The 129,340-nt window shown below is 30.1% G+C and overlaps 3 protein-coding genes, 1 long non-coding RNA gene and 34 other non-coding genes across 38 annotated transcripts; 25 read left to right on the forward strand and 13 right to left on the reverse strand.

Moving 5' to 3' along the window:
* Positions 1-33,319: 33,319 nt before the first annotated feature.
* On the forward strand, positions 33,320-33,393 carry TRNAI-AAU (transfer RNA isoleucine (anticodon AAU)). The gene has a single exon. It is a non-coding gene; the product is annotated as a tRNA-Ile (tRNA).
* Positions 33,394-34,804: 1,411 nt separating this feature from the next.
* On the forward strand, positions 34,805-34,878 carry TRNAI-AAU (transfer RNA isoleucine (anticodon AAU)). The gene has a single exon. It is a non-coding gene; the product is annotated as a tRNA-Ile (tRNA).
* A 903-nt stretch (positions 34,879-35,781) lies between these two features.
* Positions 35,782-35,855, forward strand: TRNAI-AAU (transfer RNA isoleucine (anticodon AAU)). Its single transcript has one exon. It is a non-coding gene; the product is annotated as a tRNA-Ile (tRNA).
* An 8,097-nt stretch (positions 35,856-43,952) lies between these two features.
* Positions 43,953-44,026, forward strand: TRNAI-AAU (transfer RNA isoleucine (anticodon AAU)). The gene has a single exon. It is a non-coding gene; the product is annotated as a tRNA-Ile (tRNA).
* A 1,646-nt stretch (positions 44,027-45,672) lies between these two features.
* TRNAK-CUU (transfer RNA lysine (anticodon CUU)) lies at positions 45,673-45,745 on the forward strand. The gene has a single exon. It is a non-coding gene; the product is annotated as a tRNA-Lys (tRNA).
* A 258-nt stretch (positions 45,746-46,003) lies between these two features.
* Positions 46,004-46,077, forward strand: TRNAI-AAU (transfer RNA isoleucine (anticodon AAU)). Its single transcript has one exon. It is a non-coding gene; the product is annotated as a tRNA-Ile (tRNA).
* A 180-nt stretch (positions 46,078-46,257) lies between these two features.
* Positions 46,258-46,331, reverse strand: TRNAI-AAU (transfer RNA isoleucine (anticodon AAU)). Its single transcript has one exon. It is a non-coding gene; the product is annotated as a tRNA-Ile (tRNA).
* Positions 46,332-46,510: 179 nt separating this feature from the next.
* Positions 46,511-46,583, reverse strand: TRNAK-CUU (transfer RNA lysine (anticodon CUU)). Its single transcript has one exon. It is a non-coding gene; the product is annotated as a tRNA-Lys (tRNA).
* Positions 46,584-47,274: 691 nt separating this feature from the next.
* TRNAI-AAU (transfer RNA isoleucine (anticodon AAU)) lies at positions 47,275-47,348 on the reverse strand. Its single transcript has one exon. It is a non-coding gene; the product is annotated as a tRNA-Ile (tRNA).
* An 82-nt stretch (positions 47,349-47,430) lies between these two features.
* TRNAK-CUU (transfer RNA lysine (anticodon CUU)) lies at positions 47,431-47,503 on the reverse strand. The gene has a single exon. It is a non-coding gene; the product is annotated as a tRNA-Lys (tRNA).
* A 496-nt stretch (positions 47,504-47,999) lies between these two features.
* On the reverse strand, positions 48,000-48,073 carry TRNAI-AAU (transfer RNA isoleucine (anticodon AAU)). Its single transcript has one exon. It is a non-coding gene; the product is annotated as a tRNA-Ile (tRNA).
* Positions 48,074-48,291: 218 nt separating this feature from the next.
* On the forward strand, positions 48,292-48,364 carry TRNAK-CUU (transfer RNA lysine (anticodon CUU)). Its single transcript has one exon. It is a non-coding gene; the product is annotated as a tRNA-Lys (tRNA).
* Positions 48,365-48,922: 558 nt separating this feature from the next.
* On the forward strand, positions 48,923-48,996 carry TRNAI-AAU (transfer RNA isoleucine (anticodon AAU)). The gene has a single exon. It is a non-coding gene; the product is annotated as a tRNA-Ile (tRNA).
* Positions 48,997-49,813: 817 nt separating this feature from the next.
* On the forward strand, positions 49,814-49,886 carry TRNAK-CUU (transfer RNA lysine (anticodon CUU)). Its single transcript has one exon. It is a non-coding gene; the product is annotated as a tRNA-Lys (tRNA).
* A 77-nt stretch (positions 49,887-49,963) lies between these two features.
* TRNAI-AAU (transfer RNA isoleucine (anticodon AAU)) lies at positions 49,964-50,037 on the forward strand. The gene has a single exon. It is a non-coding gene; the product is annotated as a tRNA-Ile (tRNA).
* Positions 50,038-50,949: 912 nt separating this feature from the next.
* On the forward strand, positions 50,950-51,022 carry TRNAK-CUU (transfer RNA lysine (anticodon CUU)). The gene has a single exon. It is a non-coding gene; the product is annotated as a tRNA-Lys (tRNA).
* An 85-nt stretch (positions 51,023-51,107) lies between these two features.
* TRNAI-AAU (transfer RNA isoleucine (anticodon AAU)) lies at positions 51,108-51,181 on the forward strand. The gene has a single exon. It is a non-coding gene; the product is annotated as a tRNA-Ile (tRNA).
* Positions 51,182-51,874: 693 nt separating this feature from the next.
* On the forward strand, positions 51,875-51,947 carry TRNAK-CUU (transfer RNA lysine (anticodon CUU)). The gene has a single exon. It is a non-coding gene; the product is annotated as a tRNA-Lys (tRNA).
* Positions 51,948-52,043: 96 nt separating this feature from the next.
* TRNAI-AAU (transfer RNA isoleucine (anticodon AAU)) lies at positions 52,044-52,117 on the forward strand. The gene has a single exon. It is a non-coding gene; the product is annotated as a tRNA-Ile (tRNA).
* A 538-nt stretch (positions 52,118-52,655) lies between these two features.
* TRNAK-CUU (transfer RNA lysine (anticodon CUU)) lies at positions 52,656-52,728 on the reverse strand. Its single transcript has one exon. It is a non-coding gene; the product is annotated as a tRNA-Lys (tRNA).
* A 360-nt stretch (positions 52,729-53,088) lies between these two features.
* On the forward strand, positions 53,089-53,162 carry TRNAI-AAU (transfer RNA isoleucine (anticodon AAU)). The gene has a single exon. It is a non-coding gene; the product is annotated as a tRNA-Ile (tRNA).
* A 163-nt stretch (positions 53,163-53,325) lies between these two features.
* On the reverse strand, positions 53,326-53,399 carry TRNAI-AAU (transfer RNA isoleucine (anticodon AAU)). Its single transcript has one exon. It is a non-coding gene; the product is annotated as a tRNA-Ile (tRNA).
* A 521-nt stretch (positions 53,400-53,920) lies between these two features.
* On the reverse strand, positions 53,921-53,994 carry TRNAI-AAU (transfer RNA isoleucine (anticodon AAU)). The gene has a single exon. It is a non-coding gene; the product is annotated as a tRNA-Ile (tRNA).
* A 903-nt stretch (positions 53,995-54,897) lies between these two features.
* Positions 54,898-54,971, reverse strand: TRNAI-AAU (transfer RNA isoleucine (anticodon AAU)). Its single transcript has one exon. It is a non-coding gene; the product is annotated as a tRNA-Ile (tRNA).
* A 3,267-nt stretch (positions 54,972-58,238) lies between these two features.
* On the forward strand, positions 58,239-58,312 carry TRNAI-AAU (transfer RNA isoleucine (anticodon AAU)). Its single transcript has one exon. It is a non-coding gene; the product is annotated as a tRNA-Ile (tRNA).
* A 597-nt stretch (positions 58,313-58,909) lies between these two features.
* On the forward strand, positions 58,910-58,983 carry TRNAI-AAU (transfer RNA isoleucine (anticodon AAU)). The gene has a single exon. It is a non-coding gene; the product is annotated as a tRNA-Ile (tRNA).
* Positions 58,984-59,183: 200 nt separating this feature from the next.
* On the forward strand, positions 59,184-59,255 carry TRNAM-CAU (transfer RNA methionine (anticodon CAU)). The gene has a single exon. It is a non-coding gene; the product is annotated as a tRNA-Met (tRNA).
* Positions 59,256-59,354: 99 nt separating this feature from the next.
* On the forward strand, positions 59,355-59,426 carry TRNAM-CAU (transfer RNA methionine (anticodon CAU)). The gene has a single exon. It is a non-coding gene; the product is annotated as a tRNA-Met (tRNA).
* An 80-nt stretch (positions 59,427-59,506) lies between these two features.
* Positions 59,507-59,578, forward strand: TRNAM-CAU (transfer RNA methionine (anticodon CAU)). The gene has a single exon. It is a non-coding gene; the product is annotated as a tRNA-Met (tRNA).
* A 520-nt stretch (positions 59,579-60,098) lies between these two features.
* Positions 60,099-60,170, forward strand: TRNAM-CAU (transfer RNA methionine (anticodon CAU)). The gene has a single exon. It is a non-coding gene; the product is annotated as a tRNA-Met (tRNA).
* Positions 60,171-60,542: 372 nt separating this feature from the next.
* TRNAM-CAU (transfer RNA methionine (anticodon CAU)) lies at positions 60,543-60,614 on the forward strand. Its single transcript has one exon. It is a non-coding gene; the product is annotated as a tRNA-Met (tRNA).
* Positions 60,615-61,747: 1,133 nt separating this feature from the next.
* TRNAM-CAU (transfer RNA methionine (anticodon CAU)) lies at positions 61,748-61,819 on the forward strand. Its single transcript has one exon. It is a non-coding gene; the product is annotated as a tRNA-Met (tRNA).
* Positions 61,820-62,196: 377 nt separating this feature from the next.
* On the forward strand, positions 62,197-62,268 carry TRNAM-CAU (transfer RNA methionine (anticodon CAU)). Its single transcript has one exon. It is a non-coding gene; the product is annotated as a tRNA-Met (tRNA).
* A 9,750-nt stretch (positions 62,269-72,018) lies between these two features.
* Positions 72,019-83,363, reverse strand: LOC135957463 (probable insulin-like peptide 5). The gene is made up of 3 exons (XM_065508211.1): positions 81,402-83,363; positions 72,639-72,873; positions 72,019-72,570 (listed from the first exon to the last, which is right to left on the reverse strand). The coding sequence occupies exons 2-3, from the start codon at positions 72,868-72,870 to the stop codon at positions 72,419-72,421; spliced, it is 384 nt and encodes a 127-aa protein (XP_065364283.1). The 5' UTR covers positions 72,871-72,873; positions 81,402-83,363; the 3' UTR covers positions 72,019-72,418.
* Positions 74,068-74,141, reverse strand: TRNAI-AAU (transfer RNA isoleucine (anticodon AAU)). Its single transcript has one exon. It is a non-coding gene; the product is annotated as a tRNA-Ile (tRNA).
* Positions 83,364-97,291: 13,928 nt separating the features above from the next.
* Positions 97,292-98,264, forward strand: LOC135958161 (uncharacterized). The gene is made up of 2 exons (XR_010576452.1): positions 97,292-97,403; positions 97,483-98,264. It is a non-coding gene; the product is annotated as an uncharacterized LOC135958161 (long non-coding RNA).
* A 12,381-nt stretch (positions 98,265-110,645) lies between these two features.
* Positions 110,646-112,316, reverse strand: LOC135958528 (general odorant-binding protein 28a-like). Its single transcript, XM_065509431.1, has 4 exons — positions 112,268-112,316; positions 111,143-111,343; positions 110,977-111,065; positions 110,646-110,919 (listed from the first exon to the last, which is right to left on the reverse strand). The coding sequence occupies exons 1-4, from the start codon at positions 112,314-112,316 to the stop codon at positions 110,710-110,712; spliced, it is 549 nt and encodes a 182-aa protein (XP_065365503.1). The 3' UTR covers positions 110,646-110,709.
* Positions 112,317-113,921: 1,605 nt separating this feature from the next.
* LOC135958529 (glycerophosphocholine phosphodiesterase GPCPD1-like) lies at positions 113,922-116,074 on the reverse strand. The gene has a single exon (XM_065509432.1). It carries the CDS (start codon positions 116,004-116,006, stop codon positions 113,922-113,924), a length of 2,085 nt encoding a protein of 694 aa, XP_065365504.1. The 5' UTR covers positions 116,007-116,074.
* Between the last annotated feature and the right edge of the window lie 13,266 nt (positions 116,075-129,340).

Consider the following 129,340-nt stretch of genomic DNA (forward strand, 5'->3'; position numbering starts at 1 on the left):
AGGTAATGTTCAAGAACAATACCGGACACAAAAAAAAAAAAAAAACAAAACGAGTAATATTTTAATGTTCAAGTATTCACGTATTTTTGTGAATTCTTATATTGAACAGTTTAAGTTTCATTTTACTTAATACAAGTATAAATTTTTTCTTTCTCACTCTTTATTTCTTGGTTTTGTTGTTTTTAAATGTATTTCTCATGGACTTTTTTGAATTCATCCTTTGGCATTACACTTCCAGATCCATGTGGTTGTTAATTTTTCAAATAATCCTTATTATCAATACATTTATAGTACAAAAGGATTTGGTTATGAGATACAATTTGTTATGAGTTCGATAAGAATTACTTCTTTCGAAACATCAAAGTTTCGAAAATCATGATTTTCTGTTGCTAGTATGGATATTATGAACATTCCTCGGAAACTTCCAAAAAAAATATTTCATATTAGGAAGACCGGTGATTTAAGGTTCAAGAATACTTCATGGTGGAACGTTAGCTCTAATCTCATTTACTTGTTCAATAGTTCTATGCTATTATCGAAAACCAAATTGATAATCTAGGATACTATTTTCCTCATTTAAAACTAATACAATTATCATATCATCAAGTTCAGCAGGAAGATGCTATGGTCAAGTTTTTACCTGAGGTTGTATACTGATGGTTCCAAAAGAGAAAATTTCCATTAAGAAATGTTGGTTAATGGAAAAAACATATTTGAGGGAGTAGCTGTTTATATCAGAAGGTTTCTATTTTAAAATCTATGTTACCGAACGGTAACATAATATCTAAATCCTCTAGGTTTTTCAAAATCTCCAATAACTTACCTTGACGCAAATGGCTGTTATTTAGTCGCTATAAACTAGTCAAATTTCCTCAAATATTAAAACACCAACCTTTTTTATGCAATTGAATGAAATCATATAATATCTATACAGGCTCAATAAATTCACTTAATTTCCGAAAATATCTGTAATTTGATTTAGAAAATTTTCAATTTATAATTGAATAAATTTCAACATTTCTACTACCAATTTATTTGTGTATTTTCAAAAGAAATACTGCACACATACAAACAGTTTGAAGATGTTAAATACTTTCAATCTCTGAACACTTTGACTCTTACACAATTTGTAAAAGCCACCTCGTACTTTGGCTCAAGTGGTTTTCGAAATTTCAAACAAAAAAATAATTCTTATCAAACACGTTGATATCTTTGCTGCCTCTTACTGTTTCAGTTGCTCGGTCGGTCGGTCGATCTGCTGGTCTCTTTTGTCTGTCTTCAATTAAAAGTTTATCAATTACTAAATGTTTTCCTTTTATATTTATTTATTTGTTAGTTTGTTTGTATCTACATGGACACACTCCTCATTCGTACACTAAATAAATGCAGTGGATGTATCTCTGTGTACACATTCGAACATTTGTTTGTGAGTTTGTTTGCATGAGAATGTTTATTTGTTTGTAGGAAGAATTCTTTAGAATTGATTTCTGTTTAGTTGATTTCGTTTTCAATTTTTCCTCTCTTTTAACTTTTTAAAACATTTCTTATCAATAAACATTTGGCCTTTTGTTTAACTGTTTGTAGAAGTATTATACTTCTTATATATAATGTTTTTTTTTTATTTTACATTATTTTTATTTCGTACATGTGTATTTGAATCTGTATGGATTCAACATATACATACATGGATATGTGTAGTTAGTACTACCTTCCAATGAAAATGCTGTTAGTTCAACCGGACATAACTTGGTTCACATGTATCACATTCCTTTGAAACTGTCTGTGTGGCTGTTCTACTGTCGATTATTACGTCTCTCTGCGCCTGACTCCTCGTCTGTCTCACTATCTCACTGTCAGTCAGTCAGTTAGTCTGTATGTTGAATGGTCTGTCGTTTTGTCTCTAGACATGTCCATGTACTTTCCTACACACATAAATGACGGCTTAAAACCTTTGCCATGAGATTCTACTCGTATAAACATCGCTCACATTTTTGCTTTATTTCAAAAAGTACCACTCTTCTCATGCCGCCGTTCTTTTCTTGAATAAAATGTATGATATATAGTACAGTGAGGAACAAAACTTTTATATAATTTCTCCTTAGCTTGGGCCTTGGAACCTCCTTCGAATTTATAGCGACAGAACTAAATCTGATTAATGAAAATATTTTTTCTGACAAAATGTTTCGAAATATGGTTATACATCTCAAATACATCTGCTCGAAATTGAACTAAAGATTTTATATAAGGAACCACCAACACATAACAATCATAAGAAAGCAAAGAGCCACGAAACGGGTAAAGGAAGTTCAACAGAGTGATCAATCCTAAGATTCTTAAACTCATTAATATTTGGAATAAACAAGTTTTGAATAGTTAGGTGACACTTGATTGAAACCATTCTTAAAGTCAAGAGATTACACTTCGTAGTATTTTCAAGAAACATTTCATACCATTTCACTACTCCAACGATTCACTACTCCAATCTTTGATTGAGGTTATAGTACTTAAACCAATTAAGCAATGATTCTGCTTAGCTGATTTTAAGCAATCATTCACCATGATTCTTTGGTAAATTCTTAAATAGAAAGTATCAAAGAAAAGTACTTCCTCTTACCATTAATATTAAAATTTTGACATAGATATAAATGGTATTTGATCTATTGGACCTTTTAGAAAAACACGGATAACAAATTGAAACATTTCCTACCGAAAATATTTTACTGACAGGCTATAGAAAATGAAAACATTGATATATTATACTAGTATCTATGCTGATTACAATGTGCTTTCAATTAGCTGGCAGTGGGTCAGAGTTTAATTCATAAACTGATTAGTATATGGGGCATTTCATGTCAAGTGAACCAACTTTTGAATTCAATGTCTTCCGATCGGTATGAAATTTGCACCAAGACATACAATTATCCCACTCGCATCCCACTAAGCGCCAAATTGGTTTTAAAAGAAAAGACCTACGTCTTTTCTTTTAAAAACAAAATATTTTGATAGATATCCCACTCGCATCCCACTAAGCGACCAATAACCTTTTAAAGGAATGGATCTAAGCTCTCTTTTGAAAAAAAAAAATTAAAAAAGGAACCATTTTGAAAAAAAGTTTTTGATTTCGAAAGATTGAAGAAATAGCTACGTAAACTATTTGGGCCACATTTTGCTAAGAACAATAGGTAATAAGTTACATGGATGAGAAAAAATACCTGCTTGAAAAAATGTAAAATTTTGACCCCCTCTAACTCAGTGAGTTCTCCACCCATCTTGTTCAAAAATTGTGTCTTGGTGCAAATTGCATCCCGATCCGCATGGGGATTAAAGTTCGTGAGAACGAAATTCGGGAAAAATGCATAGAAAAAGGCTCGTAACTACTAAAGAGTCAGCCCTATGGAGGTGAAATGTATGTGTAACCCCCATTATTTTTGTATCCCCAATATTTCTCTAGAACAAACTTACCCTCTATCTCCGGATATTTTTTGCGATAATCACCGACAATTTGATTCAAATATTACTTCTCCTCTTCGTTCCTGCACAATATTTTATTGTGGTCCTCCATAATTTTCACGCTTCTTTCCGCGATGTCGTTTTGAACGTAAATTTTCTCAAAAATTTGTAATGCTTGCTGATAATCTTTGCGCTATGGTCACGTTTCCGACAGATATCGTATAAATTCATGTTTCTAGTTTTTACAGTTACGAAAGCGCGCAAATATTCGACAAAAATTGCTCATTTACTTCTGCAAAATTATCCACATTTTTTTTCATGCTTCGAATAGGACATTCAACATCTTCAAAGCCGTCAGAGGTACTCCCAACGGCAAATTCACGCTGAAATGATTACACGCCAAGAACACCAACCTTGTGGGTTCTGCTATTGCATGTAATCCTCCTGGATTTGAACAAACTTGTATCTCTGGAGTATCGGAATGTGCTCCCGATCAAATAAGTTGGATCACCACCAGTTGTGATATTGATGAATTGGTTCCTTACATGTAGAAGTATACTAAACCTCAGCGTCCATAAGCTTGGGGAAAAACGACTAAAGCTATCAAATGATGTTACGTTTGGAGGTATAATTTTCTACTGTAAATGTCAATGGACTCATAATCTGAAGAAAGGTGTATGCTATAACTAACTAAGCCTAAGTGGCCGATAATGGAATACGTACTTTCCTATGTTTTATATGGGAAATGGCTGAATAGAATAGAGTCTCAGAGTATTACAGGAACTCAAGGGTCTACAACTACCGATGCAATATGTAGAACACTGTAAATTGACGAGTTGCATCTATACATCAAAGAATATGCTCCAATAACCCAATTCAGACTGAGAGACTGCAGCTATCCGTAGTAAAATATCTATGATATATAAATAACACTTAGAACCGTTTATAGAACGGCTCAAATCCATTGCGATATGGAGATAACCACAAGATATTCCAGCAAGAAATAACTGAGAGCCTTTGAATCATAATACTGAATATTTTAGTTTTGATTAATACTGAACCTATCCAATGTTGAAAGGAAGAAAATTGCAAGAAATGGAGTTTTCAGTGAAAAGTTGGGTGACATTGCTCTAGACTAGATGCATTATGTAGCATTTTCCAATTAGCTATGCTAATAAAAGTGAGTACGATGCCACTATATTCATACAGAGTCAGGCACTTACAAAAGATTTAAGAGCAATATCAATTATGGATCCAAAAATAAACGATTTTCAATTTATGTAAGTATTAAAAAATTGTTGATTTTTGCTGTTTTTTGGTCGAAAAGGTGACTTAACTCTTTTTTTTATTAAAAATAAACTTTCTTTAAGAACATATAACAATTTTATATTTTTCTGTAAGGTATCTTTACGAAGAACATTTCGGTATATAAAATACGTCCTACTTTTCCAGTATGTCGCCCCTACGCCCTTCGGAATGTGACCTATTTTTATCAAAATTTCACCTTTAGGCCACATCTTTTAAAATCCCAAAGCTGGGATCAAAAAACGCAAAGGTACCCTACCGCGTCTGGATCATTTGTAGGGCTCATTTTAATAAGTTAAACTCGAATACTCCTTGGCTATGCCCATGTCAAATTTTATCCAGATCGGATGAGCCATTTAGAAGTGCCAGATTTATTTCCAAAAAATTTTGATTCTGCCCCACTGTGCTGTGCTGGGTCACAATAATATTGAAGGTAATGAAACTGTGGATGAATTAGAATGGGAAATAGTGGATCATGATACGTATATCGCCTGTGAGGAAATACATTCTGGAATTTACATTGAATACAAAATGACATTTTAGGAAATCGAGAACAACAAATTGAGATACTTCCTAGCGAAAATATTTTACTGACAGGTTATAGAAAATGAAAACAATTATGGAGAACATTGATATAAAGATAATTATATATAAAAATTAATGTATATCTGTTTATTTATTTCGTGACTTATAGGTGCCTAAAACTCTCCCACGATCCTCTTGAAATGTTTACTGTATGTTTGGAAGGGCGTGGCACTTCCCATACAAAGTAAATAGTTATTATAGAATATCTAGTGAACTATAACTGAGAAAGCTGCAAAACTTCGCAAGGAAGGAATTTACTTCGGTACCATTGTGCGCATCTTGACTGAAAATATAAATTAAATAGTTATTTTCGAATATTTGAAGACCTATAATTGTGACAGTGTTCAAACTTTATACGAACCAATTTCTTATTAGTGCATGGAGTTTATCCAAAAATGGGCGTGTGGCACCTTCCGAAAAAGGAGGTTTGGCACCTCCCACACAAAGTAAATAGTTATTTTCGAATATCTGGAGATCGTAGAAGTATCTAAGCTTTATATAAATCAATTTCTTATCATTGTAGGGAGTTTGGCTTAAAATTGGCGGGATTGGATTAGTGTTCGCTGCACCTCCCATACAAAGAGTTTTGAGAATGTTGTATACTTACCACTTTTACCCACTACTGTACGAAAATATACAGTATAGTTTTTCACCGCTTTCATATGTTAGTTTGTCTGTCTGTACGTGTATTTATGTATGTATTTATTGGATATGTGTAATGTTAAACGCTGTAGTACACTCGTACATACTTACATTTATAAAACAGTATTAAATTTCTTCTTTGGGATTTTAGTTTATTTTTTTCTTCGTGTCTTTCTTTATTCTTTCTCTTTTTATGTTTCTCGTTGTACAATTTTAAAGCTGTTATTGGTCTTTATCTATTGGCAACTTGTTCATCTTTGTGCTTACTACCTTGTTTTATTGTTGCCGCTGTTTGTTGTTTTTGTAGTCAGTTTTCGTTTTTGTGTTGTTGTTGTTGTTATTGCTTTGGTTTTTAAATGTACAACAATATTAGTTGGCTGGTTTGCATGGAAAAGCACTTTGGCTATGCCGGTGGCAAGATTTCATATTATTTTATCGTCATTATTTTCATCATCATAATCAACTCAAGTAAAACATTTCACTCCCTTTGTTCTGTTGTTGTTGTTGTTTGTGTTCGTCACTCCAAACCAAATCAAATTAAATGACTAAAGCTCTGGTGGTAACCGAAGGTATTAAATAATTACAAATTTTAAAATGATGGTTGTTCGATCTACAATTCTGAATTATAAATGGAATGAATACTTTGAATGTTTTATAGGTAAAAGTATTTTTGTAAAGAGTAAAATTAATTTAAGGTGCAACACGTAAATTTAACAGAATTACAAATCAATTTCTATTTCAATTACATATATGTATGTAACTTACAAAAATTCTTTTAAGTATATATGCATTTTCGATGATCCCAAGGACTAAAATGTTTCTTTGTCACCTAAAAATGCTGAAAATTTTAGAAAAATTAAATAACGTTTAGATTGAAGTTTCATATGATTTGAAGTTTCGAGTTTTGTGTCAAAATTTTAATTTTAATTAAACACAAGATTGGGCTGAGCCGATGTGATGTTCAGCAATGTTGTTAAGTTCAATAAAGGAAAGCGGTATTTTTGATTTTCCTTAATTGAACCCTGTAAAAAAAGGTTTTCATATTTTTTTTCATAAAACCTGAATTTAAATCATCATCAAAGTGTTCAATTAAAAGTTCCTGACCCCATTAGTTTCTTTGCTGTCTTTACTTACTTGCGCGAGGTACCGTGGAATAACTCCCAAATGAAATAATTCCCCACGAAAAAATGAAATAACACCCAACAAATTGTTCATACAACTTAGGACTTATTTCATTATGAAACAACTCCTAACGCATAGGGAGTTATTTCATAATTTTTTGTTGGGAATTATTTCATAATGCAATAACTCCCAATGAAACAACTCCCATTGAAATTTTTGTTGGGTTTTATTTCATGTTATTGTGTGAATTAGGAGTTATTTCACTGTATTGGGAGTTATTTAATTTTTGTTGGGTTCTACTTTGCAAAAGCAAAACCCATAAATATCAAAAACTGTCTTCACTCAGAAAAGTTTTTTTTATTTTCTGCCTTCGACCGCGCGCTAAGGTTTTCTCCTCTGGAGTGTATCCAAAACTGGCTTCGCTAAGAAGAGTTTTTGCATTGCCGGCCTTTGGCTGTGAGAAAAGGTTTTCTCCTCTGGGGTGTATCAAAAATCGGCTTCGCTCAGATAAGATTCTTTTTACATCGTCGGCATTTGTTAGGTTGCAACGATTTCTTAATCTGGTGCGAAATGAAAATCGGATTTCTGAAATATTATAAAACCTTTCTGCAATGAAAGAAATCTTTTCTTAGCGAAGCCAGATTTTGATATACTCCGGAGGAGGAAACCTTAGCGCACGACCGAAGGCCGGCAATGCAAAAAACTTTTCTGAGCGAAGCCAGTTTTTGATACACCCAAGAGGAAAAAACTTTAGCGCACGGCCGAAGGCCTGCAATGCAAAACAGTTTTTGACACAACCCAGAGGAGTAAAACTTTGCGCTACGCCATACGCCCGCATTGCAAAAAATGTTTAAATAAATTGCTTCGGAATGGGAATTATTTCATTTCTATTGGGATTTATTTCATTGGAAGTTATTTCGCTTTTTTGGGAGTAATATTTTTAAAATTATGCAGTTCTATGCAGTTCTAGGAGACAGTACCGAACAAATGATTTTACCCATCATTTAGGGTGGGAGCTAGTTACTTCAACAGCCACGTGACTAGCCATTTTAACACGGGCATGTCCTAGGCAGGGGGTCAATTGTATATTTTTGTTTACAATGGGACTGTCTAATAGCTGGTCCAAAGTAGGCAACACATTGGATTCACATACTGGTTACATAGCGTCAGTTACCTTGCTAGCTTTGTAACTGGTTACTTGATCAGCTACTTGACTAGATATTGACCCTTTTGATTATAATGTGACTATCGGATAGCTGATCGAAAGTAGTCAACGCTTCTGGTGGGTAAAATAAAGTGCAGTACAAAAAAGTTTGAAGTGACTTCACCATAGGTTACTAAGAGACTATTGACTTCATGCTATGGTACATTAGGGTGGCCCTTAATAAACGAAAGTTGGATTTTGGCCATTCTCACCCTCCAGTTTGGTGAACATTAGCAAAAAAATCATCCTGAAAAAATTTTAGGTAAATCGGTTGGGGTTAAGACGTGCCGCAAGCCCTCTGAAGTTTTGAGATGCATTTACAAGGGGAAAAAATGCATTTTTTTCAGTTTTTGTAAAAATTTTGCCATTAAAAAATTACTTTTGTAATTTAATTTAAAAGAATCGAAATGTGTACGTAATTGTCGTTCTAATGAGACATAAAAAACAGAAATCGGTCAAAAAATGTTAAAGTTATTAAAAATTCGCCAGGCCATTAACGTGTCTCAGGCCACTAGAACATGAAATGTAGGAACAAAATTAACATATTTTGAGAAATATTAAAATAAAAGCTCATTTTTACTTAAAATATGTCCATATTTACTTGTATATGAGTTTTTGTCTTCGTAGGATACCGTTAACCTATTCTTAGGTATGAACAAAAAAATTTAATTTTTTTAACGGCAGTTTCAAAACTCCATTTTCAAATTTTTAAAAATTTTGTTAAACAAATTTCAGAATTTTTTGATCATCTCATTGGGATTTATTAAGAGTATAATAGGGAATAAAAATGTGAAAAAATTATGAAAATATCTCTTATAGTTTTTCCGTACCTGCGATTTAAATTTTGAAATTTTCGAGAAAAACCAATTATTTGGCAATTTTTAGGCCAATGAGCTCTATTTCCTTACTCTTATGAATTTTAAGTAAAACCTATTCAGAATATTATAGTCCAGATAATTCAAAATATACTCTGAAACTTCTACTAAAATCGGAAGACGTTAACCATTAAATCGTGAAGGTCAAAGGTAAAATTTTTCAATATTTGGAATTTCTCTTGGAAAGATTTCGAAATGATCGAAATGTTGTATATTTTTGGGCCGATTTTGATGAAATTTAACAAAAATATAACATAAACTCTAGGGTTTATAATAACAGCACAAGAATGGAAATTAACGCTTAATGGCACTTGGGGTTAAAATGACACCAAACTTTTAAAATCATAATTTTTTATGGTTTTAGAAGTTTGGGGTCATTTTAACACCAAGTGCTATATAGGGTTAATTTTAATTTTTCTGCTGCTTTTGTAAATACTAGGCTTTGTGTTATATTTTTGTTAAATTTCATCAAAATCGGCCCAAAAATATACAACATTTCGATCATTTCGAAATCTTTCCAAGAGAAATTCCAAATATTGAAAAATTTGACCTTTGACCTTCACGATTTAAGGGTTAACGTTTTTTGATTTTAGTAAAAGTTTCAGAGTATATTTAGAATTATCTGGACTATAATATTCTAATTAAGTTTTGCTTAAAATTCATAAGAGTAAGAAAATAGAGCTCATTGGCCTAAAAATTGCCAAATAATTGGTTTTTCTCGAAAATTTCAAAATTTAAATCGCAGGTACGGAAAAACTATAAGAGATATTTTCATAATTTTTTCACGATTTAATTCCCTATTATACTCTTAATAAATCCCAATGAGATGATCAAAAAATTCTGAAATTTGTTTAACAAAATTTTTAAAAATTTGAAAATGGAGTTTTGAAACTGCCGTTAAAAAAATTAATTTTTTTTGTTCATACCTAAGAATAGGTTAACGGTATCCTACGAAGACAAAAACTCATATACAAGTAAATATGGACATATTTTAAGTAAAAATGAGCTTTTATTTTAATATTTCTCAAAATATGTTAATTTTGTTCCAACATTTCTTGTTCTAGTGGCCTGAGACACGTTAATGGCCTGGCGAATTTTTAATAACTTTAAAATTTTTTAACCGATTTCTGTTTTTTATGTCTCATTAGAACGACAATTACGTACACATTTCGATTCTTTTAAATTGAATTACAAAAGTAATTTTTTAATGGCAAAATTTTTACAAAAACTGAAAAAAATGAATTTTTTCCCCTTGTAAATGCATCTCAAAACTTCAGAGGGCTTGCGGCACGTCTTAACCCCAACCGATTTACCTAAAATTTTTTCAGGATGATTTTTTTACTAATGTTCACCAAACTGGGGGGTGAGAATGGCCAAAATCCAACTTTCGTTTATTAAGGGCCACCCTAATGGTACATGCGATATCAATATACTTAAGCAAAAATAAAAATAAACTGTATGAGAATTATATTAACACAATTTGTAAAAAACCAGTTTGTACGAATTACTCACAAAACGTTTAAAGTGACTACACTCTAGATTACTTAGAGACACTTAAGTGACAATTGTCTTCACGCTAGATTACTTGGGATGCATAAAGTAACCAATTGTCTTCTCTCTGCACTACAAAGTGCACACACGTGTCAAATGACCAAAATATATAAAATGGAGTCAGCCAAAAAATAAGACATTTGTGGCAATTACTGTCTTTAAGGGATATATTAACTGCTGGGATATATTGAAAAATTACTCTCTTTTCACACATACGGGTGATACAATAACAACCCAGCAGTTCTAGGAGACAGTACCGAACTAGTGATTTTACCCATCATTTAGGGTGGGAGCTAGTTACTTCAATAGCCACGTGACTAGTCATTTTAACACGGGCATGTCCTAGGCAGGGGGTCAATTGCCTCTTTTTGATTACAATGGGACTGTCTAATAGCTGGTCCAAAGTTGGCAACGCATTGGATTCACAAACTGGTTACATAGCGTCAGTTACCTTGCTAGCTTTGTAACTGGTTACTTGATCAGCTACTTGACTAGTTTTTTTAACACGTGCATGTCCTAAGCAGAGGGTCAATTGACCCTTTTGATTACAATGTGACTATCGGATAGCTGATCGAAGGTAGTCAACGCTTCTGGTGGGTAAAATAAACTGCAGTACAAAAAAAAGTTTGAAGTGACTTCATCATAGGTTACTAAGAGACACTAAAGTGACTATTGACTTCATGCTATGTTACATGCGATATCAGTATACTTAAGCAAAAATAAAAATAAACTGTATTAGAATTATATTAACACAATTTGTAAAAAACCAGTTTGTACGAATTACTCACAAAACGTTTAAAGTGACTACACTCTAGATTACTTTGTACGAATTACTCACAAAACGTTTAAAGTGACTACACTCTAGATTACTTAGAGACACTTAAGTGACAATTGTCTTCACGCTAGATTACTTGGGATGCATAACGTAACCAATTGTCTTCTCTCTGCACTACAAAGTGCACACACGTGTCAAATGACCAAAATATATAAAATGGAGTCAGCCAAGTGATAAGACATTTGTGACAATTACTGTCTTTAAGGGATACATTGACTACTTGCTTAACTGCTGGGAAAATACACGCAATACATTCTCATGAATTAGGTTTTTGTCAACAGACTTAGGTTTTTGGCTCTCAGTTACCTATCTAGTTATTGTCTATGGTGAGGGCTTTACTTATTTATGTAAACAATAAATATTTTGTTAATAATCTTAGAATATGTAGATATTTAAATATAAAAACAAGCTTTGACAACTGTTAGAACCAAAAAGCGAAAAAAAAATTATCAGCTGTTTGACTGACTCCACCTTGTATAAATTCGCCTTGCCCTCCCTGTAAGCAATGAAAAGACAAGAAAAGAAAGCACTAATAGAATTCACCATACGAGTAAATGATAAATTTATTAAATTGTAACTTATATATTTTCATTATCGCCATCTTTCTCTGCTGTACGGCTTCTTTATTTACGAGTATTTGCTATATTTCGTTTACGGTAAATATTGTGTGTCTTTGATATTAAATATTGGTGTTGTTGTCGTTGCTGCTGCATGATAACTTTAAATGTTTGCCGTCATACATGTGCCAGAGACCATGATTTATTAAGACGATTAAGAATTTCATTATTAAGACCCTTTTTCTTCACCGTTTACTCTTCTCTCTGTCTTTCAGTCGCTTGTGTTAATTTTGGTTATGTTGCTGTTGTTGTCTCTACCTCTATCACAGGCATCACTTCCTTAATGATATTTGCATTACATAAATTTATTTATTTATTTCTCTTTTTTCTTTATTCAAAAGCAAATGTTTAAAAAAAAACTGAAACAAATTTAAACAACATTTTGTCACATTATTCAACAAGAATAACATCAAACAGTGTGTGTCTGTTTGTGTTCTGTTACAATACAAGTATGATTACGAGTATCGTTTTTGTACCTTTTGTACAAATAAAAGTTTTAAGCAGCAGCAGCAACATCAGCAAACCCATCAGCAAGTCATACGTACATACATACAATCCAAGCATGGGCAAGTTGACGCGATCGAACTTTTGTGGATACTATTTCATATTCAAAAGTACCATCCCAGCTAGTATTTTCAATCGTCGAAGAGTCCACTGGGAATCTCATGAAGTGCGTTTTTGATCGTGGACGAGCGCATTTTTTAATCACAAAAGATCCTTGCAGATCCAGTAACTGTTTCAGCAGCTGATTCTTCCACAACACAGCGAAATACGCTTACACTAATCGTAGAGAGAATCGTTTGAGATTTATGTAGAGTTTATCTAAAGAGTCTGTAATAGAGCACGCCAAGAATCGTATGAGACTCGTGTAGGGATTATATTATTCTTATATTATTCATGCAGACAGTCGCAAAATTATGGTTTGACGAATTTTTCAACTTAAAAAAACACTTCAAACCACTTGTTTAATTTTAATTTCACAACACTTCACTTTTTAATTATTATTTTTTATGCAATTTTAACAAATCACCAACTGAACGCTTTAAAATTTAATAAAAATAATCACGTGCTCAGAGGTTTCATTAGCATTACGTTAAGAAATTGGTGGTATTTAAGGCCACTGTGCTATAAAATTCGCATGCAACACCAAAGTCGGTAACATGTCGTCTGATACAGTAATACTACCCAGCAAGACAAAAATTGGAAGTAGTTCAAAGTGAACTACATACTAACTTAGTGAACTCCTAAATAATTAGAAAACATCTGTTTTCGGACAAAAATAAAGCACAGACTGCCCCGTCCTGACTTTGCAACCGAAACACTTATTATCTGTAGCCAGATGTCGGTGGAAGAAGTGGACATATGACAAAGTTGTAGTAGATATCTATAAGTTAAAAAATACGAATATTTAATGCGAATGGGATATTATATTTTGGTATTCATCTTAAGGTCAGGAGATATATAATGTTTCTTGTTTTTTTTATTTGGAGTAATAGTCAACGATTGGCCAAGTGCTTTGATAATGGTTATATCAAAGGCAAGACGAAACGGGAACTGAAGAAGCTTGAATTCAAATGGTAAGTTATTGGAAATTATCGGTATTCGTGGTTATGATTGTTACCTCAATTAAATTTGGTGAACATTTTTTTGGTGCGTTTAAGTTGCGGAGAAGCATTATCGGTGATCCAACCTTCAATGTGCAATGAATTCGAAGGAACTTCGCATCATCATTGGAAAGCGGGAGCAATGATCCAGTTCTGTGGTACATTTGGACTTGAATTTTAAAGGTGGGAAGGAAGCCGAAATTGTTTACGATATTAGTTGCCCCAAAGGACGCCATTTGGAATCATAAGTTGAATTTTCGGATATTTTGAAGGAAGTGGCTCAATAATTAGTGGTTAGAAGCGGCTCAATAATTGGTGGTAGAACAACTTTACCGATCGAAAAGCACATTGCCGGGGATTCCTTAGGGAACTTCAAAACGCTGCAATATAAGCAAAGTTTGTTCATTGTGCCAATCAGTACGTCCATGTGATTCATGTAGTCATCATCCTTATTGTAATGAAATGCCGCCAACTTTAAATCGATTCGAAAACACTTCTTACTTACTAATTTAATTTAACTGATCAACACAAAACTGCATTAATGCAAAAGCAAATCAATTGCAGTCAGTGACTAAATGAAACATTTTTATTTGAATAAACCGTTATTTTTTTAGTAAAAGTGGAATGCAGAGAGTTATTCAAAATATTTATTTTAAATAAATTTCACTTCCTTAACAGACGAGTTTCTGTATAGATCACGGACGTTTCACCTTCGATAGATCCCGTTTGAGATTTATACTGGTTTATATAAGTCTGCGGCTGGGTGGGTAGTGGCTTTTATTAAATCTCTCCCTGGTGCCTACACGACATCTATATCCGTTCATAAATGCCGCGCATCTCTAAATGATGAGACATTCTAATCCGGAGCTATTCTGAATGTCAGGTCAAATTTCACTCAGCCAAAAAATTACCAAATCCGTGAATATAATGACATAGTTCGATACCTATAGTGTACAACAAAGAATTGACACCATTAAGTAGTCAATTCGACACCGTTCTGTTGTGAATTTGACAACTTTTAATTGTGAATACAAAAACCTTCAAAATCCACATAAATAAATTTCCAAAAAATGTATTACGTATACCGTCACTGTATGTAACGATTTTCTAAGTGGTCTCATTGCATTACATTGTCTCTATAAGATATTAGCTATGACATCTCATGGGTGCACAAGCGAGAAGATTCAATCTAATGTTTAATGACTTCTATATAATCGGTGCAACACCTACTCTAGTGTTTCGAGGATAAAGACGACGATGCTGAGCAATCCGTTTCTGCTGAACTGATTCATCCATGGATGGATATTCGGAATAGGGGTTCGGCTTTCCTGTATTACAAAGGAAAAGAACAAATTATGGACCCAAATAAGTCGAATTTCGTGCGTATCTTCTATTTTGCAATATTGGTAAAAGAGGGTCATGTAAATCCAATACATTATGCAACACAATTCGAATACCTGTAAAATTGATACACAATACAAGAGGTTTATTTCCTTAAGGAAATAAAAATTATGCATTAATTCCTAAAAAGTACTATTTGAAAATTATTTTCTCACACAAAAAAATTTTATTTTCCATCTCTGAGACATACACTCGTAACCAGTGAAAAGTAAGAAAAACGTCCGTTCGTATGGAATAGATGGAATATTCATACACTTTTAGAATAATTTGAATGGTAAAGGAAATAAAACGAGTACAACGTTTTTATTTTTATTCTTTTTCTATTTTTTTTTTTCTCTTTTAAAGTTGTTGGTTCTTGGTAAAGTACAGTAAAGCCCAAGAACATTGGAAAATATTCGGTTTATTTGTACACATTTCAAAATGTCTGGAGTTCACTTTCAATCACAATTCATGGGATTACTTTAACCGAATTAACCCCAAACAAGCCTCCGCTTCGACTATTTTTCAACTCTATGGTATTGTCACAAATCGCAAGTAAAGTTTCTCAGTTCGTTTTTTAAGAAGTGGACTGCCTCACTTATACTCTTGAGAGTTTATAAAATAAAAACAATTAAAAAATTTTAACTTTTTCGAATGCATTTTTTAACTTCAAAAATATTGCATATTATTTACTGAAAATAAAAAGAGGTTGTTTTAATATAATGGTACTAGTGATGAGATCAAATACTTTTCGGCCAAAGTCTATATATCAAGTGTACTTGTTGTGGAATTTATAGAAGGTGACGACAGAACTACATGAACAACATGTAAGTACTAAAATAACAGGCACTTTATTTTTGTTAAAGAAATAATTGAACTGTCAAAGTAACAACTTTGACAGCCCTAACAAACACATGTGAATTTGACAGTACAAACATTTAAACAAGTGACGAAAATTCAGCTATTCTGTAAATTCGTCTTGCCTATAATCCTGAAATCTTATGTGACAGATCATTGTAGATCCAAAATATACCTAAAGGCTCTCAAACTAATATTGTTTGGTTTTTGGTACAATAAAACAAATTATCTACACTACAGTAAATATCATCAAATCCAGTTGTTCTTCACAAAAACATAACACTGTACTACAACAACAAAGAGGTCGCCGAGGTGTTGTGCAATTTGATGACGAATACGTGACCTATAACGGGATATTTTATTACGCTACAAACATACAAACGATGGAAATAAAAGTACAAGAGTACCAGGCCAACAAACACGAAACACACTCACAGAATAAAAACAAAATTAAATAAAAGCAACAAACAACTCTGCAATAACAACAGTATTTGTTGTAATGGGGACTGATAAAGTGAATGTGAGCTGAGTATCGCAGCGAACAATGAATGTTCGAATGGATGGATGGATGAATGTCTGAATGGTATGTATTAATACCCAGCAGTTAAGCAAGTATTCAATGTATCCCTTATAGATAGTAATTGTCAATAATGTCTGATCACTTGGCTAACTCCAATTGATATATTTTTGGTCTCTCACTGTGTAGTGTTACTTTATACATACCAGGTAATCTAGCGTGAAGTCAATTGTCATTTAAGTGTCTCTAAATGATCTAGAGTAGTCACTTTAAACGTTTTGTGAGTAATTCGTACAAATTGGTTTTACAGAAAAATGGCATTCACCTTGGCCTTTAGGCTAAATGTGATTGGAGGTGGAAACATGCTCCATACGGTCATGGCAGTATAATTCATTCAGAATCTTCCGGATAATATCGATTACAGCATTTCTAGGCCCTTCCTGGCGAGGAACTTTGGTTTCTCAATTCCGTACAACACGGAAGTTCAGGAATTCGAAACTAGACTATCTTTTAGAATTCTAAATGAATTTTCAGCATTATTCAGGCTGATTTTTTTCCTCCATTACCCTTTTTGGGGGTATTTGGCTTCCACAAAGCATCTCCATCTAATACGATTAGATATTTTTTTCCGCATAATTCCCATGTAAGATTGTACTCTTTTATTGGAGTATCGAGCGTCTCCATGTACGCCATTAAGGGTGGATTAGCCGACTGTAATGTAATGTAACCTTAACGGAACGGAACAGCTGATCCTTTCTATTGTGTGTAAAGTAGTTAAAGCAGTTATAGTGACAAAATGTAACTTAACTGTAACGTCTGAACCTGTTAAAAACAGAATTTCTTTACGTTTCTACGTGACATTTACTAACGGTGTTGTCAACTTGTTGTTTTTAAAAGTCTTGTATAAAAAATACTTATGCTCAGAACGCTTAACAATATTTTCAATGTTCTAAAAATGTTTTAAATATTTCAATAATATATGTAAATACATAAATAAAAAACAAAATGTAAGAAAAGTAGTAAGAAAAGTTTTTAAGTAGAAATTTATAACCGATTATGGCCAATAGGCTAGGTTGTTGAAAATAAATAATAATAAAAAAAAAAAAAAAAAAAAAGATAAACTCACTGTTTATTGTTGATGTTTTGTTTAAGCTTTGATATTTTTACAAATAAAGCATGAGTGTCTGTAATTCTCATTCACTCTATAGTTTGATTTGTATAATATCTTTAGTTTTTCTAAAGCCTTTTGGGAAAAGGGTTGACGAGGTACAGTGTGTATTACACAGATTTAGGTTAGTTCAAAAGAGAATGAGAAAAATGTCTGCCTTTCAATTTCTGCATTGTAAAAGGGGACAAAGGAACTAGCATATCCCACAACAATAAATGTCAGTGAATTTATCAATAATTGGGAAATTTAGCACAATTCTTACTTAAAGTTAACTATTACTATTACGAACATAAAGACAAGTTGTAATAATGGCTCTTAGTATAAAGTACAATACAATATTAATTAATTTTTAAGTTATCGGACTTTTAATAAATAAAGTCTGTATGACAAGGTAATAAATAATATTTATAATTGTCTCCTAATGGGTTAATATAAACATATATGAAGTCAATTCGAAGCACTTCACAATGATGATGAATACATTATGTGTACGGTTTATATGTAAGTACTATTACCAAAAAAGTTTAATAATTTTTTTTTTAAAATCGCAGAAAAAAATTATAAAATCGCTTGAACAGTATTTAAAACAATTGTGTTGATAACACTTTCAAACAGCTGTTAAAATTTGTTTGTTTATGTCAAAAACATATGACACGTTTTTAATGTTCTATAATCGCACTAAAGTGTTACGTTAAGTCAACATTACGGTTACATTACATCAACGGTCGGCTAACCCAGCCTTTAGATCCAGTTTTAATATTGTTATTTTATATCAGTTTCGTTAAACGGTTGTTGTTCCAGCTAAGTAGATGATTGGTCTGCTGTAGCGGGTCCTGCGATACATGGGCGATGTTGGCATAATATCCATTCTGCTATTTTTGCCTTGTATCAGTTTCGTTAATCGGTTGTTGTTCCAGCTAAGTAGATGATTGGTCTGCTGTAGCTGGCTGAAATATCGATCATTAAAAGAGCGGCTAACTGGCTTAGTTAAAACAAGATATCAGGCAGGGATATTCGTATATATACTGACAGTCAGGCCACAATAAAATCTCTAAGAGGTGTATACACAACATCTAATTTGATCCAGCAATACCGGGCATCCTTAAACAGAATGGCGAGACATTCAACAGTCGTACTCAAGTGGGTACGTGGACACGGCGAAAAAAAGTCGCAATGCTGCCTGACGGAGACATCGACTTCATATGCGGGATTCCGTTATCCAAATGCAAGCTACAAATTAGTAACTTCTACTATGATGTACAATAACCACAACGATATGGCCCCGACTGAATCGAGGGCGGACAACATATCTTCTTGTTTTTTGTCTCAAAGAATTTCTTGTCTTAGTTTTATTTATATTTATTTGGTAAAAAATACTGATGAATTTTGTAAAACTATTAAGTCATTTACAAAATCATATAAATTCGGAAACGCTGGTTTATTGTTTGATTTGACTTTTTTTCAGAAAATATTAAAATCGAAAGATTTTTCAGACAAAAACTTGATAGAATTAATTCTTAGTTCCATTTTCGAAATCAACTTATACTGTATCTCTTAACCATTCCGGTAATGAATTCATTATTAATTAATTCATAGACTTAATTCATCTTTGTCTTTCAAATGTATTGAATTCATTCCTATGAGAATCAATTCCTTATTTTGAATGATTACATTTTTCTTCAATTAGATTTGAATTAACACAAATTTTATGAATTTTTTGCAAATTTTTAACGATTAAAAACTCTATTTGAATAAAAGCCTTTGAAAGAAGCTAAATCTCACACTGAATTAATTCGAAGCTCTGGGCCGAATTACCGCATTCGATATAGAGTAAAATGCATCGTAATTTTGTTATTTGGAATTCGATATCGGATGCTTTGTGAGTCTGATTTGTTCGTGTTCGACTTGTTAATGGGGCTGTGCGCGAACAAAATCACAAGTAATTGAAAATTTTCAAGCTGATCAAGTAACCAGTTAGGTAGCTAGTAAGGTAACTTACTCTATGCACCGATATGTGAAACCAATGCACTGACTACTAGTTGGGAACAGTCTTCTAGAACTGCTGGCTATCCTAACAGTTGTAGGAGAATGTCCAGACCTAGTGATTTTACCTATCATTTAGGATTACCACTAGTTACATAAATGGCTGCATAACTATGAAATTTATTATGTAAAATACCAAATAGATAAACATTTAAACTCGACTTAAAATTTTGTCTGCGAAGATCTAATCGAATATGAATATGACCAACTCTAGATTACTTGAAATATAATTAGATTTTCTGTTTGCTCTAATAAGGGACTATAAAATGATAATTCATTTCATACTTTGTAGTCAGTAAAATGGCTTATCCCTAAAGTGGAATAACTATATCCTAGATTTCTTAGTGACTACTTCATAGGATACTTAGATACATTAAAGTGACAATTGACTTCATGCTAGATTACCTGGCAAGTACAAAGTAATCAATTGACTTCTCTCTGCACTACAAACAACACATACCTGTCAATTATCCAAAATATATACATAAATTAGAGTCATTGCTACTTATAAGGGAGATATTGACTACTTGTAAATCTGCTGGGATGTTTTGTTTAATGATGAGGTTGTTTATGAATTTAACTACAATAACATACTTACAAACTTACAGATACATAACCACAGACATAATTTGTATTCAATTTTTTTATTGTATCGAGTCTTGGGGACAATATTTAAATTAAGTTTGAAATGCATGAGTACAAGTATCAACCTTTTTCTTTATTATTTTATTCAATAGAAATTACAATAATAATAAATTATTTGTTTATTACAAGTACGAGTTGTAATATTTGTATTATTTGTACATGAGTTTTTGAATTTCCCTCAAACATGTCATAAATTATAAACTTTCAGTAGGTGAGATATATACATATGTATTTCATATACACAACAATATTTTAGCACGTTTAAGAAGTTCGATGGTGAGTTACTTAATCAAAGAAAGATTTATTAATGTGAAATATTTAAACCAGGAACTAATATAAATCACATTATTTTGGGTATTCAATCTTATTTTTCAACATAACTACATATATGTACAGTAAATATTAAAATGGGATAATTTTTAGGGAATATTGGGAAAGTTATGACTATTCTTACGAAATTGCACTTCAATTTGAATTTAACGATTTTAACACGGGCTTCCACATCCAACAGCTTTTGTATACATTGTCACAAGAGAATACTTGGTCACACAGTGCTGCTAACATGAACATTATTGCTGCCGAAAGCTCTAGAAATGGAGCCTTCTAGTTTTGTCAGTTAGATAATTCATGAAGCTTCTACAATATGACACTGTATATATAAATAGGTACAGCAAGTTGCATTCAGTTTAGTTTTATCATCGGCGCTGTTAGTGTAATTATCAACTGCATTGCCAGTGTATTCTTGTACATTATAAGGTGTGTTTTTAAAGTATGTGAATTAAAGTAGTGACTGTTTAAATTATTGTATAAATTTAAATAAATAAAGAGTTGTTACAAATTTTAAACTACTAAATAGCTTTCATTTGCAATCAAAAGAATACGGTTTATTTAAAGGAAATAAACCACCACAATAAACCACAGTGCAAGGATCACTACTTCTGTATTAAAATCCAAAAAATTTTATGAAGTTTGAATTTTTAATATTATTTTCATAAATGGACAACTTTTAAAGGTGATATGTAACGACATGATGACCGAGTTATTTCTGCCTAAATTGTGTGATATCGATGTGGTTTCAACAAAACTGTGTCACAGTCCATGAAACAATTCAATTACCGCAAGATACATTTCCTGGTCGTGTACCCTATCGTTTCGGTAATCAGAATCTAATCTCCTAGTGTAATTAAACACGATTGGATTTCTTTTTATGCACAGCGAAAACAGATTCGTAATAGCAACCGAATTTATAGCCAATTTAAATACAGATAGAATTTTTCGGCAACACAAAATAAGTGGATGAAGAAGAATTTCGGTTCAGTTCTCTGTGTGGGGGGTTATTTGAAGTCACGTAATTATGCCAGCAAGCCCAGCCGATAACCAGTCAGGCATTGAAAGAGGAAACTCAATGCTACACTGATGCATATTCCTATAAACTCACACTACTTTTTATAAAAAGATTGTAAAAATTAAACATGAACATATTTAGGTGGCTGCAAATTTGTTTATTAAATTAGTTAAAACTTCACTTAAAATATTGTTTACAAAAAAAATTCATTTGTACTTTATTTATTTTTACTTAATTTTCGAGATTAACAGCCATTTTTAAAAGTATTTTACTATAAACGTACTTTAATTTATGGGCCACTGTAGCTTTATTAATAATGTGTGGATGATACTTTGTTATGGATTGTTTCACAAAAGCGCTCTGCCATTGATTCCACTAATTTTTTAAGCAGATTGGAATCAATTTCCTCCCAGACTTGTTTAATTCTTAGTTTTAGCTCTGTCACAGTCATTATGCTTTCATTCTGGGCATTATTTGCATAAACTTTACGGGCCATGTATCCCCAGAAGTTCTCCATCGGGTTTAAGTCCGGACTACTAGCCGGTCAGTCCAACGGAGGAATGCTATGTTCATTGAATCAAGATTTCGATTGCTTAGAAACATGGATTGAAGCATTATCTTTTTGGAATATGCAATCTTCATCCATAAATGAGAGAAGAGCCAGTCCGTTATAAATCGCACTATTCTTTTTTGTCGGAACAAAACATATTTTCGACTTACTAACTGCAGAAAACGCTGCCCAAACCATAACACTGTCACCACCGAAATTACGTTTTTACATCCGAACATCGTTTGATCTCAAATCGTGCCAATAGCATGAGTATGAGTCAGGACCGTCTAAAGAACATTTGATCGCAAAATTAAGCAAACAAGAATAAGAAAAAAAAACTTGTTTACTTTCAAAAAGTACCCTTAAGTTGTCTCTCATTAAAAAAGTTAAATTTTGCTTTTGGATGAGAACAACAAAGATATAACAAAAATACAGAAAAAAATTAAGTGCGTTTATAGGAATATGCACCAGTGTATATCATGTAGGCCTTTTATTGAAGCTTTGGTTTCAAATCGGAATAACACAGTGGCTACAATATTTTTTAGAAGACAAATACATTCTATGTATTTGCTGTCAAAAAAATGATAGCATGTTTTTACTATGGAATAAATAACATTTTCCAATTTAGAATAAAAAATTATTCGATCAATAATTATCGATTAATCGAATACTCGAATAAATTTATTTTCAAGTTAAAATTTAAAAAAATAGAAAGAAACAAACAATTTTAAAATAATGCAAGCTTGGTTACAGATTTAAAACGGTAAAAAGGCAACAGTAACACTAACTTGGATCATTACGCTAACGGTGCCTTATCGGTAATGGTATTTCCTGAATTAAATTATTAACACAATTTACAAAGATTAAAAATAAGCTGACTAATTAAATTAATTCATTTAAAATTCTGTAGCTTTTTGCCATTGTGATTAACGTTTTGAATGTTTTTGTTTATTTTATGCGATAAATTAATAAATAAATTATAAGTTTATTGTTTTACGACTTTATAGATATTTAAGATAGAATAATAATAATAAGGATACATATCTGTCATTTATTCTCACTTAGTTATTGAACATTACAGTGTAAACAAAGATCGCCCAGACCAGCCAAACAAGTTTGAAGACCAACTTTTGCAAGCAGCAGCATCCAAAAGCAGGGAAATTGGGTGAATGTGTTTCATCGGTTTCAACGTGCCAGAGATGATGTGTGCTGTTCAGAAGTTGGGATTTTGACACGGGTGTCAAAAATCGCACAGGCTAGCCAAAAACAAGCTCAACAAGATCTTCCAAAATCATTGGGAGCTACTCCAACAGCTATTTCAAAACTTTTGCAAGCTGGATTTATCCAAAAGCAGGGAAATTGGGTACCCACACATACACATACACATTGAAGCTGAGAGACCTTGAAAGGCGATTTTGTATGTCTGAAAAACATTTTTGCTCCGAATCATTACTTGCGATGAAAATTGGATACATTACGATAACCCGAAGTGTAAGAGATCGTATGTGAATTCCGGTCAAACAGCCGAATCGACACCAAGGCCAAATAACCCTGGCGCTAAGATAATGCTCTGTATTTGGTGGTACCAAAATGGTCAGAAAAAAAACGATCAGAATATGAGGTCAGACATGAAACCTTAATATTCAATCATGTCAACGCTAGGTAACATGATGTAATACCTGTTAAAAACTATTTAGAAAGAATTACAATTTGGGAAGAATTTTATTTGATTCGATCGATACAGAGCACTCTATCTGGAATACAGTTCATTTCAGAACAGAAATGTCTCGGAATTAGGGTTTTTATACCGGGAATTCCCGGGAATTTTGCCAATTTTACATTACCCGATTCCCCGGAATGTAATTCATGACGAAACTACAAAGAAAATAAGTTAGAACTATTTTTTCAAAAAAATAAATTATAAGCTATTTAAACAAAATAAAATATAATTGAATATTTTCTTAAATATATTTTGGCGCTTATTGTAAATGCAATAGTCTTCCTTAGGACTTAAGCCAATATGTTTCTAATTAATAACTTTTTAAATAAGAAAGTTAGGAAGGTAGGGATTTCACGTATACATACAGTTCTATGAACAGAATAATGTAGCATATGTATATAACTCAAATCTTTCTTAAGTCGACTTAGGTGGTTATTGCTTATGACCACAGATATAATAATTATAACAGTAAGTTATGTATTTCGAGAATAACCGGGTACCAGGGAATGTAGAAAAAAGATTTCCCGATTTCCAGGAAACTAAAAAAATCGGGAAATTGAAAACCCTACTCGGAATCCGCATGTTGCCAAAAAAATGAGAAAAGGTCATAGCTAACAGTGACCAATAAAGGCTAAAATTTTTAATTTTAAAAAATCTCTTTTTAAGTCATACATCCAATATTTCATGTTTTTTGTTAAAAAATAAATTTGTTTAAGAAAACACAAACGCAAAATATCTTTTTATCTTCTGAAATATTTAGTTTTGTTGTTGTGTTTTAAGCCCATATTATTTTTATATCTAAAATATTTTTCATTTTATGAAGTTTTTTGCTTCTCCTGTAAAATTATAAAAAGTGATGTTAGGTACTTTTGGATTTTCGACGACGATATGTAGTTATAAATGTTGCATGAACTAGTTTTTGGCTAAAAATTCATAAGAACAAAAATCAAATCAATTAATCCATTTAAGTATTAATAAAAAAAAACTTAAATACAACAACAACAAAAATATAAATCAAAACAAAAGTGGCAGTGACCTGATAGTCTACAAACAATAATAAAAATCAACAACAACAACAATACGAAGTACCAGCCAGAGGCTTGCGAGTACATAATCCGTTTGTTTTTTTGTTGTTTGCTTTGCTTCTTTTTTACGAGTATCTCATTTAAAAATACCCTCACACTCACACACACGAACATAAGCGAATATCCATGTGCAAATGTATCTGTATCCAAGTGTTAATTTGTATCTACAAGTGTGCGAGAGTACATGTCTGTATATTTTAAAATGTATGAAGCACCCTCGGACAAATAAAGTACAAAAACAAACAAACAGCAGCAGCAAAAAAAATCATTCTCGATGCAAAAAATAAAAACAGAACTAAAACAAACGAAAAGAAATCATTTAAAAATAACAACAAAAACACTTTAATATTGAAATGAAAAGGAAATACACTCACACACACATGCAAGTAATAGTATCTATAGGTGTGTTTGTATGTTTGTATTTAAGTAAATGCTAAGTAATCATTAAGTAAGAGATACAAAAGAGAAGCATTTCTATTTGTTTGCAAACAAAACCCAAAACTAAAGGAAAAGTCCATAGAATAAGACAACTAGAAAAGAAGGCTCGAGTTGGAAAACCAACTCAGCTGTCAACAAAATAAATTAATGGGAATATCAAATATGTAAGTATGAGTTTTACTATTGGATCACACATATATGTGAAGTTCGTTCAAAATGTTTCAATATACTATTTGCTTCGCATCTTCCTGTCTAGTCTTATCTATTGTTCTATGGAAATTCACCATTTCAGAAATACTCAGAGTATAAAATTCAATACAAAACCAAATGTATTTGCTGTTTAGCTACAACGAGTTTTACACAAGTGGATTTTATGACATGAACATTGTTTTGTTTTTGCCTCTTCTCTGCTGCTTTCATTGTTAAATTTTAATAGCAAAACAAACCAAAAAAAAATGCAAAAACAAAATAAGACTACGTCTGTCTACAACTCGTACATGCACGTGTTATTTCTCAAATTGAAACGAGGGACGTGGACCCAGCCCAACCACCATTTTGTGCGCCGCTGCAATATTCGTCCATTGCCAACGAGCGACTGATTTTATGAAATTTTTAGTTTAAATAAAGGTAACGGACAAAAGAATACTTTAAAAAAAAAACTGGCATACACACACCAAGATACAAATGTATCTACATTAGCCAGACTCGTACTTAAAGATACGAAAAAAGAGGTTAATGTTATTATACGCAGAGAGTGAAAAACTCAGAGAGAGAGAGATAGCAAGAAACCGTTGCTTTCTAAAGAGTGTAAAAATATTATAATTGCTTTGGATTTCTCGCCAAAACTCGTAATAATTAAAGAGCGAAAGAGTGGTTTGTTGTGACATTGTCCATAAATATTTAGAGGAGGAAGGCAGGCAGGCATTCAATTTCAATTCAATGAGAATTGCAAAGAAACCAACCAAAGCTATCAACAAACGAAAAATAAAGTATCTCAGTCTTATTTGTTTTTTGTTTTTTTTTTTATTTTTGTTCAACGATAAACAGTTTATATGTACATATGAGTACAATCATACACATCTACAAGTGTAAATTAAGTGAAAACAAGTTTGAAACTTAATTAGGCATAAAGATATTCGTACAAATAAACAGACATACGGACGGACTGACGGACAGACAGACAGATACAGACAATATACTACTAAATAGTAAATAGTACTCCTGCTTATGATATTTACTAAATATTGTATCTATGTATGTATGTAGTCAGTTAGTTAGTATCTATTTATTAAATCTACATAGTCTATTTTACTTATTTGTAGCAACAGTTAAAGGAAATAATTATATATTTATGTACATTGTACAATGTACATATTATACAATATTATACATTTTAATATTTATTAAATTGTACATGTTATTTTGGTTATTGTTGTTGCGTTAATACAAACACAAACTTTTAATTAAATATTAATTACATTTAAGTTACATTAAATCGTAATTAACTAATAAAAACTCATAATTGACATTGATTAATCATTTTGTGAGAAGCGTGCTTGTTGAATGGTACGCCTGTTAACTAGTAATAACCTGATCTCTATCTGTTCCATCTAACTGTTTACACTTTTTACATGCATCTTTTTATGTTTGAGAGAACAGAATTTTTTACATATAAATATGATTTGAATGATATAATCAAGTACACATTTGCAGACATACAGAGACGGGAAGTATTGTAGTCATATTTGAGTGAAAGACTCATTAAATTTACTCTCTGAGGCAAAGTTGTAGCCCTTTTCATAAAGAACAGAAATTGTGAACATATATAAATCAAAAAACTTTCGATTCGATTTTTTTAAACTTTTTTCCCCTTTTGAAGTTCATTGGTAGCAAATCGTTTAAAATTCAAGGAAACAATCAACTACAAAAATGTACCTAATATCTCAATAAACAACTTTCTAGAACATATGAACTTCCTAGGAATGATTCTTAACACCGTTTATGTAGGTCAATATAAGTTAGTAAGAAAAAACTAAAGGAATTAAGTGTTTTGAGCCATCAACTATTAAATTATTATAAACTAAAGCATACTTTTAGGCGGTTTTATTACGATTTTTTTAAAGTTTTTGCGATATATGTACACAATTTTTGTTCTTTAAGGGAACAACTTTGCCTCAGAGAGTAAATGAAAATTCCGAACTGTTTGCAAGATATGAGCCTGAGACAATGATAACTTTATTGCAAAAATCACACGTAGTGGTGTCCGTATATGGTTATATTTCCATGATTTAAAAAATTACTCACAGTGTTATGAAAAGTGATGTTACGTTATTTTGCATTTTAGGTGACGACTTGTAATATGTATCTTGGAATTATATGTGAAGTTACAAAATCGTTGGGTGAAATTAAAACCAAGAGAAATGTTTTGCCCACAATTAATACATTTTTGATTTAATCCTAGTCGAACGGTAGAATTTTAAGGTAAAATTGTAACTACTTATTTTTATAAATTAAAACAAAGTCATTATTTATTTCAGTAATCAATTTCCATATAATAAAATATATAAAGTTACAATTGTGCCATTTCAGCCTTTTAAGGGTATCTAGTAGGGTATTCATTCGACTAATGATCGTTCGATTAATCGAATAATTTCTTACGAATAATTATTCGAACAATTTAAAAATGCCCATTTTCGAATAACGAATAATTCGAACAATTTTATGTAGAATAATCGAATAAAACGAATAAATGTTCATATATATTCAAATTTATTAAATTGCTTAAAATTTTTCATAATTTCAAATTTAAATAAGTAATAATGACTCACAAAAATTGTATTGTTTCTGAAATAACCAAAGACAAAGGGACTTTCGATCACTGTTGATCCTTCTATAAATATATAAATATTACTGCAAGAATTTACAATTCTAAAAAAAATCTTTCAAAATTTTTAACTTAGGACTTGAACCAATGAAAATAAAAGGTACGGAATAAAATATTTGTTATTTAGCTGGCTAAATATTAGAAATTAAATTAATAATCAAAATTTTAACTTAGATTAAAGAGGAGTTGAATGTGATGGAGAATGTGATTTTGAAACGGTCGTCGAAAGTGATATTGAGGATGATTACATTGAAATAGATGAAGGACATGATCTTAAAATATATGTATATGAGTGATGTTATTAACCGCGTACGTAAGTGCTGCAAAATATTTAATAAATCTAATGATAAACACAAATATTGCAAACTAACGTTTTGTTGCAAGAAAAACATGGAGTTCGTCTTATACTTGATTATGAACATCTATGTCTAACATGGTAATACACTTTTATTTTTAAATGCGTCAAACATGTACTGCCTGACTTCGAATTAGCCACGTTCACTGACAATGATAGCAAACATTGGACAGATTCCCTTTATTGTGTAATTAGCAACGTTGATTGAGCTTGAAGTATAATACAATTTGTTATAAATAATTTAAAATTAGTGAATAATTAATTTACTAAAGAATTAGTTACTCAATTTAAAACCCGAATTAATGAACGACATAAAAAAGTACTTAATACGTTTATACTATATTTGAATTCAGAATCATGTCCAACTAGCTCAAATTTTTTAAAGCATAGCTCCAAAAGGGAAACTAAAGGGTTTGCTAGTCAATTGTTTTGTAGATTGTTTGGGAGTTAATCATATAACTTCGACCTTGTTTTCGAATGTTTTTCAACATCATCAATACTTGAATTGTTAACTCTAACGTTATTTTTTGTTTTTCTTTAACAATAAAATATTAAAAAACCGACATCGAAACTTCATTCTTTACTTTTTTTAAAAAAATTAAATTATTCGATTAATTTTAAACGTGTGATCGAATTATTCGAACAAGTTAAAATCTCTTATTCGAATTATTCGTTTTATTCGAACAAGATAAAAATCGAATAATTCGAATACCCTAGTATCTAGACAACTAGGGCTTTAAAATATTTAATCATAACTTAAAGTCTGAAGATGTCACAGAACTTCAGATATCTACTACTTATGGAAAAAATCTATGGCAATTTAAAAACGAAAAATTTACAATTGTACATGTTCCGTACGACTAGAGTTAAAAACAAGTAAGAGTACTATATTCGGCCGCACAGTGGTATTTTTTTTGGCAAAAAGTCTATTTTTTGTAGTTATTTTTTAGAAATCTAATGATGCAATTTTGTAGTGAAATGTTTCATTAGTAGAAAACCATGATTTGTTTACGAAAAATAAAATTTTGTATAAAAAAGAGTGTGGTACAGTTATCTAAATATTATACAGCAAAAACTGATGAAAATTTTACTACATTTCAGTTGTTTATACAATAAATATGGTTCAACTACCAATAGTTTTAGAGCATTTTTATTAAAATATAGTATTTTAAATTTAATAGGAAAGAAAAAATATTTAAATTACATATATAGTTTAAGAGATCTAATCAAATCAAAATGGCTCCAAAAAATTTAGTATTTGCAGTTTTCGTACTACTACTAAATGAAAGTATGTAATATTTTCTTTCATTTTATGTAAAAAAAATTCTGCAAATTTTTCCGATCGCTGAAAAAACTTATAAATTTTGTGATAAAACTCACGATTTTTTTTTAGGAATATTTACAATAAATTGAAATGCATATTTACAATAAAAGGTTTTGCATACTTTTAGGCTTTTACTTTTTATATGCGGGATAGGAGCAATTATGCTCCTATCCTTATGAAACTTAACAGATAAATTTGGGTTTATATAAAACTTGTTTATGTCGAATTTCATCACGATACTATTATTTTTATATGAGTTTTGAACGATAAAACTATTTTCAGAAAGGGACCTATATGTAGACTAGGTTCAAATATCCTGCAGTATGATTTTTAAATATAAATTACGGATCTATGTAAAATTTTGTTTTGATATTGATATTTTTTAGATATTTATGTAGGTTAATGTGTTTTTCGGAAGTGGTTCTTATATGGGAGCTATAACCAATTATGGGTCGATCATCATAGAATTAGGTGCAGCGATTTTGGCGATATTTATAAAACATTTATGCTTATTTAAGTGATTTTCGAAAGTGAACTTTATATGGGCCGATCCACAAAAATTTGGTCTTGTGATTTTTTAAGCAAGAAACTTATTTTTCCTGAATTTTGTGTGGATACTGCAATTTTGAAAGCATTTACAGACCATAGAACCATATTTCGGGAAGAAAATTGTATGGGGGCTAGGAGAAATCATGGACCAATTCTTATAATTTTTACCAGAGTTAGTCCTTTTAACATAAAAACAACGTGACAGACAGACAGACGGACATAGCTCAATCGACTTAGAATTTCATATATTCTTTGTTGATCGGAAATGTTTAGTATTGCAAATGAGCCAGAATTATGTACTAAAATGTGAGACAAACTCAAAAAAATATATTTTTCAAAAAAGTTTTTCAAAATGTTCAAAAAACTTTACTTTAATAAAACAAATATTTTGTTTTAATATCAGATCATGAACATGTTAGATTGTTAGAAAATACATTCCAATTTTCCAATTCTCTAAATTACATTTTCAATGTATTCATTGAATTATTACATAATAAATGAACTACTCAAGATATTTACTAAAAACAATTTGTTTTTTCCCTGAAGAATATATTATGATACGAAAGTTCCCCTATATGTCCAGTTTTTGGAAATAAAATCCTTTCCAAAATCTTTGATACTCATCTTACATTTCGAAGAAATATTGTGCCCTACAGCACCAAAGTGGGGGTCCATAAACAAAATTATTGCAATTTTAAAAGTAAAATGATTTGCTCATATACTCAGTGTAGGGTATTATATGGTCGGGCTTGACCAATTATACGTTCTTGCTATTTTTTATAGGGATCTATTAAATATATCTTATTTTATTTTATTTGCCATCATCGGTATTAATTTAATAAAGGTGGCGCCATCTATGGATGACCAACTCTATCCACAACAATAAAAATAACAAAACATTCAATGTATTGTAGGTATGTATGAATCTAACAAATACAAATAATAATCCATAAACACGCATTTCAAATGTACATACGTTTCGTAGTAAATACATACATACAGTATATAAAATAGTTTTTTTTCTCAAATTATTTAAAAAAATATACCTATGTATATTTAAATTTTGACAAAGAAAGTCATTATTTTTGTTTGCAAAGTGGAGTGTGTGTAGTATGAATAAATGTCAAATTATCTTAAGAAATGTATCTAGATACAAAATATGACCAAGCAAACACTCGAAATTAAAAAAAAAGAAAATGATTTCATTAAACCACCAACGAAATAAAAGAGATTGAATCTTACATCAAATTGAAATCTTCATGAGGTCAAAAAGTGGTTGTGCCAAATAAGTCAACATGTTGTAAGTTGTGATTTCAGTTTAATTTAATAGACCAAATCAGTTTCACACAACGATTACAAACATAATTTGCATTAACCAGCGAGACCAAAAGAAATTAAAAAGAAAGAAAGAAATACAACAATAAAACTAATAAAAAGAAATAAATTTATAGAGTAACAATAACTACAACAAGAAGAAAATTAAAATTACGTGCAGAATAGAAGAGTTGCCAAACAATTTTTTTGGTATTTCAAAAGTCAACAAAATTGGCTGTTTTGATTCATGGCAAATTGTCCAGGAAAAATTTGGTTAAAATAATTTTTTTCTAATGAATTTATTACAACAAAATCCAAAAATTTACTAGCATGTAATTTAAATATTAAAACATATAGAAATTTCTGTAAAATCGGCCAATAATTTTATTGAACTGTGTCAACATTGTTCATGAGGAAATGAACTGAGCATGAGCTGTAAATTGAAATATAACCCTCTTTATTTGACGGTTTCTTTAAATAGGCAAACTAATATTCTCTTAAATACAATATGCAGGGTTTTCGAATAAGAGAATTTGTATCTATTGGATGTTTTTACAACAAAAACAAATTCATGTATTAATGTGTGTGAGCGAGAGCATGCCTTCAAAACAGCTGATTTATTTATTGACGACATTTATTGTTTTTATTATATCTCTGCTTCCCTCTTTACCTCTCACTCTTTGAGGCTGTTAAAAATACATAATTGTGAATATTTTTAATAAATACAGTTTTTTCTGTTGCTATTTTAATTCAACCTCGATTTGAAATACTCTTCTTCTTGGTTCAATATTGTTTTCTATATATTTATTCATTTATGTTGTAATGTATTTCTTTAAGTTGTCCCTTTAACGCCAGCATAACAATTAAATCGTCATTTATTTCATTTCGTATCTTAGAAATACTTTTCAATACAGCGTGTAAAGTTTGTCTTAATAAAAATAAATACAAAAACAAATGTACATATTTATTTATTTTGTTGTTTATTATAAAACTGCTTAAAAGTTTCTCTTTTTTGCAGTCGCTTCACCAAACGAAACTACGCATATTATTTTGAAAACGTTGTATTTGCGTTGAATGAAAAGTGAGGAAAAAAGCAATAAAAATTAATATTTTTATTTCCGTAGTTGAGCGGTAGTAATAAGAGTTAAATAATTTATTTTTAAAAAAAATACCACAAAAATTAAACTTGTTTGTCTATATTTGAATTATATTTAAGATACAATTTTCCTAATTAGTACAGATAAGTAATTGTATGTCTATAAGTATCTAGATACTTTTGTTTGCCTTCATTCAATTGCAAATGTTTTTACAATATGTGTGTTTCTTCAAAAGTAAATTGTACACCCTACATATGGGCCCATTAGCTCAGTTGGTTAGAGCGTCGTGCTAATAACGCGAAGGTCGCGGGTTCGATCCCCTCATGGGCCACAATTAAACTTTTTGCATGTAGATTACTATAATTCGTTGCATTTGTTAGAAATAATTGTAAATTATCAATGAAGTTACTCAACAAATTTAAAATTTTTGCAAAAATTTTACTCAACTTCGTAAGTGTGGTTGAACTTTTTTAAATAGTTGATTAAAATAGAATATGTTTACAACTAATAGAATCTAAATAAATAATGTGAATCAAATAATACGATAACTACGATAATGGGACATGAAAATTCAATATATTGCACATACATATGTATGTATGTATGTATTCCCATATTCATTTCATTTTTTTTCAAAACTTTATAAAAAAAAATTCTAACAATTGTTATACATTCTTCATATTTGTATTAAAGTTATTATAAAATATTGTTACGAAACTTCTAAGTATCAACAATATTGAGAACACGCTGTTATTAACATTGTTTATAAGTATAATAACATTAACTGTTAAAGCTTTTAACATTAACATTAAAGCTGCTAAAAGCTCTAGAAACAGATAATTAATGAAACTCCTAGAATATGGCACTGTGTATATAAATAGTAACAGTAAGTTGCAGTCAAGCAGTTTATCATAGGCGCTATTAGAATTAACATCAACTGTATTACCAGTGTATTCTTTTAAATTATAAATTGTGTGTATTAAAAGAGAGTGACTATCTAAAATTGTTACGTTAATTTCTACATGGAAACGTTCTCCTTATTATTTGCTATCCGATCCAAGATTAGTATCCGATCCAATATAGTGTACATTTATGCTCATATTACATCCAAGATTTTAAAGGTCTAATTAAAAGGACTATCATTAATTACTCGTAATTGCCAGCCTTCCGATCAATCAATTGAATGTATGAAACCATTGTCTTTCATTAAATGTCTTAATTGTGGGTCATCCAAAATACCAGCTTTTAGTTTTTCTGTACTCAAACCTGGAAACATTCTTGAAAGAAACGCAAAACATGGATCAGTTTTATCGACCACGCCTTCTAATACTGCTTCATAAGACCCACAAATCTGATAGAGGTTGATGTGTAGACCTCTACTGTACGTTGTCTGAGTACAGTAGAGGACTTTTGGGTTGTATGTATTTCGGAAACGTTCCAAAGCAGTTATCTAATCCAGCAATTACTCATCAATAACTACTAGGTTTTTCTTTGTTCGTCTATAAAAACGTTTGCTGTGAAAATGTGACTTAAATTCTAAATACTTTTTATTACAATAAATCCGTAGATAATTTTATAATTTACTTTTGAGACTAGCACATCATGAATAAAGTGTTAATGAATGTTAATTTTAAATCAAACAGCAATAAATATATTTTTAAATGAAGAAAATTTACCATTTTCCTTGAGTGTATATTTGGAATTCATTTATATTTGAGCATTTTTCGCTAGCAAACACAACCGGCCCATTAGCTCAGTTGGTTAGAGCGTCGTGCTAATAACGCGAAGGTCGCGGGTTCGATCCCCTCATGGGCCACATTAATTTTTTTTACAAAAAATCGCAAAATGTTTCCTTTTCTTTCTTACAGTCTCCTTTTAACCGAATTTATTATATCATTTCCATACCAAGCAATCGTATCATCTCAGAAATAGATCATGCATTTTCCCAGGCAAATGTTTGCGGTGGTAAGATTAATTACACCGTGCTACTGGAAACGAAAAACAATACACAGATGACTTAAGTCGTTATTAGTTTTTATAAAAAACCGACTTTTCATTAACCGAAAAAAAAACCGGTTTAGATTATTGTCTTTTAAAAAAAACCGGTTAAACGGTATCGGTTTTTGTCTTCTAAAAAACCGGTTAACCGGTAATATGAAGGTCTCCATAAATTTATTTTTATTTCTGGACGCTAATAGGAAATGTGTTAAGCATTGTCAACTAAATCTTCGGAAATTTATCATTTTTGAATTCTTAAGGTTCTATCTTTATGCAATTATTTTAAATCTTTTACGAAACATTGTCAAATGCTATAGTTTTCTATAAAATAAAGCAATATCTACAAAGATGAAAAAACTGGTTTTCGGGTTTGGATACTCTAGCAGAAATCCATTTTTCGATTTTCATAAGAAAAGCTCAAAGTCTGCAATTATGCAAAAAACTTGTTTTTCAATGATCCCCAACGTGATCGCAATATTTTTTTCAACCGATTTAAGCGAACGATATATAACGATATTCAATTTCGAATTATGAATATTTCTAAACAAATTTTGAAATTAAATGTGAAAAATTAATAGAATCAAAGTTTAGGTATAGATTTCTGTTACTTGCAGCAATATATGATATTAAGGTTTTACCGTTTGAAATAAGCTTTTTTATGCCAAAATATGCTTTTTGTATGGCATACTGCAGGCATTGATTCGGTTTCCATTGAGCAACTGGCCCATTAGCTCAGTTGGTTAGAGCGTCGTGCTAATAACGCGAAGGTCGCGGGTTCGATCCCCTCATGGGCCACATTTACCTTTTTTTTAACGTAAAAATTTTGTCGTTAAGTAATCAAAATTTGTTAGTTAACAATATTTATCGTTAAGAGATATTCCGAATTAAATTTTACCGATTATTTTCGTTAAAAATAGTAGGTAGAAAACGAAATTTGTCGGTAGCTTAAGACAAATAAAATGTTCTAGTTAAGCCATGACGATTATTGTTTAGGAGTTAGTTTTGTAACATAAATATTCGAAATAAGTTGTTCTTTGAAAGTACGATTGGTGAACTATTTTGTGTAACTATTGGTGACTGATTTGAGTTTAAAAATATAAAAATTAACATGCTTTAATTATATTTTTAATATAAATTTGGACATATATTTGGTCAATTCACAAGGTCTCTTATCAGTCATATTGTCATAATGTCCTAATATATCACGACTCGGCGGCTCGGCTTAACCGACTCTTAGACATTCGGAGCAGGTCTCTGCTGGCTGGTGACGATAACACAATAAACATAGCATACAGAGTAGTATTATTTTAGGAAATTTTTTGCTTGAAAAGCAATACAAACCATTGTGAAATATTAGGACATTATGACAATATGACATGTGAGAGACCTTGTGAATTGACCAATTATTAGGGTATTCATTTTTTTAAAAAATCAATTTTTTAAAAATCGAACGATCATTAGTCGAACAATTTAAAAATTGCCATTTTCGAATAACGAATAATTCGAACAATTTTATGTAGAATAATTGAATAAAACGAATAAATGTTCATATATATTTAATTTTATTAAATTGCTTAAAATTTTTCATAATTTCAAATTCAAAATAAGTAATAATGACTGACAAAAATTGTTTTGTTTCTGAAATTCAACAAATAACTAAAGACAAAGGGACTTTCGATCACTGTAGATGAGTGTTCTGATAGCTTCTTCTATAAATATATAAATATTACTGCAAGAAGTTACAATTCTGAAAACAAATCTTTCAAAATTTTTAACTCAGGACTTGAACCAATGAAAAAAAGGTACGGAATAAAATATGTATATGTTATTTAGCTGGCGAAATATTAATTAGAAGAATCGCAATTTATAATCAAAATATTAACTTAGATTAAAGTGGAGTTGAATGTGATGGAGAATGTGATTTTGAAACGGTCGTCGAAAGTGATATTGAGGATGACATTTATAATGAGTACATTGACATAGATGAATCGTTGATGAATTATTGTATTTAAAAAATCGAATCATTGTTGCAAGAAAAGCATGGAGTTTGTCTTATACATGATTTTGAACATCGTTGAACATCTTTGTCTAACATGGTAATAAACTTTTTGCGTATTTGAAAATGCGTCAATCATGCACTGCCTGACTTCAAATTAGCCACGTTCACTGACAATGATATCAAACTTTGGACAGATTCCCTTTATTGTGTAATTCGCCAGACCACTTTATTAAGCAAAGATTCGGCAATGTTGATACCCTTGATGTATAATACAACTTGTTATAAATAATTTAGAAATAGTGAATAATTAATTTACTAAAGAATTAGTTACTCAATTTATAACCCGAATTAATGAACGACAAAAAAATTTCTGAATACGTTTATATTGTATTTGAATTCAGGAACAGTCCAACTAGCTCAAATTTTTTAAAGCGGAAACTAAAGGGTTTGTCAATTGTTTTGTGGATTGTTCGGGAGTTAATCTGATCAGAATATTTCTGTTGAAAATTTAATGATGGACTTTGTTTTCGAATGTTTTTTAACATTATCAATACTTGAATTGTTAACTATAACGTTATTATACCCTTCAGCTTCGTGAGAAGGGTATATATAAGTTTGTCATTCCGTTTGTAATTTCTACATTTTTCATTTCCGACCCTATAAAGTATATATATTCTGGATCCTTATAGATAGCGGAGTCGATTAAGCCATGTCCGTCTGTCTGTCTGTTGAAATCAATTTTCTGAAGATCCCAGATATCTCCGGGATCCAAATCTTCAACAATTCTGTCAGACATACTTTCGAGAATTTTGCTATTTAAAATCAGCAAAATCCGTCCATAAATAACGGAGATATGAGCAAAAATCCGAGACAACCTCTGAAAATTTCATCAAAAAACACAATGTATTGCATGCTTTGACAAAAAAGCAACAAAACGTATGGTTGGATGTGCAAGCTTTGCGTATTTTGTTTTTCTTTTGTGTTTTGTTTCTTTTGGCGTTGTTGTTGTTTTTTATACAATTAAACGTATGTTTGGATGTGTGTTGGTTTCATTGCCTTGCGTATTTTGTTTTTGTTGTTTCTTTTGGTGTTCTGTTTCGTTTGGCGTTGTTGTTGTTTTTTGTGTTCTTGATAAATTTAGGATGCTGTAATTATATACTAATTATAAAAAATAATAATGCATCCACAACAAAGGTGAAGGGTATATAAGATTCGGCATAGCCGAATATAGCACTCTTACTTGTTTTTTGTTTTTCTTTAACAATAAAATATTAAAAAATGGACATCAAAACTTCATTCTTTACTTTTTTTAAAAAAAATTAAATTAATCGAATAATTCGATTAATTTTAAACGTATGATCGAATTATTCGAACAAGTTAAAATCTCTTATTCGAATTATTCGTTTTATTCGAACAAGAGAAAAATCGAATAATTCGAATACCCTACCAATTATATTTTTTTTTTTTTTTAACGTTTTATTGATTTATTGAATCTGTCTATTTTGACCTTACAATAAGTATTTAAATCTTATAACTAAAATTAAAACTATTTGCTCTTCAGCAAGAGAGCCACTATGGTAAACTGTCACTCATCTTAGCGGGGTGGTAGATCTGCTCTACGGAGCCTGGATCGGGTTTGGGTCTGCACAAGTTGTCTTGCAAGCGTATTGGGATGGTTTCGCAGCTTCACAATATATTTCTCACGGACTTTCTCGAACTCTTCCTTTACCAATGTCACTTCTAAGTCTCTGTGGATGTTTTCATTTCTTATGTACCATGGTGCTCCCGTCATGGTCCTAAGAATTTTAGATTGGGCCCTCTGTATAAGATCAATACTGGTGTTGCTAGCCATTCCCCATAATTGAATTCCATATGTCCAAATTGGTTTTAAAACGGTCTTATACAGGATGACTTTATATTCAAGGCTTAATTTTGATTGGTCACTGATTAACCAATGAAAGCTAGAGGCTTTTAACTTCATGTGAAGTCTCTTGGTTTCTATGTGTCGGCGCCAAGTAAGCCGTCTATCTAGATGAATACCAAGGTAGGTGACATAATCAGACTGCGGTATATTAACGTTGTTGAGTGTGACAGGTGGGCAATTTCCTCTCCTTAGAGCGAACGTAACATGTTTACTTTTCAGCTCATTTACCTTTATTCGCCAGTTTTTCAACCATGACTCCACACGTACGAGGTAATTCTGTAGTTGACTAGATGCCATGAGTGGGTTTTCGTCTGAGCTAATAATGGCGGTATCATCAGCAAATGTTGAAATTGTTAGTTTATCGCACGTAGGGAGGTCGGAGGTGTAAATCAAATATAGCGTAGGTCCTAGTACACTTCCCTGTGGAACGCCAGCTCCAATCTTGCATTCACTCGTCACATAATCATTGTACTTAACTCTGAAAAGTCTATTCGATAAATAAGACTCCAGCAATTTATGAGTACATAGTGGTAGTAAACATTTGATTTTATGTATTAGACCCTTATGCCATACCTTGTCAAAAGCCTGAGCAACGTCTAAAAAGATGGCAGAACAATATTTCTTTAATTCAAAAGATTTTCGAATCTCTCCAGTTAAACGATTGACCTGTTCAATGGTGCCATGATGTTCACGGAAACCAAATTGGTGTACTGGGATAATGTTTCCATCATTCAAAAAAGGTATTATCTTTTCCTGGAATATTTTTTCGAATAACTTCGACAAACAAGGGAGTAGGCTAATAGGTCTATAAGAAGATGGCAGGGTTAAATCTTAACCCGGTTTAGGTATCATTATTATTTGAGAAATTTTCCAATTTTTTGGATATATTCCTAGTTTCAAGATCGCATTAAACAATATAGATAGCACAATTATTGCCACATTTGGTAGGTTCTTAATCATTGATGGCGTTATTAAATCATATACCAATTATATTAATTTTAGAAAATAGTATTCGAATTTTAAGAGCAACTTTTATTTGGGGCATAATATCCATATTTAACACATTTCTGGAGTGTATAATGTTTATCCCTTTATTCAAATTTCCTAGTGAGCATTTGAAACCATATTTGGCGATGTGATTAGGGTTCCTAATTTCCCGGACTTTTTTCATTCCCGGGAGGAAATTAAAAAATTGTCTTATTCCCGAGAATTCCCGGAATTTTTTTGCACTAAATTAAACCAAAAACCAGAACATTTTTTTCGAATAAATTGACTTATACAGTGGTGGCCACCAATTTAAGACAAATACTTGAATTTTTTTCATAAACTGAATTTTAAGTGCGATAGAGCCAAAATAAAAGGACTCTAAGGGTATGAAATTTATTATTAATGTTTCTAGTTTCTGAAAAATGTTTGGAAAAATCGGTTAAACATATATGGACAAAGATATGTGGAAATACGTTGACCCACCTCAGCGAACATCCGCTGTTAATAACATGATATGACCGAAACTAATGGAACTAAAAATACGAAATTTGGTCCGAATATTTTATAATAATAAAATTATAATGATATAAAAGTGAGAAAATATGTTTATTTAAAAAAAAATTTTTTGGTCAAGTTGTAGAAAAATTTTATGTGTTCATGGTGAATATGTATGAATTGACACAGTCTAATAAAACACACTTGTGTGTTAAAACAGTCCTCATGCATACATATTTGTGGAAATATTTGAAAAAATAATTGACAATTACATGGAATTTAGCAAAAAATGTTTGTCTTAAATTCCTGGCCACCACTGTAATTTGAACAGGGTTGTAAAAGAAGTATAAAATAACTATATTTAGTTGTACAATGCACTATGTGCCCATTTCCAATTTTTGCTGCAAAAATTCAAATGTTCAACATTCGCTTTTTGAAAATAATATTTTAAGGTTCAATTCCTAAAGGTAGGATCACACGATTGCCGCAATGCACCAATTATTGGTCTATTTTATACGTCAATCGTGTGATTTCACAACTTATTGGCTCATATGTCAAACCACAACAATATTGTGCTTATTTGGCCCAATCAAATGCAACCCTGGTACGGCAATCATGTGAATGCTTGATAGGCAACATGCACCAATAAAAAAGTTAAAAATACACCAATATTTATTGTGTTCTAGTGCGGCAATCAAAGAAGACAATTAGCGCCAATATTAATTTTTGTAAATGAAATATTGTTTTTGTGAGCCACTCTCTGACCCACATACATCTTTTAACATTTCTTTATTAATTTTTTTATATGATAATTAAGGCCGACGCAATTTTCTTTTTTTATTTAACAAATATTTTTTTCAAAAACAGATTGGTTTTACATTTATGTAAACAAAACAAAATTTAACATCTAGCACAACAGCTGTTTCTCTGAGTTGCCGTAAACTAGAACAATCGTGTGACTGAAATGCGACAATTATTGCCACTAAATCGCTTTGCGCCAATTTACGACAATCAAATTTATATAAAATGAAGCAATCATGTGACTGCAGAGAATTTGATTGGGACAATTTCTTTATTGGGCCCCAATTCAGCACAATAAAATTTGTATTAAATTGGTTCATTGCGGCAATCGTGTGATCCTACCTTAACACTTCGACGATATAAATGTCAAACATTTTTGCCAATTGCGCACTCAGTTTATATATAAACAGCTATGAAAGTTTACAATTTTTAAATAGAGTTTTCAAGCTGTGAAAAAGAAAACAAATTGCATTAGGGAAAAAGTGATTTTTTTTAAAAAATTTTTTATAACTAAGATTTTACCAAAATGGATACCGGAGGTGTGTACTTAAAAACCAACTGAAAATATTTTACTAAATGTTTATTTCGTGGATTTATTAGTAATGCTATTTGTAGATATTGTTATGAGAATATAAATTGAATTTTTTTTTGAGAATTGTTGGTGTGTTAGAAGGAGGGGGTGGGTTAATGGCACCTTTTTTAAAATGGTATTTGTGGAAAGTGCTATGAGAATATAAATTGAGATCTTTTTTGAAACTGTTTGGTGAGTTGGTGGGATAGGGGGTTTATCAGAAAAGAGTGGAGGGGGTATTTCCAATTTTTTGAAAATGCTTATTTTAGCAGCAGGGTTCTCTACACAAAGTTTTATGATGCTAGATCCCTTGGAAATAATTTTTGCCGCAATTTTGGCTTTTGGACACATAGTGCAATGTTGTTGGTCCAGCCTTTATAAGGGTTTCTACTTTAATAATGGCATTTGTATTTTCACAGTCGTAGTTTTAATCAGTATAAAATCAATAAATTCTTTGTTTAATTAAAAAACTTAAGAATTTCGACAATGTTAAATCTATAAAACCTGCGTAGTTAGAGAAATTTTTCAAATCTGGTTGTAGATAAACAAATTTAATTCACTATTATTGTTATTATTTTCTCTAACCCCCATTTTCTCAATCTCTGGTTATTTTTTATCGTGATAAACTGACAGTTCTCATACAAAAAAAAATGTTAATTGAAGGTTTATGAAAAACGATAACATAGAGAAAATGGGGGTAAATATGATTAATAATCATTGAATATCCCTAAAAGTTGTAATGTTAGGCATCTTAATAATTCCTTTGAGAGCATAAACTTAAAATTTGGTCTTAATAATCAAATTTTTCTGCTGTGTCTTGAGTTGAGTGAAACAAATTCGGTTTTTTTAACAGTAATACTTCTTTGCCAACTGGATATTTGTTGCTAGAACCAAAAAAATCTATGTATATAATTGAATAATTCAATTAGCAACAAATTTGGCCATCGGTACGTATCTGAATATTGTAACTTTTAGAAGAAAATTTATTTAGAAATTCCCGAAAAACATTTCCCGAAAATTAACAAAAAAAATATTCCTGGGAATTCCCGTGAAATTTTTCCCGTGTAGGAACCCTAGATGTGATACATCGGAATTTGTCGACTGTCCTTACAGCAATACATATCTAAATTCTGAATCAATGATCACTTGTGGTGGGTTACACTGGGTTACTTTTATTTTTAGAAAAAAACTCTTGGTCTTGTTTTTAGTAGGTTATACCTAATAAATTTGTATCATGATAAACTTCAAAATGGTTGTCTAAATAAAAAATTATCAGGTTTTTATTTTATTTGTATTATTCCTTCGTTATGATAAAATTGTTAGTGCTTTTGCTTAGACAACTTTGTCTTGACAACAAATGTCATTTAATGTTATGATGAATATTTGTCAAGTATAGACAGGGGGTAAAATGTATTACCGAGAGAAACTTCAAATAGTAAAAAATTCGTTAAAGCAACCGATATTTTTCGTTACTTAACGACATCGGTAGGAAAGTATAAAAAGTTACAGAATTGCGGTACTGAGCAAGAAATTCTGTTGATTTATTTAAACCTATGAAATGGGTTATAGGAGGGTCAGACGGCATGTATTGCTTGTGTTTTGTGCCATGTATTGGGACATTTTTCCACATGTAAACATATACATATACATGATCCATATGAAACTTTGTGTATGTAAAATACATGTGTATTACTCGTAACATTTTTAGCAATTAGAGCATGTTCTATTTTCGTGTGTATAACAGTGTTGTATTTTGAAATACAACACTGTGTGAGTCCAAAATAAAAAAAACAAAACAACAAAAAATTAAAGAAAAATCATAAACTAAGTTTCATTGCATTGAATATATTTATTGTTATTTAAAAATGTTTTAAATAAATATATTGTTAAAAACAACAAACATATAAACTAATAGAGGTTATGTCACATGCAATTACATATGTAAGTTTGAACGTGGAAATTATGAATCGAATGTATAAAGTGAATTTTGGCATACACATGGAATTCCATATGTGTCGAATACATGTCCCAATACACAAGCAATACATGCCGTCTGACCTCCCTATTAGTGGTATTGTAGATGGTAAAAATTGCTTCAATTTCCATTAAGTAACCGGCCCATTAGCTCAGTTGGTTAGAGCGTCGTGCTAATAACGCGAAGGTCGCGGGTTCGATCCCCTCATGGGCCAATAAATGTTTTACTTTATTACACGTAGGTATTTTAAGGATAATTTATAAACTGTAAAATTTGAACATATTGTGCTGAGTTAAATGCAACACTGTTGTAAAGCAATTGAATTGAAATCTTTCGAATAACTGCATATACTAATACATAAAAGATAGATAAATTCACTTAGACGTAAGGATAAAAAATTTGATTTTGAATGGACTTTTCGGGCTGGTATAGAAAAAAAAATGGACTTAAATCTGTAACTTCTAAACCTGTAGTCCGATTTGACATGCACAAAGAGGAAGTATGTTTGAGTTTAAGTTTTAAATTTGGACCTCATGGGCCCACCAGGGGCGTCCCAAAAATAGGAACCTCGGTCATGTTAAATTTTTAAAACTATCCTATTTCTTCGTTTGTCTTCCGATTTCAAAAAATTGCATATATATATAGTATCATCATCGAACACTACAAATCTGTCAATTATAGCTTCGGTTCGGTTTTGAAAATTCTCCATCTCCATTTTTATTGGACCAACAACAAATTTATGTATGAAATAAAAAAATAATTATTTAAAAATAATTACTGAGTCTAAAGTTATATGCAAAAATTCTCAAATCGCATAGTCGATATTTAAATATAGTAATCCATTTTAGATGGCCCAATATGTTCTTAATTATTTTGTAAAGGGTTCCGATAACCCCTGGTATGGATATTATAGCATAAAAACTAAAAAATCCCAATTTTGGGATTTTTCAAAACTTTTTCGGGAATTGCAGGATTCCTGATAACGAATTTCAAAATTTGTTTTTAAATTTCATTAAATAAAAATATAATTTCAATTTGAAAAATTTGAATAATTTATTAATCTACATAGAGAAAATATTATTCATTCCAATAAAAATATATTTTTTCTTCGATTATTCTAATAGTTTTTATTCGAATGACAACCCTATGATATACAATATTATTCGCAATTGTTAACTGAATTAAAAATGCATTCACTGGATAATAAATGTATGCATCCTAAATTCAATGCTTTTATCAAAAATGGACTTACAATAATTTCAGAAACCTTTTTTAAATAGATTAAACACGCAAACGAATTTAATATGGCTGTGAATAGATCTTTATAACTTTGAACTGGCAACGATGTTCCATCAATTTTTTATAACCTAACCCCCATATGCATAAACAGTTTATAAATTTATCAAAGGTTTATAAAACAAAATTTCCATACAAAATCTGTTTCATAAACCTTTGATAAATTTATGCACAATTACATATCAAAACTACAAAATTACTTCACATTATCTAAGAATTAATAAAGTTTGTTTGAGTACAAATATTTGTAACAAAGTACAAATATAAATAAATGTGTACGTAAACATGTATAGCATTTAAATATGTATTTATTTATTTAATTCTTTTCATAACAATTTATATTTGACTAGTTCTATAACTGCGTGTGTGTATCTGGATGAGTAAATAGTATCTATAAATGTTCATGTGGACAGGTATTTATAGATAGGAATTTTTAAACTAAAACTATTAGACAGACACAATCAGTATGTAAGTAATTGGCTAATACATAGTAGTCATGTATTGTTGTTGTGTTTATTTATTCTTTCATTCACGAATCTTATTCTAAACAAATGATCTTTATATGCCCGGCTAGCTCAGTCGGTAGAGCATGAGACTCTTAATCTCAGGGTCGTGGGTTCGAGCCCCACGTTGGGCGAATATGTTTTTTTGTAATTTCATCTGTAACTTATTATATATATATTAATCAAAAATGATTAACAGATTGATATTCGGATTGAATTTGTCCTATTTTTGATTCCAAAATTTAACATATGTTCCAATTTTTACTAATAACGTATCTTAAATCTTCAAAATATTATTCCGAGTACCACCTATTTTTCCGATATTGTTTATTCAGGCATATTATGAGAAATGGATGCTAATATAATCACCATTTAACACTACTGCATTAACGGGCCCATTAGCTCAGTTGGTTAGAGCGTCGTGCTAATAACGCGAAGGTCGCGGGTTCGATCCCCTCATGGGCCAGTTAAATTTTTTATAAATAAACTCATGTAAAAAAATATTTATCCATTTTTTTTATCATCAACAAACATCAAAACAGTCTATTCATATTTGCAATTAGAATACATTAGATAAATTAATGGAATTAAATTAAAGTAGGATTTTCAGAACAATTTCCTTTTTGTGTAAAAAACAAAAAAGCTGTGGCCCATGAGGGGATCGAACCCGCGACCTTCGCGTTATTAGCACGACGCTCTAACCAACTGAGCTAATGGGCCCATGAACGCAGTGATGTTATATGGTCTTTACAGTTTTAGCCGCTTTTAGCCGAAATCAAAAATATAAATTTAGTTCGATTAATAGGAACATAGATATTAAATAATATTCAATAAATATATCAGTTTGTATAAACCATTAAGTTAAACCATAAAGTAGTTAAAACTACAAAAAACGTATTCGCCCAACGTGGGGCTCGAACCCACGACCCTGAGATTAAGAGTCTCATGCTCTACCGACTGAGCTAGCCGGGCATGTAAAATCCTCACTAGTATAAAGGATAAACGTGATTGTGGGCAAAGTTTTAAACCACTATTTAATATTGTTATAATTTATGTAAACGGAATTAAGTTTGATTCCAATCGTGGTAAATATATGGAAATCCTTTTTAATCCCCTGTGGATCTTTGACGCCATCAGAATAAAATTATTTTTTCTAAATATAGAAAATAAGATTCGCACCGATCATGACAGTTACAGTTTTCGTTTCGATATTGATGAAGTACTTAGTTAGTAGTTATTGCTATACGTTCAATATACATATATTGTGATATTTGTATCGAAATTCAATTTTAATGGATTGATGAATCGTGCGCGTATTCAATATTTATCGCGTCAGTATTTACATTATTTTTGTACCGTGCGGTCGGTCGGTTGATTGATTAGAAAACCAACGTATTGCAAGTTGATATCATGTAACCGTTCAATATTTATCGCGATACTGGATCGCGGTCAATATATTATATTGAATGTGTAGCAGCAAGCAGTGCCCTGCCCTTTAGATTATAGATATACAAATACAATCGTTCAAGTTTAGAAAGATTTAATTAAAGATTATTCCATAATGGGGACTCTTAAATCAGATTGTTCATAATCGATCAGATATATAAATAATGGGAACTACTCCATATTTAACTATTTTTATTCTCACTGTAGGCAAAATTATTGGCCCATGAGGGGATCGAACCCGCGACCTTCGCGTTATTAGCACGACGCTCTAACCAACTGAGCTAATGGGCCACATAATTAGCAGCATTTTTATAACTAATTTTAATAAAAAATATTTAAACACTTTACCATAAAAAAATGGAAAAATTAAACGCGCCCAACGTGGGGCTCGAACCCACGACCCTGAGATTAAGAGTCTCATGCTCTACCGACTGAGCTAGCCGGGCATATGGGCATATTCATACAAACACAAGATTTAGCAATGTATCATAAAACAACGTACATTTTCAACTCAACGTACTTAAAATTATGCCTTCCGATATATCCTGAGACATTTTCTAAATCCTACGAAATTGCACTTATTGGCTTTTGATGCCTCCAAATATTGAAAATTCTTTTCCGTTCATACATATTATTATACATATTATTATTATTGTATCTCTGATGAAATATTATAAATGTGTATTTTAAACACAATTAAATTTTGTTTTGAATATTGTTTTTAATATATTTAATAAATCATTGCTTTCAGATTATAATTTCCGTTAAAATAAGGAAAATATTATGAGGCTAAACCTGAATCATTTTAGATTACCTGACAGCAATAATTGAAACCACTTTAAAATTCTATTAAGAACAAACTTATTTAACTATAAAGAATATGATCTGATTAGCATTTGTCAGGACCTGAACAATTTTAAACTATTACAAAAAATACAATTCTGGCCCATGAGGGGATCGAACCCGCGACCTTCGCGTTATTAGCACGACGCTCTAACCAACTGAGCTAATGGGCCATATGTCACCATTTTGACTAAATAATATTTAAAAACTGTAGCTGAACTCTAAAAAGAAAAATTATTAAAATAATAAATACAGCTAATATTTTAGAACCTAAAATTGTTGAAACAAAACATGTATCAGAAAATGATATATATGTACACATATTCCTTAAATAATGATCAATGAATAATAATTACATTGTAACATTCTCCGCCATATTTGTTTACTAATTGCCCGGCTAGCTCAGTCGGTAGAGCATGAGACTCTTAATCTCAGGGTCGTGGGTTCGAGCCCCACGTTGGGCGCGTATCAATTTTTTTAATATACATACATATGTATAGAAAACTTTCTAAAACGAGCATATGTTAAAATCCATATTTATAACGAACTTTTGCAATTTATCAAAAAATATATGGGAAGTTTCTGAAAATGTTTAAGTACTTTTTAATAATAATAGTTGGCTGAGTTCCATAAAAGAAACAAAATGTTTAAATAAGATATTAATATTACATATCGCTACCTTAATATAGAAAGGCCCTAACTAACATTTTCATTACTTTAGAGGTGAAGAAAACAACTTAATAACTTAATATGTAGTTGCAATTTTTTTTAACACAGACTCCTATGAAGGTCTTCAACTAATTTAATGTTGTGACATTTTATTTTACTCTATTAATGGTGTATTGCGGGATTAACTATCGAAGCAAGCAAGAAACTAAATTTTGGGAAAAAAAAGTTAGGGCGTTTCTATATTAACTACTATTATAATGCGAATTATTTTTATAAGGCATTAAATTCGACGGTTCCTTGCAGCTTTAGTATTTTATTATTAAAACACCGTACTTAAAGCCCTTGAAATAGCAGGCCCATTAGCTCAGTTGGTTAGAGCGTCGTGCTAATAACGCGAAGGTCGCGGGTTCGATCCCCTCATGGGCCATATTACGTTTTTGGTCGAACATGTTTATCATTAAAAAACATCATAGTTTCCTGCTAATTTGTTACATTCCTCATACCTTTATCCGTTTTGAAATACTTTCTTTGATACTTCTTTCTAAAAATTTATGACTTTTGACCTGACTATAAAAATTAATGGCGACAATTTGGACTAGGGAAAAAAATTTAATTATTATAGTAGCATTGTTATTCCAATAGATAGCTGCTAAAATATAAAAAAATGCATGGAAAGAATAAACACGTTGATCTTGTTGACTTTGTAATTCTACTCAATGGATCAGTTGAATTAAAGAACAATTTTAATATTTAACCCTTTGACGACCACGGGGACATCGGTGTCCCAACATAAAAATATTGAACAAAAAAATAATGGGTTCCATTTTAGATTAAAATTGAAACAAGTTCGGTTACAGCATTTATTTTTTATGTCTTTGAAAATTGACAACTTTATTGGTAGTGTGTTCAAGAATTGTTCAAAAATTATTCTTATGGTCGTGAAAGGGTTAAAGCTGAATTAGCTTTTTTTGTTAATAAATAATTGTCATTAGTTCCTATTTGTTCCATATTAGTCAGATTTACAAGAACTTCTTAATGCAAATGCAAAATCTCATTGCATCCAATTATAAAATAGACTCAAAAATCTATAACATTTTACATTTGCAGTGTTGTCAGGACATTCACACTTAATACTAAACTTCGGATATCATTTAGCAACAGTAAAAAGTACATTTCTATATTGGTATTAAACACATTGAATGTTGGGTCCAATAAAAATCGTGCGAGGGAATGGGAGATCATATGCCCGGCTAGCTCAGTCGGTAGAGCATGAGACTCTTAATCTCAGGGTCGTGGGTTCGAGCCCCACGTTGGGCGCGTTCACTTTTTTTGTTTTAAATGTTGTAAAAATTTTAAATATTTTATAAATTATAAAAAACGCATATAAATCATGTGGCCCATTAGCTCAGTTGGTTAGAGCGTCGTGCTAATAACGCGAAGGTCGCGGGTTCGATCCCCTCATGGGCCAATCTTTTGTTGGGTGAGTTATGTTTGTACATATATTACAAGTTCTAAAATTTATACAAATCGGTGTAAAGGAATTACATTACAGGTTTGACATTTTGTAAATGTTATCGATAGAAATGATTTCTTGTAAAGAAAACGTATAGTGTTGTTTATGGTTTCAGAATATGCAATCATATCAGAATATTCCCATGTGTCTTTATACCCTACATCACCATAGTGGGGAGGGTATATTGGGTTAGTGCTGATGTTTGTAACGTGCACCAACCTTAAAGTATACCAATCTGCCTGCTCAGGATCACTTTCTGAGACGATTTCCCCACGGACGAAGCCTATTGAATTTGGTTAGAATCGGTCCATTATTTCTCCTAGACCCCATACGAATGCCATATCTGAAAATAGTTAAGCTCTCATAAATATCTTAGTTATATAGATATCCAAACCAAATACTGAAAAAATAAGTTTTATATAGGCCGAACTCGCCTCACCAAAATGATTGGTCTATAATTAATAATAGCTCCCATATATGTATACCCACTTCCAAAAATCACTTTAACTAACATAAATCTCTTAAAAATGTTGGTATTCAAATAAAATTCAATACAAATAGAAGTCATGCCACATAATTTAATGGCTATTGGTCCATAATTAGATTGGTGTACGGTATTATATGGTCGGACCTGACCGACCTTACTTTCTTACTTGTTTTGAACTGTTTTCATTATAATTATTGGCTACCACGTAGCGATAGCTCTCAATTTTTGTTAAACGCAATTATGATACTGCATTTTTTAATTCAATTAGAATAATCCCGATAATGCCGAAAGTATTCTCAATCTGATCTTCTTGTAGAAGCATTTTAGAATTTAAAATATATGATTCAGTCAAATTCGTATAAGAAGCTTTACATTTATATGCCCGGCTAGCTCAGTCGGTAGAGCATGAGACTCTTAATCTCAGGGTCGTGGGTTCGAGCCCCACGTTGGGCGCGTTAATTTTTTGTTGTCTTAAATTTTGTAAACATGTTAAAATATTTTCATTCAAATAAATGATAAAAACCAGTTGAAAATATGTGGCCCATTAGCTCAGTTGGTTAGAGCGTCGTGCTAATAACGCGAAGGTCGCGGGTTCGATCCCCTCATGGGCCAGATTTTTTGATAATGTAAAATTATTGAACTTAAAAATGGTTGCAAACTACTACACCTCCTCCCATCAAACAATCAAACTTGATAGGTTTTGAGACTTTATAGGTTTGTCATGTCAATAATTATTCTTAATACATATGTAGTCGAAAGAATCGGTAACAAAAATTAATTAATACTAGGATCACCTGGTGGCCGAAATTAGACCACTTTTAAAACACTTTTTACCACTTTTATGGAAAGAATTTTTAAATATTTTTTGTATTATGCATATCTAAAGAAATAACCCTTTATAGAACCATATATGTTTCATCATATATGTTTCATACTTAAAAGTGTACCACAAAGAAAGTGTGGCCTATTTATATATAAGATATAGTTTATATAGTTGTTTCATTGATTCATTATTTTTGATTCTTCAAAATGTTGAATTTAAAGAAACAGAATGAATTAAAAATGTCGACCGAGCGTCGGTCGTAAAATAAGAATATTTAATATATTTTGAACAAAATGGGAATTGTTGATAAGATTGGACCCCGAAAACTTAAAATTGTAAAATGTGGATACAGGATTTTTTTAATTTAATTTGTATTAAACCTATCAAATGATGTACATAATAATTTATTTGCGATATGATTCGATCATAAATTTAAGATAACATGGTACATTCTATATTGGTTTATGTCCCTAGTCGGATATGCCCGGCTAGCTCAGTCGGTAGAGCATGAGACTCTTAATCTCAGGGTCGTGGGTTCGAGCCCCACGTTGGGCGAGTTTTTTTTATATTTTGATGTGTTTTAATTGCTTTGTTTTTAACTATTTCTATAACTTTGTGTTTATGTTTTAATTGCTACGAAATAATCTCACCGGCCCATTAGCTCAGTTGGTTAGAGCGTCGTGCTAATAACGCGAAGGTCGCGGGTTCGATCCCCTCATGGGCCAGTTTTTCTTTTGCTGTACCTATCCAGAACATATGGAATAATATATACCGATTTATGTGGAATAATAAAATACACTAATACCCCGGTTTGCGTCGCTTCGTTCTGCGTCCGAAACGTATATGAAGTTGAAGTACTGATTTATTTCAATTTCAATAAAATTTTCATATACAACCGCCGGTAACATTTGAACCTAAAACAACCATTTTCATAATACATATGTATAAAACTTTCTTTTAGCAAATAGAAAAGTTATGAAAAAAGCAAAAAATGCTGAATTAGGGGATGGCTTTTGCAACAAAGAAACACTCATATCCCGATTTCATCTGAAATTTTAAAAGCAAAGGCAAAATTATTTTATGTTAAGTTGAGGGGGAAGGACGATTTTACTGCTTATTTAATTTATATGTATATGGATTCTTTATAATATTATTTTTGTTTTTGAATAAATATATCAAGTTAATTAAAACATTCCGGATTGTCGAAGTTGCACTGTACTTTGTTTATTGCATTATAGATATGTAATAATAAAAAGTAAGCAGCGCCCAACGTGGGGCTCGAACCCACGACCCTGAGATTAAGAGTCTCATGCTCTACCGACTGAGCTAGCCGGGCATATATAAGGGATGTCATGATTACTCACCGATTTTTTGGCATTAAAATATGATTATTTCTTATTAAAATATTCTTAGAAATAAATTGTTGTTTATTATTTAATCACGTTTCTTTAATTATTACATATTCCATTACAACATCGTAATCAATACAATTCGTTGGCGACGTTCTTTTGGCGTTTAAGTTATTGAAATTTGTTGTATAATATAATTAAATTAAAGGGTGTCGCTGATTAAACATGTAACTAATTTTGTATTTGTTCTATAATAGTTTTATTTAAGAATTTATTAATAATAAATAGATATGTATTAAAGAATTAAATATAAATGATTCATCACGTGACAATTTCTATTTATATGTGGCCCATTAGCTCAGTTGGTTAGAGCGTCGTGCTAATAACGCGAAGGTCGCGGGTTCGATCCCCTCATGGGCCAATTCAGTATTTTGAATAAGTCAAATATTATTGAATATAGAATATATATAAAGTCCGATTTTCTTAAGGAAGTCCTTGCCTTCCTCATCCCCTACTTTGCGAATTGATTAAGTTTTATTTTTACTTATTTTCCTTTATATGTAATTAGTAGTAAAAAAGAATCTTGGCCCATGAGGGGATCGAACCCGCGACCTTCGCGTTATTAGCACGACGCTCTAACCAACTGAGCTAATGGGCCATATATAAATAGAAATTTAAAATTTTTTAGATTTCCGGTCCGATCTCCTCATAATAAAATATAGATTCTGCAGTTCTAGCCGATTTTTGCTTCATGGACTCTTGAGAAATTTATACAATTTTAAAAAGTTTTCTTTAAAGGCTATGGCCCATAATCATAGTCAAAAATAAAGTACATTTTAAGAGAATTAAACTCGACTTTAGTGGACTTTAAAGTTGGTTCAATTTAAAACATACATTAATTTTGACTATGGTTGCAAATTAATAAAAAACAGGTTTTTATTTTAAAGTTGTTTTTAAAAAGAACCGACTTTAGTGTTTGACTATGATTATGGGCCTATAATAATAATTTTTCGAAAAAAGTTTATCTAAAAGCTATATAAGATTCAATAAAGTATATATTTTGTAATCAATTGATTAAGTAAACACATATTCATGAATATTACAAATTTGCCATAAATTGGCATTTTTTTAATTCATATTTTTAAATCGATTTATTATCTAAATTAAACAAAACACAAATGGCCCATGAGGGGATCGAACCCGCGACCTTCGCGTTATTAGCACGACGCTCTAACCAACTGAGCTAATGGGCCCATATTTATTTAAATATTTCATGTATTCTACAGGACTTGTTTTATCCCCCAACGAAATGTATGACAGGCCTCTATATGTATATCAAAATTAAATGCTAATTAGGTATGACTTACGAATAATCGGTAAGAAAATGTACATACAAATTTATTTTAAACTAGTTGATCGCCCCGGCATCGCCCGGTAGCATTTACTAATGTTAGTTCGTCAAGTTTCTCCAACCCTGCCTGTTCTTATTTATTTGCAAATAAAATATCTAAATTTGTACTGCACACTTTAGGGGCTTTTTTATTACAGTTGACTGGACTCAAAAAAGCCGGTTTTAGCCGTAATTTTTCAATTTTTTTTTTCTTTGCAAACCATCTCGTGAAAATTTCGAATCGAATTTAAAAAAATCAGCCAAATCGCTCCAGCCGTTCTCACGTGATGACATTACATACATGGACCATTTCATTTTTATATATATAGATGAATACATTAGATTGGGTCGTTATTTTTGGCAAATAAGTTGTAGGGGAATTCTATGCACCGTTGCCAAAGATTTGACGTTGGGGAAATTCAAAAATACATACATATGTTACTAATAATACTAGTTAATAATTTTTATTCGTTCAAATAACCGAAGAAATTTTAAGAATTTAATTTAATCAGCCACTCACTGCAAAAATTAAGTAAGATCAATTATAATATTTCTGTCTAAGAACTGTAAGTTGACTTAATACATGATTTTTCTACATTCAATATATTTAAACAAATTTGGGAATATCAACAAGATCTATTGAGACCCTAAGAACCATCCGAGGGCATGATGGGGATATGATGGGTCAAATTCAATATCGAACCACCATCCGATGTTCCAACCAACGTAAGTAAGAATTAGTTTTATTTTGTAAAACGTATAAATCTGGCCCATGAGGGGATCGAACCCGCGACCTTCGCGTTATTAGCACGACGCTCTAACCAACTGAGCTAATGGGCCACATGTGTATGGCTTTTCACTTATATCAGATCCTGATACAATTTAAATAGAAGGTATGGAATATCCCTTAAAGAGTAGCCTGCACAAAAACGATATTTTTCCCATAAGCAATTTTTCGAAACCTTTTAGGTATGCTATATCGATAAAAGAACTCAATTTATGAAATTGCACTTATGAGACATTTAATAGTTATACAAAGATTTGATATACAAATATTTAAATTTTCCATATTCAGCACATTCTTAAAAAATATTAAAAGGATCATAATTTTAAAAATTGAGTAACCAACTTATTTTATGATATACTTTTTGAAAAAACAAAATCAATTTGTTACTAAATATTTCTCAAAATTAATAATACAAATTTGAGAGAAGGTTGGTTAATATTTGTATATTTATTAGGAAAATGTATAATAAATTAATTAAAAAAGAAAGCAAAATGAAGTTAAGAGTTGTTTTTGACGAAATGCATCAACATTTTTAATTAATTTTCCACAAAATCTGAATTATCATAGATATAGTCACTCGATAAGTATCAGATTAAAATTTAAAAAAAATCTGCAAATAGGAATGAATGTGTTGATAATAATTATTTTTATTTACATGCAGTTTTATTTTCAATGTTTGACACAAGCAGAGTGGCGCAGTGGAAGCGTGCTGGGCCCATAACCCAGAGGTCCGAGGATCGAAACCTTGCTCTGCTATAACAAGGTTGAATTATTGTTTTTTTTTATTTTAAATTTTAAATTTAAAATTTAAAATTTTTTTCTTTTATTCGTAAAAACGTTCTGCTACAAAAACTTTACATGCCTTAAGGCGCAATTTGTAATTTGAAAATCTTATCAAAGAAGTATTTATTTGTCTCTCCTAAAAGTATACATGAAACACATTTTTAATTTGAAAGTGAATTTTTTTAGAGCAAAATACGTTTTAGTTTTCACTTTCGTATGAATTTGATGTCTGTCAAATACCTGTATATTTTATTCCATGACTTTTTATATCCTACACCACAATAGTGGGGAGTATTTTTGAAATTTTTTCAGATTTTTCGGGTTTGGCGGCCTATTTTCCCTCGATTTGCTTTACTTTTAAGGAAACATTTTAAAAGAAAAATGTCCATGCATTATTTTTGTGTGCAAAAATTTAGCTGATAATCGGTATAACTCAGGAACGGTAAAAGAAAATTCAAAAATTATTGTCCCTAAAGGGTTTTAACTAATACCACTACGCGATGGCCAATGTTGTATGAGTAATGAAAATGATTCTTTTATGTCATTTGGAACCAAAACATCACGCACCAACACCAATTTCTAAAATAAACCAATTTTTTTTTCTCTGAAAAATTATATAAATAATTTCATATTTTTTTGCAAGTGTGAGGGATACTTCCCTCATTATAAATTATCTTTTGAAGTATGTCAATAGTTATATCCCTACTGTGAAAAACCACGGTATTATTTTTTCGCGGTTGTTAAAAAGTTCACGCACCAAACGCAATAAAGTTTTTCATGAAATATTTTTAATTATTTTGAAATACAATATATGTATTTTATTCTAATAATAACTGCGGACATACTACAAAAGATAATTTTTAAATAAGGGAAGTATTGCTCACACTTGCAAAAAAATATGAAATTATTTATATAATTTTTCAGAGAAAAAAAAATTGGTTTATTTTAGTAAACGGTGTTGGTGCGTGATGTTTTTGATTCCAAATGACCTAAAAAAATGTTTTTCATTACTTATTAGGGTATTCAATCGATTAACCGTTAATCGATTAACCGATTAATTTTGGACGGTTAACTGTTCGAATAATTTAAAATTGCCGATTTTCAAATAACAAATAAACCGATTAATTTGTATCGATTAACCGATTAACCGAAATTCCTTTTTTTGCCCTTTAAACAATTTTTTTTATTATTTATTTTTCTCTTTCAATTCAAATTAAAATTAGATATTTTTGGAACATCCAATAAACATGATTAGTGAGTATGTATAACAACTGACATATTTAATTTACATGTCTTTGAAACTTTGTATTTACATATATAGACGAAACTTTTTTTTTGAAATGAGTCTTTTATCATAACTAAACGAAACTATTAAATTAATCAAAATCTAAAGCAATCCAAAAAGGAATATGTATTCTTTATCATGCTTTTGATTTCTCCAACATATACAATCATCGAGAGAGTGTTTTTCCAAGAAAAGTTTTATTAAATCTAAAGAAAAAATCGTTTAAATTATATTCATTTTATAAAAGATTATTTCAGAAGGTCTCACTAAAACCCTAAAAACTCACACATCGCTCTTTGCTGCAACAACGTCATAATTAAAAAAAGTTGTTTCGATAAAAACGCCTTTGAATGTTTTATGACATTTTACTATTTCTTAAATAAATTTTCAACAAATTTTTACTTATCAAATATACGAGAAAACATGAATTTTAATTTTGATGTTTACAACAAAAAATACTCTCATACGAAAAATAATTGACGTTTTTGAAAACTGATAATTTTGCATTACTCAGTTCAAAAAACACGGATTTTGAGTTATGACGTTGTTGCAGCAAATAGGCGATATGTTCACAAAAACTATCTCAAATACCTTATTTGCCGTTTTTTATGTTTTTGTACACAAAATTCGTTGTTGTATTTTCAATTTAAAATTAAAATAGAAATTATTGGGTTAATCGAATAATTTTAAATTAACCGATTATTAACCGAATAAATCTAAACCTCGATTAATTATTTGATCCATTAACCGATTAAACCAGAAACCCGATTAATTGAATACCCTATTACTTATACAATATTGCTTATATTATTTCAAATAATTTTTATATTCGACTTAAAATTATCTATCTATTAGAACACAAATAACGAATCAAAATTAGAAAAATTATATGTATTTTCCCCATATCGAATTTATTTTAAATTATGTATAAGTAAAGTAGTGCCTTTTAAATTGTTTCTAATATGTACAAAATTGTGCATTTTAAAATACATATTTGCGACTTGTTTGTTCATTATTAGTTGACATCACTACAAACACGTGTTCATTTCTCACACCAACACTTTATTAAAAGCGTAAAAACGACAACTGTTATACCAGTACATACTTAGTAGTGGTGAAATTATAACACTGACATCATCAAGTGGTACTACAAATCCAAAGATTCAATAGAATTTTAAATAGAATAGAAATGTTAATGTATAAGAATTTATTAGAAAAGCACATATCTGTAATTTATCAAATCTCAGCATATGGCCCATTAGCTCAGTTGGTTAGAGCGTCGTGCTAATAACGCGAAGGCCGCGGGTTCGATCCCCCCATGGGCCAAACTGATTTTTTTGTTATTTTTTTTGTTATATTTAAAAAATTATGTACGAAAATTAAAAACAATTTATAATATTAAAAACTAATTGCATTTCCCCAAATCTAAAAAACTCAAAATTGTAATATCGCACAATTATGTTCTTTAAACATTTATTTTTGTAATTATGCTATGTTGTCGATATTCATTTTCATATTTATTTGGAATTTTTAAATTGAAAAAATATTTTTATAATTCACAATACTATTTTATAATGGAAAAGTTAAGTGCGTCTTTAGTAAACAATATAATAATTACCTATTTGAACCTAACCCCGATACCCTTTTTGGTCTTATAATCCCAACAATAGAACAACTTAGAAATAAATACAAAGTTGAGCTGGTTTCATTGAAAACTTTGTTAAAAAATTATGAAAATTAAAATATTAATTATTAACTCGGTTTTATTAATTTAAAATTCTCAATTATAAAACACAAATGGCAATGAAAATCGACAACACTGCGTAATTAATTGCTAATGGAAATTTTCAAAGAACTAGATTATCTAAGATTATGTATGTGTACTTATGTTTAAGTATTATAATTGTCCTCCACTGGATATCTGGCCCATTAGCTCAGTTGGTTAGAGCGTCGTGCTAATAACGCGAAGGCCGCGGGTTCGATCCCCCCATGGGCCAAGTTAAATACTTTTTTTTATTTTTTTAAATATTTTACAAGGATTAAATAACCTTAACAAATTGGATAAATTTCTCAAGGATTATTTAAACTAACTTAAGTAAGAGTTCTACAAAATTCTTAAAAAATAATATTGCTTGCAATACTCAGCATCTGAAGTTAGCTTCATTATTCAGCATAATTTGTTCAAGCGTTTGATGTGAGCAGAGTGGCGCAGTGGAAGCGTGCTGGGCCCATAACCCAGAGGTCCGAGGATCGAAACCTTGCTCTGCTAGATCGTTGAAAATAAATTTTTTAAGTTTGGTTTTTAATTATTTTCAATATCTTTTTTTTCTTATTAAAGTTAATTAAATTTCTCACCATCTTTGTAATAAGCAGAGTGGCGCAGTGGAAGCGTGCTGGGCCCATAACCCAGAGGTCCGAGGATCGAAACCTTGCTCTGCTATAGTTGAAACTCCTTTTTTATTTTGCTGTAAAAAATGTTGTGCAATTAATTAAGAAATTCGATTAAATAATTCTGCACGAAGCAGAGTGGCGCAGTGGAAGCGTGCTGGGCCCATAACCCAGAGGTCCGAGGATCGAAACCTTGCTCTGCTAGTAGTTGATACATATTTTATAAGTAAAATAACGTCAAAACTAATTAAATTGGAAATCGGGAATTATAATCACCAGAACCCGAATTATATTTGGATTCTGGATTTATAGGTCAAGTAATGGACAAGGGTAAATATGTTAATGTACATCCCTTTAAGCTTTCCCTTTTCATTTTATATTGAAATAGATTTTAATGATCTTTAAATATTCCAAAATGTGTGTTTGGAAAATTAAATCTGATGTAATAAAGATTTATGTGTAAGTAAACTAAACTAAACTTTAAATTAAATATTAATTTGCACCTTCATGACGATAAAACGATGATTTACTTCGTAAATAAAGAATATTTGAAAAACGTGATTCGGGAGTTCTAAAATTTGAATCAGTCTTTTTCTAGGATTCATTATTATCAGTTTTTGATATATACTACATGTATATCGTGTATTACAGAAAAAGGTCATAGGTCACATTTAATAAAAATTCATACATATATAATTATAATTATGTTCAGAATCATTTATGAAGCAGAGTGGCGCAGTGGAAGCGTGCTGGGCCCATAACCCAGAGGTCCGAGGATCGAAACCTTGCTCTGCTAGTGTTGAAATATTTTTTTTAAATATTAGTTTTATAGATAATTATTTATATTTTATAAAACATATTTTAATTATTTGTCAGATACATGTACGTCATTTCCTTCATTTGACCTTCATAGAGCTGTTTGCTTTCCCAATTATTATTGTGACTTATCCTAATATGTCTTCAAATATTTTCAATAAACTTCCAATAAAAATAAGAGAAGATGATTTGTTAGTAATTCGCAAGGTAATTGAAACTTGTTCGACGAATTAAGTATGTAATTCCACTCATAGTTGGAGAGAGAATTACGAATGAGAGAGTTAAAGCAAATGGCGCTGCCTTAGCAACAGTTAATGTAAATGTGATGTTTATTTGTTATAGAGCGACGTAAAGCAGAGTGGCGCAGTGGAAGCGTGCTGGGCCCATAACCCAGAGGTCCGAGGATCGAAACCTTGCTCTGCTAGTGATCGAATATTTTTTTTTAAATTTTTGTTTTATACTTAGATATGTAATTATTTATTGAATATTTTATAAAATATTTGTTAAATACTTGTCAGACGCATTTACGACGTTTAATCTTTTTGATATTCATAAATGAGGAGCCGCAGAATAAAAGGTACTTTTTCGCACATTTACAATTTTTGGGAAAATGAGTTTTATTTATTTCGCCCGCTTAAAAAACTGCATGAACCTGGAAATGGTAACAAGTTTCTTACTTATCAATAGATACATCAACTGCCATAAGTAACCACATTAAATGTTAAAAATGTTTGTTATAAAATCATTTTAATATCGCAAAAAGAACCTTTTGTTAAAAAATAAAGAAAAAAGTACGTTTTGTTAAAAACAAAATTAAAAAGTATGTTTTTTTTACGATAATATTTTAAATGAATGTTTTTAATCCTGATCTAATATATAAACAAATTACACTTTGAAATTAAATTATTTTTTTTTTCGTTTTATACTATTGTTGTACGTTTTGTTAAGCACAAAACGTTTTCGCATACACCGTAATCGGAAACGAAATTCCATACATTTGCACCGAAAAACAGTTCGTTTCAGAAATCGGCAACGAAAATTGAGAACGAAACGGTACCGATCAGTAACGAAAAACCTGTCATTTGGGGCCGGAACGAAAACAACTTCAAGTAGGTTGTTTTCGGTGCTGTAGGTATGGAATTATTTTAATTATTTTTTTATTTCAAATTTAAAGAAAATCAAAATGAATAACAAAAATAAATTTTGTTTATTGGAAATGGAACAAATAATAGATTTTGTCAAAAGTAATGAAATTCTATTTAATGTGCGACATCCAAAATTAAAAAAATAATTTCGTTTCTGTTTTATGCCGCAACGCACCCAACTGAAACGAAAACACTTCAGAAACGAGAACACCAACGTTTTTCAGTTTCAGTTTTCGTTATAGCTTTAGTAAAAAACTGAAGCACTGAATAAACTGAAAATTAGTTAATTCGTTTCAAATTGAGAACATAATCTATTTGCAATTGAAGAGCGAATGACAAATGAGAGAGCGAATTACAAATGGCGCTTTGCGGATATATTAATATGAGGTTTATTTATTACAAACCGATGTAAAGCAGAGTGGCGCAGTGGAAGCGTGCTGGGCCCATAACCCAGAGGTCCGAGGATCGAAACCTTGCTCTGCTAGAGTTCAGTAGTTTTTTATGTTTTATTTTTATTTTATAAATATATTTATGCATACATATTTTGGTTATTCTTGTTATTTGACAAAGTATGTTAAAATAAAAAAATGTAGTATTATTTTAAGAATACATATATAATAAACAGCTTATTTCGATAAAAATTCCCACACAAATTAGAAATGACAATTCACTCACTTGAAACTCAATTACCTATTCATGAGTTAATTCGCTCATAAAAATTACGTATGGCCATTGGATATTTGAGAGAAAATTACAATTTAGAGAGAATTACGAATGAATAAGCGAATTACAAATGGCTCTGTATTTTGAAAATTGACGACTGTAATAATTATGAGGTTTAATAATTTCACAACGATGTACAGCAGAGTGGCGCAGTGGAAGCGTGCTGGGCCCATAACCCAGAGGTCCGAGGATCGAAACCTTGCTCTGCTAGTGTTGGAATATTTTTTTATACATATTTCTTTTTTATTTAAACTTATTAAACTTATTTTTTCAATGATATTTTACGTAAATCCTAAAGGAAATCAAAGCAGATTTAGAAAAATAAAATAAATTTTAAAATAAGTCGTAAAATGAATCCTTATAATTTGCATTATTTTCTGCTAAAAATTTTAAGTGTTCAGGAGAGACAAAAAACTGTATCCTTAATGCTTAAGAAAGTATTCTTTTTAACGAAAATTCCGCAATATTAAGAAAAATCTATCAAAATCTATCTTGTATTCCGCTGCATATCCATTTTATTTGTTCATTGTCTGCAGATAGTGCTATGTATTGTTTTTGTCAAAAAGATAAAATACAATTTTTTTTACTTAATACAGTATTGTTGAACGAGTGCGATGTTAATTAACTAGTAATTAACTCCGACACAATTATACATTTTCTTTCAAAATATGCTGACTTAAGAGCATTTTAGTAATGTATTGTATTGTAATGTTAACATAAATTACTTCTGTATATTAACAGAATCAATTACTTAGTAATTAATGTAAAGAATATCATTAGAAATTAACAATCTATTTTTAGAAGCAGAGTGGCGCAGTGGAAGCGTGCTGGGCCCATAACCCAGAGGTCCGTGGATCGAAACCTTGCTCTGCTAGTGTTGTATGATTTTTTTTATTTAATTTTTAGTTTTATAGATATTTATAGAATATAGATATTTTATAGAAATAATTATTTTTATTTTATAAAAACGTGGATTTTTTTTGTTATTTTTTGAACTTGCATCGTTCATTTGTATAACGAATTAAGAAATTATATTTGTTTTTGGATTGGGAATTACGAATGAGAGAGCGAATTACATGGCTTTCTCAGAGAGTATAAAATTTATACTAAAAATGTATGGTTTAATTGTCACAAAACAATGTAAATCAGAGTTTCCTCTGCTAGTGCTGAGCAAACTTTTTTTTATACATTTTATATTTTAGAAAAACTATAACATTATTTATATTGACATATTATACTTTATTTTATTTATACTGATGATCGAATTGCAAATAAATGTAAAACATAACATTTTATTTTTTGGCCTATTTTTTTTTTCATAAATTCAGAATTTTTTATGGATGAATATACAAGAAAACCTGTAATAAAAATTTTCTTTTTTCAAACTCTCTTTATTTATAATGTTTGCAAAAAACAACAAACATACATTATTATACAATAATAATAAATTTACATGAGTTATCATATGTTGGTAGCTTAAGTTATTTTTGAATTTATAACGAAAATGAACAAGCACAAGAAAATATCTGAGAACAATAGTTTTGAACTAGATTTCAGTATGCTGTTTTGAATTGTTGATTTTTATTTTTTCGAGCTATTTTCGAAAATCACTAATTCTAAAAATACTTAATCAAAAATATCTTTTATTTTCTCTCTTTTCTTTTATTTCTGATCGAAAAAATAAAAATCAGTAAATAAATTTTAATTTTGACCAAAACAAAGTATTAAAATAAAAGTATAAAATAAAATTTATTTTAGCAGCACTGGATTGACGTACATGTTTTTAATCCCCAATAGATGGCGCCGTTCAGTGTTTAAATTTAGAGTGCTGAATTTTCTGTTCATAAAACCATCAAAAGATGTCGCAAAATATGTTGAAATTTTATTTCTTCTGTGTTTGTTTGTGTGGTGGTGGGTTGTTTGAAAAAGTAAAGACACCAACCTCTCACTCAAAGACTACAATAATTTTTCTAGACAAAAACGTTGGGTTCAAATGTTATAAAAGTGACGATTAACTGAAATTTAGAAATATAGTTTTTATAATAAAAATAATATAATAAATAGGGTAAAAGTTCTACATTATTAGCTGTAAAAATAAATCATCTAAATCATCTACTTTCTTTTCAGTGAGCGGTCAAAGTTAGAAAATTATTGCCGTTTTAAAAAAAGTGAAAAAATTGGAAATTTTTACAATTCAAGCGATTATTGTTAGTATTAAATCTATTAAAAGTAAATCTTTTATAATGGAACCTTCAACATCAGGTACTAAAGTATATTATAGTATTTATAGTAATTTTTTTTTATAAAAATTATGTGTATATACTTTTAATAATTTTTTTAAAAAAGGTCCAAAATTGGGATAATTTCCGCATTTAATGGGCCACAAGTATTAAGTTAGTAATAGTTGAAATTAGTTTTATAGATTTTAGAATAGTATAGGATATCAGCTTATATTAAAGAACAAAAGTCCAGACAATGCCCGGCATTTTTTTATTTATTTTCATTTTCTTTATTTATAATTTGAATTTTTTAATAGCACATTAAGTATGCTTTAATTTTTGATTTTAATTCATTATGAATTAGCTAAATATTGAATTAATTCATTGAATTGAAAAAATTAATTGAATGAAATTTGAATCAATTCAAACGAATTAGGCAGAAATGAATTTCAATTCATTTCCAATTCAAATGAATTTGTAAAAATGAGTTGCAGTTCATTTCCAATTCATTTGAATTGAATTGATTTTGAATTAATTCAAATGAATTAGAAAAAAGAATCGGCAATTCAAATGAATGAATCAAAACTGAGTTGCAATCAATCAAATTCAAGAGCAGATCTCTAGGGGGAATGAAAAATTTCTCCTACCAAAATGAAAATATCCAGTACAAAAATCGAAAAGCCTTGTCCTGTAATCAATGCCTTGTCCTGTAATCAAGAACTGATTTTTATTTTGAAATACTCTGAACGACAAAACACATTTAATATTCAAGAAGCAACTAATAATTTTTGAAATTTTTTGACCCACGACCACCCAACGACAAACTTTTTGGTAATATTTATGCTATATTTATTTCAAAAAAATTAGAATTAGAAATTAGATTTAATTAGAATGCATCATTCACCTTAAACAACAATAGCTTTTCAAAATTATCATCTGAAAGAGATGTTTAGAATAGAGGCGTACGAAAATATTTCAACAGAAGCTGACGATGGTAACGGCGCATTAAATTTAAAGAATGCCTTTTTAACCGTCGGATAATTATGCAGCATACTTAATGACTTTGAACAATCTGCTAAATATGCTGCGAATTCCGCTTCGGAGTTGGAAATGAATTGCTAATTCTTTTTTTTTTCTAATTCATTTGAATTAATTCAAAATCAATTCAATTCAAATGAATTGCCAATTGTTTTTTTTTCTAATTCATTTGAATTAATTCAAAATCAATTCATTTCATTTGAATTGGAAACGAATTGTAATTCATTTTTACCAAATTCATTTGAATTGACTCAAATTTCATGATGATTCGCGAATTAATTCAAAAATTAATGATTCATTAACAGCTCTGATATGGAAAACAAAATATATATGAACAATTCTTAAAATTAGTTTTTGTTTAATATTTATTTCTTTTCCCACTTGGCGCCGGAAAATGTGAATGTAAAAATATTGTGTTGAATATAGAAATCGTGGCGAATTAATTTTTCATCCTAAAAGTATGCTTTTCACCATGAGTTATTTTGCATTTTATTCCAACATTTATTCTGGGTCGTATAGGCAGCCATATCGATTTAGCCATGGCCGTCGCACGGTGGCTCAGAAATTAATTTCATTGGCTAAAAGTACAATTTTTTGTTAACACCGATTTCCAAAATGTTAATTAATGCCATTGCAAAAAATGGCCAAAAATGTGATGATTGCAAATTTGATAAGAAGTAAATTCGCAAACTTTTTTTAAGAATTGGTATGATGTGTCACTGTACATTTATATCTTCTGTGTTATTAAATGTTTTTACAGGTAAAGGGTGTTTTTTATAGAGGTGACGAACTTTAAATTGAAATAAAACAGAGAAAAACGTTTTTAATTTGATTTATTTATTAAATAATTTTATGGCATTAATGTTTAAATAGTCATAAATTAATTTTAGTGGAATAGTACTTTTTTAGCGTCAAAAGGGGTTAATTTTACTGCCACTAGAAAGGCGATAATGTCCTATTTAACCCCTCTAGGAACATAGTATAACAGAATGTAAGAAAAGGATAAAAGCAAGAGGTATTCGAATATAAACTCAAAAAAAGTTGGATGGAGAAAACAAAGATTTTATACCAGTTTTGAAAACTGATTAAAGCTCGACCTTACTGTCCAGCAAGGTTGCCAATTTAGCCATTTTCCGGCTAGATCTAGCGATTTTGTTTTCATTTAGCCATAAAAAAATGGCTAGATATAATCTAGCCGGAAGATTTAGCCATTTTTTTTTTTTTTTATTTAAGTTTTGGGAAGGCCCCAACACAGTAAGGTTATATAGGCCGTTTGTATTATAGTATATTTTTGTGTAATAACATTAATATTACATTCTTAATTACAAAAGATTTTTTTTTTAATTCTATTTAAATGTAGTATTTTTCATGTTTATGTTTTAAAAGCAAGATTTAAATCAAATTATACAAATTGATTTCTGTAAGAAATTGTTTGACTTTTTCAAAATCATTATCATCTGCGAGAATTTCAAGATTGTTTATTTTATACTTAAGTCGTTTTTCTTGCAGTAATCTGCAATCATTAAATATATGAGAAACATTTAAAACTTCTCCACAGTTACATGTCGGAGGTGGCTTCTTTTCAAAAATATGTTTATGTGAGAATAAACAATGACCTATTTTAAGTCTAGTAAGTTTAATAAAGTCTGTTTTAGGCAAAGAAGGGGTTTTGAATGCATGTATTATATTTTTCTGAATTTTATATAGTTTGGTATCGTTACCGTTTGTTGTTAAAAAATTTTCATTTTACAAAAAACATATTTAACAATAAAAACTTGATCAAATTCATTATGTTGAATACAAAGTATTTTACAGTATATAACAACATGCCTCCTCAACATTATGAATTTATAATTCCAAAATTATTACAACAAAATACATGTTTAGGTTTAGGTACAGGTTTAGTTAAAACATCGGCTAACAAGTAGAGATGTAAAATTTATAGAAAGCCAGATGTACAATTCTACAGTAGATAATATTCCGAGTTTTTATGAGTTTGTACCTAATGATAAAATACGAGATCAATCAGATAAAATTATAGATGACCCAAATATGAGTAATACAATTGAACAAGAATCAAATAACAAATCTACAAACCCTAGTGATCGGAAAGAGCAACCAAAAGCTAATGACAAACCCGAAGATTCTATTAAAAATCGACTTAGAAGTAGAAAAAATCAAGAGACAACTCAAATAGTAAAGGAGAACATAATAGATCCTAAAACAGTAACAGAAGCTTTGTCATCCGATTGTTCTAAAGATTGGCAAGAAGCTATGGAAGATGAATACAAGTCATTATTAAAAAATGATACTTGGTGTTTAACAGATTTGCCAAATGGGCGAAAGGCAGTTGGATGCAAATGGGTTTTCAAATCAAAAATAAGACCTGATGGAACAATAGAGAAACGTAAAGCCAGGCTAGTAGCTAAAGGCTATTCCCAAAAATTTGGATTAGACTATGTAGATACATTTGCTCCTGTAGTTCGTCAAACCTCACTCAGATTGTTATATGCTCTCTCTGTTGAACATGATTTACAATTGCGTCAATTAGATGTATCAACAGCATTCCTGAATGGAAATTTGGAAGAGGAAATATATATGGAACAGCCTGAAGGTTTTATTGAGAAGGCAACAAAAGAAAAAGTATGCAAATTAAATAAGGCCATTTACGGTCTCAAGCAAGCTGGAAGGCAGTGGTTCAAGAAAATCGATTATGATGATTGTCGCCTTATATGTCGATGATATTATAATTGCTTCTAATAATACGAATTTTATAGAAGATTTTGTAAGTCAATTAAAACATAATTTTGATATTCGAGACTTAGGAGTTCCAAAACATTGTATTGGCCTAAGCAGAAAAAGTTGATGAAAAGTTTTATCAAGAAATTATTGGATCTTTACTTTATCTGTCACTGTATAGTAGACCTGATATAACGTGTGCTGTTAATATGCTATCTTTGGTTTCCTGTTCAACATATCGAGCGTTTTCACTAGTCTTACAGTCTCTAGCTTTGTGACCTTTTCTTCCACATCGAAAACATTTATAATTAAATTTATCTTTGGACATACCTTCTTCTTGATTTTTATAGTTATTTTGTTGATTATGGGATTTCTTTTTAAAAAACTTAGCTTTAAATGCTGAATTGCTTGCATCGTTATCATCCTTGTCTCCAATTTCTAGTAATTTTGATTTTAAAACAGCTACTTTTGGAAATTCATTTGCAGTATCCACTGCAGCTTTGACTGCCGAAAAACGATCTGGTAAAGCATCAAGCATTACAACAACAAGAAGGTCTTCATCAATCTCAATTCCCATTTCCAATATACATGAAACGCATACATCAAAATCAATTAAAAATTCTGAAATCGATTGATTCTCTGGCATTTTCATATTCAATAACTTACGGTAACACTCTATCTTCTTCCTTATTGACTTACGATCAAAGGTTTCTTGAAGATATTGCCAGACATCTTTGGAACTTTTCAAATTTTTCACCATTGTCACAATATTTGTCTCTATGGCCATTAAAATTTCTGCTCTTGCATCCATATCCTTATCGATATACTGCTGTAATGCATTCATTTCTCGTTCAAACTCACGTTCCTGTTCAGCCGTTGGATTTTCTGGAAGTTTTCTTACTCTTGGAGTCTTTTCTTTACCTAACACGATATTCAGCAATCTGTTTTTGTGTAGTACCGCTTCCATTTGAGCCTTCCACGTTCCATAATTTGATCCATTTAATAATGGAATTCTACCAGCCATTGAATTCATTATTGGATTCCTGAACTCCGTGTTGAGAAATTTCTTAAAAGCAATTCAGCATTTAAAGCTAAGTTTTTTAAAAAGAAATCCCATAATCAACAAAATAACTATAAAAATCAAGAAGAAGGTATGTCCAAAGATAAATTTAATTATAAATGTTTTCGATGTGGAAGAAAAGGTCACAAAGCTAGAGACTGTAAGCTCAAAGTGCTCAAAGAATGGCAGAATTTGGTGCTCATCATTCTCGTACTAAGCATATACATTACAAGTATCATTTTGTGAAGGATGCCATAGAACAAAATATAATTAAATTGCAATATCTACCAACTGATAAAATGTTAGCCGATGTTTTAACTAAACCTGTACCTAAACCTAAACATGTATTTTGTTGTAATAATTTTGGAATTATAAATTCATAATGTTGAGGAGGCATGTTGTTATATACTGTAAAATACTTTGTATTCAACATAATGAATTTGATCAAGTTTTTATTGTTAAATATGTTTTTTGTAAAATGAAAATTTTCGATCACTTCAAATATACTTTTCATACTTATTGTATCTATTTGGATAAACGTATCGCTGTTTCAATTATAATACCGTTCTTCCACGATTGATCCCAGATATCATTTATGTATTTTATTATTAAGCACCTATAGTCTGAATATTGAAATTTATATTCTGCACAGGCCATTTTATTTTGTCCTAGCCTTTTTTATTTTAATTTTTTTTTTTGAAATTTTTTAAAAAATATACCAATATTTTTAATCAATTGACAAGGAAATAGTATTTTTTAAAAAAATCTTACGTAGTGGATTTGATGAGAACAGGCTGCGAAATTGTTTCCAAAGCAAACATACAGTCATATTCAAAAATCAATTTTGCATTTATTTAATGGATCCGATTTTGTTTATAAGTACCCAGAAATTTATTTAATTTATCAAAAAGGAACCAATTTATATTGATATTACAATTTTTTAATCTGCTAAGAAATGTAATATTTTATATATTAGTAAAGTCGATCTCACTAAATAAAAAGACAATATTTATGAATTTGTATTCAGTAATTTCTGAGCTGAAGAGTTGGCAACCTTGCTGTCCAGTTATCTTCAGAGAGTACAAACCAGGATTACGGATTTTATAGAGAGCACAATACCAGAAAAATATCACGAAATTGTACAAATGAAGATCTATTTAATAGAGTAAGTTCGGGTAATGTGGTATACATACTATTTATTTGATTTGACTATAATTTTTAGAGTCTGAATTCTATTGGAACTAGGGATGCCAAACGGGACTGAATTTTACAAATCTCGGGATTCGGGATTTTAGAAATGTAAATCCCGGGATTCCGGGATTTTTCAGGACTTCGGAATTTTAGTTAAACGTCAAAAACATCAAATTATACAATAAAAACTATTTATTTATTTAGTTAATATATTTAAAAATATAACAAAGAAAAAACTAATGCATTGTATTAAAATAAATTCGACACAAACATTTTTTAGGAAAGTGAAAAATTTTCATCTGTCAGTTTAAAACACGATAGGACATAAACGAAAGGAGCCAGCTGGCTAAAATTATTCCCAAATACTCTCTGTTGATTAAGTTTGTTTAGTATTGAAAATGGTACATGATTTCCCCTAGTCCCACGGAATACTGTTTGAACAGTCATAAATATGTTGATTATGAGTAAATTCTTATAAAATTTTGCACAAAATAAGTTATAAGTACTCTGAGTATTGAGGAAATCGGGCTACATTTGTCCCGTGCATTGACAGACTTATACATATGATTATTAATAAATTCGCGTTGACTATGAACGATGTTTATCGTCAGCTCCATAAAATAATATTATAATATGAATATAAATCAAGTAAGAGTGTCATTTATGGTCCCGGGATTTGTTAATCCCGAAAAATCCCGGGAAAAAATTCGGGAAATCGCGATCCCGAACAATCCGGGGATCGGGATTGGAATCCCTAATTGGAACAGTTCTCAGCTGGTGTTCAACTACAAGTGTTAGGTTTACATTCATGAAAGTAAAAAAGTCTTTTAAGTTCAATTTTCAGAGAAATTTTGGAAAAAGAGAAAAAAAACCCATTAACAAGCCATTGAAAAAATTGGCGGGTAATGTGGTATACCATGTTCTGTTAATATTGTATACTAATCCACATATTCATAGTATTTCAATTTGTAAATGAGTTGGATGCGGTTAAAGTTGGCGGCTGACCAACCAGAAGCTCCTCAATACATTCTTCGCTTCGTAGGATACATTGAATCGAAAATCCATCTCGTTGTTTCTAATGGCTCAAATAGCTTTCTTCAAATCTTCCGCTGCCCATTTTCTTACTTCACCTTTGTTTTGCATATTATTTGTTTAACCCTTAAGTGCATGATTTTTACTTTTATTTTTATATAAAGTATCAAATATTTAGTTGATTTTTATTTATTATCTTTCCTTTAGCTTAAGTTTGATTTAGACTTTCTTTAGCTGAAACTCCATTTGATTTTTCGGAATTAGAATCTGAATTAGTATCAGGCTTATCTTCGTCTAAAATTAAGTAGAACAGGAATGTAGATAATTGGCAACAATATGCATAAAGGCTTTAGCTATACCACATATCAACTTTGTCTGACAGTAGTGAAATGTAAAAGACTGCGAAGTGGAACGGAATATTTAAAAGCGATTAATTTATTTTAAATGTGCATTAATGTAGGTCTCTATCCGTATTTATATAATTTAACCTTTTTGACGGTTCCACAATCAACCGAATCAAACAGCAACTTTTTCAAAAATCGTGAATTAAATTCGCGAATTTCTGTGTTAGATTTCTAGGGGAAGTAAATAGTTTATGTCTCATACATAAAACTAAATCTTAAATATTAAACAAAATAGTTCTTTTTTTTAATAATTATATTTAATAAAATTTTATAACAATTTCTTTTTTAAATTTTTTATTAAAATAAAAATTTGCTAACAACATTTTGCTAAAACGAAAATAAAAAATATACACACAGCTTGTTAGAATTATGAGAAATATAATATGTAGATAAGAATAGAAAAAGACAATCTAAATTATTAAAACAAAAAAAAAAGAATAAAAAATAATAAAATAAAATTAATAATAATAACAAAAAAATCTTAAACAAATAAGTCTAAACAGCCTAAAATGAATGATCAAACGAACAAACATGTATGTGTAGTTATGTGTTAATAAAATAAAATTATTTATATTAATTGCAAATGATAAAACAATAAAATAGTAATTAATGATGACGATCGAAAATGACAATAATGAATGACAATGAACAAAGTACTCTTGTGTATTAATTCTTTATTAATCTTCACAATATGCATGCAATTCAGAATAACCGCATGGACGACGACAGCACTCGTGTACAGCACCACCAAACGAAGGACGAAATATGACATCGTCATCTGGCAGCAGACGTCTTAGAAGACTCGACTTACGATTGCCAAAACTATCAGCTGCAATATATAGAATAAAAACACATTTAAATGGACTGGAGAATTAATTTAATTTTTAAATTACTTACGATATCGACTTGATAGTGAATTGGTACGACCCTCGCATATGACTCGTATGGCCTCAAATAATGCTGTGCTACAGTAACGTCTATTGGGCACATGACCATCTTGTGGTGACATGGGATGTGTTTGGGCAGGTGTGGGCATGTAAATTATCACAATTAAGCAAATGACTAAAGTAATTGTTGTTAAACTTAAGATACGACGTTGAGTTGAGATTATATATTTTGGGGAAAACATTTTCTGAAAGAAGAAAGCAAAAATAATAAATAAAAATACATTATTGAAATTGTTTAATTTCGAATTCATTGGGATACATGAGAATTAAAAAAAAAACACAATTTATTTAATATTTTTTAATTTTAAGGTCGTTTTATTCGACGAATAAGAAATGTTAGTTAATATATTTTGTTTTATAAAAAAGTTCATAGTATTTTTAAATATTTATATAAATTAACATCAATTAAATTAATTTTTGTTTAAATTGATCCATTTTTATGGAAACCAAACTTATGTATGTATTTATACATATATTTAGAAGCATGGTCTTGAATGAATCGTGCCTAAATCTTTTGACACTCGATATAGTAGTAAAACCCTGAAAATTTGAGTCAAAAAGGATCTGCATCGGCTCTGAAGTTAGGATATCTGCGGTCAAAGAAAGACTAATTTCAAAACTCCAATTACAAAGAAAAAACTATTTCTAAAACCTTTTCAATTTAAATATATGTCACATATTGAACTGGTTTCAATTATTTCATAATTGAATCAAGTATTCCTGTGCTCAAAAACAAAATTTTCTGATATTTTTTTGTTGAATTTTGAGTTTTGAATTTGATAATTTTGATAATTAAATATACAATTTTCGTTATTGGTTGAACTTTAAATACAAAAATTATTGAATAGATAATTTTCGTATTTGAAAACACATTTTTGTTATTTTTTGTTTTTTCAATTCAATAATTTTTGTATTTAAAGTTCAATCAATAACGAAAATTGTATATTCAATTATCAAAATTATCAAATTCAAAACTCATAATTCAATAGAAAATATCAGAAAATTTAGTTTTTGAGCACATGAATACTTGATTCAATTATGAAATAATTGAAACCAGTTCAATATGTGATAAATGTTTGAATTGAAATATAGTTTTTTCTGTGTACAAACTTGTTAAAATTTTATTAAACGAATGCTCGGGGGCATTTTTAATCAAATTCTGGACATTTAAGAATTTCTCTTTAGGATTTTATAAATCATATATAGACGATGTAGTTCCCATTAAAATATTTTTTTTTCATTTGAAACGTACCTAAGAAAATCTATTTAAATTTAGCACCCTGACCCGAGGACCCCATTTATAGACTTTCAAATGTTTAGATTTAGTTGACTTCCGTGATAAGAGTTTGTACAATTAATCGAAATTGAAAAATAAATGCTGGCCCATGAGGGGATCGAACCCGCGACCTTCGCGTTATTAGCACGACGCTCTAACCAACTGAGCTAATGGGCCCACGTTATCCTGATCTCGTTTATAGCTTATTTTTAGGAAGTAATAATTTTAGAATATATTTATAATTATCGATTTTTAAAGCCAACATTTAAGTTGCTTATTTGCTAGATATTCGAATTTTATTTAAAATAAACTTTATTTTGATACACAAATAGTTTAATTCCAAAATTAATTTTCTTAAATATATGTATGTATATGTATTACTAAATTATACATATCCTTTAGTTCCATCTCTACTCTATTTACATACTACCCTTCCCTAGGTATATACAGTGGTGGCCACCAATTTAAGACAAATACTTGAATTTTTTTCATCAACTGAATTTTAAGTGCGATAGAGCCAAAATAAAAAGACCTCTAAGGGTATGAAATTTATTAATAATGTTTCTAGTTTCTGAAAAATGTTTGGAAAAATCGGTAAAACATATATGGACAAAGATATGTGGAAATACGTTGACCCACCTCAGCGAACATCCGCTGTTAATAACATGATATGACCGAAACTAATGGAACTAAAAGTATGAAATTTGGTCAGAATATTTTATAATAATAAAATTATAATGATATAAATGTGAGAAAATATATTTATTTAAAAAAATATTTTTTTATGAATTGACACAGTCGAATAAAACACACTTGTGTTTTAAAATAATTGACAATTACATGGAATTTAGCAAACAATTTTTGTCTTAAATTCCTGGCCACCACTGTATATACTTCTTAAATTACATTTTTTTTAACTCTGTCTTATAATTATAATTCCTAAGTATACATATTCTTTAAAAGAAGAATATATCATTGAAAACTTGTGGGAGATCTTGAGAAACAATTCAATGAGTTCTCTCTCATTCGTTCACACTTCAAATAGGCGCACAATACATTTTCAGTTCCGAATAGCCGCAGGGTCTTTGGCAACATTCATGAATTCGTTCGGTCTGGACAGTTCTAAAGTAGATTCCATCATCACTAGCTAGATGTTTCAAAGAATTCGAACTAAACGTACCACTATTGTCCGCTGATATTAAAAAAGCGAAAAGAAGAAAAGAGAACAAAACAAGAAGAAAAAAAAATAGAAATCAGTCAATAATTTTGGACGCAGTATGTTTTTTTTGGTTTGTTTTTGTATTTAATGGGATGGAGGGGAAACTTACTATATTGAGCATATTGCTGCGAATTATAAGGTCCACCACATAGAAGTCGTATAACATCAGACAATGAATTGCTGCAATAACGTTTATATTCGAAATTATTACTATTGCCACTCGGTATTAAGGGCTGAGCTTGTAGCAGTGGTGCGACTACTACAAGAACTAAAATACCAACTAATATCGCTGGCAAACTCATCAGATGAACTGGTGAGGCTGTATTTGAAGTGCAGGTATTGATTGGAGACGAAGAGTACGTTAAACATGCCTTTGGAAACACCATCTGTAATGATTTAAAGATTCAAGTTTCACCATAACAAAACATTTTATCTTTAACTATGTACTATGCTTATCGATTTAGTGGAAAATTTAACTTAATTCTAAGAGATTTTTTTTTAAATTTATATTTTAATATCCCTTCGATTTGTTGACTTTTAATTTATCTAGTTATCTATAAACAATTAATAACAAAAATAAGGCCTTATTTATAACCAATTTTCAAATTTATCACAGCTTATAAATAAAATTTTGTAACGGTTCTATATTTAAAAAAAATAATATTTGAATTTAATGGGAACATTTTTATTTTATTGCATAATTAAAATTTAATTTCTTTTAATTTGTTGACCAATATTTATGTTTATATTGTGTATACTGCGTTTTTGCTACGTAAAATGTTTAAATGTTTCTATACCTTATTGAACCTAAAACGCAGAAGGCGAACTCACAAAATCTGCGAAATACCAACTGGAAATATGGAAACAGCATAATTCCAATATGCCATTTCTAACCACTTCTAACGAAATAAAGCAAGATATCTCCATTGAATGCCCAGATATCGTAGAAGTTATGGATGCTAAAAACGAATAAGGCCCCTGGAGCTGACAACATATCGCCCGAGATGCTTAAAGCCGACCCCCATACTACAGCGAACATATTGCTTCCCCATATTCATAACTTCTGGCTCACACATGAACTTGATTCAAATTTACAAGAAGGTTTTATAGTAAATATCTCCTGACGAACTGTAAGAACTGCCCCGCCAGTTCCTTAGAGCAGCGAATAAGATCATAGCGCAAATCATTAACCGGAGAATATTCGACACTGTGCTAAGTGATCTAAGGTCCGAACAAGCTGGCTTCCGGTTCCAAAATCCTGTGTAGACCACATTAATAGTATACCTGTTGTTTATCGACTTTGAAAAAGCATTTGATACGCTGAATCAAAACTCAATATGGAGCGCTATTGCTTCTAAATGGGTCCCACCCAAAATAATTTGATGTTGTAACTGGTGTTCGCCAGGCCTGCTTGTTGTCTCCCTTGTTTTTTACTTAGTGCTAGATGATATAGTTCGTAATGCTACTCATGCTAATAGCTTTAAAGATATGGCATCTAATCTTAAATGCATCGAAACAGAGGCCATAAAAGCTGGTCTGAAAAGAAACGTAAACAAGGTGGCTCCAGCAAAGATGTAGAGAATCTCAAAAGCCAACCAAGCATTCGGTCAATATGGAAATCTGCCATATCCAAGAACACCAAAATCGGTATATTTAACACTTGTATTAACTGTGCTCCTCTATGCATGCGAGACATGGAATACAACAGAACACAACGTAATCTCTTTTACTTTAAATAAATATCTATGTTTCAATTTTGAAATTTTCGATTTTTACCATGACTTTATATGGTTCTGCGTATATATTTTTTTTACCATAAAATTTTTTCAGCAAAAACAATTTTTTTTAAATATTTTCAATCTTTATCTTAAAGTATCCTGGTATATAAGATTCGGTATAGCCGAATATAGTTCTATTACCAGTTTCTAAAAAAAATTGTATATCTAATACACTACAAACTAAGATTAAGAAACTTTTTTTTTCCAAAATCTAACATGAAAAATAATCAAATTTAAAATTTTGAAAAATTAATTAATTTTTTAATTTTTTAAACAAAATTCTAAATTTATCGGTATCATGACACAACAATATAAGGTACACTCAGTAGAAAATAAATTCTCAATTATATAATTCTTGCAACGTCAAACAAATGAAAATATGAACAAAAATCAAAATCAAAGTTTGACGTTATAGGGGTAAATATTAAAAACTCTCCCTAGTGATTCTACATTCATGATCGGTATCAAAATAGTATTCAACTATGTATGTAGTACTTTTTCCAACCTCAGTACGAAAATTTAAAATTTTAATTTATTTTAATTTTAGCGAAGTTTGTGTTGCAATTAGAGTTTTTCACTGGAATTCCCGGAACGAAAAATCCCTGGAATACCGAAACATTTTCAAAACCGAAATCCCGGGAAACTGTGGGAGAATTCCCCGGAATTATATTCTTTAGTTTAATGTGATGTTTTTTGAACTTGACTTTCTCTAAAAAGGCTCAAAACAAATGCAGAAGATTCATATAACAAAAATAATTTAACCCAAATATACCAATTACAAGTGCGTTCAAATTCAAATTATTCCAAAAACTCGTGAATGTTCAGGGCTGTCACAGAATTCTATTCCGATGGAAAGTTGAATTATTTTAGTATTTTGCTTTTCACAAGAGTAAAACGAAAATTTTTGGAATAAAACCACCATTAGATTTCGTTCTACCTTCGTTAATTTTGAATTGGCAATGTTTAACTTATTAAATCAAAAATTAAATGAAGATGATAATTAAAACATGAAGAAAATTTAATATTAAACAAAATTCAATTCCACGAATTGGAAATTGAAGCCCTTTCGATAAAAACGATAAATGGTGACAAGTTTGTTTATAACCAAAATTAGAAATCGAGTCAGTTTATCTCTTTATATTAAATTTATATTGTATTTTTTATTTGTATCCAATTACATTTTAAAACCAAAGATATTTTTTACATTTTTAACAAAGTCTACATTTTTAAAATTGAATAATTTTATTCAAAATGAATCCCGATTTCCCAGGAAATGAAAAGTGCGGGAAAAGAAAATCTCTTGTTGCAATTCATCTGTATATATGTAGTTCTCCCATTTAATTGTTACCCGTCCTGGACAGTAAAGCAGATTTTGTAAATGGTATAAAAATTATACAAAAACCTTTTTTCAAAAATCTTTTTTTCAAAGTTATTTTATATCTTATTTGTTGAAAACAAAACAATATTTTTGTACCCACCAAGATTCTAAAACAATCTGTTCATATGTCAGTCTGATGAAAAAACGATAGGGACCAAACGAAAGCTAAAAGGGCAAAACTTGTCTTATTATAGGGACAAGACATTGCCCTAAATTGATAGGAATGAATTGATTAAACGATCAAATTTAATCTTCGTTTCAATATATTAAAACAAATTACCAAAAAAAAAATTAAATTTAAAAAACCAATAAACCGGAAGATTATAATCATTTTAAGCAAGGTTTACAGTAAATCAAAAACATTGTGTCTGTCTTCCCTCCTTTTACAATAAAATAAAATCGTTTGACAGCAAAACAACAAATAGATTTCTAACTACACATTTAACCTTTTCCTTACTTAAAAAAACACATCTAGGTCTTACATCAAGGCTTTACATTTTACATTTTGTCTTAACTCAAATTAATATAAAAAAAAATAAATTTAACAAAAATAAAGAAAAACGATTGAAATGTACTCGTAGTATTTACATACGTGAACTACTTACGCGTGTCGAAATAATGTTTTTGTTTCGTACTTTATTATTAAAAATACATATGTTGTATTATGAATTTGAATTTACAGATTTCTATTATTTTTCATTTAATTTTTCTGTCAGGGTCTATTTATTTTTTCTTAAATTTTTAAAATTAATTGTGAATTTGTAATAAATAATAACATAAGTATATAGTTAATCAGCCATACAAACAAACCCACAAAATGTGGAAGGGAATTATCAGAAAAAAATACTGATTATTTACATAATAAACGGCTGGATGACGGACAAACAAACGAACGAAAGAATTTTATTAATATTTATGATTTTATTATATAAATACTTGGATGAACGAACGACTACAAATATAAAAATGTATAAAAGAAAAGTGCGTGTAATCATGTTTTTAATAAATAAAATAAAAATTATTTTAAATATAAATAGAAATCTTATCATTTATTTTTGTGTTTGTGTGAAAAAGAGTTTGTAGTGTATTCAAATAGAGAATAGTTATAGTAATTATTTTTCACTTGAAAACAAAACAAACAAAAAAATGGCTTTTATTTTTAAATGAAATATTTTAAAGATTAAACTAAATATACAGTGGGTCCTCGTATCAATTAAATTGTTTTTTGCTTTGATGGTTTTGATTTTGTTTTTAATATTTAAATGTTAACAAACATCTAAACATGAGATGTTATTAAGGAGAGCAGTTCCGAAGTTCAAAACCAACCTGTCGTCTGTTCTGTGACCAAGAATGGAAAATAATTGTTTTGTTCGGTATCAAAATAATATTTAAACAGTATTACGATATATTCTTGGAAATATCTAGTGTCACCATTTTACTTTCTTCAAAACTGTGAAAGTAATAACATCATCTTTTATGAATTTATTAAATTTATGATATTATTTCATTAAATTTATGACTTTTCATAATTTTTCCAATGAAAATGAATATCTTATAATAATATTTATATTGAAATTAATTCATTAAAATTATGAATTATTTCATTTAACTAATTAAATAATTTCATTCCAAATTTGACATTTCTTCATTATTTCAATGACACATTTCATTAAATGAATGACAAATATTATTCATATTTTCAGTGAACTAAATTTCATTCAGTCAATGTAAAACTTTTATTGATCTCATGAAACATGTTTCATTAATTTAAGAATTTTCATTACATTAATGTCTAAATTCATTAGAATCATGCAGCAAATCCTTTCAGTGTAGTACAATATTGAAAATTCCATTTATCATACCGGAAGAATATATTTATGTTCTAAAAACCAAGTTACCCCCTAAAATACTTGTTTAGTTCGACTATAGTTACCGAAATAATCGTAAATACCGTTTTTCTATACATAATTCAAAATTATGAAAATACAATTTTTGTTGTCCGAAATCTACTGAAATTAAAATGTTATAAAATACGATAAGTACGACATCGATACATCTTCGATTATTTGGGTAACGGTAGCATAGCGGTACCGAATCAATTTTTCATAATCAATTTTATAAATGGTTTATAAATCCGAATTTCCATGGTTTATAATGCCGAATATAACTGTATATACCCTTCACCAAATTATACTTCAAAATACAAATTTTAAATATTTTTAGGTAAACAAAATTTATTTTTTTTCCAAAGTTGTTTTTTTTTCATTTTTTGGAATTGTTTTGGAATTTTTTTGAATTGTTATTTTAAAATTTTTTAAATTTAAAAATTTTTTTTTTGGGTTTTTTAAATTTGTTTGTAAAAAAAAAATTCGGGTTAAAAAATATTTTTTCTGGTCTTATATACATACGTCGTTGCAAAGGTTTTTGAAATATCTATCATTAGATATCGATATTGTCTATATTAATGAATTAGTAATCCAGATATAGGTCAAAAATCAAGGATGTCCTGGTTTTTTCCTCATATCTCAGCCATTTGTGGACCGATTTTGCTGATTTTAAATAGGAAACTTCTCGAAAGCATGTCTGACAGAATTATTGAAGATTTGGAATTGAAACCATTCTGAACAAAATCTTTGACAGGCATGTATATTTCTGATTTAAATTTGACAGCGTTTTTTATATTAAAACAAAATTTAGGTTTTTGGTGAAGAAATTGATTAACAATTTTAGAAAATCATATAATTACAAAGAAATATCAGTTCCACTTTAAAAACTGAAATTGGTTTCATTCTGAAAGAAATTTTCGTTTTAATTTTTCTGAAGAAGCGAATACGGAATTAATTACACTTTCGATCGGAATGGAATTCTGTGACAGGCCTGTTAGTGAACTATTGTAATTTATATCGTACCGAAATTACCGTTATCATTTTAATATCGTTACCGAATTTTCCATTTAATTTCACAATTTCAATATTTTCAAACAATTCTTTTCAACCTCTGCATTAGGGTGGATAGGTATTGGCAAAATAGGATAAAATTAAGAAAACTTTTTATATACTCACTTTTGTGGTTTTCTAACTGAACAATCCTGCAAACTGATGAGATGCGACTGCTGTTCATCATACATACAGCGAGAGCTTTATATATAAAATCCCTTTTCCTTGCCTGGTGCAGGAGTTTAAAAGGCTTCGATTAATGTGCGATGTAAAATATTTCGTTTGTTTTTTTTTTGGTTAAAATTTTCTAAATATTTATATGTATATATTTTTGTTGTTGTTGTAATCACTTGAATAAGGAACTTTTAATTTTCAGCGGATTTTTTTTTTATAAATTTTTTTTGATACAAAAAGGACAAACAATATATTTTTATGACGTTTTATTTGGGAAATAAGTGAAAAAAAATTTATTATTTGTCTATCACACACAGGCTTTTTTAAATCACAATTTTGCGTTTTGATTTTAGTCGTTGTCTTTTTCAAGAAAGGACAGTAATAACATCCATCTGCTTTTATTCTTCTTTTTAGTTTATTTACAGAATATGTAATCTGATTCGAGAGAACTTTGTTCAATATAAATCTGATTCGATTTACGATTTAGGTGTTGGATGGAGAATAGAATTTCAGGCGATTTAAACCGATTTAATGGAATTTGTTTTCGTTGTTTTTAAAGTGGCAGAAGACTGCGTGCAGGGTGCGAGCGCTACACTGTTTCGTATCGAGCTCTGCATTGCTCTGGACATTAAGTTCGTTTGCAATGAACGTTGAAACCTTTGTGTGTTGGTATTTGTGTGGTGCGCGATGGTAAGAAGTCTGACGACGCGCCTTTTGTTATTATAGTTGTTGTTGTTGTTGTTCGGTGTGATTTTCCAATGTTTGTTGTCACCGTTGGAGTCAAACATTCAACTTGTTTTTGCAGCTTGGGGGATTTTCTTCAGCTATACTTTTTGTTTGTTCACTATTTACACTGTGTTTACACTTGATGTCGTTGTGGTTGTTGGCTTTACTTAGTAATGTTGTTGTTATTGTTGGTATTATTACGCCTGTGCAACAACAAACATTCATGTTATTTATAGTTTTTCCTTAAACAAACACTGCATGCATGCATGTATTCATTTAGTCAGTCACCCAGTCAGTCATTCAGTGGTTGGAAATGTGTATGATGGATGGGATGGCTGAATAACGTATGTAATATGCAGATAACATAAGTCGGTCGCTGGAGCTGTTGTTGTTGGTTATTACTTTATCAGCTTGTTGTTGTCAAATGTTGTAAATAAAAATATAGAAATGAAAACACATTTTTCACGGCAACAAAATCAGCTGGTTTTATTTTTAGAGTGTTTGTTTGTTTGCTTGTTTACGATCGAGTATTTATTTATTTTGTTTGGATGTTTGTTTGTTTGACAGAGATTACGATAATAAAGTGGTTGGTTGGTTGTTGGGTTCGCTGAATGTTGGCTGGAGACCGATCGAGTCAGTCTATTTTTAGACTGGCGCCTGACTAAACTTAGCCAAAGGTGTTTTTCTTTTTATTTTATTATTTTTAACAATTTTTTTTTGCACTCAAACATTTTACACCATACGAATGAATACTTTTGTACATATACAAAAGATATGTTTGAGAGAGTTGTTTGATTTGTAATCTGTAATCTTTTAAATTGGTTTTTACCGGTTTTCCATTACACGTTCAACGTGATTTAATTAATTTATTTGGCTTAAAAATGTATTTTTAAATTTGAATCTGCTGGCTATTTTTAGCTGTGTCAACCACATCAAATTTATTAATATAATTTTTTTTGCTTCGCTGCTTCAAACCAAATACAATTTCCGCTATTTGTATTTATACATATTTTTATTTTCAATACTATTTTTTTATTTGGGCTTTTATAACAATTGAATAATAAAAAAATAATTCTCGTTCTAGGCGTTGAAGTGCCTCCGTTCACAGCCGTTTTATAAAAGAAGATCCGCTTAAAATTAAACAATCATCTGAGCGAGCAGCTAGAGGCAAACTCTTATTCATAACTGATGGGCCAGACCATTTTGTTATTGTTTTCGTTCATTCATTATCAACAAATATTAAGAGTTTTATTAACTTCTGGTTGTTTATTTTATTTATTTTTCTTCGTATTTCTATATATATTTTTTTTGTATTTATTAAATATAATGCACTAAGGGAAATTTATATAAATGCATCAATAATATTCAGAATAGCTCATTTTAGTATTTACAATTAGTACATATATCGGTAACGGTAATTGCAGTTATTTCGGAAATGGCAGCTTAGGAGTAACGGTAGTTGACCTAAAAAGGTAATTTAGGGGTAACTGGTGAAAACCATAAATGAAACTATCTAAAACTATTCGGGCTCTGATGTATTGAAAACCCGTATACTTCTTAGACTAAATCTTAAATATTTACGTATGTATTTAAAAATATATAGTGGCCAGTAAGTATATGTATCAATAAGTAGTAATCTAGTACCTACCAAGAACCAAGAGAATCGTGGTCATTTCCTACAGTCTTCAGCAATTTCCTTTTCCTGGATGTCCTCATGTCCTGAAACTCACAATCGACAAGGTGTTATCTAAGATGTAAGTGCAATTGAGATGACAATTCGTACTTAGTATGTTGGAGTTGATAGATTTGATTGATGCAAGAGATGATAGTGCAGGTATCGGGCAATCTTATAAGCAGTATGGCGATTTGAAATTTCTAAAATAATATTCCGATTTTAATAAAATATCCCAGACATGTTATTAAGTTTGAGTTGGATATCTCGGGTATATGAAAAATTTAAATTGATGCTAAAGAAAACAGCTTTACATATTTGGCCAATTCACAAGGTCTCTTATCAGTCATATTGTCGTAATGTCCTAATATATCAAGACTCGGCAGATCGGCTTAACCGACTCTTAGGTATTCGGCGCAGGTCTCTGCTGGTTGGTTACGATAACATAATAAACATAGCATACAGAGTAGTATTAGTTTAGGAATTTGAAAGCAATAAAAACCATTGTGAAATATTAGGACATTATGACAATATGACATGATAAGAGACCTTGTGAATTGACCAATTATAAATCAAAGTGTAAGAAATTGTGTCTTTATTTTTGGCCATATTTAGGGCAGAAAAGCCGGGGCCCGATGTACCCCATTTTGTGACCTTGAGACTCTGCCCGCCCTTGGTATTCAAATTCCAAATTCAGCACTTAAACTCTACAATATCTCTTCTAAATTCATGGGAAACCGGAATATTTATTTAGAAATTACTAATGCGCCAGTGATTAGATTGCTTCACCCCGAATAACATAGTTTTCAGCACAGAATTCTCGTATCGGTATTCTGATCTTTAACGTCCAATCGAAGTTCGATGTAAGTTGGTTTACGTGGTAGTTCACTACGTGCGAACAATCGAGTAGAGTCGAAGGGACCCCGTTTTGACAAAAGGTAGGTACTCAGCGAGGTATGTCCTTCATCGTTCAGAATGCGCTGAGGATTGGAATTCATGCAACCAGTAATAGTAAGGCAGACAAGTCTCTGTAATTTGTACATAATGGAGAGGTATGTTTTAGTGTTCACCACTCTCCATCAGACAAGAGAACCATATGTAAGAATAAATCTAATGGCCGCTGTGTGCATCCAGTTAAAATATAAGTTTGACATTCGACCCTCCAGAAAGGTGCCATTTAACAGCAGTGGCTTAAATTCCGGGATTATCTTCTGACAAAACGTAACAATGCGCTCTTGGTCGACCAGTTTTTCCAGTTGAAAAACATCGATCAGTCTTTCCAGTGTTTTCAATAAAAACTATGACATTCTGGTTTCTCTTTCGAGAGTGCTTAGGCTGTGACGATAGTCGTCGCAAAATATTGAATCCTTTTTTTGGAGAAAATGCTGTCTGGACTAACCAATCATGGATGGACAGAGTCTCAATTCGTGTTTACAGTAGTGAACGTTTGAGTGCAGATGATTTTAACCCTTATGTATGTGACAAAAAACACCTTTAACAGGGTGACAGGGTACCACACACCGAACAAATGATGTTTCATATTATTGCGCAATATTTACGAATGCTCCATTTTATTAAATGCAAGAACAGTGTTTTAGTTTAGTCTAAGGTCTATTCAATAAATGGGGATTCCCATTTATCTACGCAGTACTGAAATAAATTCAGCAAGTAGAAAGACTACTCAATATTGTGTTGTGAGCGTATGAGTAATATTTTCCATATAATTTGTATGGAGTTATCCGGGTACCCTGTCACCCTGTTAAGTGGGTAAAATGTAAAATGATTTACCACTCCCTCCCAAGTCGAGATACAAAAGTGTCCATTATAAAAAATAAATATAAACAAAAGTAATAAGTTCTCAGAAAGTTTCAAGCGCCTCGGAATTCTGCATACAGAGAAAATTGCAATTAAATTTCAAAAAGTTACCCGAGTACCCTGTCACATACATAAGGGTTAAGGGTTCTTTACCATGCTCTGAACTATCCTTCATTACTAGCGATATATAGAGCCCAAAAGCCATCGTTTGATTTCTGTACTGTAACATTAAACAAGTATATGTTTGTGACAACCATATTTATGATGAATAATTTTATCATAATATGTTGTTCTCAAATTATGATATCCATAAGCTGAGAGCAACCTAATTTGGTAAGTACTTCATCATATAGATAACATGATAGATCACAAAAATATACTTGTTTACTGTAACCATATATATAGTTAATACAATCATGTGAATCGTAAATTAACCATATTATGGTTACCAGAATCATGTAAATAGTTACTATGACTATAATATTGTTAAATATCTTGTAACAATATTGAAATGGTTACAGTAAACATGCACAACTATATTTTTTTCTGTGTGCATATATGACATTTTCTCAGTTTATCAGAATGGGCCTAATATATGTTTAATCCGAGCCTCTAATTCCATATGGATTAAAATGGTTTATTACAGTTATGGCCAAAAGCCAAAACTACTCTAAGTTTAAGTATACATGTATCTGTTCTCTAACATGATATTTCTCTTTAAATTTCAACGAAACGCTAGATATCGAGTTCTTTACTGATGTCGACATGATTTCAATAGAAAAACTTATGAAGTAGCCAGTCTGTTCGCAGGATTTATGTTATTTTGAACGAAAAAAAGGAGCCCAGGACAAAACCTATCATAATCGGTACATGTGCCTTTATGTAAAATCGACAGAGTGTATGTTGTTTTAAAACTCAATTGTTTCGTATTGTTTTTCATTCAGTGTACAGACAGACACCCGTCTCAAACATTAATTTATTGTTGAGGCTGTGTTGGTTATATAGTATCAGTTTAATACACCCATCAATTTAATACAGGCGCGAACATTCGGGTTTTTTATTTTTCAAATATAGAAAAATTATGAATGTGATTGTGTGCACGTTATACAACTGATTTACTAGATGTCAGCCCCGTTCCGATTAAAAGTATGTATTTTTTTTAATTTGATCAATTGACAAATCTATCGATCAATTGATGCCTGTTCACATGTTGATTATCAATAAAATGAAAACGTATTGGGTTTCAGGCTGTTTGGCGTCTATACTCGGCCTCTTATTTAAATTCATTCAATCTCACATGGAGCATAATTATGAAAAGTTCTATAAAAAGAATACGCAAATGATTATGAAATACTTATGTAGTACATACATCTTACATATTTTAATTAATACATATTATCGTTTGTCTACTTAGTAACTAACAAGTAATAATTTACGCATTCATACAGAAATAAACTCATATTACACTATTTTGTAGATTACGACCGAATATTCGATTTCGTGTTAGTCCAAAATAATCGGCATAGGCCGACATTTCTGAATACTAGATTTGGCCCAAATAACAATCCTGAAAAGTTTGAAAATTAAAATATGTTTGAAACTCATCTTGAAAACTGCTCCCTCCAAAAACAGAGTTACACCAATTTTGCGATGATGGCCTCAATTAAACTATAAAGTTGTTAAATCATTAAAAAGCTTTGTAACATAATTTAGCTTATCGAGAGATATAGAAGAGATAAAATTTTATTCATTATCCAGCAATTATTCAAGAAATTTTAAATTTGCACATTTTAAGAAATCTTTAACACTGCTGCTGTAAATACATACAATGTATATTTATTTCCAGTCAAGATGTTAAAATGCTATTTTTAGAAACGTAGTCCTAAATATTATATTTATTAAAGTTACTTTTAGTATACAGTTGTGGAGATTACAAAACCATAAACGAGCCCAACTTGTCGGTGGTTATTGAAGCGTATTCAAATTTTCCAATCTTACAGAAAATGAGGTGGTTGGGATAAGATCTTACTGGAGTGCACTTACTTCATCAGTTATTGATGCTATTTTTATTGCAACAATGTTTAAAAATGGACAGTTCAAATGATTAACAGCACCAGAGTTGTTAAAGAATACAATAAACTTGGAGAATACGAATGATTAAAACAAAAATTTTCCATTTGTAATACAAGGGATTATTTTTATACCCAACAGCACATCGAAATATTGAAATATGTATCGTGATGGCACGTTTGAGCTAGAGTGAAGGATTTAGGGGTATGAAATGTTCCCCAAATAATCTTTATTGCTCAGAAAGGTTTGTTATAATGCTCAAAATCAGTGCAATCAAAAGAAAAGTGGAAGCAAATTTCACTTATACCTATAAAAATACTTAATACGCGATAAGGACTAAACGAGGTTACCTAGAAAATCGAAATACTGATTAAAATATATGAACAACTTTGTTCGGACTTACCTCTATACATATTTTGTTCCCGATAACCGTTAGTAATAACGGTAGCTTCACAGGTAAAATTCATTGAAATAATGTTAATAATATGTATCGTCAAACAGTTTGTGTTAAAATAAAGAATTAATTCCTTTAAATCAGCACTGGTGTTTGACTCGCTTATCACCTCGAACAATTCTACAAGACTATTTATGAGACATTAACTCGTAAAAATGAACGTCGCAAACAAAAAGTACTGTTTATTGACACTTTGCTGGACAAAGTCGCAAAAAAGTAAAAATAAAAACATACACAAAATATATCGTCATCCAAAAAGGAAAAGTTCCTACTAAAAATCTCAGAAATTTAACACGAAAAACTAAAATATAAAAGCATTAAGAAGATATTTCTCAAAACGAACAATTTATTCTGAATTCGATAATATTTGGTATACATGCTTTCCATGGCCTTGCACAATTTTAAGTTCTCTAGAATTTCAAAATTCGCTTTAGTTTTGTTCAAAGTTCACATTTTTAATAGATGCGTGCAAATTACATCAAATTAAACCTTTAATAGCATTAGAACTGTTTTAGTTAGATTTGATCAGTTTTGATCTCATATTTAAGCAAATGAATCGTTGATTTTAACATTTTTATTCTAAAATATTTCTATCAGCCAAAAAGAAAAACATGAACATATTCAGCCTAACCACAAAAGAATTTTTCTTAAAGTCGTCTCTATTTTAAAGTTATAACCGAAACCGCGGTTTTTCAAGGCCTAAAACCGAAACCGACAATTATTCTTCAGTTTTCTTAAAATTTTTTAAATTGTATTACTATAATTGCTTTAGATGATGTAGCAGGCTACCTTTCGCAGGCTATGCAAGGATAACTGTTAATAATGAATGACACAAACTCATTTAAAAATATTGATCTACAAGTATTTCCTGATAATTAAACCAAATTACTGTTTGTTTATTTAATTTAAAAAAAAAAAAATACAATTTTTGTAACAAGGATTTAGTTGTTTTCAAATATCTGATAAAAGTATGAAGTACTAGCTGACTCGGTGCGCTTCGCCACTCCAATTGGAAGAAAGTAATAGTAATATTATGTCTCCTATTAGTGAATTAATACTAATTCAGGATAACATGTCTCTAGTTTCATGTTTATTGATTCATTGTAATGTGGATTCTAGCTCATTTGAAACGTATTATTAGAATAAAAGTAGTAGCATAAAGACCCCCGTTTTGTATTCCTAATCAGCATCATGATTCTGGGTCCATTATTATAGATAATGCTGAAGAAAAAGTACTACTAAAGTCTCCTTTTGAGAATTCTAACTCATTCAGAGTCATGTGTACCATTTTGAAGAACGAAAAACTACTCCTTAGTTTGGTTTAGTTCTCCTTTTTTGGTATCCATTGAGTCCCCTATTCTTGATTATTTCATTACTGAAAAGCATATTAGCCAACTTTAATGTATATACGTTAGCATTTCCTATATTTTCAACTGATTTGTTTCTATAACACTTAATATTTAACAAATTATCTCAAAACCGAAACCGATCGGTTTTCAATTTTTTAAAACCGAAACCGCGCTTTTGAAATTCTGTGAAACAACACATACACTTAAATAGTTGAAAATATTTTTCAATGAATGTAAATAATAAAAATTAATTTCAACAAATTATAAAAACAAAAACAAGGTGTATTCAATAAGGTGAAGTTACTAGCACTGCTGATTTATTGTTTGTTTATTTATATTGAGTTTGATAGTGTCAAATAGTTGTTTACTCTTTGTGGTTGACATTTATAATATTTAAATTGAAAAAATAAAAAACTAAAAATTATTCAAATAAATTTATGAAAATCAATTAAATTAAATAAGTATTTTGGATTTGCGAGTATTTTACATATACATTAGGTTGTGTATTTTGGACTTGTGAGTATTTTAAACAGACAAAGCTAAATGCTGATTTTCATTACAAACTCCTTACAAGAATTAGTTTGTGTATTTTGGACTTGCTACAGTTTTACACAAACAGATGGACACTGTTAAATGGATAGTTACATTGTAATCACTAAGCTTTTTATTCACGTTCGACGCATTTATAAAAAATTACCAGTAATTTATTTATTTTTTTAATTTTTCTGTTTTGACATTCTCAATCTCTTAACAAATAAAAAATATTGTCTTTGTTGTGTTTGTTGCCGAGACGCTCTCACCTGATTAATACGCCTTGAACAAAAAGTAAAGAAAGTTTACAAGTTTTGTTTTAAAGTTCTAAATATAAAATAATAGTCAGCCTTATCGGTTTAAATTCAATTTTAAGAATTTTTTAGGTTAGGCTGAAAGATGAATATTACTGTTTGCATAATGAGAAAAACAGAGAAAAATTGTAAAGAGAAAATATTAGTAAAAATCTATACACAACATTTAATGCTATCAATTTAAGTATATTTTTGATATATTTATCTTTACATTATGGCCTATTATTGAAATAATAATGTACAATATTTAGGGATATTCGTTTAAAAATATCCTTGCTTAAAGGATATTGTTCTAATTTAATATAATTTTTTCTTCGGAAAAGTGACACTACAATTTATATAAGGCTAAGTTTTTCGATTTTTCTTCGAAATATTAGGAAATTTTAACTAAATATTAATTATCTCTAGATCCCCTTACGGTCCAACTCTGAATTTGTTATGTGTTGCGAACCATCCAATCGCTTATAATTCAGGAGCAAATTAGAAAACGAATGGTATCTATTTTGAGATATTATCAAAAGGAAATGGGTGCGACACCAATATTGTTATATACAAATGAAATTGAGCTATTTAATACCATTCTTAAATAAAACTAGCTGATACCCAGCGTGTGCTACTGCGCTAAAAATTCTTTATTATAGAGGGGTTTTATAATAAACATTTGTCTACCATATTAATGTACAAAACATTTATTTTTGTGAAAAAAGTACCAAAAGAGGGATTATACGTTCAAATTTCAAAAAAGTTACAAAATCCATTTCAATTTTATTTAGAAAGATTCCTTTTAAATTTAATTTCAGGAATATGGGATACAAAAAAGTGCTAAAACTTGGATTTCGCTTTTTTTATCCCCTTAAAAGTACAATAATCAAAAAGTACCACACTGTCCACTTATTTTTTGCATAAATTTAGATTAAGTTCGACTTTTAGTGCTAGCCTTATTATAGAGATTTTACCCGACTTTACCCATTTTTAAAGTTTGAATTTCCAAAAATTTCAAGACATACAAATTTCGAAAAGTTCAAATGTGGGAAAAATGTTTGTTTGGGAAATTCGAAAATCCGCTTTACGAATGGACCTAATGTAGTATTCTAGGTGTCTAAAACCATATTCATTTTTCCAATGAAACCGGTTTGGAGCTAATCATTCAGATTCTATAACGGACATAGGTAGAAACATTTTTTGTGTTTTATATATATATATAGAAGAAGAACATTGAACCTCGATAAAAGACAAACGAAAGCGAATTTAAAATTTTTAGCAACTTCAAGTTTTGTATAACCATAACCTGTGTAACCAGTTTTAATAAATTTGAAAAATTTAAGGTCCGATCCCTTGTAGATAAATTTAGTTTCTTCCTAACAATCTATTAAATTCTTTATTTTAACAGAACAAGGGAAGCTAAAAATCCTTTTGCATTTATGGTAACGCAAATGTGATACGTAGATCCGCTGTAATGGCACACGCAAACACAACACAGCCTGTTGCAAAACTCCTTCGAGTGAACGAATGAAAGATGAATGCACCAAGAAGTAAATGTTCGATCAAGTCACCAGGGTCGGTTATTGATTTGTCATTTTGTTCTTGTTATGTATTCATTGTTCATATCGACAATTTTGAAAAATTAAACGTGGGAAATTTGAATGAACTTTCTTTAAATAAAATAATATAAACAGGTCTGCTGATTTAAAGCAGTATCAAATATATTATTCGTTAAAAAATAAACAAAAAAAAAATTACTGCATCGTAAAATAAACACAATGTCAATTTAATTAACCTGAGAGAAAATGTATTGATTCATATAATATTCTCGCCCAACTTCAAACAGCAACTAGAAACTTATAGCAGACTGCTACCATATTATTTAATTTCGATCCGAAATTACAAACAAAATATAACACAGGTCAACAGCAAACAAAGGCTTCGCTAACAACTATATAGATTTGATGCATCATGGTTGCCTAAGTACAAAAATGGTAAAATTTTTGAATTCTAGGGATAGATTTTTTTTAAATTTTTTTTCTAAAATTGTGAATTTTTTTAGGACTAAACAAGGATTAGTCCGATATTATTAAAATAAACTTAGAAAAGTTCAAATTTAAATAACCCTTAATCTGTTTATATAGTGCGTTTTAATAGTCTCGTAGTTTCGGAGTTATAATAACAAATTGAAGCAAAAAATATATTTTTTAGGTGAAAATAGCAAATTTTTGTGTTTTAAAAAACTCATGAAAAATTGAAAACGGCAGAACTTGTTCAGATTTATTACTTTTTCGCAAAGCCGCATAGAAACAAAATAAGGTATCAAAGATAAAAATCGATTGATTCTTTTCGAATTTATTCACAATTAAATGAATTCGCTCATTTTCACAAAATTTAACTTTCTTGTTTGATGTACATAAAATTTAGTAGTTAATGTTCTTCTTTCGATTGATTGAATTTTGAAAACATTTTCACCATTCTATGTACAAATTTTCACGTATATATTGCGTTTTAATCGGCTTAGTAGTTTCGGAGTTATAATAACAAATTTAAGCAAAAATATATTTTTTATTTGAAATCATAAAACTTTTTTGTTTTAAAAAAATCCTGAAAAATCAAAAACGACAGAAATTGAGAATGCAAAATGCATTTCCTGAGCACTGAGTCAATTTCTATCTGTTACTTTTAATGGCCTTGTTGAGTCAGCAACAGCACCTAGTAAGATACAATTGGTTTCCCGAAATTTGCCACTAGTACAAGCTACGGATTTCAAACCACATCCACCAAGTGTTCACCGAAATGACCTCTCCATCGATCCAACAGGACAAGTCATGGGACTCAATGGATCCCGGCGGCTCTAGATAAAGACTCTTGTCAGCTGTGAATTTAAATCAACAAACTATAACCAGGAATGAGGTCCGTGCATCTCAAGGCCCCGTTTTTACCCCATATTTACCTGTGGAGCATAACATCAAGGTGTGAGTTTTCATCAAGATGTACAACCATGTCCCAAATGGCATTATATTAGTCTAACACCCATCTCAGAATCACTCTCTAAGTCAACGGACATTTTGAAATGCTAATATACAAATGCGGATAACTCGATAAGTATAATAAATAGATAAATGGTAAATTCGAGCATGTTATATCCTTAGGGATATGTAGGGTCCGTCATTTAAACTTACACTTGAATGATCTTCTGCTACGTCAATGTGAAATTTCATTTTAATCCGTTGTTGGAAAGACCAAATTTATTTACAAAATATTTTATATCTGTCCTACTGTACAGTGTAATAAATGCAAATGCGTTTTGTTTTCGTTTCCAAATAATCTATAAAATTCTCGATTAATTATAACAGACGTTTTTAGTTGTATTTTTGCAGCAAGTAACTGTTGTTTTTACAACAGACTTGTAGAAATGGCGCCAAACAGCCGCAAGTGTCAATCATTTTTCTATAAAAAAGAAAAACAACTTTTGAGTCTTCTTCTTTTCCTTGCCTCCGTGCCATTTCATCCTGACCTACTACGCAACAAAAACCAAAAACAAAAATAATGAAGAAACAACACGCAAAGATGCTAAAACTATAAATACACTTCAGCATTGTCAACTCAGTGCTTTTAGCACTGTCTTTAGTGATTTAAAAAGAAATAAAATATTATTATATCAGGACTCGGTGCATAGAGAATTAATTATACATAGGAGCAAGGCGTATTAACAAGGTGAGTGCATAAAATCAGCTGTTTGTTAATTCGCTGTGGTTTTATGTACACTATATGTCAAACTTAGTTTATGTTTACATTTGTTATTGTAAATAACATAGTAATATTTTAATTCGCCTTGATTTTGACATTTACCGTACATTTTAACAAAAACAAATTGGCTGTTGTTTTTGCATTGTTGTATTTGTTGCCGGGACGCACTCACCTTGTTAATACGCCTTGCATAGGAGATACTTCATTTTGTCAAACAAAAATACAAAAAATTATATATTTGATACAACAACAAAATACATTGACTAACATTATGTATTTTGTTGTTGCAAGATATAGGAATTTTATAACATACTTACGGCCTAATTAGTTTGCACGTTCCGTTCCGCTGTTTTTCAGAAGTGGACCTTATATAGGCGCTATATTGTCATACGATTAAGTGTCATGATTTTTGTATATATGGAATTTATTTGAAGATTATTTGAATATATAAAATTTATTTTTGTATATCTTATTTGGAAACCAACATCGTTGAAGTGATTTTAGGAAGTGGGCCTTATATGAGAGCTATGGTCAATTAATGACCTATACGCAAATGAATTTGAAGTTTTATTTCTTTATATTTTTTAAATTTATTTGTGGCAACATTTTTGCGGATAGCTGTATAAATCAGAAATTTATGACCAATAAAGTTGTATTATGAGATGACTATGTGAAATAATGGACCGATTTCAACCAATTTCAAAAGACTTAGTGAAAGTGATTCTATGTTACGGTATACTTTAAGGTGGTTTCGTTACAAACATCAGACAAACGCATAATAACCTTCCCACTATGCACAGTAGGTAATTTGACCCAATATCTTGGCCAAAAATAATTTTTTGCACTAACAATAATAATATTTTTGTTAAAAAATTTGTTTTTCTCGAAAATCGCAAAATTTAAATCGCAGGTACGGAAAAACTATAGGAGGTATTGACATAATTTTTTCACATTTTTATTCCCTATTATGTTGACAATAAATCACCAAGTGATGATCAAAAAATTCTGAAATTTGTTTAACAAAATGTTTAAAAATTTGAAATTGGAGTTTTGAAACTGCCGTTAAAAAAAATATTTTTTTTTGGTCATACCTGGGAATAGGTTAACGGTATCCTACGAAGACAAAAACTCATATACAAGTAAATATGTATATATTTTAAGTAAAAATAAGCTCTTATTTTAATATTTCTCAAAATATGTTAATTTTGTTCATACGTTTCTTGTTCTAGTGGCCTGAGACACGTTAATGGCCTGGCGATTTTTTAATAACTTTAAAATTTTTTATCCAATTTTTGTGTTTATGTCTTATTAGAACGACAATTTTCTTTTAAATTAAATTGCAAAAGTAATAATTTAATGGCAACATTTTTACAAAAACTGAAAAAATTGAACTTTTTCCCCTTGTAATCATGCAATCATGATAGAAAGACAAAATTTCATATTTAACTATTTTTTTATATATTTAAAAAAATTAGAGGGTATGCGTTCCGAAATTTAAAAAAAAAAAATTTTGGGACACTCTAGTTGACGTGTATATTAAATCAACTCTTCTTAATTCTACAATGGGTCGAACATATTTGGATAAAGTTTGTTAATTTTTCATCAAAATTGTACTTTGACATGCAATTAATTTTCCTTTAAGGATAATCAGTCTTATGCAAAAAAAAAACCTTATTGTAGATTTAAAACACAATTTTGTTAACGAACACTTTAGCTTTAAAACCCATTTATAAAAGTATTGTATGCAAAAACGTTTGTTAAAGGCATAATATGGCAATGCTTCTCATCTATTTCCCCTTTTTCGTTGTTAGTGTTGCTTTCAATTAGGATAAAATATTCGTTAATTTTCTTTTTTTCCTTGATTGTTTTTAGTAATAATAAATTTTTGAAGATAACAACTAATTTTTAGAGAAAAAATGTATATCTGATTCTAGTAAATTTATATTAAGCTAAAATGTATTAATGTACAAACTTTTTTATATAGTTTATTTCAATTATTATTAAAAGTATTCTAATGACGAATATTCTGTGATAAAATAAACATCACTGTTTTATAATTTATTTTTATTGACATTTTGTTAAACTTTAACAAAATTGAATGAATTTCTATGTGGAAACACACAGTTATAATTCCGGAGTGGGTATATTAGATTGTGTGGACCATCTTCCACAATGTTTACACATTTTATTACTACATATATAGCGTTGCAGGTTAAAAGTAAATGACAAAAATGCCAATCAAACTCACTTGTGAACCTCATGTAGTTCACTGCCGGAGGAATATCAAACAAAATCATATACTATTAAAATGGAACTTATTCGCCAGCGGAGTGGAAATTGTGTTTAGCAATTGCAATAGTATCGTCTGTTATTCCAAATTTATCTTTAAAATCCTATTTTTTAAGATAAAAAGTAAAAAGAATTCCTTAAAATAGGTTTAAAGTAGGTTTGAACTATTATTAAATTTCATATATTTAACAATGGTTTACTACAGGTGTTTTAAGCTAATTTTCGTTTTTGGATATACTTTTATCGAATTTAGCTTAACAACGGTTAGTAAGCATGTTGTAAGTTTTTTTGCATAAGACTGAATATCTTTTCAGAGCTTTTTAACGAAAAAAACGCATTTTTTTCTAGAGTTCAGTACTTTTTGAAATTAAAAAGTTGACAACGCTGATACACTTTATGTGAGCAGATAGATCAACAAACCAAAGGGAATATTTTTAAATTTTTTATGAAACAATAAATACAGCAACGACTCTATAATAATAAAAACAACAGCAATATATGATAACAATTAGCAACATTGTATTCCAAACAATCAACTAAAGTTACAAACAAGAGTCATCAAAACCTCAGCCACAAATAGACAGAATGCCCCAAAAGGGAAGAAAATGGAGCAGAAGAGCACACAATGAATAATGATTGACTAGCTAGCAAGCAGCAGGCAGCATGATGACAAAAATAAAATGCATATTCCACACACAAACATTCGCTCCAAGTGCATGCGGGTATCAACGGCATCACTAGACTTTGGTCTATACAAAGAATGCATAGAGAAGAGATGGAGACCGATGAGAAATACAAACACATTATAATACGCCTCTTATGTCTGCCTGACCGCTGAAATGCTGTGTTTATTCAACGTCTGTACTCATCGGTCCAATCGCAGTTGTTGAAACTCACAATTCAAGCCTGGCAGATAGGTACGAGCAAATATAAATAAATGATGGAATCGATCGTTCAATCAGTAAAGTTGGCTGACTGGGCTTGGCTTGGCATGGCATGGTAAGGCATGGCGCGTGCTAAAAATAATTTTACTTATTATTATCGATAACATTGTATTGTTGTTATTTTCGTTAATAAGAACTAGATCACGACTTAATCACGTTGAATGGCCGTCTGATGCGAAAATCGATTGGGATTTCTATTGATCAACCAAATCACTACTACAGCAGCACTCATCCCTCCACTCCAACACTCTCTCTCAAACATCGATCGAACAAAAAACAATGCTTTTTGGAATTTTATTTTTTGCGATGAAAGTTGGCTTATCTTTGCTCTCGTCTCATCTATGTTTTGCTCGGTTTGTTTACATTTTATTCCGTCTCATTTCGTTTGCTATACCCTACTCCGTGCCACAAAGCGAAAGTGTTTCATACAAGTGTTGGCGTTCTCAGAAACATTGACCTAGACCCACTTCTAAATGCATTGTTTGAGAGAACTTACATTTTATTGGAAACCGATGATATATTTAAATAAATGCTCCATGAATGTTATTTGAAAGTCTTCGATCGTTCATTTGTTCAAGGAGGATTTCCAATTTTCTAACAAAAAAATTAAAACTAGGATTCATTACCTTTAATATGAGACAAACACAGAAAGAATTATTTTATAGATTCTATAAATGTTTTTGTTTGATTTTTTTAGTACCAACAACAAAAAACAAGCATTTAAATAAGAGTGTTTGTTATTATCATGCCCATTGGCTAATATTCTTATATTTTTCTAAAGAAACATTTTTATTGGTTCAATTCCAATTTTGTTCAAAAATATGTAAATAAGCTAAAAAATATTGAAAAAAAATAAAAGACATGGAGAACATGTGTATCAAATATCATCGAATTTAGAAGAGGTAAGGTTCAAAAATCTTTTTGTTTTTGTTTTAAATATGTTTAGTGTTAATGATCAGAGTTACTGGAAGTGACATTGGTTGACGTTGGATTCTAACATCACCAAATTTAGCTGCTATCAAGCCATAAACAATGATATGAGAAATGTTAAGATCGGACTTTAAAAGCTAAATAATTATAGAAAACTATTTTTTATAAATATTAGCTCGTATTTTCGAGATATACCGTTATTTTGAAAATGGTGGAGGTTGCACAACATATATTCGCGTAACTCAAAAATGGTTTAGTTTATTGAATAAACTGAAAAAAACGAAATTCCGCAATGAAATTGCCTTCAAGTAAATCTTAACATGTTTACAATCTTCGCAGTCGTTTTAGAAATATAAATTTTTATTAGCAAAAAAAAATATTTTTTTTTTTAAATAAGTATATACAATTTTTGGTTTTTTTTTTAATACCGTTTAGTATTAAAAATTGAAAAATGCATATATGCTCTTAATTTTTTTAAGAGATTTAGAAGTTCCAAATAAAACAAGCTCTATACTCCAGCTTTTTGATAACAGCGGGTCCAAATATTTCCCGATTTGCTCCATTTTTCTTTTATTGGACTAACTACAAACGTATATGTCAAAAAAAAAAAGAATTGTTTACAAATCGTGACTGACTCCAAAGTTGTATTCATTTGAATTTAAAAATTAAGAGCATATATTCATTTTCCAATTTTTAATGCCGTTAAAATACAAAAAATTTAGAAATTTTTCTAAAAAAAATTTATATTTCTAAAACGACTGCGAAGATTAAAAACATGTCAAGCCTTACTTAAAGGTAATTTTGTTGCGGAATTTCGGTTTTTTCAGTTTGTTCAATAAACTAAACCTGAATTAGTTTAATCCACCGGGTGCCCCGCTTGACAGTTTTTTCAACTAGCACAGTGTAATTTGTGGTGTTTACTCATTTTTGAGTATATAATTATTGCAGATCTCAACTAATTTCAGACATAACTTTAAACTGCTAATTTATTAACATTTTGGTATTCGTTAATTAAGGTTTTTATGAAGACAATATTAAATAAAACGAAAACTAATCTTTAAAATTACTAAATGTATAAAATGCAAACATTTATTGTTAATTGTTGAAATTATGAAATATTGATGAACTTTTCCATCATAATTCATCTTCCAATTGTACCAAAAAAGTACAATCCCTGATACAGACTTCGAAATTATTATCTGAAAAAACTGAAAAATATTCAAAAAATTACGCATAGGAAAATCAAATTTAAAAGTTTAATTACATTTTTAAGTAGGTTTTACAAAGTCTCAAAATAACATAATTTTTGATTTGTTAAATAAAATGAAAAATAATAATATACATATAGGCATTATTGGACCTCAAATTTGATGTGAAATTTATGGTAAATTATCAAAATTTAAGAGAATATAGTAAAGTAGGTAAATAATTCGGATCAAAATCAATACTTCTTTAATTAAAAATGTGAAAGAAAGTTAACTAAACGTATGTTCACATTGATCAAGTATTTGACAAAAAACGTAACCATTATTTTCAATTCATGACTTGTATAAGAGCAAATACCGTCAAACACTGTATACAATTCGCTATACAATTGGAAGATTTATCTGAACAATAATCCAATTGCTCTAGCTAGAAGAAAAATAAAAAAAGAATATTTAGAATACATACTGTTTTTTTGTTGTTTGAGAATTCAGGTCATTTGTAGATGCAAAAAAAAAATAAAATAATCTAGGCTTTGATATGATCCATAAACTAAAAACAAAATATTGTTTACAATTAGAATAAACAATAACAGCAACATTTTGTTTTTATTTTCAAGCTGAATGCAAGTATATACTCGTACATTGCGTGATAAACATTTGAATGCACTACTGCAGATTGTGAGCGTTATAAAATTTTAAATATTTCTGATCAACTGAATGTCTTCAAAGGTCTTAAACATGGAGTGAATTGTGGTTTGCTGACAAGTCTGTTGATCGATTCCACAGTGGGGCAGAATCGAAATTTTTGGGAAATAAATCTGGCATTTCTAAACGGCTTATCCGATCAGGATGAAATTTGACATGGGCGTAGACAAGGAGTATTAAAATTTAAGGTATTAAAATGGACCCTACAAATGTTACAGCGGCGGCGCTATGGGGGTACCTTCGACATGTAAAATTTTTAAACACGTGCCATTTTTTTGTTTCCCATCAGATTTCAAAGATTTTTCATATTTTTGGAAAGCGCTTGGCTATGTCTTGAAAAAACATGCTTGTGTGTGCTATTTATTTCTTAAAATTTCCAAGTTATAGGCATTTGAAAATTGAAATTTAAAAATTTTGCCATACCTTGGACCCCTTTTTTAAAAATATAGGCCGTACTTTGTTAGTTAGACAACTAAATTACCAATAATATGTAAAATATTTCAGAACCAATATCAATTACGGATCCAAAAATAAACGATTTCCAATTTCAAAATTTAAAAAATAGTAGATTTTTGCTGTTTTTTGGGAGAAAAGGTGACTTAACTCTTTTTTTATTAAAAAAAAACTTTCTTTAAGAACGTATACAAATTTTATGTTTTTCTGTAAGGTATGGAGAACATCTTGATATAAAAAAATATTTCCTATTTTTGAATGTGTCGCCCCTACGCCCTTTGGAATTTGACCTACTTTTTTTTATCAAAATTTCAACTTTGGACCACATGTTCTAAAATCTCAAAGCTGGGATCAGAAAATTTAAAGTAGCTTTCGAAACCCTTGTGTATTTCCTATTTATCCCCAAAGTATTTTCCCAGCCCCGAAGGAAATGTGGACTCTATAGGCTAAAATGTAAAAAATAAAATTTTTGGGATTTTCGCTCTAAGTTTTAGGAATTGCGGGATTCCCTTTGACCGTTTGACAAGTTTTTTTACATTTTGTTATTTAGAATGACAAATGTAAAAAACCTTGAAAATTTCATTGAGGTTTGTTAATAAATAAAGATTTTATTACATATTACATATTTATTGAGTTTCTAAAAAAAAAATTTCAAATCAATATCTCAATTAGATTCAAAAATATGCCAAAAAAATATGCCGTTCTTCAAAAATATTGAAAAAACGTACAAATTTTTCAAAGGGGGCTAGGTTTGTGGAACTTCTGAGGAGTAAATAAATGAATTTTTGGCGATTTTTTATAAAAAAATTTGAGGGACTACGCACTTGCCCTCATTATCGCTAGGAAGCTGAACAAACGTAAATCAACTCGAAATCACCTCAGCTCAAACCATGTGAAATTTCGTAACAATATATCCAATAATCTGGTAATTATTTAAATTTGTTTCAAGAAATCACAAAATGATATTTATATAAACTCCACAAACTGCTGGATTTTGTGAATATCGGTCCATATTGGTCATCCCCTCCACTTCCGAAAATCAATAATTACGCATAAATCTTTTATAATTATAGTAATCAGTTTAAAATTCATGAAAAAAATCGCCCTATGTAATTTTAGTATTTGACCATAATTGGTCATAAGATCCACTTCCGAGAATAACTATAACAACCACAAAACTTTTGTAAAGATCGTTATTGGGACGAAATTGAACTAAAAAAGGCATAAAGTCCTTAGATGTCAACGCGCAATATTTTATGATAATCACCCATTTATCCGAAAAAATACATTAACGTACATCGGTACTGCCAAAAGAGGGGGTATATTTATTTTGTCATACCGTTTATAACACATCGAATTATTGATCGTAGACCCACAAAAGTAAATACTTTTATATCCGTCTGCCTGTCTGTCGAAGGCACGAAAGGCCTATAGAAACGGAATTAGATGAATGAAATTTTGTCGAAAGTATTCTTTGTTGATCAGTAACAGTTGGAGTTCAAAATGGGTAAAATCGCGCCAACCAAAAAAATTTTAAATTTTTAAAAGGTACCAAAAGTGGGAATTAATTGAAAATTTATAAAAAAAATATTATAATTATATGAAAATAGACAGAATTAAAAAATATTAGCTATAAAATCTATTATTCTAGGAAGTTTTGTTTTTCTGTACAAAACTATTTTTTTCTGACTTCATACTTTATAAAATCAAACGAAATTTTGACTTCAGGGTCATTAGAGATTAATTGTTAAATTTATATTCCAATTTTTTTTCAAAAGAGTCTAGTTTATCATCAGATCTCTTGTACACCACTTTGCCTTAATAGTTCTTAAAATCCTAAGTAAAAACTTTGCAATTAAACAAAATTAAATTAAACAAGTAAGAGAGCTAATTCGGCTGTGCCGAATCTTATATACCCTTCACCAAATTATACTTCAAAATACAAATTTTAAATATTTTTAGGTAAATAACATTTATTTTTTTTCCAAAGTTGTTTTTTTCATTTTTTTGAAAAAAGGAAATTTCGAATTGTTATATAAAATTTTTTTTGGGTTTTTAATTTTTATTTTGGTGAAAAAAAAATTCGGGTTAAAAAATATTTTTCCGATTTTAACCGATTTTGTAGGTCCAACTTACGATGGTCTTATATACGTCGTTGCAAAGGTCTTTGAAATATCTATCATTAGATATCCATATTGTCTATATTAATGACTTAGTAATCCAGATATAGGTCAAAAATCGAGGTTGTCGTGGTTTTTCCCTCATATCTCAGCCATTTGTGCACTGATTGTAAATAGGAAACTTCTCGAAAGCATGTCAGACAGAATTATTGAAGATTTGGATCCCGAAGATATCTGGGGTCTTCAGAATTGATTTCAACAGACAGACAGACGAACATGGCTTAATCGACTCCGCTATATATAAGGATCCAGAATATACATATGTACTTTATATGGTCGGAAAATTATATTGTGGAAATTACAAACGGAATGACAAACTTATATATACCCTTCTCACGAAGGTGACGGTTATAAAAAAAGATATTAAAGTGAAACTCGATAATCTAGCGGTCTTTTTCCCAAAAAAAAGTTATTGAAGAGCTCTAAATATAGCACGAAAAGCTCTAAATTGGCAACGCTAAAGAGACTTTAAAAAATATTATAATCGGATATCGCCTCCCTGACTCGAGTTTGTTCGATGTTTGAGCCGTTATTTAACCCTTTCAGACATTTTGTCCAATATATTGGACATTTGGGTTTTTCCTTTTAAAGTCATGTAGCGGTGACGCAAATGGATAGATTTTTACAATTAATAGCGTTATCAAAAGAGTGTTTACTAGATTGTATATATATGTGATTTAATCATCTAATTTTTCATTCGTTTTTGTTAAATTAAGTTATTTTCATAAGTTCGTTAGCGTTGTATAAGAATTTGTTAGACATAGTAATATTCAGTGCTAGTTTAAAATGATAATTATGTACATTATTTTAAACCCTAAAAAAAACGTGTAAGTATTAATTGATTTATCTATTTGTGTATTAATTGAAATTAATTAAATTTGTTTTTTAAAAATTATTTCTGAGATACACGTCCTTTAAGAAAATTCGTCCAAAATATTTGACCTCACCTGGCAGGCAGGTGTGACAATTTACCTGCAATTTGACTTCATATTCTTAATTAGCAGCCTCAAATTAGCTTGCACTGAAATTCTATCTCAACTAATTCTAATTAATGTCTGAAAGGGTTAACTGTGTAATAAATTCGATGCTCGGCTCATCAAGGCTATAAAGCATTTTGTGTGTTTTTTGTTATTGGATTGCTGGGCAATTTTGCATTTGCAATTGTGCAAGACTTACTAATATAAAATTCGGAAAAAGTGCAGAAATTGATAATTGTGCGTGCATTTAAACGATCGTTTTACACTGTATATCTGTGTGCATTTCTAAGAATTGTGTACATTTATTTAATTATGTATATTCATACAATTATTGGACTCTATTCGATTCATATCTAAAGCTAAGACCCATATGTACATACATATATACATATAATATTTAAGAGTAATTTGTTTACAAATTATTAGGTTTAATGGACTACTTAATTTTGTTATTTAAAATTTCTTTTAATTTTTTAAGTGTGTAATTTGTGATTTTGATAAATTTTTTTTTATTCTCATGACTAAAAATGCACATGCATAATTATATGGGGGATTTCATGTCAAGTGAACCAACTTTTGAAATCGATGTCTTCCGATCGGGATGAAATTTGCACCAAGGTTAGCTCTATTGGATAGTAACTCAGACACAATTTTTCAACAACATCGGTCGAGAACTCTCTGAGTTATAGGGGGTAAAATTTTGACAATTTGGTCAAACAGGGGTTTTTTCTTATCCATGTAACTTATTACCTATTGTTCTTAGCAAAATGTGTTCCAAATAGTATAGATAGCTATTTCTTCGATCTTTCGAAAAAAAATATTTAAAAAAAAAAATAAAAAATTTTTAATATTTTTTTTCCGAAATCAAAAACTTTTTTGACTTTTTTTTAAAATACGCTATTTTTTTTTATTTTTTTTTTTTTCTTAAAATAAAGTTTAGATATTTTCCTTGAACACCTACTTGGTCGCTTAGTAGGATGCGAGTGGGATATCTATCAAAATAAATATTTGGTAACTCAAAACATAAAATTTTTGACTTTTTTTGCAAAATCAAAAACTTTGTTGACTTTTTTTTTTCAAAATGGACCCTTTTTTAATCTTTTTTTTTAGGTCAAACAAAAGCTTAGATATTATCCTTGAAGACCCTTTTGGTCGCTTAGTGGGATGCGAGTGGGATATCTATCAAAATAAATATTTTTTAACTCAAGACTTACAATTTTTGACTTTTTTTTTTGCAAATACGATTTTTTTTCCAAATGGGCCCTTTTTTTAAAATTTTTTTTGTAGTCAAAAGAAAGCTTAGGTCCATTCCTTTAAGATATTTTTAGTCCCTTAGTGGGATGCGAGTAGGATATCTATCAAAATAAATATTTTGTAACGCAAGACATACAATTTTTTAATTTTTTTTTGCAAAATCAAAATTTTTTTCCAATATGGGCCCTTTTTTAATTTTTTTTTTTTGCTCAAAAGAAAGCCTAGGTCCATTCCTTTAAGATATTTTTAGTCCCTTAGTGGGATGCGAGTGGGATATCTATCAAAATAAATGTTTTAACACAAAAATTGTATGTCTTGAGTTACAAAACATTTATTTTGATATATATCCCACTCGCATCCCACTAAGCGATCAAAACCATCTTAAAGGAATAGGCCTAAGCTTTCTTTATAGCAAAAAAAAAAAAATAACAAAAAGGGCCCATTTTAAAAAAAAGTCAAAAAAGTTTTTGATTTTGCCAAAAAATCAAAAATTGTATATCTTGAGTTACAAAATATTTATTTTGATAGATATCCCACTCGTATCCCACTAAGGGACCTAAAATATCTTAAAGGAATGGACCTAAGCTTTCTTTTGACTAAAAAAAAATTTTTAAAAAAGGGCCCATTTTGAAAAAAAATTCGAATTTGCAAAAAAAAAGTCAATAATTGAATGTCTTGAGTTACAACATTTTTATTTTAATAGATATCCTACTCACATCTTCCTAAGTGACAAAATAGGTCTTAAAGGAAAAGACCTAAGCTTTCTTTTGAGCAAAAAAAATTTTTAAAAAAAAGTCCCATATTGGAAAAAAATTTCGATTTTGCAAAAAAAAATTAAAAAATTGTATGTCTTGCGTTACAAAATATTTATTTTGATAGATATCCCACTCGCATCCCACTAAGGGACTAAAAATATCTTAAAGGAATGGACCTAGGCTTTCTTTTGAGCAAAAAAAAAAAATTAAAAAAGGGCCCATATTGGAAAAAAATTTTGATTTTGCAAAAAAAAATTAAAAAATTGTATGTCTTGCGTTACAAAATATTTATTTTGATAGATATCCTACTCGCATCCCACTAAGGGACTAAAAATATCTTAAAGGAATGGACCTAAGCTTTCTTTTGACTACAAAAAAAATTTTAAAAAAAGGGCCCATTTGGAAAAAAAATCGTATTTGCAAAAAAAAAAGTCAAAAATTGTAAGTCTTGAGTTAAAAAATATTTATTTTGATAGATATCCCACTCGCATCCCACTAAGCGACCAAAAGGGTCTTCAAGGATAATATCTAAGCTTTTGTTTGACCTAAAAAAAAAGATTAAAAAAGGGTCCATTTTGAAAAAAAAAAGTCAACAAAGTTTTTGATTTTGCAAAAAAAGTCAAAAATTTTATGTTTTGAGTTACCAAATATTTATTTTGATAGATATCCCACTCGCATCCTACTAAGCGACCAAGTAGGTGTTCAAGGAAAATATCTAAACTTTATTTTAAGAAAAAAAAAAAATAAAAAAAATAGCGTATTTTAAAAAAAAGTCAAAAAAGTTTTTGATTTCGGAAAAAAAATATTAAAAATTTTTTATTTTTTTTTTTAAATATTTTTTTTCGAAAGATCGAAGAAATAGCTATCTATACTATTTGGAACACATTTTGCTAAGAACAATAGGTAATAAGTTACATGGATAAGAAAAAACCCCTGTTTGACCAAATTGTCAAAATTTTACCCCCTATAACTCAGAGAGTTCTCGACCGATGTTGTTGAAAAATTGTGTCTGAGTTACTATTCAATAGAGCTAACCTTGGTGCAAATTTCATTCCGATCGGAAGACATCGATTTCAAAAGTTGGTTCACTTGACATGAAATCCCCCATATATATATTTATGTTCATGTTTTTAAATTAGAATGATACATTCATGTTCTATTTTTATACTAATCAATTGCATGGTAGGAGATTGGAACAAAAAGTTTTCTCATCCAGTTTGTAACACATTGAAAAATGTATTACAAACCAAAACTGCATAACTACTAGGGTATTCAATTAATCGGGTTTCTTAGGCTTATTTGTTTGTAAAATAAATTGTGTATTTCATTCTATAAAGAAATTAATTAATTAAAGAAATAAAATTGTTCTTCCTTAAAAACCAATAAAAAAATACTTTACAATCTTTTATTTATTAAAACCTGTTTGGATTTTTTGACTTTGATGATTTGCCAGGCATGGCCAGGCTTTTCAACTAGTCTATAAATAAATGTATGTATATTATTCCAAATCCTACTACAAAAGGTTTAATACAAAAAGTATTGCCCAATTCCCAGAGTTAAGCAATTTTGTAACGCACTTCTGTTTTTGGTAACGTCACGCAATCGCATATTTTTGCTAATATCTTCATCTCCATAGGGTCAATTGTTGCAATATTTTTTCTGTATAAAGTGGTACTTAATTATTTCGTAAATATAGAAAAAAAATTGAATTTTTCCTTATTTATTTTCAAAATTATTCAAAATCCTATAAAAAAAGGTTTTATACAAAAAGTCTTGTCCAATTCGCAGAGTTTTGCAATTTTGTGATACAAGTTAGTGCCAATTCTTGCAATATTTTTACTGAATGCAGTGGTACTTAATTACTTCGCAAATATAAAAAACTTTTTACAAATTTGACTTTTTCATTAATATTTCAATACGTAATTTATTATATTATACGTCATTTTATAATGTACTAACTAATAAATATTTCAAACAGGGACCGTAACAATTATGACATTTATAATTAAAATCACAACATAATTGTTAGTCTGCTTTTACACAGAGCAAGTTTTCATGCGCAAGTGTAGAGTTTATAGGAGAGAGAGGCAAGAAGAAAGAAGAGGAGTACACACTTGCTTGTACTGGCAAGTCTCTTCAATTCACTTTTGTTTTCTCATTTTCACTATGGCGTCTATTAGGTTTTGACATACAAAATTGCACACAGACTTGCTGTGTTTACACAGACGAGCAAGTTTAAAAGGGGACCGAAGAGACTTGCTTCAAGTAAATTTGCCCTGTGTAAAAGCAGACTTATTTTCTGATGCTTATTTTTTTTTGTCATAAATAGTTGTTATTTTTTGATCAGAAATATTTGTCAGATTCTGTTTTTTTTTTTTTGTCAGAAATATTTTTTATTGAATTTTAATTACATAATAATAATCAAAGTATAACAAGTAGTCCAACTCTCTATTTTTTAAAATTACTCTCTCACATATACGGGTACTGTGTAAATTCAACACCCTTGTGAGAGAATTATACACATCAAAAGTCTCGAGATTTTAACTATAAATTGTGGAATAAATATAGTTTGATACACGTAAATTCACTAACACATACTATTTTATAATTTTTTTCAACACATTTAGAATTTTTTCTTTTCCGAATCACGTCCATTTCGCACAAACTAAAAAATATTTTTTTTTATTAATTTTGACGTTTTATTTTCTTTGTGGTAGGTTTAAAATATAGAACAGAGTTTCAATTTTTGGTATTGAAAATAGAACAAAATTTAAATAAATTAAAATTTAAACATTTTTATAGAACTCTGTGTGTCTGGTGAAAATTAAAAATGAACCAACACATGTACATTTTTGTTACTAACACATATTTAGACTTAGGTACTTTTTCACTAACACATGTATAGAGTTAGGTACTGCTGTCAAGGAGTTGGACTACTTGTTATACTTTGATAATAATCATGGTACAATCCAAAGTATAACAAGTAGTCCAACTCTCTATTTTTTAAAATTACTCTCTCACATATACGGGTACTGTGTAAATTCAACACCCTTGTGAGAGAATTATACACATCAAAAGTCTCGAGATTTTAACTATAAATTGTGGAATAAATATAGTTTGATACACGTAAATTCACTAACACATACTATTTTATAATTTTTTTCAACACATTTAGAATTTTTTCTTTTCCGAATCACGTCCATTTCGCACAAACTAAAAAATATTTTTTTTTATTAATTTTGACGTTTTATTTTCTTTGTGGTAGGTTTAAAATATAGAACAGAGTTTAAATTTTTGGTATTGAAAATAGAACAAAATTTAAATAAATTAAAATTTAAACATTTTTATAGAACTCTGTGTGTCTGGTGAAAATTAAAAATGAACCAACACATGTACATTTTTGTTACTAACACATATTTAGACTTAGGTACTTTTTCACTAACACATGTATAGAGTTAGGTACTGCTGTCAAGGAGTTGGACTACTTGTTATACTTTGGTACAATCAGTTACCAGGTACAATTATTAGAGAGAGTTTTCAATGTTCACCCCTAAAACGTCAAACTATATATTTAATCACTTAACTTTTTTTAATTTGTTACAGCGATATTTTTTAAATTAGTTACGTTTTAACTGAAATTATACACACTTATTAAAAAAATATAGTTTTTCTTCAATTGTCAGTAAATTTTTGTAATAAAAATTTAAATTCAATTATTTTTTTTTTGGCATTTCCTTTTTATATTTTTTAATTTTCTTTTGTTTGACGTTATAGGGAATGTATAATTGAGAACATACTTTCTAATAATTGTACCTAGCTAATTCTACAATGATAATAATTAATTTTTATATCTGCCAATAAAATAAAAATCATACAACATATATTCGCTTAACTCAAAAACGGTTAAGTTTCTTAAATAAAATTAAAAAAACGAATAGATTTTGACCTTGTAAAAATAGAAAAATAAAATTCAACAAAATACAAAAAAAAATTAGAGAAACTTTGTCCTAGACCTATGGGTTTTAGAGCAAAGTTGCTTAGAATTCTTTGTGGAATCATTTCCCGCCTACGATTTTTGATTCATATAAATCGATCCACCCTAATGTACATGTATAGATAGATCGATAGTAGTATGCTCATCTGATATTGAGTGTCTGTTTCGTTGCAAGTGAAATATAAATAATTTGTTTACGCTTTTTTTAACTGACAGTTTTGTCAGGGATTCCTCAAGAGAATACGATTAAATTGAATATTGTTGTTTTATTGTACATACTATGTATTTTGTTTTCTTTTAAATATAAAATACTATTTTTAACATTTTCATATTAATCACGCATCTAGGAAGTGATTTACGAGAGTTGAATTCTGCTCAAGATGAGAACAACAGAAACCAAAGCAACCAAACTCTTCGTAGAAAGATTAAAATGGAAATAGTGCATAAAATGTGAAGTAAACAAGTATAAATTTAAAATATTTTTCCATGATTAAAAATAAATACAACAATAACAATAATAACAACAACAACAACATCATCATCATCATCAATAACAATAAACAAAATTTGCTAGTGTTTGCAGTGACATTAAGGATTTCTATAAAAAAGAAATGCAAATGTATAATAGATCTCAGTACAATACAGATATTGGGTTTTTTGATCTTGCTTCATATTTAAACTGATTATCTGCAGCTGAGTTCAAAACGAGAGTGTTCAATGCGGCTGCTTGAGGTTTAGGATCTGATTTGCCATTAAAATACATAAATTATTCATATACTGTTGACTCTGCGGAACGTTTTTATTTTAATTTTTTTAAATATTACAATTACAAAGTAGTAATTTTAGGAAAGTGTGCAGCAGTACAATTATGTTAATTCTGATTATTTTAAGAATATCTGTTTTATTTCTTAATGTTGTGGTAATCGTAAAACTTTGATTTGCTCCCTGAAACAGTGACCATAATCGGCTGCTGCTTCACAATGATCAGAAGACACATCAATGTCACTACATGCATTTGTCAAATTCTGAGCTATTTTCATTTTGCCAGCATCTCCATTGCTTATTTTTCGAACTTCCTCTAAAGCAGCCGTTTTATCGAATTTTCCATCAGAATCCATCTGTATTAAATTAAATTTAAAATAAAAATGAAAATTGCAAACTGCGTAGATACTTACAACTTTGTATTTTTTCATAAGACAAGAACGAAAACATTTTCCTGCCACTGTGGATGCTGGTTTTCTGCCTAATAAATCCTGAACATCGGCTGCAATTCATTATGGAATTATGATTATATAAAACAGCTACATAAATTCAATGAATAAATTCATTAAGAAATCAAACCTGTAGTCGCTCCAACTTCTTCTTTGCATTCATCAAGAGTAATTTGAAACTTTTTTGCAGCTTCACTTCTATTAGAAGCTGAACTAGCCCATGATAATGAGAATAGACAAAAAGTAAGTGCCACCACCAATTGTAAATGTGACATCGTGAAATATTTGTCAACAATTGGAAGTTGTGGTCTAGAACGTTTAACAACTTTAACTAATTGAAAAATAATAATTGAGTTGGGTTTTATTAGAAAATAGTATTGAGTATAGAAACTAGTATTGAAGGTGGATTCATTCAAGTGTTAAATTATAATTGAAAAAAGACAATGTTCAAAATAATCCGAAACGTATGTGAGTTATAATGACCTTTACTTTTTAGAAGATTTCCGCTTTGAACTTTAGTTATTATTTCTATTAGATTTTTATTGGTATGTTGTATAAACTTAATAAAACATTAAGGTCTATTTTCCAAATAAGCATACCTTTTGATCACAATCTGGTTTTCTGTGTCATTTCAATCGAATTCAATTGAAAGTTTTGACAACGTATTTGTTTTTGCTCCCTATGTTAGGTTAGGTTCCATGGGCAGCCGCTCCTCAAAGCAGCTCACTTGGATCCATTCAAATCTGTTCTCATTGTGATACCCAAGGGGTAGACAGCAGTGTATTTACAATACTTCCGTAGACTCCAAATTAAACCAACCAGATTCCCGGATGAAGGAGTAGATAAGTAGATTCGTCCTACAGACATCATATACGGACCAAGTCGACCTCGCTGTAGCACAGGAAGGTTCATTAGTCCACCTGTTTTATTCGATAATACCGCAGCCAGTTGGATGCACGTTTAATGGCAGTAATTTCCGCCTGAAGAGCAGTACAGAAGATAGATAGCCTAAAGTAGGATTTTATCCCAAAGCTTTCAATATAGAAACCTCCACCGACCCTGTTTCCCCTATTAGATCCATCAGTGTATATCCGTATGACATCAGCCGGGCGGAAGATTCCGCGCTGCCATAAATCCCTGTTCGGGATCATACTATGGAAATGCCTATCGAAAAAAGGTTTTGCGATGCAGTAATCGACATTACCATGTATGTGCCCATAGTAATTCAGTATCCTAGAGTGTCCAAGGTTCTTACCAGACCACGAACAACCAGCATTTAGTCTCACAGCAGAATTGAGAGCCATTTGTATCACCATCAAATCCACTGGTAACGAGTTTAGAATAGTAAAAAGTGCCTTAGAGGAAGTAGACCTTATAGCGCATGTAATCAGTATCGCAATAGTCCTTAGAACTCGTTCAACGACCTTCTCACCTTGCCACCAGAAAAAGATGGGTTTCGGCATAATACCCCAGTTAGTACCAATTTCCTTTCTGCAGGAGTAGATGGCTACGTAAGCCTTGTTAATCCTGTTCTGAATTCTAATATTCAAGGACCATCTCTTATCTAGAATGATGACAAGTCTGGGTTAAGGTCAAAGTCGATAATAGTAGAGATGGAGGAGGCATTATTGAAAGAGCTTTCTGTACCAATAACGATCGTTACGGTGTTTATTAGGGTGGACCGTAACAAACAAAAGTATGATTTTTCCCAGTCTCACCCCAGTTCTGTGAATTTTGTTAAAAAAAATCATCATAAACAAATTTTAAGTGAATCGGTTGGGGCAAGTCCGCTGAAATTTTGAGGTGCATTTTTCAGTTATTGTAATAATTTTGCTATGTTTTTTGTATATCTTCTCTAGGACTATTTATATTTTAAATTTTGGCTCATACGGATCATAAATAGATTTTTGGCGATTTTTTTAAAAAATGTGAGACCCAATGTGGAGTGTAACTTCGCTATTTAAGCGTAAAGAGCTTTATTTTCAACTTTGGCATCTTTGGTGACCCCCACTGAAATTTTTCGGCAAATATTTTCGTAGAATATTTTAATCTTTAAATGTCCTTTTTGAAAGGACTTTTTTTAATTTTCTCGAAAAACGTGTCAAATTGACCCCTAAAGAGAGGAGCTAGAGGGTTAAGACCTTCACCAAAAAGATCTCCATAAATTCCACAATATAACCCTGACAATAAGAATTCTCTTAGACATTAACTTACAACATTTTTTTCAGTTAGAATACTGCACCCTTCGATCAAAAAATGAAAACTTTGACCCACTGTAAAAAATAATTCAGACCAGCTGGACTATAAGTTTATTCTACAAAATGATCTACTCAACATGCCCTTTCAGAATTATAGGATCGCTATTCTGTTTCAATCAAAAAGTCTCGATTTGTTGGACAATGTTATTATAAGACAATTATTAATGTCATTTTCTGATGGGGACTTTGTATGGGGCACTAGGGACTAATGTCACCCAATTTTCTCATTTGTGCAAATTGCCGCATAATCAATCATAATATGACTGCTCAATCAGTATTCCGGGGGGACATCTGTATGGGGGGCTAGGTTAAATTTTTTAGCCTGTTAGCTCCTTTTGTGTGGAACCTGTTGTGTTTTCAACCGACTGACTTACGAACGGATATAGCTAAAATCTCAAAAATAATTTCTGGTTCTACGACCAATATTTCGATATGTTACAAACGTTATGACAAAATCAGTATACCCCATATTTTTTAATGGTGGGTATAATAACATCCTAGGACTTTTTTTTTCGTTATCAATACTATCGACTATTTTTAATGAAAATAAAATTAATTTAGAATAACTCTTAATAACAATTAACGAATTTTGGCTACTTACATAAAAGCTTGTATTAAAATACAAATCAATTTCATAATAGTTATATTTATTTATATAGTTTTCATAGAACATATTCCATTATCTTGTAAAAATGTATCAATCAGATCTATACGAAATATATTTTGTTTCAAGTCCATAGGTTCCACGACATGATTTACGCGATCGCAAATTATGCCGTCTACTCCCAATGCTTTCAGATATTTACGCGTATCTTCAGTACGATTTTGTTTACCCCAGCTAAATACACAAAGATCTCGCTCATGTATGTCCGACACTATTCCAGGCGTTTCCATTATGTCTGTCGAATTAACAATGATGCCTAAAAGTTCCATGGCATTGGCAAAGTAAATACCACTAAGAATAGTAGTACCACGTGGATCCAAATATTGCGCTTCATTTAAAGTGTCCTGAATTATGAACAATATTGGGTAACGGTTCTGTTTTAGACGTAACATGGTACAAATATCAGCATCAAATGATGAGAAAACCACACGACGGGAACCAGCTTCTTGGAGAACTACATGCAGTATTGCATCAACATATTCATTTTTATCAACATGTGGTAGGAAAGATTCTTGCATACTGCCATCTATGAATTTTTGAGGCCATTTTATTTCTATAACAAATCCAACTTTACAATCAACTTGTTTCAAAGCGTATTCCAAAGCTATAAATGGCCGATTGCCTTGCGTGCTAAAACCACATTTTGTCCCTTTTGTTGGTTCATAGACTTTAACACGCCCTAATTGGTCCAATGTAAATTTACTAAGAGGCGAACTTATTAAATCCTTTTCAATATTACATCCTAATGGTTTGAGGGAATTTATTTCAGTAGCTGTTAAGGGTAGTTGCATTATATCGTACTCCTGGGGGTCAATATCAAGTTTCTTCGTTATGTACAATTGAAAATCATGATAGAGTATTGGAATCATATCTTTAGTTAGCTGCACATCAAATTCAACCATTTCTGCGCCATGTTCAAGTGCCAAGTTGAACGATTTAATGGTGTTTTCTCTTAGAATATTATTTTGGAACCAAAAACTTCTGCCACAACCTCTGTGGCCAATATATATTCCTTCGTGTTTAGTAGTGAGCCAATGTCGTTGAAATGTTTTCTCCATATTGAAATCGTGTGAGTGCATTGATCTCGCTACTAAGTACTCACATTTCAGGGAACCAATTGGACGATGTGTAGTGCCGCACATTATTATCAGCAGAAGTGTGCCATCTGAACCCTTTATCTCTTGAGGCAAAACATATTGATAGCCAAAATGATGTGCTGGTACGTCTGGTGCTGCCTTTGATGAATAATTATATAAATCAATTTGGTAGGCGGTATGCTCCATATCACCCAATGTCAGATTAATGATTAATAATTCATCAGATCCACAAGGATTGCCATATTTGGGTTGTTTATGAAATTCTCCGTTCTGATCTTTCAGTGATGCAACTTCACTATAAGCAAACGTTTGACTTAGTTCCTCTTCTTTACTTTCTATGGAATTGTTCGGTTGTAGTTTTGAATTTGTTACGTTTTCACATTTCTTTCGGTCCTTAATTTTTAGCGGTGTGATTTTTATATGAAGCAACGGTTTAACTCGGTTTAATTCGGGTTTCAGCACAAAGGGAGCCTGATAGAATTTAAACTGAACCACTGTGCTATAAGGATTGATCCAACCACGTTCAATTTTCCGTTTATTATTCAAAATGCCAAAAATGTCAACTGCAATAGATTCAAAGTCTTGTTCTTGGTAACGACTTATCAGACGTGCTTCATGGTGGGTCTCCCAAAAACGTACAATTCTGCGCCCCCTGGCGTTTAAAGCACACACTAAATATCTGTAACTTACATCATATTTCCTTGGCAAAGTTACCGTTAAACCCCAAAACGACGAATTTTCCTTTCTTATTAGTGGCAAAGAATGTTGAACGTTCCATTCGCCTAGGATAGCACAGCTGCCACAAATTGCCAAAGTTTCATTGGAGCATAGTGGCCAGTCGAATTTCACTTTAAATATCCAGTTGGTATCAGGAAGAGATGATGGCGAAGGCGTTCTTGTCGTTTCAGATGGACTGGATGGTGGCGTTGGTTCTTTACACACCACTTCATTATCTGCAAAAAACCAGCGATGCATTTGGAGGGTTTTTTAATTTTAAATAATAAATTCTGGACAAAAAATAAAGAATAGAAATGTAATTTAACTTTTAAATGAGATATGATAATTTAAAAACTTCAATGTCAAAATTGGGCATGTTCCTTCCGTGTACTCATATGTACATATGAGTTCTCCAATAGTGTCTTCCGAACCTTTTCAGTTAATACCAACGATATTGTTGAAGCTACATCATTTATTCAGTTTGTTTTGACCAATAAAATGGATGTTCTGTTTGTTTTTCATCAAAAAATTATCTACGTCAACAAATAAAATTGTTGAATTTGTCACTGTTTGGTGTGGAATTTGTTGGGCTGGCGTAATCATCGGTACATACTTCTTTGAGAACGACGTTGGCCAAGCAATCACTGTCAACGGCGAGCGCTAAAGGTCGATGATTACCAACTCTTTTGGCCTGAATTCGATGGACAACATCGACATGTGGTTTCAACAGGCGGAACTACCTGCAACACTGTTCATGCCACATTGGACATTCTGCACGACAGGACATTCTGAGGGCTGGTCCACTTACGTGGAGGAGATGTGAACTGGCCGCCGAGATCGTGCGATACACCCCTTTTTCTTGTGGGGTTTCCTTAAGCTACAGACAAACATAACCTATTCCATCGGTCAATTTCAGCCTGCTTATAATAGGATATTTCTGATAAATTCTGTTGCAAGGTAAAGAATTAAATATTTCCAAAAAAAACCTATTTACAATTTCTATGGGTTTCAGGTCCGGACTTTAAGGAGGTGTTGGCAAGTATTTGTTATTGTAAAAAGCTAATATTTGCGTCTTTTTTGGTTCATTATCATGTAAAAAATAAATCCTATTTCTTTGTAGACCCATTTTTTCGACACTCAAGTTATGATAGTCTTTTAAGTAGCAATTCGTTTTATTGTTTCGCTTCCGTAATTCCTTATACTGATTATTAGTCAATTTCAAATCCAAAAAAAGTGCGAACGCTTGTTCTGAAATAAATTTTTTATCTTCAATTGGGGTAGGAATGATTTTTAAAATCCTCTTCGTTCGTCTTGGGCTCGCTTCTACTATTTTTTAAATTTTAGTTTTCTTATTTTGTGTTGGTTGAATTTGGTGCAAAAATTAATCCTTAATGATTCTTTGAGAAATTTCTTCATTGATATTTTTAGCTTGCGTCTTCCAGATCATCAATTGGCTTTGCTATTCGGCCCATATTTCCACTTTCTTTGACGCTAGTTGATGAACTGTCAAAAATAAGTTCCTTTGATAACCGTTTGTTGTGACGAACAGTGGGGGAAATGAAAAAAGTGGAAATAAATCGGTAACATCTAAATGGATTCCCCACGGCTACAGAGGAGGTGTAGCTGAGTTTAAATTCCGAATTTGGACTTTAAACAATAAGAGGTGTTGAGTCTCCCATTTATTTATTCCTTACATATGCGATATATAATATTTACTTCATATGGGTGGTACCAATCCCCAGCTCCTATCGAAATATTAAGTAGCATATAGCTACTTTCGGATATACAGGAAGATACTGTACAACTTATATACAAACACATTCTATTTTTTAACTTTCGTATTCAAAGTTTTGCACAAAATATCTGAACTTGAGTCAAACAATTGATCTGCTGCACACGGGCGGAGATCGCTGGAGTACAATGGTCTATTAAGTAGATTTTCAAGCAACTAGACCTTAAAAAAATGAAAAGCCACATAATCATACAAAATTTATTATGTTTCAAAATCGCATTCTAAGCGAAGAAAAATCATTCGTTCACATAAGTATGAAGTTAGAGATACCAAAATCAGTTTTTTCGCTTAGAATGCGAACGCATCTTCTTCAGATAGTATTCGAAATCTGTGACCTTGAAAAATTTTACATAACGGTATTTGTGGTGAATTTCTTAAAATTCACCACGATTTTTATTCTCCACACCGAGCAAAAGAAATATCCTCCACCCAGTTTTTCTTCCGTCGTCGACACGAAAAAGAACCAAGAACCACAACCATCTTTTTTTCTAAAACCACCCTTTTCTTTTTTCTTCTTCTTCCTCCTCTCTCTCTTTTTTCTCTGCGTCGTCCGTCCTAGCAAGGCGAATTTATACAAGGTGGAGTCAGTCAAACAGCTGATAATTTTTTTTCGCTTTTTGGTTCTAACAACTGTCAAAGCTTGTTTTTATATTTAAATATCTACATATTCTAAGCTTATTAACAAAATATTTATTGTTTACATAAATAAGTAAACTATTCAATTATCTACACTATATTAAGTTTAAATGCTTATTTGTTAAATTTTTCATTTTGTTTTTTGACATTTGTTAAAACCAATCGTTGTTTTTGTAGAACTGACACCACCTTGTATGAATTCGCCTTGCGTCCTAGCTTGCTGCGGCGGTTTTTCCTAGAAAACCGGGTTCGTTGTTTTATTTATGCAAAATTTAAAAAAAAGGAATATTTTGCAATATTTTTTTAATAATACCGTAATATTTTTTGGTTTGTGTATGAACTAAAAGTATTTAATTCAACAACCATTAGAATTATTGTGAATGACACTAAATTCGTGGGTATTGCCAGATGAGAAAGTTCATTCATTCAGCTGTTCATTGTTTAATTTCTTTCTGGTTATTCGCATTTGTTTTTGTTGCTTTTCCTATCACATTTGCTTCTTCTAAGCAAGTGCGACATAAACAATTTTGGATTCATTCATTTAATATTAAACAAAAGTTTAAACAAATAGACATGTTCGTAGTTAGATTTTTTGTGCTATTCATAGATGTATTTAATTATAAGATCAATGAAAATAAATTTTAACAAAATTAATTGAAATTATTTATTAATGTTATCATTAAACGTGACCGAAAACAGTACAATCTATGGGCAAAATTATTTTAATCATTTTATTTTTGTTATCAAGTGAACTTATTAAATAATACTACATGTATTTATTAAAACAAATGATAATGAATATTACTATATTGCGATGTACTACTTACTACTGCATGTGTGATTTTTAAAAAAAAATTCCTCTAGTTTTGTATGGAAAATAATAACCTGGCTTAATTACACAAGTTTACAAGAAAATATAAAAAATGTAGGTAAGGTTGTTAATTAATTAATTTTTCTCAAATATACGACACAATTTTAAGAATAAAACATTTAAAAATATATTATTAGTAATTTTTGTGGCTAGTTCGTATCACTATAATAATTTTTTTTTTGAAAATCCTTGAGAAAATTTAAAAAGATTGAACTTAATTTTTGTCGAAAAGTACGCATTTTTTATATCTACGCATTTAAAAATTAAATTGATTACTTTTCAGTTCTAGGCGGATTGGAAGAAAGGGTTTCCATATTAGTTTGGAGTTTGTTAAATATAAAATTATTTTTTTGGAATATCCTATATGCTTTAATATCTGTCCGTATTTGTACAAGTTACGAGCTCTATAATGCTTTACAAACTAAAAGTGCTCAAATTTGAAAACGTGTATCTCTCCTATCTAACTAGCTGGTCACAAATTTCATTATATGAAAGCATATGTCGTACAGGATTTGTTTACATATCATTTTCCAATCGGACCATTAGTTTGAAAGATAAAGATTTATTGCAACTTTTATTCCGATCGATCCCAGTGTGCCGTATTTGAATGGTATCAAGATTTTTGGAACAGGATATCACCTTAAATGCAAACGGACGTATCAACTATATTTGGAGTATCGTGAGGGAGACAAAATTCCAAATTACATCCAACAAGTGAAACCGAACTCATTTGTAGGCACATTTTTAATAAAAAATTTTCATAAAATTCTAAATTTCTAACTAATAATTAAATTATCACATGTTGAATACAAATCTTGGTAGAAGTTATGCATGCTTTTAGAATACTATAAGGATGTGGAAAATACAAATTTGTTAATTTAATTATACTTTTAAATACATATTTCAAATTATATTAGCGGTATTCACAATGTAGAGTACTTGGCCTAGTAAAAAAGCAGAAAAGCTATTTATTGACAAACATTTCAATTTCTAATGTATTTTGTTTTTAGTTTTTTGATAATGTGCTCTTTTACTACATTACCAGGCCAAGTACTCTACATTTATTAAAGTTCCAAAACAGTTAAAATTTTCTGGAAATATTTGAAAACCTAAACACTTCATATAGTCTAACTGCATTTTCAGTTTTTCATCTCGTGATCCTTTGAATTTACACTTGCTCTAGAATTTACACTTGCTCTAGTAATGCGATTTGGATTTCAAATGGCAGGGCATTATCTTGACATCTCTGGAGAAAAACATGTTTTAATTTATCAAAACAAAAAAATTACAAAAATGTACTTCAAAAATATAATCCTTTAATATCCTTGAAAATTTCCACTCCATTTGTCTTAAAAGCCATATATTAGTAACGCCTATGTAAAGTTTCTCATTCCAAAATTTTATATTTTTAGACTGAATACCTATGATGCAGTTTTATCAAATATTTGTTGAAAAAATTCAAAAGTGGAAAAATGTAAATTTTTGTTACAACAAACACAAGAAAAAAATCCACCAAAAGATGCATTTTTAACAAACTATGTATAATCAAGTGTAAAAAGTTTCAGTTATCCATTTTTCCAACCAAAAAAATTTTGAAATGAATATCCTTAATGAGTTTTCAAATAATTTTGAAACAAATATTCGAAGAAAACTTTAAATTTAACGGGATTTTTTGCTCAGGAAGAATAATATTTACAGTATATTATTCTTCCTGAGCAGATCAAAATATCTGGGAATATATGAACAAAATATCTGGGAATATATGAAAAAAAAAACGAGAAATTACCATAAACAAATATTTAAGTTTCAATTTTGAAATTTTTGATTTTTTCCTTTTACTTTAGTTGTTAAATTTTTTTCTAAAAACATAATCATATTTCTAATAAACTCCAAACCAAAGTATAACAAGTAGTCCAACTCTTTGACAACAGTACCTAACTCTATACATGTGTTAGTAAAAAAGTACCTAACTCTAAACATGTGTGAGTAACAAAATTACACATGTGTTGGTAACTTTTAAATTTTCTACAGACAACAGAGTTTTATAAATATGTTCTAAATTTTAATTTGTATGAATTTTCAATACCAAAAATTGTAACTCTGTCCTATAGTTTAAATTGTACAATAACAAAAAATTCATGTCAGAATTTTCAAAAATATTTTTTTCTTGATTTGTGCAAAATATAAACTTTTTAACAATGAAAGTGTGCTAAAAGTGTTAAAAAAAAATATAAAATTATATGTGTTAAAGTAATAATGTGTAAAAGAACGTTATTTTATCAAAAATTAAAAGTTAAAATTTCAAGACATTTCATTTGTTTACATTTCTCTGAGCTCACACGGTATCCGTATATGTGAGAGAGTAATTTGAAAAAATTGAGTGTTGGACTACTTGGTATACTTTGCTCCAAACCAAGGCGTATTTAACAAGGTGACAGCAGTGGCGAATTGAAATAAATACAGGCCAATTCACTTATTTTTTATATATAGAGTTTGACATACGGGCGAATATTTTTTATATATGTGGTTTGACATTTTATTATTGATAAGAACTTACAAAACTTACAGATAGGCAATGATCAAAAATATTGATTTTTTTGATGAAAATTATAAGTTTTTAAATTTTGTTCACAAACAAATTTTAATAGATCTAACATTTAATTGTTACCCGTTCGCTCCAATGTGTGGACAGTGGAGAAGATTTTGTAAAAATAGTACTGAAAGTATGTATTTCAATACAATTTCATACAAAAATATTTTAAATTTCAAAAATTAAATTATTGTTTGCGGGTAAATGAAAAATAAAAAAAACATCTTTTCTTAAAACTGTGGCGTATAGTCAGGAAACAAAAAAATTTTGTATTAACTACCTACCGTACCTAGTATTTCTGAAAAATATATATATATATTCATGGACAATTTTTTTGTTAACTTGTGTAATTATATATGTATGTATTTGATTACAGTATCTGGTGAGCTGGATCAAAGGATACAAATTTCATTCTTTAAGGTTTTTAATTTTTTTTACTTTCAAAGATGTATCAGAGATATTTTGAAAGTTCAAAAATATTCAAAGATTTTTAATTTTTTGCCAACATTTTAAGATTTTTAAATTTCGACATAAAATTATTTATAGTAATACATTATATATAAATTCAACCATACGATTTATTCCTTTTTTTGAATATTATTTGAATTTCCCGAAACCCCTTTTCTCTCCGATCTTATGTTCACCAACTATCTTAGAATGAATTAAAGTTTTATTTTAGGTTGGAACATCCACATCTTCTTTGGGGCCACCCTAATGTATATAAATGAAAAATAAAGTCAAGCAAGTCTAGTCACTCTCCTGTCAAAAACTTAAGTGGTGAGAATGTATTAGTAAAAAAACTAATTGAAAACAATAACAACACTCGTATGTGTGATTTTTTTGAGTATTTTTTTTACCCTACACCACCATAGTGGGGAAAGGTATATTGAGTTTATGCAGATGTTTGTAACGTCCAAAAATATTAGTCTAACACCCAACTTAAAGTATACAGATCGACTCAGAATCACATTCATCAAAACATGCAATTTATTGAATTTAGTCCCAAATTTTAAAACCCGGTTAACCGAGTGATATAAACCGCAAAAAAAACGGTTATCGGGTTTATAAACACTATTCACGTACTTACGTTTTAAAAGTGAAACTTAAAATTTTGAACGCATCTTAAAGAATTGCAAAAAAGCAATGACAAAATTAGTTTGTAGTATTTATTTATAAAGTTATTTCGCAAAAGCAAAAAAATATATATTAGTATCTTTGGATATACTTAATATGTCGTTTGTAAGACCCCTTTCACACTAGGCAATTTAGTTGCGCAAGTCTCTTGCCCAACAACAAAATAGCATGTAAAATTTTCTTCTCCTTAACACGACATTACCTCTGGCATCTACAGACACAAGAGACTTGCGCAACTAAATTGTCTAGTGTGAAAGGGGTCTAAAGTATGACTTCCATTATTAAAAGCCACACTTTGTCTTTTTTCAAACTGTTATCAAATTTTTCTATCGCCATCAATTTTCTATCAGTAATTTATTAAATTGAAAGAATGTTTAATTATTAACTTCTTATAACAACTAACAAAAGTGAATTTTTTAAAAATTGTATTACCGTTAAATATATGTACATTCACTTTTTTTCTGTCATAATTTCAATTTCTAGATCTTTTGTAATCCATCATTGTACAAGTATGTGAGTGTCTATGTCAAAGTATACCAAGTAGTCCAACTCTCAATTTTTTCAAATTACTCTCTCACATATACGGATACCGTGTGAGCTCAGAGAAATGTAAACAAATGAAATGTCTTGAAATTTTAACTTTTAATTTTTGATAAAATAACGTTCTTTTACACATTATTACTTTAACACATATAATTTTATATTTTTTTTTAACACTTTTAGCACACTTTCATTGTTAAAAAGTTTATATTTTGCACAAATCAAGAAAAAAATATTTTTGAAAATTCTGACATGAATTTTTTGTTATTGTACAATTTAAACTATAGGACAGAGTTACAATTTTTGGTATTGAAAATTCATACAAATTAAAATTTAGAACATATTTATAAAACTCTGTTGTCTGTAGAAAATTTAAAAGTTACCAACACATGTGTAATTTTGTTACTCACACATGTTTAGAGTTAGGTACTTTTTTACTAACACATGTATAGAGTTAGGTACTGTTGTCAAAGAGTTGGACTACTTGTTATACTTTGGTCTATGTCTACAAGTATAATTTTATGTATTTAAAATATTTTTGAAATTTACGGCTTTGAATTGTGTTTTGATTGTTGTGGTTTGTATTGTGGCAACATGTTATTACCATGGTCATGAAATAAAAACAATCTTACATTAACACATTCATACACAAAACTTGTTGGCCAGCATAAAAGAGAAGCTTTTGTGAACACACTCCAATTAACAATGTTTAAGAATCCATTGTTCAATCTTAGCTCTGTCAGATTGTTAGTGTTGTCAATTCAGAGTTTTGTTTTAAGATCAAACCACTATCTCAGATGTGAAAAATATTTGAAAATAAGAACCGATATTAAGAGGAAGTCATTTTTGAAAATTTTAATAATCGTATCTGTCATACGTTTTGTTATAAAAACCGGAGGCACTTACATATTATAAGCAAACATCTTTACTGTTAGCACAAATATTTTAAAATCGAGATATTTCGAATTTTAGTTTTTCATTCAATGCTTTTTTAAAAATTTTGGCTCGGACCCACATTTATAGAAAACAAGTTTTCGGGTTATTCAAAATATTAAAAATATAAAAAACCGGTTTCAAAATTTAATTAACAATTCAACTGTTCGCCAACGAGCTTTAGATATACTGAAGATCAAGAAAATTTGTCAAAAGTATTTCCAAATATAAAATATTATTAAAATACTAATTTTTTGGAGACCACGAATGATATCTAAATCCATATAAATATGACGCAATGAGCGCAAAAGTTGTGTAACCCTAAACTATTTACTATTGGTATATTCAACTTACACCACTTTTGCTACATTACATTGTTCTATTATGCTCTGTGCAAAAACGATTTTTTCAGCTACATCTACTTTTGAATACCAAGAGGTATTGATTGTTGGTAATGTAAGGACTGTATGTAACACCAGAGCAGCAACTGATGGTCTCATATATAAATGTCTTTGTAAGTTTGTTTGTTTATTTGTTTCGCAATCACGCCTAAACGGTCGCTATTATTGAAATTTGGAATATAGATAGATCCTTACATGGAAGCGTCAATAGGCTAAATCTTTTTTCAATACTTGGACTTCAATAAAGTGATAAACAGGGGAAATCCAATAAAATTGGTACCTTTAGTTCTTAAACAATCAAGAAGCATCAATAGGATATCTCTTTTTTCGTAAGGTGGACCATGAAGGGATAAAATGGGGGATCCGGTAAGATGTAATAATATGATATCTCTTTTTTCGTAACTTGGACCATGATGGGGAAAAAAATGGGAAAAACGGGAAAAAATTGTACTTATAGTTTTTAAATATTGAATATTTTAAAAGAAAAACATTTTGAATTTATCTCAATATAGTCACAAAAATATATAATTAGAAAGTACCTTTTCAAAAGTCTACCTTAAATTAGGATTTTTGTGTTTATCCATATTTATGTCTGCTTATTTGTTTTCAATTTATAGGATGTAAAAATTAACTGCTTTTTATTTTGAAATTTCAAGTGGGCGTGGCCCCTCCCATACGATGTAAATAGTTATTATGGAATATCTGGTGAACTATCATTGTGAAAGTCTTCAAACTTTATATGATTCAATTTCTTTTCAGTGAGATTTTACCAAAAATGGGTGGGATCGAACAGGGGTGAATCACCTACCAAACAAAGTAAATATTTATTTCCAAACATCTTGATAACTATAATTGCAAGATTCTTTAAAATTTTTCCGAATAGACAACTTATTATTTTACATAAACTATCTGAAAATGCTCTGGATTAGATTAGTAAGCGTGAGGTGGCACTCCCATTAAAGAAGTGGCCACTTAAAATCGGTACGCACTGTAGTAATCATAATAACGCCCCCTGTTATCAAAATGGAAAAAGATTTACATACGTTTTTAACAACACATCCACCGTTATTCTACAATGAATTGCAAGTCATTATGTTTAGTTTTAAAAAGTGTAGACACAATGGACAAATAAGCTATAGAAAAAATTGTGCACAAATATCTAGAAAATCCGACTTGGTCGGGTTATAAGATAGCCAAAATCTGATTTTCGGCAGATATCAGATCAAACATTTTACCTCTAGGCAGCTGGTCTGAAAAAAATATAAATTTCGCAGGCAATCGGCAGCTGCGGTTTGAAGAGTCAAGCTTTCTAAAAGCATTTTCAGAATTATATTAAAAGAGAGTTTGGAAAAGCGATTGCTGTCATTTATAAGACATCACACATCTGATACAAAGTTTTAGCCATGTTGTTATTACTCAAATACAACTATGAAATGGTATAATGAGAATAATATTGATGTTCTACCAAAACACATCAATTAAACAAATTGCCCAAATCTTCGTCCAATCGAGATATATTGGGCAATTGTTAAACGTAAATTGAAAAAGAGTGCAGGTACAGTAAATAACCAGATTTTGATGAGAACAAAGTGGAATAAATATGCTGGAATAACGGTAGAAGTGGGAAGAAGAGTTGTGCAGCTATTAATGGGAGGCATAAGAAGAAAAGCCAGAAAATGTATTCGCAATGATGATACATAAACCTACATTTATATTTTTTAAAGCTTAATAAATTACTTTTAATTTCATGTATAAAATGTTAACATACGTTGCTTCATTTAAAAGTTATGCTCGCTTTAATCCGTACCGATTTTAAGTGGCCACTTCTTTAATCTAATAGTAAACAAATGGTCTTGATATGAACAGTGGGTGTGGGCCCTACCACACAAAGTACATAGGCAATTTTGAATATCTGGATAACTAAAACTTTGTCCGAAATTTTTTTTTTATAATTTTACTTAATTTGGCTGAAAATGGGCGGGTTATGTTTAGTGGACATGAAACTTCACATACAAAATAAATTAATCTAATTTCTAACTTTTTATAAATTACTTTCCTATCATTGTAAGTAATTTAACTAAAAATAGACTGTATTAAAACTTGCCGATTGTAAAAACATACGAAATTATAGTCATACGAATATAACCCAACGTCTTAAGAAAAGGATCAAGATTTCTTAAAATCGCAATATATTTTTTATACTTTCAACCAATTGTGATGAAATTTGCACTAAGGTTAGTTTTATTAATAGTTATTCAGACACAATTTTAATTAAAATACATATCATTTCAAAGACTACAAGATTTATAATTTACAAAGTATTTGAATACAAGTTTTAATTGAATATTTTAACACCCTTGCCCAATTAAATAAATCCAATATTATTTCTAAAATTTGTAAATGGCAGTTTAGATAGCAATTTTGTAAAGAAATCGGCAATTTGTTCCTTAGTTGGCTTGTATAGGATTTTTAAAATATTTTCTCGAACGAAATTATATTTTATGTCGATATGCTTCATTCTTTGATGTTCTTTAGGTACTTCAGCAATTTTATTATATTGAAATCTTGCAGTAATTTCTTGATTGAAATAATTTCACACAAATTATTTCACACAAATAACACAAAGAGCTATATATTCCGCTTCAGTGGATGATAGGGAAACAGTAGGTTGCTTCTTAGTAAGCCAAGAAACAGAACAGCCATATACTTTAATTAAGTAACCACTTATAGACTTTCTATCGTCCACATCATTTCCCCAATCTGCATCTGAATAACCAAATAATATTTCATCTGTTTTTCCATCGTATAAAAGTTCCATGTTAGATGTATTTTTCAGATATCTAAGAACTCTTTTTAAATGATTCCTGTAGTACAATTTTGAAAACGACTTAAGTAATTTACACTAACGCTGAGGTCAGGTCTTGAAGTTAGCATTAAATACATTAAACATCCGATTAATTCTTTGTATGGTTCTTTCGTAAGATTATCTTTAGATAAACACAATTTTGGTTCCATTGGAGTATCAGTACCATTACAGTTTTCCATTCCAAAACGCTTAAGTAAATTTAGTATAAATGATTTTTGATTGATTTTAATTTCAGACGTTTTCAAAATTTCGTATTACTTTTACTTCCAAATATACATCAATATTACTATCTAATTTTCGCTTGAATACCCATTTACTGTCGACAATACTTTTTCCATCCGGACGTTCAACTAAATTCAATGTCTTATTTTTCTCTAATGATTCCAATTCGTTTTTAACAGCTTCGTACCATTCACTTGAATTATGACAACTTCATATATCCTCATATGTTAACGGAGTATCAGAAACAAATTGTTCAGCATTTAAAGCTAAGCAATATAATTATTTATTTTTGGTTTTCTAATTCTTGCACTTCTACGTAACTGTGGTTCCTGTTGATCTTTGTTAATTGAGCCAGTATTTGCAAAAACATTTTCATTAAAAACAACATCTCTTGACAAAACAATTTTGCGTTTAATAGGACTCTATAATCTATATCCATTGCCGCTATATCCAACCATTATTAATTTATCAGATTTCATATCCAATTTCTTCCGTTTTATTTTTGGAATATGAGAATTAGGGTGGCCCTTAATAAACGAAAGTTGGATTTTGGCCATTCTCACCCTCCAGTTTGGTGAACATTAGTAAAAAAATCATCCTGAAAAAATTTTAGGTAAATCGGTTGGGGATAAGACGTGCCGCAAGCCCTCTGAAGTTTTGAGATGCATTTACAAGGGAAAAAATGCATTTTTTTTCAGTTTTTGTAAAAATTTTGCCATTAAAAAATTACTTTTGTAATTTAATTTAAAAGAATCGAAATGTGTACGTAATTGTCGTTCTAATGAGACTTAAAAAACAGAAATCGGTCAAAAAATGTTAAAGTTATTAAAAATTCGCCAGGCCATTAACGTGTCTCAGGCCACTACAACAAGAAATGTAGGAACAAAATTAACATATTTTGAGAAATATTAAAATAAAAGCACATTTTTACTTAAAATATGTCCATATTTACTTGTATATGATTTTTTGTCTTCGTAGGATACCGTTAACCTATTCTTAGGTATGAACAAAAAAATAAAATTTTTTTAACGGTAGTTTCAAAACTCCATTTTCAAATTTTTAAAAATTTTGTTAAATAAATTTCAGAATTTTTTGATCATCTCATTGGGATTTATTAAGAATATAAGAATATGTGAAAAAATTATGAAAATAACTCTTATAGTTTTTCCGTACCTGAGATTTAAATTTTGAAATTTTCGAGAAAAACCAATTATTTGGCAATTTTTAGGCCAATGAGCTCTATTTCTTGAATGAATTTTCGTTTATTAAGGGCCACCCTAATGAGAATATGCTACACAGCCAAAATTTCGTAAATTAGATAAGTTGGGCTTAATACCAAACCATATTTCTGCGGGAGTTTTATTGCATAAAATAGCAGTTGTAGGACTTCTATTTGTCAAAAAATTTGAACAGTAAACAGCTTCCGTCCATAAACTCTTTTCTAAACCACAATTAAAAAGTATCGATCTTAGATAAAATACAGATATTTGTTAGGGTTAAATATGGAGAAAACAAATTTATTGTTCAAATCAATATAACGATTTTAAAACAAGTGACAAGAAAATATATTTTTCTTTTGAATTAAAATAGAAATCATTTCAAAGACT

Source organism: Calliphora vicina, chromosome 4 (genome assembly GCF_958450345.1).
Source record: "Calliphora vicina chromosome 4, idCalVici1.1, whole genome shotgun sequence".
NCBI classification, from domain to species: domain Eukaryota; kingdom Metazoa; phylum Arthropoda; class Insecta; order Diptera; family Calliphoridae; genus Calliphora; species Calliphora vicina.

What these genes read in the sequence shown, in the direction of transcription:
- LOC135957463 (XM_065508211.1), bottom strand. Translation starts at nt 72,870, where the DNA reads ATGTTTTCCCCAAAATATATAATCTCAACTCAACGTCGTATCTTAAGT. An exon ending in TTCACTATCAAGTCGATATC is followed by an intron (nt 72,571 to 72,638) that starts GTAAGTAATTTA and finishes TATATATTGCAG; the next exon opens with CTGATAGTTTTGGCAATCGT.
- LOC135958528 (XM_065509431.1), bottom strand. Translation starts at nt 112,316, where the DNA reads ATGGCTCTCAATTCTGCTGTGAGACTAAATGCTGGTTGTTCGTGGTCT. An exon ending in TGCTGGTTGTTCGTGGTCTG is followed by an intron (nt 111,344 to 112,267) that starts GTAAGAACCTTG and finishes TTTTTCAATTAG; the next exon opens with TTAAAGTTGTTAAACGTTCT. An exon ending in AGAAGTTGGAGCGACTACAG is followed by an intron (nt 111,066 to 111,142) that starts GTTTGATTTCTT and finishes AATGAATTGCAG; the next exon opens with CCGATGTTCAGGATTTATTA.
- LOC135958529 (XM_065509432.1), bottom strand. Translation starts at nt 116,006, where the DNA reads ATGCATCGCTGGTTTTTTGCAGATAATGAAGTGGTGTGTAAAGAACCA.